The sequence below is a fragment of the Malania oleifera genome, chromosome 10, assembly GCF_029873635.1.
Source record: "Malania oleifera isolate guangnan ecotype guangnan chromosome 10, ASM2987363v1, whole genome shotgun sequence".
Taxonomy (NCBI): Eukaryota; Viridiplantae; Streptophyta; class Magnoliopsida; order Santalales; family Ximeniaceae; genus Malania; species Malania oleifera.
In genome coordinates, this window is record NC_080426.1 from 65,066,466 (window position 1) to 65,210,644 (window position 144,179).

A 144,179-nucleotide genomic window follows, 5' to 3' on the forward strand; every position below is an offset into this window, starting at 1 on the left:
CCAAAACCTTCTCTATTTCTTGCATCCAGTTCTCGGTGACTACAAAATCAACTCCCCCAGAAAAAATCGGAGGATTCATATTTATGAATTTCTCTATTGTGCACCCATGGACTGCAGACGAGCATCCCTGTTCTCTAGAGCTTCGTGCAATCTCAATCATAACCTGCTAAGCTACACTGCAAAATACAACGTCTGGATCACCTCTGTCTGCACCTGAGGGTCTAGCTCCATCACTGCCACTCACATGAGCACTACTACCTCCAGGGTTCATCATGAAAAGACAAAAACATAGCTTAGGAATCTATCCTTATAATTTACATATCTAACCCAAAACTCATATTATCCCTCTATTTTGACATCCCTATCTTAATTCAAGATTCAGCCCTACACTTTAGAGACACAACCTGACAATAGTTTATTATGGCTTTCCTGAAATCTTCACCTTAGGAAAGACACAAAAACCACAACAGAAGTCCTGCCTCCAGACTATAAAACAAAACCTCAAATCCTTTTCCTATACTCTGGTATTGTTTCCACTACACTCTAAGTCTACAAAACCTAGCAACCTAGGCTTTGATACCAAACTATAACGACTAGCCTATTTTACCACAATTTTTTTTTTCATAAATACTCATAATAACTTCGATACCTACAAAATTGATGAAATCATGATCAACCTAGACCCATGAGTACAAGGGATAAACCTGTCATATAACTCTGATACCTAAATAGAAGAAAACGTAATTTACATACATGCCATCCAACCAAACATAATACCAGAGTCCTACTAAATCTGTTATATATACAATCATCCATCAAAAGACCAAAAAGTAACCTAGGGGTCACTTTCCAAAAATAAAACTAACCCTAGCTCAACAACTCACCCTTCTGACAGGGTAGCTCAGTCAGATTCTATTGCCGCGGAGCTCTACCTGCTCCTTTACCTATATTTCTTGAAATGTTTGATATGCTGGGGTGAGACACCTCTCAGTAAGTGAAATAAACTAATATCAGTGTGTGACAACATGAGTATTTTCATGTTATACATATAAATCATACATAAACATATCTGGTAAAAACTGTCTGTATCATATCTAAAATAAAACATGATTTGTCTTATCATAATATAACATACTACATTTTTGTACATGGAAATCATCTTATATAATTGTACAATACTAAAATAACACCTAGGATGGATAGCTAGCTGATGTCATGTCTTATCCCCACATGACTAGGTTGTGTAGCTCGAAGGCGAGACCTAAAAATGACTGGCCGACCATGCTAGATCAAACATAAGTTTGTAAGTACGATGGGCCTACCCCTCCTGGTCCCGGACTACTAGGGGAACAACTCCACTCTACACTGTAGCCACATCAACTGCCATCTCCCACACTACTGGTCGTGTGTAGCACTATCATAATTTTGAACATATAGCTACAGTACCATGCTCCTAAAAACTGAACTAAAACATACCTTCCGGATTCTGATAACATATAATATGTTTCATATATTGAACATAATTGTTTCGTATTTTATAATTATATCTAACATGATAATATTTCATGAATTTTGTTTTATCATACATTATTATGGCATCTGTGCCAACATGAATCACGACATCTGTGTCGGTATAACATAGCATATAATCACGGCATCTGCGTTAGCATATCATGACATATTGAACATAATTTCCTTGCACTGTTTACATACTATTCATGAAATCATGGTTCCTATATTGTTTTTATAATTTTCTCGAAAACTGTCGTATCATGCTTAATCTAGGAAAAACATATCACTTTGATAGACATAATTACATGGGAATTTAAACTTATGCCACACAGAAATGGATAACATTCTAAATGTAAAATTTGTTCTAAAATCATAATTTCTAATAAAACACGTTCAAATCATATCCCTATTGATAGTAGTATTTCTCAAACATAATTCTATAATATATCCATTTTCCTGAAATTAAATGTTGTGGAATAACAAATAATTTCATGAAAAATTCTAACTTAATTTATCTCCTTACCTGGCTTACTAAGAAGCCCACAAAATACCCAATCCTATACCTACAGTGTTCCTAGAACAACACCTTGAAATTAACATTTCCCCCAACAAAAATTCAGTATTATCTTACCTAACATATTCTCCTCAGTCTAGAAACACCAAATACCCAATAAAATTAAAATTAACTAACTTATCCAAATTTTGGGATGATGCCCAAGTTGGCCTAACCAACGATCTACTCCTACAGATATGAAAAGAAACTTCCTAGGAGTAGCGTGGTGGCTTCGGATCGTCGAACCAGCATGAAAGGAGGCCGGATTTTCTAGAGAGAAGGTAGGGAATACAAAGTTAGAGAGAAAAGAGAGATTTGGATGACATTTTCTCGCTGAAAAACCGAGTTACAGCTATTTATACACATGCCCTCGTTGACAAGGCCAAGCAGAGAGTTCGTCAACAAACACTTATTCATCGTCAATGAATTCAGGCCCTACATATAGACCTCTCGGTAATTTCTCATCGACGAGACATGTGTCCCCATTGATGATCCCAATAAGCCGCTTTGCGTTCGTCGATGAGATCTTGCTATGACCCCTTTTAAAATTTCCTTTTTCTCTTATTTCTTTTATTATTTAATTGTTATAATTCACCGGGTCTCTACAGATTAGGAGTGACAAGGGGGGGCAATAAATGCTAGTAAAGAGGAAGACCACAAATATTCTCTCCTCCACTATAGTGAAATGGATGGGGTACGAGTTGGTAGGAAATATCTAGTTGGCATAGGCCCCAACCCATAGGAGATTAGGAGATCATCGTGGTGCTCCCCAAGACAAACCTCTGCAGCCTGCACAACCTTCAAATGCCAAGATAATGGAAGCCATTGAAAGTCTTGCCAAGTATTTCAATGAGTTTAGGGAGTCTACACACACTCGCCTTACCTCTATCTAGAAAGAATTTAGGGAACTTGTAGCTTCTACAGATTTGTCGACATTCAGTTTGACTTCATTGAACTGCAAGACATCATACAGACCAACTTCACCGTGATTAATGACCACTTCAATGACCTAGAAAGGAAGCATCTTATGGATATTGGCGGCGACTAGGAAGGGTCATCTAATGGAGGGCACGATGATGGAGAGGACTAGGCTGCACATCTGAGGGGGAGTAGCTCCTAGTGTTTATTTTCAGCTATGGAACAATTTTTAAAAAAAATTGGGTTGATAAACAATTTTATTTTGGTCTGTAATCATAAACACTAGATACTTTATCTTGTTTATGTTTTTATCCTTTTGTTTATGTTTTTTAGCACTGCACTACACATACTATCCACGTCATGCTTTATACTTAAACATATTTGATGGATGCTTTATATTTTGACATGAATTGCTATTGAGCTATACTGGATTGCATGTTTGAACTAAATTTCATCTGCATAGATGATGCAGATCTTGTGAATTGCATGCTAGTAGTTGATTTAAGTTGTTGCATGTTTGCATTGAACGTCATCTGCATAATTGATGCAGACTTGTGAATTGCACATTGTAGAAACAACCAGACTTTTCATGCATGTTTTTGTAAACTGCTAAATGGAAAAATGAACTACTTACAAACGGCATCCTGCCCAATTTTTTGTAAAAACTAAATTTTCCTAAATGCTCTAAATTATTTACACATTCTATGTTTTTAGGAAAATTGAATCCTATGGACTCACATGCATCGTATTTTCTATTGTTTTTGTTTTGAGTCCTGAGGATCTTCTGAATACCTTGAACATCATGTCCTACTTTCATGAAATCATAATTTGATATGGATTGTTCTTGGGGTATATGAACACTACATAAGACTTAATGTTAGTTATCTAATGCATATATGTTCTATAGATATATTTTTTACTATTTGGATAGAATGCCATAATCAATATCCAGTAAAAATAGTTTAAAGACTCAAACTGTAGCTTATACAGTTTAACACTCAATGAATTCTCATAATTGGTACTAGTATAGGTGATAAATTATATCTAAGCTCATATTCAAATCAAAAGGGTAGCTTTTAAACTTAAAATTCTATCTTCTTTCGCTCACCTTTTTTTTTTTTGGCTTTGATCTGTATTAAGCTTACTATGGCATACGTAAGCATAATGATTTTCTTGAAAATATTAAATGGAAATATATTGCTTAACCACAATTTTTTTTCAGGCTTAGCCATATGAGTAGGAGTAAATTTTATAATATTTTAGGATCTACATGTTCATTCAGGTTGAAGTATGAAAATTAATGTTTACATGCTTACTAGAAAAATAAAGTTTGCCTGAACCTTATGTTAAATTCACTTTGAAATTTACAGCAAGCTTAGTCCCTTGTACTTATTGATGATATTAAAGAGGGAATTTTTTTAAAAAAAATGCAATGGCAAGAAATGAACTTATAAAAGATAGATCTTTCTCTTGCTTCAAGCTTAAAGGCATTCATGACATATGCTATTTGTATTTTTCCAAATATAAATTTCTGTCATGAACTTCAAAAATATGAAGGGCTTTTTTGCTTAAATGATCTTCTTGAAAAAGAATGTTTTTTTAGCATTTTTTCTTATGACAAAAGGGGGAGAAGGTTTATGAGCAAAATGCTTAATTCTTTTCTTTTACAATTGGTATTCTCTTGCCCTTTTGTTATTCACAATTGGAAAATGATAGACATGATACTTATTGCAAAATTGAAATCATTATTGTATCATGTGACCTTGTTTTTAATTGAATATTTTTAAAGTCGGCTTCAATACAAAATGCACATTGAACCTAACTGAACTTAAATTTTCAACTTGAAAAATTCTAATGTCTTCATTTTGTATATGCTTGATTTATATTGATTATTCTTTTAAAATTATACATATTGTAGGGGGAGCCTTTTCAAGCTAACGTCATTTTTGCTCGTGTGTTTGTCATCATCAAAAAGAGGGGATTGTTAACTTTTTGAGTCCTATCCCATTTTGATTATGACAAAGTACAACATCTCATTTGTGCGCTAAGTGTGTGAACAAGTTCGTTTCTCTAAACACAAATTACCAATGCAAAATGGAAGCCTTGAAGTACTTAATAAACACATCAATCAACATATTCATTGATAATCTGAAGAGCAAAGCTTGAAGACTTATGTTTATTTTTTAGTTGTACTGTCATTAAGTTCAAATTGTGCCTGCATTCCATTTGATTTAAATTGAAGCTCAACACCGACCATAGATTGACCTTAGGATCCCAAGATTTTCATAAAAACCTTTTATTCTCAAAGTTAATCAATCACAAAAGTTTTGAAGTGTTTTGAAAACAAAACTAAGGCAAAAATCAAAATTATATAGGGGTCTGTCGATCGGATAATTCAGCCTGGTCGTCCAGATAGAAGACTTGGCCAATTATAAAGGGCCCAGTTGATTGGACTCTCAAGTCTGGTTGACCGAACTTCATACGAATGATGATCCGACAGACCAGATCATCGGACCAGTAGACCAAAGTGCGCTAAAAAGGAAATCACCCTTTTGTTGGTCAATTAGACCTTGGGTCAGTCGATCGGACCTCTCGGGTTGAAGCCATTTTGAGCTCCCAATGGTTATAAAAATTTGAAATAAATTATTATTAAAATACCCAACGGTCATATAATGACCATATTTTGAAATTGCCTATATAAACCTTGCCCAATCACTTGAAAATGTTAAAGAAACATATTGAAAATATATTTGATTATTCTTTGATTCCTACTTACAATTTTATACTCATTTTGATGATCAAATTTCTATTTCTCCTACTTTTTTTTTGAAAATTCTTTTTGGAAATTTTTTTTTAAGTTATACAAGAAAGCTTTGACCATTTATTCAACTCATATATCTTGCTTGAAAAGCTTCTTAATCTTGTATATCAAAGGTCAATTTTGAGAAAATACTTTTGAGAGCAAAACCCTAGTATTCTCCTACTCTTGTCTGAAAAAATATTTTTGGAAAAAACCTTTGGGTTATTCAAGAGAGCTTTGAGCTTATATTCATTTATATATACTTCCTTGAAAAGCCTCTCACAATTTGATATTTCAAAGGTCATTTAAGAAAAGTCATTTTCCATACTCTCATTCTTCTTGCAAAATATTTTTGAAAGGAAAACCCTTACTCTACTGAGCTTCATATTTAAAATCATTTGAGAGTGCATTTAGTTTTTCAATCGTACAAATTAGCTTTTAAAAAACATTTCATTGTACACAAAGTTATTTTTCTAAATTAGCTTTTCACGGTTCGGGTTGTAAACCATGCCAAGTGAGGGTACATCACTTGGAGAGGCTTCTCCGCCTATAATGAGGGATTATAGTGTGAACCGTACTAAGTGATGGTATATTGCTCAGAGAGGCTTCTCTGCCTGTAAGGATGGAATACGGTTCGTATTGTGAACTGTACCAAGCGTGGGGTATCGCTTGGAGAGTTTGGTCTGCTTAGAAGGACTGGTGTAACGGGTGGCTCTACTCAGTTTTGAAGGAGTGGTATAGTGGAAATCCTTGAGTGGTTGGCTCAAGGCGAGAATGTTGGCAGGGATAGCCGAACCTCATTAAAATTTTGGTGTCATTCTCTCTCTCCCTTATCTCATTTATATTTCTGCACGTGTATGATTGTATATATAAATTGCTGTGATTGTTTTACATACACGTTTTATTTTTTATTGGGATATTATTAGTGAATGGTTAAATAATTAGCAAAAGTTTTTAAAATTCCAATTCACTCCCCCCTCTTGGGATTACACCATTCCTCACAGAGGGGGTGCCTCTTTTTATTTTCCTTAAACCCCTTGCTTGTCCTTATTTTTATAAGCCCCAAAACAACCAAAAAACCCTAAATATCCCATGTGTGTGCTGCCCCTCCTCTTATGGTTTGCATCAGCCTTTAATTGCATGGGCCATGCAACTTCCCTACTTGCTCAATTTCAATCTAAAAAAAAGGGCCCGATAGAAAAACGAACTTGATTCCCGAAATAGAAGGACCCAGACTCAACTTTTAAACAAAAAGACCCAATAAAAAAAAAACAAACAAAAGGGACTTAATTTTAAAATAAAGAGGACTCAAATTTTAACAAAAAAAATAAGGGACTCAATTTTAACAAATAAAGGACTCAATTTTAGAAAATAAAGGACTCAATTTTAAAATAATAGAGACTTAATTTTAAAATAATTAGGACTCAATTTTAAAATATCAAGAACTCAATTTTGAAGTTACAGAGACACAATTTTAAGGATTTAGGAAAAATGACTTTGTTAACCGGGATTCCAATCATGTACCCGGGACTTGATAGGGACCTAAAAAGGGCTCAATTTAAATTACAATGGATTTAATAATGGGACTTGATAAAACGACTTTCAAAAGGACTCAATTGGACTTTTCAAAAAGGGTCCTCCAATTCTCGGGATACAAAGTCGACTTCTGATTACTAAGGGTCTCCTCGAAGAGAAAAAGAGAGGTCATGTTAAAATTGGGGTGTCTACAGTTGCCCCTCTTTATAGGCTTTGCTACTTCAAGGTAATAGTAGGAACTCTCCTATGTTATCTTTAGCAACAAACCTATAAAGATAAAAGACACCTATTTTAGTCAAGTCACACAACTGTCTCATGCCTCAGATCAACCAAAAACTGTTTGCTTCTGCCAATTAGGGATAATAAAGGAGTAATTAGGGAAACTTAGGAACGTTAGTACTCTTCTTAGTAAACCTTTTTTGGATGTTAATGAATTTCTTGGAAGATGACTACTCAAGAAAACTCGAGAGCCAGAACATTTTTTTAGTGAAGATGACTACTCGGATTTGGGAACAACGCCACGTGCCTCCGAGGTAGCTAAAGAATTTTTTAGTTGGAAGATGACTCCTTAGATTTGGGAACAAAGCCATGTGCCTCCAAGGCAACCAGAGCATTTCTAGTTGGAAGATGACTACTCGGATTTGGGAACAAAGCCACATGCCTCCGAGGTAGTCAGAGCATTTTCTAATTGGAAGATGGCAACTCAGATTTGGGAACAATGCCACATACCTCCGAGGTAGCCAAAGCATTTTATATTTGGAAGATGACTACTCAGATTTGGAACAAAGCTATGTGCCTTTGAGGTAACTAGAGCATTTTCTAGTTGGAAGATGACTACTCAGATTTGGGAACAAAACCACGTGCCTCCAAGATAGCCAGAGCATTTTATAGTTGGAAGATGACTACTCAAATTTGGGAACAAAGCCACGTGCCTCTGAGGTAACCAGAGCATTTTCTAATTGGAATATAACTACTCGGATATGGAACAAAGCCACGTGCCTCCAAGATGGCCAAAGCATTTTATAGTTGGAAGATGACTACTCGGATTTGAGAACAAAGCCAAGTGCCTCCCGAGGTAGCCAGAGTATTTTCTTGGTTGAATATGACTACTCGAGGATTTGACCTTGAGATAGCCAAAACATTTTCTTGGTTGAAGATGACTACTCGAGGATTTGACCCCGAGATAGCCAGAGCATTTTCTTGGTTGAAGATGGCTGCTCAGGGATTTGACCTTGAGATAGCCACAAGATTTTCTTGTTTGAAGATGACTACTCATGGATTTGACCCTGAGATAGCCAGAGCATCTTCTTGGTTGAATATGACTACTCGAGGATTTGACCTTAAGATAACTATAGCATTTTCTTGGTTAAATATGACTACTCGGGGATTTAAGCCCAAGATAGCCAAAGTATTTTCTCGGTGGAAGATGACTACTAGGATTTGGGAACAAAACCACGTGCCTTAGAGGTAGCCAGAGCGTTTTCTTGGTTGAATATGACTACTCAGAGACTTGACCCCGAGATAGCCAGAGCATTTTCTTGGTTGAAGATGACTACTCGGGTACTTAAAGCAGAGATAGTCAGAGCATTTTCTTAGTTGAAGATAACTACTCAGGTTTTTAAACCTAAGATAGTCAGAGCTTTTTCTTGGTTGAAGATGACTACTCAGGTACTTAAACTTGAGATATTCAGAGCATTTTATTGGTTGAAGATGACTACTTGGGTACTTAAACTTGAGATAGCCAGAGCATTTTTTTGGTTGAATATGACTACTTGGGGATTTGACCCCTAGATAGCCAAAACATTTTCTTGGTTGAAGATGACTTCTCAAGGATTTGACATGAGATAGCCAGAGCATTTTCTTAGTTGATGATGACTTCTTATGGATTTGACCTTGAGATAGCTAGAGCATTTTCTTGGTTGAAGATGACTTCTCAGGGATTTGATGTGAGATAGCCAAAGCATTTTTTTGGTTGAAGATGACTTCTTAGGGATTTGACCTCGAGATAGCCAGAGCATTTTCTTGATTGAAGATGACTACTCGGGTACTTGACCTGAGAGCCAAAGCATTTTCAATTTGAAGGGAGAATTCCAAAAATGGTCAACTTGGACGAGGCCTATCGAATAATCAAGATAGTCAGGAGGACTTGGAAGTGATTATTTGAATTTTGGAGGTGTGATGCCCTAGTATTCGAAAAAACATTTCTGGCAAGAAACACTTGGTCCTAAGGACCAATGCCCTAGTATATGAAAAAGTTTGCGATAAAAAATTGGACTTGAGGACCGATGCCCCAGTACTTGAAGAACATTTTTGCAATAAAAAATTAGATCTAAGGACTGATGCTCCAATACTTGAAGAACATTCTTGCAATAACAATTTGGATTTGAAGGACCGATGCCCCAGTACTTGAAGAAACATCTTTTGGGATCTAAGGACCAATGCCCTAGTTTCCAAAGTAGAACTCTCACTATTTGAATTTAGAGAACGAGGGCTTGACTAGGTAGGAATGAAAATGAATATGCAAAGCCTATGTAATAAGACAGGTATGAATGAATGAGTACATGATTCTATGATATGTATGCATATTGTTACTTATGATGCTAGAATATGGCAACATGTATGCATGTTGCAGGATATGTGTGCATGTTGCATGACATAAGGATATGTATGCATTTTTTATTTTTTATTTTTTGCAATGCATGAAATGCACGATGATGTATGAACTTTCTTTCTCCAACACATCTATAATCAACAAACCAAACTCTAATCTTGGCCATATTTTCTAATTTTAGTCTGATATGAACGCCCCCTAAATTTTGTTCCCCTGGAACTCAGCATGACATCTGCCCCAGTTAATTTATTTGTGATCGCTCATGTCCAACTTGCATGTTCTCAACAAAGCCCTTTTTGGATTACATTCTTAATGTTTTAAAATTAATTTAAAATTTAAATGAATAGATATGAAATTAGATAACACAATCTCATTGAGGGTATGAATGGAATGCTCAAACATGTTTGCTTTTACTTAATTTTTTGTGTTTGTTTAATATGAAACAACTTTACCAGTACTTTGACGCTGATGTAACTTTGCTGCTAATTTAGGGAATCACATCAATAGACAAATATCCTTTTTTTTTTCTTTTTTTCTTCTTCTGTTTTATTAGCCTCCTTTGATAATAAACATAACTCCTCCACTGCATCAGCACTCATAAATACCTTTTTGTTTTGTATTCCATGACTTATTTCGAACTTTAAATATTCCAATCTCAAAGTGGACTTTAAGACATGTGGCAAAATGTTAGCTAAGGGTTTAGGTTTCCAAAAGAAAAGGAAAACTAAGGCTCAAAAATCTCATCCCCAAATGATATTTTCTGCCCTAGTCATTACAAAGTTTTTTGCAAAATATTGACCAAACTTGTCATTTGAATAAGTTGCCTACGTACCTTTTTTAAAATCAGGTCATTACATAGTTCAAACTCAACATCAATTTTGACGTTTCAATTGAGACAATGATACGTACCAATCTAGTCAAGACTTTTATTTGAACCATAATGTAGGCTAGGGGGTATAGGTTAAAGAAGAAAAAAGTTTAATAAGGCTCAAAATTGTCAGTTTTATCAGAGGTAACATTGGTCAAAGATCACTTATGAAGTATGTCCCTTATTTTTTTTCATTCTACTTCTTTTCTTTTCTTTTTCTTATTGCATCTTTTACTTTTCCTTTTATGAAGAAATCTTAGCTTCCTTTTTTCAAGGATTTCATTTGGGACTAATCGTTCTGAAACTGCCCCAGTATGGGGCATGATCCTTTGACGGTTTATTTAAGAATTAAATTATTCAGGCTTAAAAGGGCTAGCAAGAGATTTCTTCTTTGACTTTCTTTTGGGTAGCATAAAAACGGTCTGTTATCCTTTTGGTAGTGATTATTCCCTCAAATGACTTGTCAAACACTAGGAGACACAAATCCAAGTTAAATTTTTAGTGAACTGACTTTTAAGAAAAAACTGGTTTAAAATTTAGGGTCAAATGGGTTAAGAAATGGTAAATCATTGTTTGGTTCTTTATGGGAATACTAATGGACCAAAAATGGCCACCCCTCATTTGATTAAAAAACAATCATTATATCTTTAAGACACCAATCATAATTTAGATAACAAAGACTAGAGACTTTGTTCATCGACTTCATCAAGCAAATGTATGGTAAAGTTTGATAAGTCGTTTCTATCTACTTCTCCTAAAAACTCTTCATTATTTTGAAATCAATTCCCATAAGGCTCCTTGACAACATCTTCCTTTAGAGGACACATTGTTAAAGTGGGGTCTTTACTAAGCTCCAATCTTGAGGCTTTTCCTTCATCAATTTTTTTTTTTTCGCCTCATTGAATAGATTCCCAAAACCAATCACCGGCTCCAAGTACTTTACACTGGAAAAACCATTCCCTGTACTACTTGCATGAACCAAAAAATAAAAATAGAAAAAAATTGGTAAAGAGGTGACAATTCATGAGATGAGACTGAAATGCATTTTCATTTCATTCAAATTCAAAATAACTTAAACAAAAAACACTTTATGGATATATTCCTCTTATCATTGATTCCATCACCTTTAAGTACTCAAGCACATAACCAATTTTTTCACTAACACTTCTATATCATGTTAGCTCGCTTCTGAAATTGAATACCAGTCAATCCTCCAACCCAATGACATTTACTACATTTCCATTATGATTAGGCAATGGATTACCATGTGTAGTGGTTTTTCAATTAAAAGACAACCACCTTGCATTTCTTAGAGCTTGTACCTTATACTTAAGAGGCTAACATTTTTCAATTGAGTGGCCTATTGCCCCAACATGATAGTCACGTCAAACATTTGGCTCGTACCACTTTGGCACACTAACTTTACAGACAATTGGAATGTGATTAATGACTGGGAGATGACTATGAATGCATGGCTATGCATGAAATTATGCATGAAATGTATAAATGCAATGCAACCTAAAAAACCACTTTACTAGAATTCTGAGAAAAACCTTATCAACTAATGAAAGACTTCGAAATTAAACCAACCCTTGATGGACATTTATTTTCCTCTAATGACTCTGAAAATTTGACCTTATCTGTCAAGCATTTAATTCCTTCCTCAATCATTCCTTTCCCTGTAGCCATACTTCCCCTTTTGTTTTTGTTACAGATCTATCCCTCTCCTTTTCTCAGGTGATGGTACATGTACCCCAAGATCTGCGAAGAATCAGGTTATGGTCTGGGTGATTTTTTTTTTTTCCAAAAAAGGGGTTGGGCTTTGGTTTGTTTGAAAATGGGGTCCAAGTATATTTTTTTTGAAAAAGAAAGTGGGTTTTGGGCCGCGTTTTTTTTAAAAGAGATTAAGCCAGTCCTATTTTTTAAAACAGTGGGTCGTGGTTTGTTTAAAAGGGATTGGACCAGCCTATTTTTTTTTTAAAATGATTAGGCTAAGTGCTTTATTTTTGAAAGAATGGGTCGTGGTCTCACTGTTGGGCTTGGGGGTTCATGGTTTGGGCTATTGGGCTTAGTGTGGGTTCAGGTCTTCTGGGGAAAGCCTACAAGCATACACCAAGGGAGTCTTTCTATCCTGTATCACAGATTAGGGTTAGGTCTTAGTCAATTTAGACAATGTTCAATCTTACCATTTTTCATTATTTCCTTTTAGGAAAAACTCTAATTGTACTTTCCTTCCTACAATAATCTTTCAAAATACCTCAAATAATTGAATGATTTTCTTTCAAATTTTGTTCCTTGCATAGGATTAATCTCCCTTCCCTTTTTGGGTGTGGGTATCTTTAGAGATAAAATCTAAATGTTCCATGAATAAATTAGACTTTTTCTAGAATCTTGGCAAAGTAATATGTATGCCTAATATGGATGCAACATGTGAGACACGATACCAAACATTTAAAAGATATATATACAAGATTAAATTAAATCATATGGAGAAGGATGAGGCTCCTGTCCCAACCCCATGTAGATAACTTACTTGAATTTTTTCAATTAGACTCTATCTTAAGTAAGGGAAAATTATAGACAATTAAGTGTGGTTAAGCTCTATTCCTTATTAATAACAGGCTCCTAGCATGTCCCCTATCCTCACCCAATGGGTTTGGACAAAGTTCAAATTAAGTGGAGTGGTTCACGCACCCCCAAAGACCTTGTCTCATGAGGGCTAATGGTATTACACTCCTATCTAATCTTAAAGGGTGAAGCTCGGGTATAAGGCTTGTCAAAATGTGTGTGAGTACATATACTTAGCCTAATCCCCCATCCCCACATATCATGCAATATTCAAATATTCATAATTAATCACAAACTCACAATCACATATCAAACATATATACACAATCAAATCTTTACAAAAATATTCACAAAATTGATATACAAGCAACTATTCAAACATATACCATCACATATTCTCAATCATATAAATAGAAAGAGTACAAAATCTGCCTTAATCATATTCGCAACTATTTCCATATTCACATGCTTACTCAAACAGATATAGGAACATATACCATATTCACAACATATACATACAAATAAATATTCAAACATATATACAATCAAATATTCACAATAAACAATATATTCACAAAATAAGATGGAGTAATTAAAAGACTTATTAAATTCACATTTGGGATAGTTCCTAATTAATTACTGGCTCGACTCTCTAATCTCCCCAACGGAGTCGTCAAGCTGTCGCGATGTCCCAGGAGTGAGCGTGCCCCGAGAAGCAAGGGGAATAAAAAAATGAAGTGATTATTTGGAAAAATTGGAATTTGGAGTCGTCGCTAACCTATTTTTCTCAGTGCGGTTAAAACACCTTATTACTACTCAATTAAGAATAGTATCGGTCTACATATAATAGGATCGAGATCAGAAGTTCGGTTATGCTAGGGGAAGGTATTCACACCCTCCACGCACCCGTTCTAAGAACGGTACCTAATTAACTAAGAATTATTCCTAAATTGAATTTTAATAACCTTTTAATTTACTCATTTTCAAATAAATTAACAAATATACACAATTAATAGAATATAATCAAAATAGAGTGTGATACAGGAATGTCTAATAAGACCTCCAAAAGAAAGGATCTTACTAGAAAAACTCCCCTCAGAGCTAATATAGGTGAGGTGTAAAATACCTCATTGACCTTTTTATAATCATAGGGACACACCCACACAAAAATACATAATAATATAATACAAAAAATACTTAAAAATAAATACTGCAATACTTAATACAAAATATAAACATATAGTATAAACTGAAATGCTAAAAATACGTGATAATAATAATAATACTAATATATCATAATAATAATAATATACTACCATAATAATAACACTATAATATATATATATATATATATATAAAACATATATCATAATATTAATAACATGTAAATAATAATACACTACGGTAATAATAACACTATAATAATAATATAGATATAACACATACCATAATAATAGCAACACCTTAATCAAAACCTTAACGACAATAAACAAACCCTAATAATAATACAATAATCAATACCATAACAATAATATGCAAAAACCCTAACAGGAATAAATAATCAAAACCTTAACATCACATAACAATAAAGGAAACCCTAAATATACAATAATAACATGGAAACAAATTAAATCCTATGCAATATATATAACATGTAAACAATTAAAATAATAAAATTGTGGAAACAAATCAAACCCCAAGATTAATATGCAATATAAACAATAATGATAACATGGAAATAATTAAAACAATAAAACTAAGGAAGCCAATCAAACCCTAAAATTAATATGCAATATATACAATAATGATAACATGGAAACAATTAAAACAATAAAATTATGGAAATAAATCAAACCCTAAAATTAATATGCAATATATAACAATAATGATAACATGGAAATAATTAAGTAATAAAATTATGGAAATCAATCAAACCCTAAAATTAATATGCAATATATAAAAATAATAATAAAAACCCTAATATACAATACAATAATAATATACCATACAATAACAATTAACATAATAAAAACCATAGGCAATATTATAAGAATGAAATAATCAAAAACCTTAAAACTACTTAAACAATAATAATTAAAACACTAGATAATACTACATACATATAAACATGATACACTAAAAACCCTAAAACTACATACATAATAATAATAAAAACCCTAACATGATAATATCAAAACCCTAAATAATAATAATAATAATCAAAAACCCTAGATAATATTGTAAGGATGAAATAATCAAAAACCTTAAAACTACTTCAACAATAATAATCAAAACCCTAGATAATACTAAATAAATATTAACATGATATGCTCAAAACCCTAAAACTATATACACAATAATAATCAAAACCCTAACATGATAATATCAAAACCCTAACTAATAATAATAAAAAACCCTAGATAATATTATAAGCATGAAATAATCAAAAACCTTAAAACTACTTAAACAATAATAATTAAAACCCTAAATAATACTACATAAATATAAACATGATATGCTCAAAACCCTAAAACTATATACACAATAATAATCAAAACCCTAAATAATAATAATCAAAAACCCTAGGTAATATTATAACGATGAAATAATCAAAAACCTTAAAACTACTTAAACAATAATAATCATAATACTACATAAATATAAACATGATATAATCAAAACCCTAAAACTACATACATAATAATAACCAAAACCCTAGATAAATATAAACATGATAATATCAAAACCAAAAATAATAAATAATAATAAAAAACCTTAAACATTACATAAACAATAAACATGATAATATGACAATGATTAAAATTTAAAAATACTACAACATTAATACAACAATATTTAAAACCTTAAAAATAAGAGCATGCCAATAATAGCAAAAAAAAACTTAATAAGAACATACAAGAAATACACCACAATAATGCAAACTCCAATAATAATATACATTAAAAATAAACATAATAAACCCTATACAATACTAATAACAACATCAAAATCCTAAACATGTAACGACCTGAAATTTCATACCTTTTTTTTATATATTGTAAAATAAAATACCCCGATATCCTTGATTATATTTGCTATAACATCTCAGGCCCCTGGTGGGCACTGAGAAAATTCCTGTTTACAGAGTAACATACCTATGCAGCGGAAAACATAAAGTCATACATCCATATTTACAATACCAAAATCCATAATTATCCCAAAACATACATACATAATTATACATCATCCTTGCATCTTCTACCCAAACACTCCTGAGTACTACTCAAAAATACAATTCTCTGATAACACTTACCCTACAGACAAGGTAGTATAAAGGGCCTCTCTACCAACGAGTTTGATCTGCTCTTCTAGTTTGATCTCCTGAAAAATGTTAATTTATTAGGATGAGACAACGCTCAGTAAGAAGAAATATGCTATTACAAGTGTGTGGAAACTGAGTTTACATAAATAATTTATTGATAAATAACTGAACTGAGATATCATGTAAATATTGTGTAACTTACACCTACATGGCTTAAAATACGATTGTATTATCTGAGTTTTCTATTTATTCATGCTGCTAAGAATATAATATATCTACTGTTATTCTGTAAATCTATATGTATATAAATAACTGAGTAATATCTCTGGAAATCTGAATGTCATGATTTAACCCCTCATGACAGAGTTGTGCAACCCGTAGGCTGGACTTAACTCTAGTTGGTCTAACAGGATAAGTCACCTGAATACTCTACCAATCCTCAATCCGGCCTTTACTACAATCCCTCCAAAGGCACGATACTGGTATTTACCTCGTTAAACCAGCCTCCTCAACCTAGGAATTTGGGAGACTGCAATCCCTCTATAGGCGCGGTAGACGGAATCCACACACTATCTGAGATATGTGGTTGCACTCTGATATGAAATAGCAATGGTACCGTACTCTGCTGGCTGAATCTGTCTGAAATAATTTAATCTAATTGAAATAATTCATTAGGGATCTGATACTGTATAATACTAACATATATAATTATCTTACTGTTTCATCATGATTCTAAAATAACCATAACACCATAAATCTGATCTAAAAATACTAGAATATCTTATTGAAAAAACTGAAATATTTGACTAAATAAACTAAGATATCTGTATGAATAAACTGAAATATCTAACTGAATAAACTGAAATATCTGTGTGTTATGGTTTTGAAATTCTGGAAATCATGGTAATCTACAAATACTGTAAAATATTTGTTTGTAAAATATCTGTCTGTAAAATATATTTGTCTAAATAATATCTAATAAATCATATTTCTATGCAAAAATACTATAAATCATGATATTCTGAAAACTATATAAATACTGTACTGAGCAAATACTTACTCATGCCACACAAATAATAAAACTCATATTCTGAAATCTATAAAACTGTATAGTTTATACCCTGTATCTTAATAAACAAATACTGTACTTTATTGATAAAATTTTCTGAATTTACTAGCATATCATATTTCCCTTACCTTGGCTAACTGAATTCGTCTACTAGTTCTAACTCACGCCCACGACGTTCATAATTCCATATTCCTGAAATTACACACACACACACACACACACACAGATATATATATATATATATATATATATATATTCCTATCAAATAACTGAATACCCAGAACAATTTTCATACTCATATTTCTTGAATTATAAACTATTTCTCATCTTCCCTAGGTTCCTGAGAACACCCTCTAGATTCCCCTAACTTGCCTGCAGTAAAAGTCCCAAAACCCTGAAATCATAACACCCACATAAATCATCCCAAATACCAGTATAACAACATTTACTGTTAAATCTAGGTTCAGAAAATCCTACAAACTCAATAATTCTTAAATAATCTACTTACCTTTATTTTGGGATGGTTCCCAAACTTCTCAAATTGAAATTCTGCTCTGGCTAGATTGTAGAGAATCTTCCCAAGATCGTCGTGGTAGCTTCTGATCATCGAACTGGGGAGAAATAGGGCCGAAAATCTAGAGAGAAGTGAGAAAAACTGAAACCTAGTGAGTGAGTGAGTGAGTGAGTGAGAGAGAGAGAGAGAGAGAGAGAGAGAGAGAGAGAATTGGCTAATTTTTTCGTAAAAAATTTTGCGCTAATATAGATGGCTGGCCATGTGGCCTCGTCGACGAGACATGTCGACTCGTTGATGGGGTGAAGAAGGTCGTTCGTCAACGAAAGTAAAGAACTCATCGAAAAATCAATGGGTCTAAAATACCCCCCCTCGGTATTTCTTCGTCAATGAGATACTGAAACTCGTCGATGACCCGTATAAGGGAGTTCGTTGACGAAGCTAGGGCATTCGTCAACGAGCCCTGTTTTACCTCCTCTAAATTTTCCTTTCCCTCTTCTATTTAATTACTATTATTTTATGGGTCTTTACAAAACATGTAACATAATACCATCTCATGAAAATAAGTCACAAAATATTGAACAAAGGAGTATGTAAAAAAAAGGACTTACCTTTGGAGGAGAGGAGGGGCTGTTGAGGCAATGGTGTGGTTATGCAAGGAGGAGGAAGGGCTTCCGTTGGTGGCTGGGGAGGTAGAAAATCATGAGGCTGTGGTGTTGAGGGTAGGGAGGAGGAGCATCGTGCTGCTGTTGTGGTTGTGAGGGCTGGACAGGCTGAGAGAGTTGGAGAGAGAGAGAGAGATAGGGTGTGCCTTTTTAGTTCTCCTTAAACCCCTTGCTTGTCCTTTTTTTATAAGCCCCAAAACAACCAAAAAACCCTAAATATCTCATGTGTGTGTCGTCCCTCCTCTTATGGTTTGCATGAACCTTTAATTGCATAGCCCATGCAACTCCCCTACTTGCTCAATTTCAATCTAAAAAAAAGACCCGATCAACAAAAGAACTTGATTCTAGGAATAGAAGGACTCAGACTCAACTTTTAAACAAAAAGACTAGATAAAAAAACAAAAGGGACTTTAAAAATAACAAGGACTCAATTTTTTTTTAAAAAAAATAAGGGACTCAATTCTAAGGATTTAGTAAAAAAGACTTAGTTAACCGGGATTCCAATCATGTACTTGGGACTTGACAGGGACCTAAAAGGGATTCAATTTAAATTACAATGGATTTAATAACAGGACTTGATAAAACGACTTTCAAAAGGATTCAATTGGACTTTTTAAAAAAGGATCTTCTAATTCTCGGGATACAAAGTCAACTTCTTATTACGAAGGGTCTCCTCAGAGAGAAAAAGAGTGGTCAGGTTAAAATTGGGGTGTCTACAACTAATATTCAATTGGTTTGTCCTTAATGAGCATCAAACGTTGTACTTGGGCCATTATTTGAGAGGAAAATTTCTCAAATAAAAAAAAAACTTGTAGTTATTGATTGATTGGTACGTCCTTAACAAACATTAGGCTTTTAACTAGGGTAGTATAAGAAAGAAAAAACTCCTAAAAAAACATTTAGAACTACTCTTAGATTACTTGTGAATGTTTGCTATCATACTTGTTTATTTTTGCTCCTACCAAATGAACTTAATGTTATTTTTAGGAAGGGATGGTCCACCCTCGCCCCCCCAATGTAAAAGTGGGTAATGTGTTTTGTTATTAATACAACACAACAACAATAACAACAATAATAAGCCTTAAGTCCTACTAGGTGTGGTTAGCTGTATGAATCGCTTTCCGCCAATTCACCCAATTGAGAGCATTTTACTCTATTAGATTAAGAGCTGTTAAATCCTTTCTCACTACCTCATTTCAACTTATTTTAGGCATACCCAACCCTTCTCTACAAAGATGCTTTACTAGGCATGCGTTTCAAATGCCCAAACCATCCAAGCCGCCTCTTCCTTATCTTATTTTCAATCGGTGCTATGCTTAAATTATTGCATATATGCTTGTTTCTTACTTTATCTTTTAATGTTAAACCACTTATCCACCTTAACATTCACATTTTAGTAACTTTTACTTTTTGTACATGTTGTTTCTTAATTGCCCAACATTCTGAACCATAAAACATAGCTAACCTTATAACGATCTTATAAAACTTTCCTTTTAACTTTAAGGGTATTCCATGATCAGGCAACACACCTGACACACTCCTCCATTTTACTTAACTTGTTTTAATTATGTACTATATCTTCCTTAATTTCCCCGACTAACTCTAAAAATGAGCAACGCAAAGGTTATCTTAAGTATAGGAGTTCTATCGTGTAATAATTAGTCTAAAAGGTTAGATAGTCTCCTTAGGGAATGCAGATTAATTTCAAACTCGCGTAAAACAAAAATAAGAAAATAAATTTACTGAACACAATTTATATTCAATTTCTGGAGTTTTTGAGAATTTGTGATGAAATTAAAATAAATTGAAACCTAAAACAAGAACATAACATGCATAAACAAGAAAATAACTACCATGCAATTGACCAAATAAACCAACTAAGCCAACCTAGTATAATTCATTTAATCATCCAAATAAACGATAGCAAAATTAAAAAAGCAAATTAACCAACTCTTTAAACAGTTAAATAACGAACTAAGACAGAAGACTTCATTAATCTCTTAAAGGTACTCAACAATTAAATGAACTTAAATAAGGGTATAAACAAAAAGTTCTTCAACAATAAAATAACCTTAACATACTACTTAAACAAATATTTAAACCCAGTATTAATTTTAAATAAAAGCAGCCAAGCAAACTCAACAAATAATTTAACTTAAATAAGATTTAATGACTTTAAATAAAAAAAAACAAACTGACTTTAATAATAAAAACAACCTAAATAAGATTCAATCCCAACAATGACTTTAGATAAGAAAAACAAACTGATCTTAATAATAAATATTAACTCAAAAAAATATTTAAGATTCAAAACAAAGAGAGAGAGAGAGAGAGAGAGAGAGAGAGAGAGAGAGAGAGAGAGAGAGAGAGATAAACCCAACAATAACTTTAAATTCGAATAATCAATGCAATAATCAACTCAAACTAAACGTTAAAATATCTATTGAAATGACAATGAAGTAAAATATAAGTAAACTAAACTAATTAATTAAAGAGAGAGAGGGAGAGATTACTTAAAACAAACTCTTCAACAAAGAAATAAATTAACACATTAATTAACTTAAACATATATTTAAATTCAACATTAACTTTAAAAAGTAAACTGAAAACTTGACAATAAACTACTCAAAACAAATATTAAATTAACACAAAGTAAAAAGAAGAGAGAGAGAGAGAGAGAGAGAGTAGGTTGTAAGGTGAGGAGTTTTCCCCCAGCTGCGGTGCTGGGATTTATTTTGGATATTCCTAGTAAGTTCTTCAATTACTAAAGAACAATGATAAGAATTTAAAGTAGAACCTTGATGTACACCTATTGTGATTGGAAATTCTTTAGATTCCCCTTCTATAGTCCTAACGCTAGCCACAACTCTATCCTACATATCTTAAATGACCTTAATATATTGCAAACCCCTTCCTTTCTAAGACCTACCAAAGATCTTCCCTAGGTACTCTATCATATGCTTTATCTAGGTTAATAAAAATCATATGCGAGTCTTTCTTCTTTTTCCTAAACTTTTCAATTAAACTTCTTAAAAAATAAATAGCTTTTGTTGCTGATCTTCTAAACGTAAAACCAAATTAATTTTCTAAAATCTTCGTTTTTAGTTTTATTCTATGTTCAATTACTCTTTCCCATAATTTCATCGTATGACACATAATTTTAATTCCACAATAGTTATTGCAACTTTGAATATCATATTAGTTTTTGTATGAAGGTACTAACGCACTTTTTTCTCTATTCTTCTGATATTTTCTTGGTTTTTATAATAGTGTTGAATATAATAAGTAATCAAATATTTCCTTTATCCCCTAAACATTTCCAAGCTTCAATTGGTATTTTATTTGGTTCTATAGAATTCTCACTTTTTTTTTTTTTTTTTAATGTCATCTTAACTTTAAGGATTTCTATTTTGCAAATAAATCTCCTATTTTTAGTCTTCTTCTCATTTGTTACTTCCAAGTTTAATCATTTATTTTGATATTCATTAAACAACTTACCAAAATATATTTGTCACCTTTCTTTTATGTCTTCTTCTCTAATTAAATCTTTTCATTTTCTTTCTAGTTCTAGAAAGTTTATAAATGTCTTTTTCTCATTTTTTGTATCTAGTTTAGTATATAAAGTATCATAAACTCTTTGTTTAGCTTCAGTAATAGCCCTTTTTTTTTTTTTTTTTGCATTCTTTCTCACTTTTTTATATCTTTCAAAATTTTCTATATTTGTACACTTTTGCCATATTTTATACCAATTTCTTTTGGTCTTGACAACTTTTTGGACTTCATGATCCCACGTCCAATTTTCTTTATTATTCGAGTATATTTCTTTATACCCATCTAAAACCTCTTTTGCTATCCATACAATAGAATTAGTCATTTTATTCCAAATAGTATTTATATCTATCTTATCTCTTACCGTACAATCACACTCTTTGATTTATTTTATCTTTAAATCTTACTATATTATCTCCCTTCAAGTTCCACCATCTAAGTCATCTAACGTTGATTTATATTCTTATTCTTTTCCATTTTTTAATATGTATATTTAATATTAAGACTCTATGTTATGTAGCCAAACTTTACCTGGGATAACTTTACAATCATTACAAGATAGACGATTCCTCTTCTTGTCATACCAATTCTTAAAAGTTATTAATGGTTATTCTCTTTTTATAAAACAAGTACTCAATATAATAATAAGATATGACAAAATCTAAGATTGTATCATCGGTCTTATTTTTATCTCCATATCCATAACCTCCATGTATCATCTTATATCCTATATTATCCCTTCCAGTATGGTCATTCAAATCAACTTTATAATTGTTTTTTCAGACGTAGGTATTACTTGTAAAATATTATCCATATCTTCACAAAATTGTCTTTTAAAACTTTTGCTAAGCATATTTGAGGAGCATACATACTAATAACGTTCACAATCTCTTAGCCCAAAGTTATCATAATTTTAATACTTTCATCTCCTATTCTTTTAACATTTACTACATTATCTTTTAGGTTTTTATTTACAATAATTCTCACCGTGTTTTTATATTTCTTCTTTTCAGTGTACTAAAGTTTAAATCTTAATTTTTCAATTTCTCTAACTTTCTCTCTTATCTATTTCATCTCTTGAGGGCAGATTAAGTTAATTTTCATTTTAAATATTATTTCCACTATTTCCATACTTTTACTCGTAAGATTCTCAATATTTCAAGTTGCTAATCTAATATTAGCTTCCTGTGCTAACTTATCCCTTCTATATTGATTCAATTTATTCCCTTGATCTAGGTTAATTTGATAAGAATTCATGACAATAAGATCTAACAAAGTTTTATGCTAATTGTTAGCTACCCAACACAACCCTGCTTCTTTATTTGAGCTTGGAACCAATTGTGTGTACAAGTTTGTGTTACACACGCGAAGTACATGTTTGAGAAATTTTTTTTTTTTTTGGTAAATTTACTTCACATGGACAATTTTCTAAATTACACCCTACAAGCAATAGAAACCACACACACAATACAATGCATTAAAAAAATTTAAAGTATGCAATTTTAAGTATTATAAAAAATTATTTTGTTATTAATAAATAGATTAAAATAATGATTTTTAATGGTAAAATGAGGAATTAAATTAAACATTTAAAATAAAGAATAAAAATGTTAAGTGTAAAAGACACTTACCTCTTCTGAGGTTTGACAAAGACCCTAAGATTTCAGAAATACCACAACCTCTCGTGAGATTTTAGAAATGCCACAAACCTATTGTGAGATTTCAGAAATGTCACAAACCTTCCTTGAATTTTGTCAAAAATATATAAATTTTCGAAACCAGAGGTCTTTGGGATTTGTGAAATCTCAGGAAAGATTATTGTTTTTTAACCAAATCTTAGAGGAAGGTAGTGTCTTTTGTCCAAATGTAAACTACTAAGGGCAAAAGACATTGACCTCCTAAGGTTTAACAAAAAAACAATGATCGAGATTTTAAAATTTTCAGAAAGATTTCCTGATGTTCAAAGAATTCTAAGAATCTCTAATAAGTTTGTCAAAAAGACATAAATTTGTCATTGTATTTTTTAAATTTTTTTTAAAAATTAATTTACATGTTTTTGTTAAATCTTAAAAAAGTATGTAGTATTTTTGAATCTTTAAGAGTTATGTGTTATAATTTTGAGGTCTTTGTCCTTTTCTCAAATTTACGGAAAATTAAAATTATAACAGGTCAAATCAAAATGATAAGTCCGCGGTTGAAACGTTTGCCCGAAATAAAGAAAAGGAAATCTAGCCGTGGAAGGGGATAAGGAAAACCGACTTCTCACTTTTCTCTCTCCTGCTCCGCTTAGAGATGGCGGTGGCCTCAGTGTCATCATCCATGGCCATGGGGATTCTTGGGACGAGCTCCTCAAGAAAAAACGGTCATCCTCTACCCTCACTATCACTGAAGAATTCTGTAAATTCTCGCTCCTACTATGATGGTTCTCTCCATTGCTCTTTCTTCGGCACTTCTCTCATCGTTCCCGATTCAATGCACTCTCGAAAGAAGAAGATGAACCAGAACCAGCAATCACAGCAATCGGCAGGGAAAAGAGGAGCAGGCCTGGTGGTAATTATTGGAATGAGCATGGAAGCCGGCATTGGGGTAATGGGGACGAAGCTGGGAATGATGACCTACTTCGAAGCCGATGGCAAGGTGGTTCCCGTGACGGTCGTCGGCTTCAGGGAAGGGAATATCGTGACGCAGGTGAAGACAGAGGCTACCGACGGATACGACGCTGTCCAGGTCGGTTATCGCCGCGTCAGGGACCGCAAGCTTACGAAGCCGGAGCTGGGCCACTTAAACAAAGCTGGGGCCATCCCCATGCGACACCTCCAGGAGTTCCGCCTCCCTGGCTCCGTCATCGAGGGTTTTCTGCCCAACCAGCGCCTCCTCTTCCAGGAGCTCTTCAAAGAGGGCGACCTGGTGGACGTGTCGGGCACCACCATTGGGAAGGGCTTCCAGGGAGGCATTAAAAGACATAACTTCCGGAGGGGCCCGATGAGTCATGGGTCGAAGAGTCACCGGGCTCTTGGGTCCATTGGTGCTGGAACCACTCCAGGTCGCGTTTATCCAGGCAAGAAGATGCCTGGCCGGATGGGAGGAACCAAACGCAAGATCCGGAAGCTCAAAATTGTCAAGATTGATGAAGAACTCCGCGTGCTCATGATCAAGGGTGCGCTTCCTGGTAAGCCAGGAAATCTTCTTCGGATAGCACCAGCCAAGATTGTTGGGAAGAACATCCCGAAGAACTAGTTCTGGTTTGCTTTGTTTCGCCTTGTAATTTACTATTTGCTTTTACTATTTCATTTTTCATTACTATTATTTCAATTATCATTTTTTTAAGTCTTTATGTCAACTCATTTTATTTGGCCAAATGCTCAGATCAATGTAATTGACTGCAATTTGCATTTTGTGAATCTTGGATGTTATTTGTTGTCTAGTTTTTAATGGGCATCCTTGAGTAAAAGCAGTCTGCGGGTCCTTCTGAAAGCTTTTTAGTTAGTACCTTGTTGAGCCCTTAATCATAGCTTTCTCATTATTCATGCCTGACAATGAACAATTAAGATTAATAGTTGATATGGTTGGAGAGACTAGATTCAGCCTGTAAGGGTAGCAGGTTTGCAGATTGAGATGCCTTATTTTTACTGCCAAATAATTTGTTCTCCTAAATCTTATGTTCTTTGCAACTTAATAATATTTTCTATTATGAGCATATACCCATTGTCTGATTTTTTCAGTAGAGGAAGTGCTTAGCCCTGTTCAATTGACATAGTAACAATTTAAGGCTGTTGGTTGGGATTATTTTGTCTTAGCAAAGGAACAAAGCCTCAAATTTAAGAAGCTAGTGATAATTTTTTCTTTATTTGTAACCTAGCTGCATGTTTTGAATTAAATGTGTACCAATAGATTGATGTTCACCTTATTTATTTTATGAAAACTAAGTATCCATTTGTAATAGATGAAATATGGAGAAAAAAGGAAAAAAAAATTAGAGGCTGTGTCTGTTTAGTAAACCTTTCTCAAATGTTTCCATGCGAGAAGCTCTCAAAATTGGTGCTTAACCAAAGTTTGTCTTAATTGTCAAGGGATAAGTTGAAGTTTCTCATATTAGTTAATGCAGAAAATGAATTGTTTAAGTCACCTGTGGTTTAGTAGATGACTACTTAGTTAATAAGTTTATGTCCTTGGAAGAATTGCCACTTGAAAAGGGCATAAAATGGTAATTTTGTTGGACTGTCTTTGCAATCCATGAAACACTTAAAGGATCTGATTGGGTAGTGGGAGGTGCTGAATTGGGCCTTAGTTTGACCTCTCAAACCAAATATGCTCCTAGGGTGTAGGAAAAGGCTTTAAAAATGATAATTTTTTGTATAGTATTTGCAATAGAATAAATTCTTTCGGCATCTAATTGCTTACGCAAGGTACTGAATTGGGCCTTGGTTTGACACCTCAAGTTAAACATGTTCCTATGGTGTAGGAGTGGAATTGTTGAACTATGTGGGTTACCTAGTACCTTGAAGAAAGTAACAGTGAAAATTATGAAATATGGAAATGATTAGAACAAACTCGCCCTATAGAATAGTGTGTTACAAAAACCACATTAAAACATGTAGGAGCAATAAATTTTGTGCCACCATTGATCTAGGATGGAAATAAATGGATTGTATAATTCCGGATATCATAATTCCTAATAGTTATTGATGCAATTTGAGCTTGTCTAAAGAAGGTATCTAATGATATCATAATGTGTTGAGAAATAACGCCTCTTCAAACAATGCACAGCGGAATTAACATTATAAAAGATCAAACAATGCCATATGCAACAATCTCAATGATGAAATATAGAATTATTCCACAACCATAGCAATATAAAGAGAGTAAAGATAAGAGCGACAACACCAGGAATTACGTGGTTCGGAAAAGCCTACATCCACGGGAGCAATTGGCAAGAGATTTCACTATGAAGATACAAGATTACACACTATAATGATCTTCTCTCCTTCTCTCACCCCTCTCTTACTCTCTTACATGTCAAAATATGCCTAGAAGAACATATATAACAAGCCCTCGGAGGTTTCCCTCCAATAACCCAGCCACCTCAACGTTCAAATTTAGAATTTGAATTTCTTCTCGCAACCCAGGCGCACTCGTCGACGAGAACAGAAGATTTGTCGACAAGTCCAAGAAACCCACTTGTCGACGAGTCTTCTGTTATGAGATTTTCTGACTCTCGGTATCTACTCGTCGATGAGCACAGGACACTCGTCGATGAGTCTTCTGCTACTCTGCACCAACATATGTTTTTCCTCCCTTTTGTTTATAAGCCCTCACGAAGTATAAGAGCCACACCATAAACAACAATCTCCACCTTGGCGATTATACGTCCCTTAGGAGAACCTGAAAAACATATCTGACTACTTCACCTTGAACTTAGAACGCTCGGTTGAGGTCGTCTCCCTTCTAGCACTTGGAGACATGTACCAAGTCCAAGCAACATCGCTTGAACTTGCCGATGACAGTTTCAGCTTCTACCATCAACCCGATGCAGTTGTAAATGCAATACCCAAAGGCTTCGCCCTAGGTTTCCAACAAGACTTTCCCACAACAGTAAACACAAACACTGCTGCAAGCCTTCTATCACCAAAGCCCCTTGCATAGTCTTCAACAAAATTAGCAACTGACGGTTCACTTTGTTGCTTACTGAAACACTCCATTACACAATCATGGAGGAACCTTTGTGAAATTAGAATAGTGTTCCCAAGAGGGGGTTGAATTGGGTTAATTAAAAAGATTAAGTTCTTTTTAACTTCTTACTTGTTTTAGTGCAACAACAAAAACGTAAGTAAATCAATCAATTTATAATCACAACCAAAACACACCACAAAGTATTGAAAATTAAACAATCCAATCAACCACAATATTAAAATCAATCAATCAAGACAATCAAGAACTTGATGCTTTTAGCTTTTGGTAACAGCCCTGTGTTTATATGCAAGCCCTGTTTTAATTTTGATTTGTAATGCACCCTCTTAACCAAGATTTCCACAAATTAACCAACGTACTCCCTTGTGGGTTTCCGCAAAAGGTTAATTAAAAACGTACTTTCTAAAATTAAGAGTCTTCTCTGAATTTTTTACTTAAGCCCTGTAATCAGCAATATGCATTCAACCAATAAAAATATAGTGCAGAAAGTAAAGAGTAAAGTAGAGAGAAGAACACCAAGCCTACGTTATCGCCTTTGACAACCAAAGGATTCCACTATATTAGTTCCTTTGCTGGGCGGAAGAACACCTTACAACCACTCCTTAATTAGGCTAGAGCCCGCCTCTCCAAACGATATTCCCTCGTTCGGTCCAACGATCCAAGCGCTCGAACCGTCAATGAATCTACAAGACAAGATTTGAAACAAGGTATACAAGAGATGCTCTCAAAAGAGCTGATTAGTACAAATTCAAAGCTATATACTTCTAAACAATTCAAATATGAAATTCAGATTGAAGCCACAAGAGTATATCACGGAATGATTCTTCCAATGGATGAAAAAATTTAGAATTATAGCACAATACTAGAAATTGAGAGTCAGCAAAGCTTCAGTAATTTTTGTGCAAGTTGAGAGTGAGAGAGCCTTTGAGACTTTGAGAACAATTGAGAGAGTATGAGTGCTGTAATTGATTCTTGGTTTTTTGAATTAACTGATCTTGGGTGTGTTTATAGAGTTAGAAGAGCATTTAACTTGATCCCCAAGTTTACTTGGAGTAGTGTCCAAGTTTTGAACCAATTTTGAGCCCCAAGCAATCTAATTTTTTAAGTATGTCCGTTATGAAATATAAAATCTACCGCGTGGCAGTAGCCTGGGGGGTTCTCGTCAGTCGCCTGTCAATGATTTACATAGCTAAAATACACAGGCAGTAGGGTAGCAGTCGCCTGTCACTGAATAACTCAGTTTTTAAAAAAGAGGCAGAAGGGTGACAGTAGTTTGATGAAACCTCGTTAGGTTTCTCATTTTGCACCATCAGGTGCCTGTCAAGACCCAGACAGTAGCCTGATGACCTTTTGCCTGTATATTTTAAAAGCTTTTAAAGTGGCAGCCTATTGACCATGTTCAGTTAGGCGCCTATCAGGTAAAAACTCTAGCTTTTAAAATATTGTTATTTTCTCTCTCTTTTCTTATCAATTCTTGCAATGTTAATTTGTTTTCTTTGAAAAATATGTTCCAAGATTTTAAAAATTAGAATCTCTATGTCTCTTCGTTCCTAATGAGCTTCAAAGTGAAATTTCATAATTTGAAAATACTCGAAGTACTTACAATACATCTCCTATTGACTCTCTTCATTCCTTTGAACTCTTTGAAAAACTTCATCAAGTTGTTGCTTTGAGTTCCTGAATTTTCAATATTGATCATTTGAGTTGATATGAGCTTTCAATGTTTTTGTGATCTTTGAGTCTTTCTATGTTGGTCTCTTGAGCTTTCAAAATTGATCACTTGTCCTCATGAAGTATGCTTTTGTTTCAATATCTGAAATATCACAACTTTGAAGGACATTAAATAACCTTACTTTGTTATCATCAAAATCAAGAGTTGTAAGCCTTGGTTAGGCCAACAATCTCCCCCTTTTTGATCATGACAAATAAGGAGAAAAGATAGGTGAACTTTAAAAGTCTCCCCCCATAAAATAAGTATAAATCTTCAAAGTTAATATAACATTAAAGCACAATTTCAAATACTTCACAATTATAGCATTTCAAAAAGGTCATCAAGCTTCTATATAAATTCATCATTTCATAATCATCATGCATACTCCCCTTTTTGACATAAACATAAACATATTCCAAAACATAATATATTCCAAAATATACATACCATAACCATCTTTTGCTCATACACATACTCCCCCTTTTGACATCAATCAAAAAGGAAATAATACGACCATATAAAGAGCAAGGGTACCATACATCAGCAAAATATAAACAAAAGTCAAAGTTTTTAAAAGTTACAATACATCATAGATAAACATAATCAAGCATCAGATTCTGAAGTACTATCTTCAACAACTTCTTTTCCTTTGGAGCCTTTTCCTTTAGAAGCTTCTCCTTCTTCCTTAGTTTCTTCAGTAGAGTCCTCATCAGATTTTTCTTTAGATGCTTCATCACTATTCTCTAATTCTTTATTGGATTCAGCTTCACTAGCAGGTGCTGAACTGATATCCATGGGGGCTGCACTAGTGATATGCTGTTCAATCTGTTCAAGACGCTGATCTAGTGATGAGTACTTAGTGTCCATAGTGGAGACTTTTTCTTGAAGTGAAGTGAGACCAATCCGCATGTTAGAGCTAAAGCTAGAATAATGCTGGTAGAAGGGAATGAACCATGCAGGCATATCAACTTCTTCAGGAGCTGGATTAGGATCTTTTGGCTCCGGTTGTGCAGGCCTATTTCCTTTATACAACCATCCTTGAGTGTACTTCTTGTAACCCATCAATTTTAGTGTAGTTGAGGAGAATAGATCATAATGGGTTCTTTTCACTAGTTTGGAAGATGGCGTGAGGACTTGAAAGTGAGCAAAAACCAAAGAGAGTATTCCTCCATAGGGAAGTACAATTCTACGAGCTTCCAACTTCATGACCATCCATTTAAGCATCAAACTTGCTAAATCCAATTTCTTTCCTTTGAGTAGGCACCACATTACAAAACAATCCAAGGACACATGATCATATGATTCTGTTCTAGGAAGGACATTGTAGGCAATGAGTTTGTGAAGAATTAAAGCTTGTAAATTGAGCTGCTTATAGAGTGGAGGATTGCCAAAGTAAACAGGAGGATCATTCAGCACAAGTGGCAAAAACTGTTGTGGAGTGAATCCATGCTCCATAATCCATTGTTTTTCAATGAGATTGCACTCAAATTCACCACTCTTTATGCGAAGAATTTTGCCTAATGAGTGTGGTGTAAGGGTGATGGTTTGTCCTAGGAGATCGGTAGAAATACCTACCTCCTTCTTCACCAAGTTTGAATAAAAAATTTTGGTCAAATCAGGATAATACCCTTTGGCTTGGTGTTTAATAAATTTATCCCATCCTATGTCTTTGAACAAAGCTAGGATTTCAGGAAAGTCTGATTCAAAGAAGGGAATATCCAGGACTTTACCAAATTTTGGATCAATGGTTGAGATGTGATTTCGATACAATGATTTGGCGTGAGAGGAGACCAGCCATTTCTCTACTTCATCGTTGCTTGCTGAGCAAGAGGATGCTTGCTGAGCAAGAGGAGGAAGCTTTGTCCTTGTTTGTGGTGGTTTTTATTCTTGGCATTTTGAGATGTTGATTGAAAATCGAAACCCTAGGTTGAGGAGGATTAGGGTTTGATGTGGTGAGGTGGTGATGGAGTAAGGGACGGATTTGAGAAGGAGAATGGAGAGGTAAAGAGGAAAGAAAGGATTTTTGAGAGGTATAGAAGAGTTAACAAGCGGCTAGGGTTTAAAAAGTTGTGTTTTTCACATGTTTTAGGACTGAACCGCCACTCGATAGATGCGGCGTCTTCGAAGGGCTAGGCGCTTGTTGAATTATATTTCAATAGGCAGTAGCCTATGAGGCGCTTGCCATTCAGTTGGTAGTCGCCTACCATGCAGGCTACTTGCATTTTTTTTTTGTTGTCTCTTCTAGTTGACTTCATGTATATGTAACATTCCTAATTCTCGTTTAATAAATACAAATCGATCTTCCGGAAGTGGTTTTGTAAATATATCAGCTAATTGATCATTTGTATTGACAAACTCAAGAATTATTTCCTTCTTTTGAACATTATCTCACAAGAAATGATGTCTAATGTCAATGTGTTTAGTTCTTGAGTGAGATATTGAATTCTTTGAAATATTTATAGCACTTGTATTGTCACACTTAATTGGAATTGTTTGGTATTCAAGATTGAAGTCTTTTAGTTGTTGTTTCATATATAGTGTTTGTGCACAACAACTCCCAGTTGTTATGTATTCAACTTCAGCTGTGGATAATGTTACAGAATTTTGCTTTTTCGAAAACCAAGAGACTAGTGAGTGTCCTAGAAAGTGACAAGTACCACTAGTGCTCTTTCTATCTATTTTACATCCGGCATAATTCGCATCTGAATAGCTTATCATTTCAAAATCAGTTTCCTTTGGATACCACAAGCCTAGATCAAGGGTTCCTATCAAGTATCTTAGAATTCTTTTGACTGCAACTTGATGAGATTTCTTAGGTGCTGATTGAAATCTAGCGCACATGCACACACTAAACATGATATCGAGTCTACTAGCTATTAAATATAGTAAACTGCCTATCATTCCTTGATAATGTTTTGTGTCTACTGGTTTTCCCTTTTCATCTTTATCAAGGCTTGTTGAGGTGCTCATAGGGGTTCCTATAGGTTTACTTTCTTCCATATCAAACTTTTTCAGCATATCTTTAATATATTTAGTTTGATTTATGAATGTTCCATTTTTGGCTTGTTTGATTTGTAACCCTAGGAAATAATTTAACTCTCCCATCATACTCATTTCAAACTCTTTTTGCATACATGTTGCAAAATCTTTACATAGTTCTTCATTTGTAGCACCAAATATAATATCATTAACATAGATTTGAACTACTAACATATCTTTGTTTTTCATCTTTATGAAAAGGGTGCGACGCCTTTCCTCTTGAAAAATCATTTTTAAGTAAAAATTTACTTTGTCTCTCATACCAAGCTCTAGGAGCTTGTTTTAAACCATACAAGGTTTTAGTTAATCTAAATACATGATCGGGATGCTTTAGGTCTTCAAAACCTGGTGGTTGTTTTACATAAACCTCTTCATTTATATACCCATTTAAGAAAACACTTTTTACATCCATTTGATATTAGCTTGAATTCCTTATGGGCTGCATAAGTTAGGAGCATTCTAATTGCTTCCATTCTTGCTACGGGGGCAAATGTTTTATCATAGTCAATACCTTCTTCTTGATTTTATCCTTGAGCTACTAGCCTAGCCTTGTTTCTAACAACTATCCCATTTTTATCTTTCTTATTTCTAAAGGCCCATTTAGTTCCTATGATTGAATGATCTTTAGGTTTGGGAACTAATTGCCATACTCAACTTCTTTCAAATTGATTAGGCTCTTCTTGCATAGCCATAATCCATGAATCATCATTTAATGCTTCTTCTACATTTTTAGGTTCATCTTGAGATAGGAAAGCATAATGGTTGCTTATATTCTTTAATGATGATCTAGTGGTTACACCTCTTGAAGGTTCTCCAATAATTTGATCTTGAGGATGGTTTCTTATGTATTTCCATTCTTTTGGTAATTCTTGATTTTTTGTGGGTTTTTCTTTTGAAGCTTCTTCATTGTTTTCTTCTTTTTCTTCTTTAATTTCAAGATTTTCCACCTTTTGTGAGATATCCTCGTTTTCATCATTCTTGATTTCATCTGCAAAGGGATTTGATTCATCAAAAGTTACATGCATTGATTCAACAATAGTAAGTGTTCTTTTATTATAGATCTTATAGGCTTTACTATTAATAGCATATCCTAAGAAAATACCTTCATCTGATTTGACATCAAATTTCCCTAAGTCATCTTTGTTATTTAGAACAAAACATTACACCCAAATACATGGAAGTAAGCTATGTTAGGCCTTCTCCCTTTCCATAATTCATAAGGTGTCTTGTTTAGACTTGATCTAATAGATACTCTATTTATTACATAACAAGCTGTATTTACAGCTTTAGCCCAAAAATACTTTGGTAAATTGTTTTCATTTAGCATAGTTTTAGCCATTTCTTGAAGGGTTATATTTTTCCTTTCAACAACTCCATTTTGTTGTGGAGTTCTAGGTGCTGAGAAATTATGGTTTATGTCGTGATCATTACAAAATTTTTTGACGTCTTTATTTTTGAATTCTCTACCTTGATCACTCCTACAGTTAGTGACATTATAACCTTTCTCATTTTAGAGTTTCTTGCATAGAGTTATTAACATATCACAAGCTTCTTTTTTGTTGGCTAAAAACAATATCCATGTATATTTAGAATAGTCATCAACAATCACAAAAACATATTGTTTTCAACCTACGCTTTGAGTTCTAGTATGTCCAAACAAGTCTAAGTGCATGAGTTCTAAGGGTCTACTAGTTGATATGTGTTTCTTCTTTTTAAAACTTGTCTTGACTTGTTTTCCTAGTTGGCAAGCATCACAAATTTTATCTTTGATAAACTTAGTATTTGGTAAGCCTTTCACTAAATTTTTGTTTGATAGTTTAGATAGAATGTCCATGCTAGTATGTCCTAATCTTCTATGCCAAAGCCATCTATTTTCATTTAGGGCAGCCAAGCAAGTTACATCTTGAGATATTAGATTATCAAGATTTATGCAATATACATTGTTCATTCTACGTGCTGTGAATAGAATTTCATTATTCTTAGGGTTTTGTATTATGCATTTGTCTTTCTTAAAGATAATTTTAAATCCTTTATCACTAAGTTGACTAATACTTAAGAGATTATGCTTTAGACCATCTACTAACAACACATCATCAATAGTTAGAGAGGGTTCTTTACCTATTTTACCAATTCCAACAATTTTACCTTTGGCATTGTCACCGAAGGTTACGTATCCCCCATCTTTTTGAGTTAATGTGGTGAACTTGGTTCTAGTTCCGGTCATGTGTCTTGAACACTCACTGTCCAAGTACCACTTTTCCCTTGATGGTGTTGCCCTAAAGCATACCTACAATGAAGGATTTAAGATGTTACTTTTGGAATCCAAACTTTCTTAATTTTCTTTAAATCATATCTAGTTCCATTGTTTTCTTTCCATTCATTTTTAATTTTAACATACTTCTTTTTAAGAGGGCAGTTAAACATGATATGTCCTTTGTTCTTGCACATGTAGTAAGTGGTATGTTCATGTACATTAGTTGAGGAAGTACTAGCATAGTGTTTTGCTTCTTTCACAAAGTGCCCCATGAACAACTTCTTCTTTCTTTTATTTGTTATTCCATTATAACCGATTCCTTCTTTATTTCCATGCATTCTTTGTTGTCCAACCATTTTCTCAAAGTTTTCTTTTCCTTTCGTGAAGTTGTAGATAATTTTCTCTTTATCCTTAATTGTCTTCTTAAGATCAATTATTTCTAAATCCTTCTTACTTTGATCATCTCCTTATATTTTTACTATTTCTTGTGACATATCATTTATTTTCTCTTTTAGATTTTCAATGTGGGATTCTTTCTCGTTTTCAATAGATTTAGAGGATTCAAGTTGTTTCATTAGATTTTCATTTTGTTCTTTCAAAATTATATTTCTTTTAGAAACTTTAATAAATCTTTTATGTAGAGCAAACAACTCGGCTTGAAGTTCTTTGTAGGAGGGCATGCTATCACAAGATTCATTACACGATTCACTACTAGATTCTTCCGATGAGGAGTAGTAAGAATTTACCTCTTCATCATGTGCCATAAAACGCATGTTAGCCATCTCTTGCCCGCTTGTCTCATTTTCCGTTTCTCTTGAACTTGTACTCCCATGTTGCCTTCTTGGCTGTTTTCTTCTTCTTGAGTTGAGGGCAGTCCGGACCCGACTTTTTGCAATGATAACACGTAGGTGCATCATTTTTATTTTTATTCTCTTTCCTACTTGTTTCCCCTTTTTCAGATTTTGTTCTACTAAATTTTCTAGGGAACTTTTTGTTTCTTCTATAGAACTTGCCAAGTATTTTAGTAATGAATAATAATTCATCTTAGTCTAAGTCACTTGATTCACTATCATCAATGCTTGAGCTTTCATTAACAACTTTTAAAGCAATAGATTTCTTGTGCTTAGGTTCAGGATTTCTTTCTTTCAAGGCCATTTTATAAGTAAGCAGTGAACCTATAAGTTCATCTAGTGATGTGGTTTTAAGGTTCCTACCTTCCGTTATTGCTGTGGCCTTTGGTTCCCATATGGGCGGAAGACCTCTTTGTATTTTTTTGAATCATCTCCTAAGTAGTGTAGGTTTTTCCTAAGGCATTGAGAGAATTGATTATGTGAGTGAACCTTGTATACATACTAGTAATGGATTCATCTGAGTTCATCTTGAAAGTTTCGTATTCACTAGTTAGCATATCAATCCTATTGTCTTTAACATCGATTGTTCCTTCATAGGTTATCTCTAGCTTATCCCAAATTTATTTGGCTGTTTTGCAGGCCATGACTCTATTGAATTCGTTAATATCTAGAGCACAATACAAAGCATTGATAGCACTTGAATTAACTTGCAGCATTTTGTGATCAAAGTCAGTTATGTCCTTTTTCTCCTTGGGGACTTGTTTTCCATCTGCTAGTTTGAGGGGAATTAGGTCACCTTCCGTGACTACCTTCCAAGCTTTCCAATCCGTAGTTTGAAGATAAATTCTCATACGCTGTTTCCAAAAAGTATAGTTCAGTCCACAAAAGATTGGTGGTCGGGTTGAGGATTGACCCTCTCCGAAGGGAGCTATTTCTATGTGTGCCATTTCGATCTTTATATAGCTTCTTGTTAAGATTTACTATAACTAGGCTCTGATACCAGTTGAAATTAGAATAGTGTTTCCAAGAGCGGGGTGAATTGGGTTAATTAAAAAGTTTAAGTCCTTTTTAACTTCTTACTTGTTTTAGTGTAACAACAAAAACGTAAGTAAATCAATCAATTTATATTCACAACCAAAACACACCACAAAGTACTGAAAATTAAATAATCCAATCAACCACAATATTAAAATCAATCAATCAAGATAATCAAGAACTTGATGCTTTCAGCTTTTGGTAACAGCCCTGTGTTTATATGCAAGCCCTATTTTGATTTTGATTTGTAATGCGCTCTCTTAACCAAGATTTCCGCAAATTAACCAACGTACTCCCTTGTGGGTTTCCGCAAAAGGTTAATTAAAAGCGTGCTTTCTAAAATTAAGAGTCTTCTCTGAATTTTTTACGTAAGCCCTGCAATAAATAATATGCATTCAACAAATAAAAATATAGTGTAGAAAGTTAAGAGTAAAGTAAAGAGAAGAACACCAAGCTTTTACGAGATTCGGCTTATCCCTAGCCTACATCCTCGCCTTTGCCAAACTACCAAAGGATTCCACTATATTAGTTCCTTTGCTGGGTGGAACAACACCGTTACAACCACTCCTTAATTAGGCTAGAGCCTGCCTCTCCAATCGATATTCCCTCGTTCGGTTCAACGATCCAAGCACTCGGACCGTCAATGAATCTACAAGATAAGATTTGAAACAGATGCTCTCAAAAGAGCTGATTAGTACAAATTCAAAGCTAAATACTTCAAAGCAATTCAAATATGAAATTCAGATTGAAGCCACAAGAGTATATCACGGAATGATTCTTCCAATGGATGAAAGAATTAAGAATTGTAGCGCAATACTAGAAATTGAGAGTCAGCAAAGCCTCAGTAATTTTCATGCAAGTTGAGAGTGAGAGAGCCTTTGAGAGTTTGAGAACAATTGAGAGAGTATGAGTGCTGTAATTGATTCTTGGTTTTTTGAATTTATTGATCTTGGGTGTATTTATAGAGTTAGAAGAGCATTTAACTTGATCCCCAAGTTTACTCGGAGTAGTGTCCAAGTTTTGAACCAATTTTGAGCCCCAAGCAATCTAATTTTTTAAGTATGTCCGTTATGAAATATAAAACCTGCCGCGTGGCAGTAGCCTGAAGGGTTCTCGTCAGTCGCCTGTCGATGAATTACACAGCTAAAATACATAGGTAGTAGGGTGGCAGTTGCCTGTCACCTTGGGGTCAGGCGCCTGTCACTGAATAACCCAGTTTTTAAAAAAGAGGTAAAGGGTGATAGTAGCTTGATGAAACCTCGTCAGACTTCTCATTTTGCACCGTTAGGCGCCTGTCAAGACCCAGATAGTAGCCTGATGACCTTCTGTTTGTATATTTTAAAAGCTTTTAAAGTGGTAGCCTATTGACCATGTTCAGTCAGGTGCCTGTCAAGTAAAAACTCTGGCTTTTAAAATATTGTTATTTTCTCTCTCTTTTCTTATCAATTCTTGGAATGTTAATTTGTTTTATTTGAAAAATATGTTCCAAGATTTTAAAAATTAGAATCTCTAGGTCTCTTCATTCCTAATGACCTTCAAAATGAAATTTCATAATTTGAAAATACTCGAAGTACTTACAATACATCTCCTATTGACTCTCTTCATTCCTTTGAACTCTTTGAAAAACTTCATCAAGTTGTTGCTTTGAGTTCCTGAATATATTGATCACTTGAGTTGATATGAGCTTTCAATGTTCTTGTGATCTTTGAGTCTTTCCATGTTGGTCTCTTGAGCTTTCAGAATTGATCACTTGTCCTCATGAAGTATGCTTTTGTTTTAATATCTGAAATATCACAACTTTGAAGAACATTAAATAACCTTACTTTGTTATCATCAAAATCAAGAGTCGTAAGCCTTGGTTAGGCCAACACTTTGACATATCCCGGACATCACAGCTCGTCCTTGACTACTGTGTGCTAGACATTCCATATTGATTCTCCACAGAACCCCCTTGAGATAGCAAACGAAGTCTCCTTGGGGTACCATCCATAAAGCCACCTTGAGATAACACCAATCTCCCTGTAGCCTTGTCCACAAAACCACCATGAGATAATACCAATCTCCCTGTTGTTTTGTCCATGCGAATCAGCAAACCAAGACCCATCTTGGTTGTGCCCAACACATTGATGTCAAAACCTTTCAACAGAGTATCCAACTGATTAGCCTCAGTCAAAACCTTTCCAGCCAATAACATGTTATTCACACACAACATATACATCACTTCGCGGTATCGTATCACCGTCTTCTAAACTGGAAGTCTCACCAATTTATACCTAAATGGTGGTCTGATAGTACACATGGGCCTATTGTGATCCTGCTGGTCTCCCGAGCTGAAAACTTCTTGCAATATGAATTATGTCATCTCTGCCTTGAGTTTGTTGCTCCACTTGCATCACTTGCCCATTCATATCGTGATACTGTTGACCCGAGATAGAACTCCCCGCGTTTCTGCCCTGAGTCCCTAGCTCCAGCTGAATAATATAATTGCTGCTACTGCAGTTTTCTGGCATTAGTTTTTCTTCCTTTACTTGAGTACGCTGCCCCATGACCTTAGTACCAAAAGCCATGTCCTCAATCACTCTTTTGTTTACAATAGGATCGCCTAGCTTGCACCCACCTTTCTTATAACGTAGAAAGATGTACTGTCCGGACATAACACCAAGTCTAGATCCTCCATCACTAGAATAGTGCACCAGTGGACATCCACTCACAACTGAGTAGTCTACCGCAAAACCTACCCACAATTCACTTGTAATTTTCCCATCTAGCGATAGCTTTGGCGATTGGTCACACGAGAAACGCGCCATACTCTCTGATTTCACCAAGAAGTACCCTGCAAGCCCTGCATGTAACCTGCCCTACTCACAAAACTTCTTGAACAAAACCAGCGTACTCAACCCCAATGTTTGACTTGAGAATCTCTTTCCTAGTCTGGTTCTCCACCTCAGCCACTGCATGAAGTACACCAAGACCCTTTGTGATAAACACACGAAAGACATATGTCTATCCCCTGATGCTATCATCATCAGCTCCCAAACATCTAAATACATGTAGTCACCCATATGCTCTAACTGCATATGCCACAAGAAACCCGACTTAGGCTCAACAGTTGCAACTCCACTTACAACTGTAACATCCTGTAGTGCAAAGATATTTTCCGCTACTTTATCCCCTTTCATCACTATCAAGTTACCCTCACACACTTTCATTTCTCCACATTCAGACTCGTAACAATATCGATTACAATCTAAATTTCCATACGAAAAACCATTATTCCTTAGACTCGATTCATGCTTTACATCACATATGATTCTTACAACACTATTATGCATTTTGATTTTGACATTTCCAATAACAAACATTTTGCATGAAGTATAATTTTTCCATCAAAATGCAACCAGTATAAACTGACCTGTAGATGTCAAACCATTTTAGAATAAAAGCATCCGGTATCTAAGATCCAAGAATTACCCGTGAGGCACTCCGAACCCGATGAAACATGTAGCATATCTCTATCACTACATTCTGAGTTTTCCTCCACCACACTTGCAGATTTTGTCGAACCCTTAGACATATATCGGCATTCCCGTTTTCACCAAACTAATGCCGGAGAATTCTCATCCATGATGTGATACAACACGTTCTTAGCTGAACAAAAACGAATGATTGCTCCCAATTCATTCCAAGTCGTTGCGTCCATGCTATCTGGTTGAAATCTGTATAAAACTTTCACCAAACCTTGTTACACCAAGAGATCCTTCAATTTAGATGCCATACAACACGCTCTGATACCAATTGTTGAGAAATAACGCCTCTTCAAATGATGCACAACGGAATAAACATTGTAAAAGATCAAGCAATGCCATATGCAACAATCTCAATGATGAAATAAAGAATTATTCCACAACCATAGCAATATAAAGAGAATAAAGATAAGAACAACGACACTAGGAATTACGTGGTTTGGAAAAGCCTACATCCATAGGAGCAATTGGCAAAAGATTTCACTATGAAGATCAAAGATTACACACTACAATGATCTTCTCTCCTTCTCTCACCCCTCTTTTATTCTCTTACATGTCAAAATATGCCTAGAAGAACATATATAACAAGCCCTCAGAGGTTTCCCTCCAATAACCCAACCACCCCAACGTTCAAATTCAAAATTTGAATTTCTTCTCGTAGCCTAGGTGCACTCGTCGACGAGAACAGGGAATTCGTCGACGAGTCCTAGAAGCCCCCTCGTCGACTAGTCTATCATCTCGTCGACGAGTCTTCTGCTCTGAGATTTTCTGGCTCTCGGTATCTACTCGTTGACGAGCATAGGGCACTTGTCGACGAGTCTTTTGCTACTCTGCACCAACATATGTTTTTCCTCCCTTTTGTTTATAAGCCCCCACGAAATTTAAGAGCCACACCATAAACAACATAATGTCATTGTACCTTGGTTATTCGCACAAGTGGAAGCATAAACTGAATGTGCTGTTGGTATGGTTTGCCAAGTGTTATCAACTTTCATCACTCATTATGCCATTTATAAAACAAGCCATTTTGAATGATTCACTGCTGTTATGAGTCTAAATCTTCTTTTTGATCATTGATGGTGATATAGTCTCTTGGATTTCCATTTTCATAGACATTTGAATGTTCAGGAGGTGGAGGGAATATCTTCACTGCTTCCCCTGTTGGAGGGTGGTTGTCCTTCTACAACGTGGGGATGTTTAGATGTGGGCCTTGGATTCCTTGAGTCTTTTTTCTTGTAAATATATATATATATATATATATATATATAAAATAATTTTTTTTTGGATAATTTGATTTGTTCTAATTGGGCTTTTCCTTTTTGCCATTGTATTTGGAAGGCTGCTTTTTTGATAGTGAGATTCTGGGGTTTTGGGAGGAGTAAGAAAGGAATGATGGAATTGGAAGCGTGCAGTGTAAGCTGTTTTTTGGACTTTGTGGCTCAAATCTCAAGAGGAATGCTCGTATTTTTAGTGGCAAATCAACACCTTCACAATTATTATGGGATAGAGTTGTTTTCCTTGCCTATTTTTTGGGCCTATATTTTTGGGTTTTGAAAGTGATTTTATTGATTAAAGTCCGGAGAGATTGGAGGGAAGCTGATTGTAATTGCTTGTCTGGTTGTTTTTAGGAGGATTTCTTATTCTCGGATATTTGTAATTCTATTTCTTTTTTGTTAGTAATGAGTTTTTATTTTTATTTTTATTTTTTATTTTTTCCCCTATCGTAAAAATTAATGTTTGGAAAGGTAAAGTTCCCTTTATGGTTTAGGCATTTATTTGGTTAGTCATGATTAATAGTGTTAATGCCAGTCACCAACAATGTGTTGCAGAGTAGGAGGCCTTGTAAGGCGTTATCTCCGGATATGTGTTCTTTATATCTTGATAGTTTGGAATCAAGTTCCCATCTTTTTGCTGTAGGTGTTTGGAATGGATTGTTTTTTTTTTTTTCTATTTTGGGTGAGAATTGGGCTTGTTGGAAGATTTTTTATCTATTTCTTTTAGAGCCTTCTGAAAGAATAAATATTGTGATTAGATTGGGGTGATGTTCATTTTTCCTGTGTTGTGGGGATTATGGTTCGGAAAAATGCTTGTACCTTCACGAGAAAGAAGATGCATTTGTCATTGTTTTGGGATATGATTAGATTTATGGCTTCCCTTTGGGCTTTAGGAAGCACCAATAATGACATGAGATACGGATGTGACACAATACCAACACGGTGATGTAACATTTTTGGAAAGAATCAGGACATGACACGCAGCAGGGTTATGCTAATTGATTAATATAAATATATATGTATATACAGGCATCCTCCCCCCCTCCCCCTCCCCCTCTTCAGGTACAAATAATGAGGTAATTTTAATTGAAAATGAAATATAACCATCATTCATAGAGACTGCAGTTATACAATCATCAACTTTATTCATATTATAGTATTTTGATCCAAAAAAAACAAAAAGATGAAACAATTCAAGGGCAGGGCTCATCTAGAAATTTTAATAAATAAAAAAACAGATTAGTAGAGAGTGGCGAATTGGTGGTTGCTTTAGAAAGAGAGGGAGGAATCCTGGGAGGTCTACGTGCTCTGCAAGGCTGGCGCAATGGGGCTAGGGCTCCAAGGCCCAATTACTCCAATAGCAAAGAACCTCTTGACTCTCAGTCTGTCACTCCTCAATGTTTCAGGGGGTTTTGTTAGCAGAACTAAAGGAAAATCAATTGTTGTGTTTCACTGCAAGAAGTGTCCTGAACATGCCCTCACTGTGTCAGAAAGTGTCTCAGCCATGCCCGGAATAAGAATTGTTAGAAGAGGATATGTTATTTTAGTAATTAAGTTGTGGTTATGGGGGTATTTTTGTCCTTAAGACTTTATTATTAATAATAATACATTAGAGGGCAGACCTGGAGCTGTACGTAAACTCCAGGAAAATGCTGCTCAGTTTTCTTTTTCTTTTATCTTTTCCTCCCCTTCTCTTCTTTCCTTCTTTTCTTCTCTCCTGCATCCATGGTTTTAAATAAAGGCCACGACCGTTATGTAACGGTTTTTTGGGTTACCGATACCGTTACACACCACGAAATCGGTAGGAAGGAAAATCACGGTTGTAACGGCCATTGCGGACTGCGACCGTTATGTGAAGGCCGCTATGGCCGTTACGTAACTGCTGCAGGACTGTTACACCACAAAATTTATTTTATTTTTTACTTTTTTTTCTCACTTTTTCCCTCTTTCATAAATCATTCCCGATATACCATGTGGCAAGAGGGGGAAAAGATCATAATGAGGATGACGATGATACAAAATTTACTATTTCTTTAAATACTCACAAGAGATGCATTAATTAACAATTTAAAAATATTAACTTGTTGGGAAAATATTTTTATTTTGATGATATTAGTAATGTGATATTTATGTTCTATATTTTTCAACTTCAAATATTCTTTTTTTTTTCCGGCTATTTTATATTTGTATTATTCGTATGTCTTATGTGTCTAATAGATTAATGGAACGTATACTGTATTTTGTTTTATTAATTAATTTAGCACACATAACAATTTATCACAGAAAAGAACGCACACATACGTAATTTTTCTATCAATGGTGGTTTAAAACAAATGTAAACTTGTTGCCTTTACCAAATAACTTAGTCGAACTAAAGGATCCAAAATACACTAAAACTCTTCCTAAGAAGGCCTAAAAGCTTAAAACATGTAAGTATGCTAATATGTACAAGGTTGTGCGTGCTTCAAAAAAATTCACGGCCGTTACACCCGCTTCCCATTATGTAACATCTGCTAGTCCCGCTTCCCGTTACTGTTACGTTACGCTACCCACTATCGCGATTTAAAACCATGCCTGCATCTCTAACTTCAAAAATGGTATCAGAGCATTGATCTCCTTCAAATCTGTTTATCTGAATTGGTTTTGATACTTACTTCTTTTTTTAAATATTTTATCCAGCCTAATCAGTCCTCAAATATGATTTTCTTGTTGGTTTGGGAGTCATTTAAGGACACCCTTCCTCTGGGTTAGGTTGTGCAGCATCCTTGGCAGGAAGCTGTGTTTTCATGGTGATTCACTGATGTGAATTCAGTTATACTCTCTAGTATGCTGCTTCTGCTGCTGTTCCTCTGTCACTCTGTTTGTCTTTTGCTGATGATGCTGTTTTGATGCCGTGTGCTCATGATTGATTGCTTGCAATCTTGTATGATTGTTGGATCGTTTCAGTTGGTGTTCAAATACTTAATTCCAGGTTCATTTTTTTTTTGGTGTTCATTTCAAGTTGCTGTTGTTTATTAAATGGCTGCAGTGCTTTGCTGTGGTCACCAAAATTGTTTGGTGGTTAAGTAATTCCTCCTAAGTTATAGTAAGCTCAGTTCTGTAATCCTAGCTGCCTCTTGAAGTTCTGGATTTTGGGGGTCTTAAGTGTTTTAAGTTCTGATTTTTGAAGTCCTGAAAGTGCTGTTTAGTGTGTGCTGCCTGACTTCTTCTCCAGTTCCTTCCTGCTGGATACTACCTTTAACTGTAGTAGGGGAAGTTTTGGAGGATGTGAACAAGGTTTAGATTGTGTTTGTCGTGGTGGTTGTGTTTTATGATGAGGAGCTTGTCGTGGCAATTCTCATATTTGCACACATTGTGCAAGGAAAGTCATACCATTGATTGCTGTTGGGATCTCCTTGGGAAACCAACTTGGGTCAATAAGTCTCTTGCAAAGGACGATTGTACTATGGACACTTCAAATGCACCTAGCCACTCAATTGGGGAGTTGAGTGCATCATCACCCATGTCTCTAAAAGAGTTTAACAATCTTTTTTGCATGATTCAACAACTCCAAACTCAGTCTTTTACATCAAGTGCTATTGTGGTCCATTCAGGTACAACCGGGCTTCTTACCTCTTCATCCTCCTCACCCTAGGTTAGAGATTTTGGTGCCTCCTCCCATATGATAGGTAATCCTAATTTATTGGAGTCTTTGAACCCCGTTATGTTAAACATGAACGTTACTATTGCTGATGGTTCGGTTACACTGGTTTCTAGTTTTGGAAAAATTCTCTCAATTCCTTCCATACCTCTTTCATCTGTGTTACATGTGCCTAAATTTTGCTTGAACCTGCTATCGGTTTGTTAATTAACAAAGTCTCATAACTGTTCTGTGACCTTCTTTCCTTCTCATTCGGTTATTTAGGATTTTTAGACGAAGAAGAAGATTGGTGGAGGGCTTGAGAAGGATGTCTAGTGGCGTGCTCGTTTGGGTCATCCATCCCTTCAAAAACCACAACAAATTTTTCCTATGTTTAAGTTCGTTACTCATTTTGAGTGTTCTACATGTCAATTGGGAAAGTATATTAGGACATCTTTTCCGTCTAGAGTTGACTCTTGTAGTAAATCATTGTTTTCTCTTATTCATTTAGATATTTGGGGTTTGTGTAGAGTCAAGAATTTGATTGCTCATTAATATTTAGTGTCCTTTTTGGATAATTTTTTGCGTTTGACCTGGATCTATTTGTTAAAAGATGGGTCTGAATTTTTGAATGTATTTACTCAATTCTACTAGGAAATAAAAACTCAATTTGGCATTTGTATTCAAATTTTTCGATCTGATAATGTGCTTGAATATGTTCAAAATGAACTTCAAACTTTTTGCTTGGCCAAAGGGATTATTCATCAAACATTATGCCTCTCATCGGAATGGAGTAGCATAATGAAAAAAATAGAAATTCAATTGACATAGCACGGTTTCTACTCCTTCATATGCATGTTCCTAAAACCTTTTGGACTAATGCTCATCTTATAGCTTGTTTTTCGCTCGACGGAATACCCTTAAGTGTTCTAGTGGACAAAATCCCTTCTCCGTTGTGCATCCAAAAAAATCCATGTTCTTTGTTGTGACTCGTGTTTTTAGGTCCTTATTTGCTTATCCTATTGCTTAATATGCCTCAGTTGTTCTCCTTCCTAGTCCTATGCGCTATTTTGCCTTGTCTATTTCCTTAGTTTCTAGCCTTTCCTCGCATGTTGAAGCACTCGCTAACCCTGGGTGGAAGCATGCAATGGATGTAGAAATGGATGCCTCAACCCTTGAGGGACATTGAACTTGGTGGACATGGAACTTGGTGGACCTTCTTCCTGGTAAAGCGTTGATTCGGTGTAATTGGGTCTACACCTATCTCTTTGATGGCTCTATCAAATGGCGTAAAGCTCAGTTGGTTTCCAAGGGGTACACACAAACTTATGATATTGATTATTTTGGGACCTTTCTTGTTGCTTGACTAAATTTTGTTTATGTATTGATCTCATTGGTAGTTAATTTGGCCCTTACACGAGTTGGATGTAAAGAATGCCTTCTTGTACGAGATTTGTAGGAAGAGTTATACATGGAACAACCTCTTGGGTATGTTGCTCAAGGGGAGGAAGGTAAAGTATAAAGGTTGCATAATGCCATTTATGGTCTTGAGTAGTCCCCTTGAACCTAAACAACAAGAACAACCACAACAAAACCAAGCCTTAAGTCTCACTAGGTGGGGTCGGTTAAATGAATCATTTTCTGCCAATTTATGCAATTATGGACAATTTCCTTAGACAAATTCAGGTTTATTAAATCCTTACTCATCATTTCATTTCAAGTTATTTTAAGTCTATGCTTACCCCTTCTACTGCTCCTCACAGTAACTAACTCTCTTCCTTATTAGTGCACTATGTGGCCTACGTTATAAGTGCCCAAACCATCTGAGTCGTCCCTCCCTTATCTTATCTTCTATAGGATCCATGCCTAACTTACTGCTAGAATGTTCGTTTCTTAATTTATCTTTTAACGTTGTACCACTTATCCATCTAAGCATTCTCATCTCGACGATGTTTCTTAGTTGCCCAACATTTTGATCCGTATAGTATAGCTGGTTCCTTTTAATTTTAAGGGTATTCTAGAATCACAAAGCACATTTGAAACACTTTTCCATTTTATCCAACCTGCTTTAACTCTATGTATTACATCCTCTTTAATTTCTCCTCCAATTTGCATAATAGATCCAAGGTATTGAAATCTACTAGTGTTATTGATTTATTCATCATCAAGTTTATCTTTGCTTCTAATATTCCTCCTAATATTATTGAAATTACATGTCATATATTCTGTTTTATTTCTACTTATCCTAAAGCCTCTAGATTCTAATGCTTCTCTCCATAAATCTAACTTACACTCTACTCCATCCCTAGTTTCATCAATTAAGATAATATCATTTGCAAGCAACATACACCATGGAACCTCATTTTGGATACTCCTAGCCTGTTGATCCATCACTTTGATGTATACCTATTGTGATTGGAAATTTTCTAGTCTCTCCACCTATAGTCCTAACACTAGTCATTACTCCATGGTACATATCCTTAATGACATTAGTATACCTACTACATTCATCCTTTTTTTCTAAAACCCACCATAGAACTTCCCTAGGTACTCTATCATACGCCTTCTCTTAGTTAATAAACACCATATGCAAGTCCTTCTTTTTCCTTAAATTTTCGATTAATCTTCTTAAAAGATATATAGCTTTTACAGTAGATCTCTTAGGCATAAAATCAAATTGATTTTCTTAGACCTTTGTTTCTAGCCTTAGTTTTGTTCAACTATCCTTTCCCACATTTTCTTTGTATGACTTATAAGTTTTATTCCATGATAGTTATTACAATTTATAAATATCTCCTTTATTTTTGTATATAGGTATTAAAGTGTTTTTCCTCCATTCGTCTAACATTTTCTTAATTTTTATTATTGTGTTAAATAAATTAGTTAACCATTCCATTATCACCAAAGCATTTCCAAAACTTCAATTGGGATGTTATTCGATCCTATAGCTTTTCCATTTTTCATCTTCTTTAGTGCAAACTTAACTTTGTTAACTTTAATTTGTGAATAAATCTCATATTTTAAGTCTTTTCCTCATTTGTCAATTTTAAGTTTAAACCTTCTACTTGGTTTTCATTAAATAGCTTATTAAAATAATTTCGCCATCTTTCTTTTATGTCTTCTTCCTGTAACCAAGACAATATCAACCTCACTTTTTATACATTTTACATTAGCTAAGTGATAGCTTCGCCAAGGCTTGAGTCCTTAACTACCAAAGATAAAATTTATTACCTAACTACTCCCAAGTTCAAAAGAACAGTGAGTAAGTCGGGTTTCAATCCTCAAGGACTCAATGCAGTGGTGTACCAAATTAATCTAATTTACTACGCTAGAATAATAAGAAAAGATTGAATTTGGGGTTTTCTATTTAAATTACGAAAGCAAATTAATTAAATTGAAATCCTTTTGGAAAGGTAATTCCCCAATTATGAATCCACCCTAAGCCGTTAATTCGCAATAATTAGGTTCTGTCAATTATCCGTAATGGGGTTTCAATGGTTCATCCTAATACGAACGCATTGGATGAAACCCTAAACAAAGACACGCAATACGCTCGAGTAGTATAGCGTATCTGGGTTCGCACCAATTAATCAGAGCACGATCGGGAGAACTAGGCATACCCTATCTAGCGAACATAGATTCCTTTCTAAATAGCATCGTGCAATGAAACCCTATTATGAACAACCAACTAACCCTAGCTATGCGAGAATCTAACTTAGGGTTTCATCACAATCGGAGAATCGGATAAATTAGCTACTCATCATGCACGAAATCAAGAACAAAGACAAGATGAAAAACGAAACTGTAAACATAACTTTTATTGAAATTCATAATCAAAACAAATCAAGAACGAAACTACAATTAAACTACTGCAATCCAAAATTAAACAAATCAAATACAACTTGACGGCCTAAAAACCATCCAAAAGGAACCCAAAGGAACTCCAAAGGAACCCCTAATTATCTCTTCGAAGTTTAATTTTATACTCCTTAGGGTTTACACACGCTCGAATTCAAATCAGGAAACAATTTGCTACAATCTCATGAAGCAGATTTCTGAAGTCGACCTGGTCGCATTGCCAATGTCACCTAGTCGTGCCCTGGTCAACAAATTCTAGAAAATCTTCAATTTCAGTTGGTGGCATCGTCGACCAGGTCGCACATCCAAGGTCTCTTGATTGCGCATTGGTCGAGGGTCTCTATGAAGTTGCTGTTAATTAGCACTCCAGAGTCTTCTAGCTCGACCTGGTCGCCCCTTGTGTCTTCTTAGTTGCACCCCATGGTCGATCAGGATAACTTCTGCTGCAGTTGAGTCAAGGTCATGGAGACCTAGTCAAGCACTTGGTTGAGCCTTGAGCTTCCAAATTGCTGCATTGACTCCTTGCACTGCTTAACTCTTTGATTTACGCTCCGATTTCCTAAAACATCAAATATACCACGTGTGACTCCGAACAATAATAAGAAGTGATAATTACATAGTAAATAGACACATCACATAGGTAAATGGGGGACTAAATAAGTATATTTAGGAACACATCACTAAGTTCTAGCTGTGGCAAGTTTAAATATATCTCTTTTCCCTTCTTTTGCATCTCATCTAGCATACAAATTATTAAATGATCTATATTGAGCTTCACTAACAACCTTTTTTGCATCTTTTCTCGCATCTTTATACTTTTCAAAATTATCCATGTTTCTACATTTTTGCCATGTTTTATACCAATTTATCTTTATCTTTATGGCTTTTTAGACATCTTGATCCCATCACCTACTTTATTTGCTATTTGAGAATATTCCTCTTGATTCACCTAATATCTTTTTTGCTATTTTTTTATTAATAGAGTTAGCTATCCTACTTCAAAGAGTGTTTGTGTCTACATTATCCTCTGTAATCCAATCATCATCTTTGATCATTTTATCTTTAAATTTTATTATATTTTCTCTTTTTAGGTTCCACCACCTAGTTTTCTTACACTGGTTTATTTCATCATTTCTCTTCCATTTTAATACATTTATCTAACATTAAAACTCTATGTTGTGTGGTTAAGCTTTCATCTGGGATAACTTTACAACCCTTACGTGATAAACGATTTAACCTCCTAGCTAAAAAATAAAATAAAACTATTTGACTTTTATTTTGTCCACTTTTGAAGGTTATTCTTCTCTTTTCTTAAAGCAAGTACTCATTGTAATAAAATCATATGACATAGCAAAGTCTAAAATCATCTCTCCCGGCTCATTTTTGTCTCCACATTCATAACCTCCATGTGTCCTCTTATAACTCTTATTTTCCCCTTCAATGTGTCTATTCAAAAATGCTCCTATGAATATTTTCTCAGTACTTAATATGCCTTGTATGATACTATCTATATCTTCACAAAATTGTCTCTTAAGGTTTTTTGGTAAGCCTACTTGAGGAGCATAAACACTAATGATATTTATTATCTCTTGGCCTGAGATCATCTTGATTTTTATAATTCTACCCCTACTCTTTTGACATCTATAACACTATTTTTAAAATTTTTGTCTACCATAATTCCTACCCCATTCTTATGTTTTTCTTTTCCGGTGTACTAAAGTTAAATCCTAATTTATCAATTTCTCTAGCTTTCTCCCCCACCCACTTAGTTTCATGAAGGCAAATTAGATTAATTTTTATTCTAATCATTGTGTCTACAATTTGCATGTTTTTACTCGTAAGTGTTTCTATTTTCTAAGTTGCTAATCTAATCATAATTTCCTGAACTAACTTCTTTACTTGCTCACGTCCATAATGATGCAAGAATCCTCGCATACTTGACACTGTACTTGGCCACCGACATGGAATGTTGCTTTGGGAAGACGACCTAGCCCACTTTTGCCCACTTTTCACTATACTCAGATGGTATAAGTGCAACGCGTCGCTTGTAGGGGACGCTCCAATGAATAATTAGTAAGGATTCATATCATAGTGATCTGACAAGTTTTACGCTAGTTGTTAGCTACCCAACGCGACCCTCCTCCTTTACCCAGGCTTGGGGCTGACTGTGTGTGAAAAGATTAGGACACTAAGTGTATCATAGGCGGAGTTAGTCCCCTTGGGTTTGATAAATTTAGTGTTGTTGTCTCTGCATTTGACATTTGACTTTATCCAATGCTACTCTAATCACTCAGTTTTTGTCCACAAAACAGAGATAGGTATTCTAGTAGTTTATGTTGATGATATCATCATGACTAGTAGCGACCAAAGTGGGATTGCAGATTTTAAACAGTGGTTCAAGCAAAATTTCAAATCAAGGACTCGAGTATTCTGCATTACTTTCTTGGTATTGAGATTGTACAGTGTAGGAAAAGGTTTAATCAATCTCAGTGGAAATACATGTTGGACTTGCTAAGTGACACTATAGTTGGGAGCTAAACCAATTGATACTCCTACAGATCCCAATGTGAAGTTGTCTAGGGATGTTGGACTGGACTTTGAAGACAAACTTCGATATAGGTAATTGGTTGACAAGTTGATCTACTTGATTGTCACTAGAGCTGACATATCTTTTGCAGTGTGGTTGGTGAGCCAGTTTGTGGAAAATCCCAACCACATTGGGATGTTGTACGTATGATTTTGCGGTATCTCAAAGGCTCTCCCAGCAGAGGTTTAATATATAAATGTAATAGAAATTGTGAGATTTTGGGATACTTTAATGCAGATTGGCCTGTATGTGCTGATAATTGAAGGTGTACTATTGGATATTATACATACATGGGTGGTAATCTTGTTACTTTGCATAGCAAGAAACAAACTACTATAGCAAGATCTAGTGTTGAAGTGGAATATCGAGCTTATGGCTCATATTGTGAATAAGCTTATGTGGTTTAAGTCTCTATGTCAGAGATGGGATTCTTACTAATGAAGCTAATGAATTTGTTTTATGATAATAAAGCTGCCGTTTATATTGCTAGCAATCCCGTGTTTCATGAGAGGACAAAGCACATAGAAGTTGGCTGTCATTTTGTGGGGATGCTGTGTTGAAGAAGGTTGTGAGGTCTCCCTTTGTAAAATGTGTGGATCAGTTAGGTTGTTACAAGCTGGGTTTAGGTAACATTTGTACACTTCTAGCTTAAGGGGAGTATTAGAAAGGGATATGTTATTTTAGTAATTATGTTGTGTTAATAGGGGTATTTTTGCGCTTAAGACTATTATTATTTAGCTGTATGTGGACTCCAGGAAACTGCCGCTCAGTTTTCTTTTTTTCTTTTTCTTCTTCTCCTCTTCTGTTCATTCTTTCTCTTCTCTCCTGCATCTCTAACTTCACAACATTTAGAAATTTTAAAAAATTAAAAACAGATTAATAGAGAGTGGCGAATTGGTGACGGATTTAGAGAGGGGGAGGAATTCTAAGGGGTGGGAGCTTCACGTGCTCTGCAGGGCTGGTGCAATGGGGCTAGGGCTCCAAAGCCCAATTACTCCAATGTCAAGGAACCTCTCAACTCTCAGTCTGTCACTACTCAATGTTTTGCGGGTTTTGTTTACAGAATTAAAGGGGGCAATAAAATGGTTGTTTTGCTGCAAGAAGTGTCCCAAACATGTCCCTCACTTTGTTGATAAGCATCTCAGCCATGTCCAAAAATAAGAATAAATTAATTAATTTTCAACAGATGTCAGAGTTTTGGGCCAGTGTCATGGACATGTCCTGGATACCGACAGATCCAGCTTCAAGAAGTGCTGGTGTTTCCTAGCTTTGGGCTTATGCAGGATGCAGCTGGTTGTTTAATGATGTTTCTGGACTTCCAGTGGGATTGACAGGCTTTCTCGTTGTGATTTTGTTTCTTTCCTTTTTGTTTTGTTATTCTTTTTAGGCCAATTTATTAACCTCTGATTTGTATTTCCCTTATCAAATGAGTTTTATTTTTATCAAAAAAGGAAAGGAAGCCATTTTCCAACTTCACTTTCTTTTCCTCCTCTGTTTTGGATATCCAAATCCATTTCTATAAGAAACGTAAAAACTGGGAGACTATTTTGCCTCACAAGATTTTTTCCTCTTTAATTTGTTCTCACATTCTATAACTGAATATATAAATCTGTGAGTCTATTTTTGTAGCCTAATAATTTTTTTTCCTCGCTCTTTAATTTGTTCTCCCCTCATTCATTTCATGTGCCACTTACACTCCCCGAAGCCTCTTCTTGCATTTAAGCTTCCTGTTTGTCCATTAAACTCCCAACTTTTCATAGCCATTTAGACTCAACCTCCATAGCAATTGGTAGAATGGATCAACTAGTAGGAAATCCAAGAGTTTCACAATTATGACTTAGAATTCCTGCTTCAGCTTTTGCAATTTCTTCCCTCATTTGGTCTCTATCTCCTTCTAATCTTACCCTGAGTCACTGATTTTTCTTCTTCTTCTTGTCAACACATGGCTTCTATCTTTCAGGTTTTCAGCACCTGTATTGGTTTCATCTTCATCATCTTCACTTCAATCGCATGTTCATGGTTAAGGCGCTCATTCCTAATAGCCTCTTCCTGCATTTAAGTTTTCTATATGTCCATTTAACTCCTGATTTTCATATGCATTTAGACTTCCATCTCCATATCAGTTGGTAGACTGGGTCAATTAGAAGAAAATTGAAGTGTTCCAGGAAGCATATTAATATTTCCTCCCAATCTGGAGGGTTCTGCAAAGGAAGCATATACAAGGAAAATGACATGCACACATTCATTGAATACATAGTGAAATGATATGAAGTAAAATTACATCTACCCAAGTTTGTTTTCAATCTGCCTGCCAAAAGTTTTGAGGGCAGCAATTTTCCAGCACCTTTTTACTGTTATCCTGTCAATTTGAATGTCTGTTATTTTACGAGTTAGAGCAAAAGAAAAAGAAAAACATCATTTTCTGGGATGCAGTTGTAAAACTAGCCTGGATGTGTTGGTTTTGATTTTCCCTATATTTTCTTTGAATTTCTTGGGTGCATCTCAAAGCTAACTAATGAATTATGTATTGTGTGATCTCTAGCTAGGATTACATCTGTATAATTGATTCCTCTCTTTAAATCATTGATTCTTGGATCACTTGTGCATGGTACAACATTACAACTGATATATTAATTTGGGTAGTCCTTGGAGTATTTCCTCTTGGTGGCTAAGCTGTATCTTTAAGACTCAGTAAAAGCATGTGCCCAAGGCTGTGTCTTGTGAAGCTTCTTATGTATGTGCAAAGTAGTAACCTGAGGACTGGTCAATTTGAAGTGTTAGTGAATCTATTATTTTGTTCTCAAGTTATTGTTATCCCTAAATATAATGTAACATTAGGGAAAATGTATTCAGGGTTGCTTTGAAAGCTGTAAATGGTATTTTGTTTGGATAATGGTTGATGAATTTGAACTGCTAAATTTCCATTCTTTTTTATCTTGGATAAGGTGGAATTTTTCATTTATGATATCAATTTCCTCATGCCCCACCATCTTTGCCCAACGGTACCATTCTATAATTTTCAGGCAACTCATCAGTTGCTTTGAGCTCTCCTGGGGAAAGATAGGATTATTTAGTGCCTTCCATGAATCCAAAGCCCACATCATGTTTCTATTAGCATTTGAACATAAATAGTCTTCATAAAATGGAATTGTTAAAAATTTTTACCAAGCCACCTCCACTTCATGTAGTTAACAGTGACTTATGCCTTTGATTTTATTTTGCACCCAGATACGTAAGGTAACATGCTGTAATTGTGTAGGAGTGAAATTTGTGTAAATGGGAACCTACATTATTCTTCTAAGTGAGACTTGAGCAATTACATCTTTTTAAAGAAGCTATTAGTCACATTAGCATTTTTCCACTATAGATAGCAGTTTTCATTGTTTGGCCAGATTTTACACGGGCATCGCATGTTTGCTGAATTATATCTACATGCACATATTCAACTGTTTTACTCTGTTTGCTCATCTCCTTGGTACAGATTTTGTGAATGTTATTTAACTTCATGTTTTGTCCAAACATTTGCAGCTTATAGGACTGCAAAAAGCCAAGCTGTTTGCTAGCTACTCCAGAATGTCTCATTTGAACTCATTCAATTAAGAGAACTGAGTTCAAGCAATTAAGAGAACTGAGTTCAAGTTTAGGTTTGTAGCAAGCAAACTAAATGAACCAAGATGATAGCCGAAACATAGTGGCAAAGTACTGCAGAAAAGAAGGAAAGAAGACGTAGAAGAAGAAAAGAGACCATGAAGATAGGTAAACAACATTAAAAAATCTGCGTGAAGACATGCCTTTGGTGACTGAATATCTATATTAAACACTAAAATCTTTAAAATGATGACATAATTCTAAAACCTAGGGTGATTGAATCAAGAAAACCAAAAGTGTACATACAATTAACATAAGCGAGCTAAACATGGGATATCCATCTTATAAAACATAGGGGGATCATTAGGAACAAGAACAAGAACATGCACAGGCATGCCTTGCAAAGAAGCAAAACCAAGAATTAAGAAATCCCGGAAGGTAAAACCTTCATCTCTCTTGTCTATAGTCTAGCTTCTCTCACTAGGCCAAAGTCTAAAAAATGCTCCCTCCAGCCCCTTTTCTTAGGGTTTCTTGCACGCTCTCCTCTTGTTTAAGATCAAGCCTCCAATTTTCAGACCTCTTTAGGGATTTTTGCCTTTTGAATGCATCCCTTTCTCCTGAGACCTACTTTCGATCATTTTCCTATTATGTTTGAAGCTAGTAAGGTTTCTTGGGGCAGCTTTTGGTTTATGTGGTTGGATTATGATACTTCTCAATCGTTAGCGAGGAACTCTTGGGGTGAGGAATTGGATAGGGCGTGGGTAGCGTTTAGGTTTGTGAGGAGATTGAAGAAGTTGAAAGAATGGAATTGGGAGGTGTTTGGTGATATTATGATTAGAAAATCCAGCATTTTAGGTGAGTTAGATTCATTCAATAGGAAGGAAGAGGATGCTAACCTCTTGGAGAGTGAGGAGGTGAAAAGGGTCTCTTTGAAGAATAAGTTAGAAGAGGTTATTTTTAAGGAAGTTAGAAGCAGGAGATAAATGACTAAGTTTAAATAGGTTAGATGGTGATTACAATTCTAGTTTCTTCCATAGGCTAGCAAATAGGAAAATGAAAAACAATTTGTTTAGGGAATTGATGTGGGAAGGGGAGAGATTGTTTCTGACCCTAATCGAATTGCCTTTGACATCAATGACTTATATTCTAGCCTATACTTTGAGGAGTATGTTGACTAATAGTTGAGGGGTTGGAGTGGGATCCCATTTATGGAGAGCAAATGTCTTGGTTGGAGAGACCTTTTGAGGAGGAAGTGAGGGTTGTATTTAGGATGAAGAGTGTTAAGGCTTTGAGCTCGGATGGCTTCTATATGGCTGTTTTTTCCAAGATTGTTGGGATGTGATTTAAGGGAGATTTGTTTATAGTCTTTATTAGGATTCTATGGGAATGTGATTTTGAGCTAGAGTATTTTTCTTTTTTGTTTGGATCATAAAAGAAGAATTCATTAATAGAATAAGACATCTCCTTAACAAAGTCTGGAAAATCTAGATAAAAACAAAAAGGAACAATCTACAGACTAAAGAACAAAAGAGAAAAAAACCATCATGGACTAACACTCCAGCACATAATACAAATTGCGCTAAATACGAGAAAAGTTCACCCCCTTAAAATTCCCTTATCCCACACACCAAAGAGAAACCAAACAATGTATCTTTTCCCAAACTTGTACCTGAGTCGACTGCCTTACGCTCCATCCACAACCCCCAAAAAATTGCAAAAAAACACATTTCTGAAGCGCTGCATTTTCCTTTTTCCTACCAAATCCAGCAAAAGTCACTGCTAAAAAATCTCCACTAACTCACCCAACATTTGCCTAAAATACCAAATAGCTTATTCCAAACACTCCAAGCATAGTAACAATGAATAAACAATTGCAATGATGATTATGAACAATTAAAGTAGAGAACACATATGTCTAGAGATATAGCCTTCAAAGATCTCCTAACTTGCAGTATGTTATTGGTATTAATTCTATCAAGCGCAACCAACTAGATAAAAGCCTTAATTTTAAAGGGGACTTTGGCCTTCCAAATGGAACTATATAGCAGAAAAGAAAATTTGACTTATTCAAAAAATCACAACAATATTTACATGAAGAAACCCTCGAAGGCTCAGAGACCAAGATCGCCTATCCTCCTTAAAGAAAAATGATAGTTATTCAACAAGACTAGAAAAGAGGATAGCTCTTCCATCCTCTTATCATTTAACGATCTGCAGAAGTGGAAATCCCAAGAAGGCAAAGAACGACTTGAATCAACAACAAAAGAAGAAATGGACTTATCTTGCCTTGAGCTTAGGTGAAAAGGGCGGGGAAAAGAGGTGGACAAAACTACATTACCCAACCAAGGATTTTTCCAAAATTGGATATTACTGCCTCTACCCATGAGGAACTTAATATGGGAAATGAAAGGGGAATAACTTGGAGTGTAGTAACCCGATAATATATATATAAAATAAATAAATAAATAAAGAGATATTTTGGAGGAGATATTTTGAAGGAGATATTTTGAAAGGAGATATTTTGAGATATTTATATATAAATATCTTGGAGGAGATATTTATTTTGATTATTTAAAGGCTAAGTTAGGTTTTTCTTTATAAACTCTCATTCTCTCTCTCTCTTTCTAGACACGAACTCCATTCTCTCTCTCTCTCTCTCTCTCTCTCTCTCTCTAAGATTTTTGGGTCATGTGTTGTTGGAATCGACGATCCGTCGTCATTACGTGGATTAGGGAAGGAGTCTCTACAGGTTCTATGGTTTAGAATTTCATTTCAGAGATTTCCAAGTTTTTCCCGAAAATCAAGGTAAGGGTCGATTTTTGCTTTTGGTCCGGTAGATATGTAGTATACGAGATTATATTGAAGTGTTGTTCTTTGTGTATCAGGTTTCAGGGTTTTCGTGCCGTTGTTTTGAACCGTTTAGGTTCGGGGTTCAGAATCCTAGAGCTTGAATTTCGCGTCGTTTCGGACTCCGATTCGCATGCAAGTAAGGGGGTTATGTTAATAAAGTAATTTATACAATATGAATCGACTGAAATGTTGAAATAACTTTTAGATATCAAGTTACGATGGTTTTAGGGTTTTTGGGCCTCGGTTCGGTAAATCGGCTTTACTTTCAAAACCTACCGGTCAAATTCAAATGTTATATTTTTAGAATATCGTACTTGTCATTCTGGACCTTTTCACCGGTTGGAAATGTTGTTTTCGTTGTTTAAAACCCGTACTGTGATATTGATTGTTTAGTTGTTTTCGAATGTGGAAAACTGTGTGGCAGCTGTTGATGTTGTGAAATACTAGAACTGTTGTGAAAATGTAGGAAGTTTATTTGATAGCTATGAGTCGGATTTCACGTAATGATGTGTTTTGTGAAATGATTTCAAAAAAGTGTTTAAATTGCTTAAATTGCACGATATGCTTTAGGAATCCTGGGGACTCATAGTGTAGGCACAGATACGTTGCTAGTGAGGGCACCATACTTTTGATATATATGAACTCAGGCTGTATTGAGATAGTAGGGGCGGTCTTAGCGTGAGTTTGCCTCTTGATCGTGTACCCAGGTTGTATTGAGACAGTAGGGGCGGTCAACCCCTATTGTGGGGATTTATACATGGTATAGAGTTTGAGGGCGTGTTCTATCCCACATATCTGTACATTTATGTAATTGTTGTTATATACTATGAGGCTGTTCATATGATGAAAATGGGCTACGTATTTTACAATTATGAAAATGATGATTATATATGTTTATGTTTTTGTTAAACACTTAAAGCATGTTAGCCACACACTGTTATTAGCTTAATCGTCCCTTACTAAGAGATGTCTCACCTTATCATACAAACTGTCTTTTCAGGTCCTTATCAATGTTGAGATTAGCAAGGACTGTGGCAGGGTAGCGATCTATTTTTAAGTGAGCGTCTCCACGAGCTCGATTTTGTAGGTTATGTTATATGTTTTCAGAACTTGTAAAATGTTGTAAGACTCGAGGATACATCAAGTATCATTTAGTGTTGTATATGGATATTGGAATAACTGTATGTATCTATCAGACAGTTAGAACTTTGGTAATAGTTTGATGGATGTTTATATTTTTCGTTGCGTATATATCTGTTGAGAAGTATATTAGGTATACATACGTTACTACAATAACACCCAGGCCATAAGTTGGGATCGGGGCATTACAGGTGGTATTAGAGCCTAGGTTTGCTAGGTTCTGTAGACTTTGATGGTCAGTGAGTAAATTACCAGAGTATTGGCTGTAATGAGATAGAGTTAGAGAGTTAATCAGGTTTTACTCTGGAGGCTCAGAGGCAGGATTTCCTTCGACGATCTTCTGTGCTTTTTCGGGAATGACGATTTCAAGAAAACCATGATAAATCCATCGATGATTTCATTTCTAGGTTGAGAGACTTGACTCAGATGTCGAGATGAGAGGATAGATGGTCTAGTGTGTAGGGGTTGTCGGTGTCTCGAATACGTGTTGTTTAATCTTCTTGTTCCATATTTGCATTTATTATGTTAAATGTGGAATGATTAAGTTGGCATAACCCAGAGGGAAGGGGATTATGGCAGGAGGCGATAATCACTTGGATGCCTCTAGTGAGGATGAGACCAAGGCTCTTGTGTTCCTTCGCGATATAGCGAGGCAGGCCAGGAAGGAACTCGGGAGGGGTTCTAGGGAGCAAGATCAGATGGTTGCAGATAGAGGCTGCACGTACCAGCAGTTCTCCAGAACGAATTCGTCGGCATTTTCAAGAGGGCCGAACCTGATTGTGGCGGAGGACTAGTTACAAGAGATGAAGGATCTGTTGGAGGTGTCTGAGTGCACAAAGGAACAAAAGGTTAAATACGCCGCCCTTAAGCTGGTTTGGGAGGCTAGGAGATGGTGGTGATCAACTAGGCTAGTTGAGGAGCAGCGCCCAGGGTATGTGTCAACTACTTGGAGTCGCTTCAGGGAGGTGTTATTCGCACAATATTTCCCCATTGCCACCCGTGAGGCGAAGTCTAAAGAGTTCCTCCACTTGACTCAGGGATCAATGTCGGTGCAGCAGTACGTGGTTGGGTTCGTGGAGTTATCTTGGTTTGTGCCTCACATGGTTTCAGATGAGCCGAAGAAGGCTTGTATGTTTGAGAGGGGCCTAAAGAAAGCTATATGTGCGCAGGTGGTAGCGTTGATGGTCTAAGGCTTTTATAAGCTTGTGGATAGAGCCATGGTAGCTGAAGCTAGCATCCAGTAGGGGGAGAGAAAGGCGAATCAGAAGAAGAGGCCTTTTCCCCAAAATTCGCAGTCAGACTCTAGCAAAAGTTATTGGAAGAAGTCCAGTGGTCTTTCGGGCCAATAGCAGCAGTAGTCGAGATCTCAGGCTTCCCAGGGGAGTTCAGAGAAGTCAATGTGTCCCAAGTGCCAGAAGCAGCATTGGGGCGAGTGCATCGATTCACGGGCTGTTACAGGTGCGGGGAGTCGGGGCATCTGATACGAGACTGTCGGGCGACAGCGACTCTTCTTTTAGCACAGGCTCAAAATCGGGGTGGTAACCAGACACCTTGAGGTGGTCACCAGGGAGGCACCGCTCAGTCTAGGGTGTGCTCGATGATGCCAGGTGATGCAGAGAACACCGACAATGTGGTGACAGGTACCATTTACAACTTATCATATAATGCTGTAGTTGTTTTTGATTCAGGTGCAATCCACTCCTTTATATCTCGAGAATTTGTTAAAACACTGTGGAGTGGAGGTTTAACCGTTAGAGGTCGAGTTAGGTGTGGATACACCATTAGGGTTAGTGGTGGTATGCAGTAGAGTGGTCAGGGATTACCCGATAGAGATTCAGGGGAGGAGGTTGCCTGCCAGTCTAATCGTGTTTGATATGCATGAGTGATGTAATCCAAGGGATGGATTGACTGGCATCCAGTTTTGCGAGCATTGACTGCCATAGGAAGGATGTAGTGTTCAGGCCTCTCAGAGAGTAGAAATTTCTATTTGTTGGGTCGTGTGTGCGTTCTGCACCACAGATCCTCTCAGCGATGCAGGTGAGACAGCTGCTTCCAGAGGGTTGTCAGGGATACCTAGCGAGTGTGAAAGAGTCACCTAAGGAGGGAGTGAAGTTGGAGGATATCCCGGTGATAAGGGAGCTCTCCGATGTCTTTCCTGAAGATTTGCCAGGGTTGCCTCCAGACAAGGAAGTGGAGTTTGCTATTGAGTTAGCATCGAGGACGACACCAATTTCCAAGGCGCCTTACAAGATGGCTCTAGTTGAGTTGAAAGAGCTAAAGGAGCAGTTGCATGAACTTTTGGACAAAGGGTTCATAAGGTCGAGCGTGTCACCTTAGGGTGCGCCTGTGTTGTTTGTGAAAAAGAAGGACGGGTTGATGAGGATGTGCATTGATTACTGGGAGATCAATAAGGTGATCATGAAGAACAGATATCCATTGCCTCAGATTGACGACTTGTTTGACCAGTTGCAGGGCATTCATGTCTTTTCAAAGATCGATCTGCGGTCTGGGTATCATCAGTTGAAGGTGAAAGTAGAGGATGTATCGAAGATTGCTTTTCGAACCCGGTATGACCATCACGAGTTTTTGGTTATACTGTTTGGTTTGACGAATGCACCTGCAACATTCATGAACTTGATGAACAAGGTGTTTCACGAGTACCTGGATAAATTCGTGGTGGTGCTCATCGACGACATCTTGGTCTATTCGAAGAGTCTAGTAGAGCATGATGCTCATCTTAGAGTAGTCCTTCAGGTACTTAGAGAGAAGGAACTATTCGCTAAATTCAAGAAATGCGAATTCTGGCTTGAGCAGGTTGCATTTCTAGGGCACGTGGTGTTCAAAGAGGGGATTTCAGTTGACCCAAGTAAAGTTGAGGCGGTAGTTGATTGTGTGAGACGAAGGAACGTGCATGAGGTTCGTAGTTTCTTGGGTCTGGTCGAGTATTATTGCTAGTTCGTTGAGGGCTTTTCTAAGTTGTCGGGCCCTTTGACACAGCTTACCAGGAAGGGTAGCAGGTTTGCATGGATAGGAGACTACAAGCAGAGTTTCCAAGAGTTGAAGCGATGCTTGGTCATGGCTCCAGTGTTGACCATTCCATTAGGGGATGGTGGCTTCGTGATCTACAATGACGCGTCCTTGAAGGGATTAGGTTGTGTTTTGATGCAACAGGGTAGAGTAGTTGCCTACACTTCTCGTCAGTTCAAGGAGTACGAGAAGAATTACCCTACGCATGATTTGGAGTTGGCAGCAGTTGTGTTTGCTCTAAAGATCTGACGGCACTATCTGTATGGTGAGAAGTGCGAGATCTTTACCGATTATAAGAGTCTCAAATACTTCTTCACCTAGAAAGAGTTGAATATGAGACAGCTATCACTTCGGAAAAGCTAATGTGGTAGCTGATGCATTGAGTTGGAAGTCAGTAGAGGCGTAGGTTTCAGCAGTCGTGGGCAGCATCAGATCAGGATGGATCTGGAGAGATTGAGGGTAGAGCTGGTGGACGGGGATCCCCAAGCCTTCGTTGCCAGGTTGGTGGTTCAGCCGACCTTACGAGAACAAATCAAAACTGTTCAGTTGAACGACGTGGAGTTGGTAAAGATTGTGGAGAAACTGCAGAGCGAACCACATTCAGACTTTAATGTCTCTGAGGATGGAGTTCTCAGATTCCACACCAGGCTGTGTGTACCAGACAATGCAGAGATAAAAAGGATGATTCTGGAGGAGGCTCATTGCTCTCTTTAAGCACGAAAATGTATAGAGATCTGCGAGAATCGTTCTGGTGGAGTACTATGAAAAGGGAAGTGGTTGGGTTTGTTGGGCAATACTTGACATGTCAGCAAGTGAAGGCTAAGCATCAGAGACCAGCAATACCACTACAGCCGCTTGACATTCCAAAGTGGAAGTGAGAACACATCTCGATGGATTTTGTTTCGGGGTTGCCTTTAGCGGTGCACGGACAGAATGCTATTTGGGTGGTGGTGGATTGGCTGACGAAGACGACACACTTTATTCCAATCAGAGTAAGCTATTCTATGAATAGGATGGCAAAGTTGTACGTACGGGAGGTAGTACGACTCCATGGCGTCCCTGTGTCTATTGTTTTAGATCGAGACCCATGTTTCACGTCTCGGTTCTGGAAGGGGTTGCAGAATGCCTTGGGGTCACAGCTCATGTTCAGCATGGCGTTTCACCCACAAACAGATTGGCAGTCTGAAAGGACGAGTCAGATTTTGGAGGATATGCTGTGGGCATGCGTGTTGGATTTCTGTAACAGTTGGATCCGGTATCTACGGCTCATAGAATTTGCTTGTAACAATAGCTTCCAGGTCAATATTGAGATGACACCATATGAGGCCTTGTATGGTCGTTGGTGCTGAACTCCGTTGTACTAGGATGAGGTAGGTGAGTGGCAGATTTTGGGACCGGAGGCTCCTGTACCCCCCACTCCCACTCTCAAGAACCTCGACTCATTTAATAGGCGGAGATTCCTCTCTCCTTCAATAAGCGAAGATGTCTCTCTCCTTCAATAGGCGGAGATGTCTTTACAAATTCCCAAGCGAAAATCCTTTTTTTTTTTGCAATGATTCACCCCAGAATTGTTGAGATACAATGAAATAAACAAAGTAGAGTTGTAGAAAGAAAACTCTTTGAATAGAGCAGACGAGTACACAATAAATCAATCACTAATACACTTTTAATCGAAAAATGAAACGAAGCTCAAGGAGTAACTAGTGTTTTCTAATTTTTGAAAGAAGTATGCTTTGAATAATAAACTCAAAAATGCTCTCAGTAATAATATGTGTTAATCCTAATTAATCTCTTACTAAACACGTTTAGAGGCTAGGTATTTATATGAAAATTTAAATTCTAGCCGTTGGGCATGTTTAATGGCTTAATAAATGAGAATCTTAGCTATTTTATGGTCGTTGCGATAATTATCGGGCAGGCTTCGGTCGCTCGAACCAGCTGGAACTGGAATTCCCAAAAAATCATTACCCACTCGATCGATTGAACTCTAAGGTTCGGTTGGCCGAACCAACTGGGTCTAGAAATCCAAAAAGTCAGTAGCCACTCGGTTGATGAAACCCTGATGTTCGGTCACCCGAACTACCTTGAGTTGGAATTTCCAAAAGTCAGTAGCTACTTGGTCGACTGAACGCTGAGGTTCGGTCGCCCAAACTACCTAGAGCCAGACTAGTGTTCGAACAACATCAATTCGGTCGATTGAGCTCTTTGTCCCAGGCGCCGAACATCCTGTAGTTACAAAATCATTTGTTTTTCATTCCAAAAATGATTTTAGCATTTTTAAAATAACTTTTGTACTTGTATAAAAGATTTTCCATGAATTTTAAAATACCTAGAGTCCAACTAAGTCACCTTTGAGTTTCGTCACAATGTTCAAATGAAGTGTACTTGAATCCTATTTTGCAATATATATAACAAAATTTTCAAGTCTTCACGATTGATCTTTGTACTCTTTTTGATCATCACCTGATAAATTTAGCTTGTATGGTTCATAGCCTCCAATTTGCATCTCTTTATAAACATACTTAATAGCACAATTAGATGCCTTGATTTATCATTATTAAAACGGGATTAAACCTTGTTAGGTCAACAATCTTCCACTTTTTGATAATGACAAACAAAGAGCAAAATAAGGTTGCCTTTACAAGGCTCCCCCTCACAATATGCATAGAATCAAAGTAAGCAATGTGAAATAATTTAGCATATTAGGATCAAGACTTAGACTTTTTCAAGTTATTGTCATTTAAGCTTAAAACACAATTTATACATGCATTTTGCCGAAATTCTCCATTTAGTGCTAATTTTTCCATGCATTTTCATAAAATTTCCATTTTGCTCTTTATTTCTCCCCCTTTTGAAATAATCAAAAGGCTACATAGAAATATGCACAAAATTTCAATTGTTCATTTTGCTCTACTTTCTCCCATTTAAAAATCTTATGTGATCATTCATGCAGTGATCATCAAACATGGATGGCATATTGCCAACCAGCATAAAACGTCAATATAGAAATTTCAAAATCATATATCAACCAGCATAACATTGCCAACATAGAAACATAACTCGATGAGCATAAGTTCACCAATATAGAGACATCAACTAGCATGATTTTGCTAATATAGAAACATGCATCAACCAACATGATTTCACTAATAAAAACATACATCAACCAATGTAATAATGATTATAATATTATAGAAACCTGAAGTCATACATGATTAATTAGAATGTTTTCAAAACAAGTCATATACACAAGTTAGTGTAGATTCGGTCTACTGAACCTAGTCATTCAGTTGACCGAGTTACCTGGAACTCGAAGGCACCTAAGATAGTATGTATTCGGTCGACCGGTCAAGAGCATTCAGTTGCCTAAGTTTCCTAAAGTTGCCAGTATCTTAAATTTAGTCTGGAATACTTATGTTAAAGCCTAAATTCGCTTCAAACAACTTCCCTAACATGTAATAAGCCTAATTCACGCCTTCTCAAAATGAATCGATCTTCTTGAAGTGGTTTCATGAATATATCGGCCCATTGTTCATTTGTACTCGCAAATTCAAGGCTTGTATCCTCATTTTGCACATGATCACGAAGAAAATGGTGTCTTATTTCTATGTGCTTTGTTCGTGAATGTGATATAAGATTCTTGGAAATGTTTATAGCACTAGTGTTATCACATTTGATTGGTACACAATCATAAGTCAATTTGAAATCCTTGAGTTGTTTCATATACAAGACTTGGGCACAACAACTGCTCGCGGCAACATATTCGGCATCAATGGTACATAAGGCTATGAAATTCTGTTTCTTGGAAAACTAAGATACAAGAGATTGTCCTAAGAAATGACTAGTTTCGCGTGTACTCTTGTGATCAATTTTGCACTCGACAAAATCCGCATCGGACTAACTAACTATTTCAAAGGATGTATACTTTGGATACCATAAGCCTTAATCTACAGTGCCAATTAGATATCGTATGATTCTTTTAACGACTATTAGGTGTGATTCCTTGGGTGAAGCTTGAACTTGAGCACACATATAGACGCTAAATATAATATCTGGTCTACTAGCAGTTAAGTAGAGTAGACTTCCAATCATACCTCGGTAGAACTTAATATCTACCAGTTTCCATTGCTCAGCCTTGTCAAGCTTTGTAGAAGGGCTCATTGGTGTTCCCAACGACTTGCCATTTTCCATGTTAAATCTTTTGAGCAAGTCATTTACATACTTTGATTGGTTTACAAACGTCCCATTCTAGGCTTACTTGATTTGAAGTCCAAGAAAGTACGTGAGTTCGCCCATCATGCTCATTTCAAACTCATCTTGCATACTTTTGGCAAACTCCTTGCACAAATCCTCATTCGTAGCATCGAATATGATATCAACATATATTTGAATTATAAGCATATCATCTAACTTGGTTTTGATAAAGTGTGTGTTATCAATTTTTCCTTTTGAAAATCAATTTTCTAATAGAAATCCACTTAGTCTTTTAGACCTAACTCTAGGAGCTTGTTTTAAACCATATAAAGCCTTAGACAATTTGAGCACTTGGTTGGGAAAATGGTAACTTTCAAATCTTGGGGGTTATTATACATAAACTTCCTTATTTATGAAGTCGTTTAGAAATGCACTATTCACATCCATTTGATAAAGTTTGAAATTCTTATGGGATGTATAGGCAAGTGGCATGCGAGTGACTTCCATCTTAGCTACTGGTGTATAGGTTTCCTTGAAATTGATGCCTTCTTCTTGATTGAAACCTTGTGCAACTAACCTAGCTTTGTTGCGGACAACAATGTCGTTCTTGTCCATTTTATTCCTGTATACCCATGTAGTTCCTATAACAGTGTGATCATTTATACTAAGAACTAAGGTCCAAACTTTGTTTCTTTCAAATTGATTCAACTCTTCTTGCATAGCTAAAACCCATGATTGATCATTAATTGTATCACTAATATTTTTAGGTTCCTTTTGTGATAGGAATGCGAAATGATTATACAAGTTTTTAAACAAAGATCGAGTTGATACCCCACGTGAAGGTTCACCGATTATTTGCCCCTTAGGGTGGTTTTTCACAAATTTTCATTCCTTTGGCAAGTTCATTGACTTCAACTTGATTTTGAGCACCATCATTAGATGGTTCCTTGATTTCACTACTCTCCTCTTTGTTATCATGGATTGACAAGTCTTCTAAACCTTTTCTTATTTCTGAATCATCATTGACAATATTCTTAGAAGAAAAGGGGTTTGGTTCATCAAAGACTACGTGGATTGATTCAATAACCGACATTGTTCTTTTATTGTGTACTTTGAACGCTTTACTATTTAGAGCACATCCTAGAAAAATTTCCTAATATGATTTAGCATCCAATTTATCTTTCTCATTTAAAACAAAACATTTGCATTCAAAGACATGGAGAGAGAGAGAGAGAGAGAGAGAGAGAGAGAGAGATCTCTCTCTCTCTCTCTCTTTCATCCATTCTTCCGCCTCGCGTTCGCCCTTTAGCTCGCTCTCTCTCTTTTCTCTCTCGCCCTTTTTTTTTTTTTTTGCTCCATCTCCGCCCTCGTTCGACCGCGCGTGCGCTCTCGCTCTCTCTTGCTCTCGCGCGAAGAGGTCCCTGAAGCACTTGTGGCAACTTCATATGAGAGCTAGAAATCAGATATAGAATCGCCTGAGCTGGAGATAGAGCGGGGGGGAGAGTGAGCGAGGAGCTAGCAGTGAACGAAAATAGGCGCTGTGCGAGAGAGATCTATCACCCGTGATAGCAGATCGCCCTTCTAGCTCCCCGATCGACGCCCCATAAAGAAGATAATGGAGGTAATAGATACATATAGATATCAACAGAGAATAGGTCTACGCGCGATCTATACTCTGAGTGTACCGCTAGCCCTAGCCGCATCTTTTGACGGCATGTCCGATTTCGATTCAGCTCTCAGAGAGCTAGGCGTAATCTTTTGAGTGAGGGAGTTATATATATATACTAGAGATTTATGGGTAGAAAAATATAGGTTTTTTTTACGAAAGAGATAGATGTAAGGATTTAGAGTTTGTGTTGAATGATATTATATAGGGTAAGAGAGACAGTTAGAGGTACAGAGAGGGAGAGAGAGAGGGTATGCGAAATAGCATAGAGAAACATTTATAGATATTTCTTTCTCTCTTTTCTCTTTTATTGTTCTCTCACTCTCTCTGTCTCTTTCTCTCTCTTCATCTCTTTTTCTCTATCTTTCTTTCCCTCTCTCTCCCTCTCCCTTTCTCTATCTCTCCCGCTTTCTCTCTCTCTCTCTCTCTCTCTCTCTCTCTCTCTCTCTTCCGTCTCTCCAACCAAAGAGCGGGAAATAGACAGCTGAATGAGGTAGGGCGAGAGATTATCATGGGTTCGAGATAGATGATCGCAGCATCACGTGGGAATCGCTCTATCACTTTCTCTATCGGGGAAGATCAGATAGATCGCTCAGTCAGCCGAGAGAGTGCCACGTATGTGTGGGGCATGGAGGGAGAGAGAGAGCGAGAGAGGGGGAGGCATGGGGAGAGAGAGAGATTAGCTAGAGATGGCGCGTGGGAGCTAGGGAGGTATCGTATCTAGACTGAGCGTTGTGGTATAAAAAAGAGGTTGTGGAGCGAATAGAGAATGACTAGAGGTCGAGGGTGGGGGGAGGAAATATAAGGTTAATAGAGACTTTAATGTTACAGAGATGTAGATTAAGAAGGGTTATCGAAAGAGAGAGAGACATTAGATATATATTTATTTAGAGATTGAGATTTTTTGTCATGAGAGAGAGAGAGTTTGAGATGTATGTGATGTCTATTATTTAGATTTAGATATAGTATATAATATAGATATATAAAGTAATGGTGGGAGAGCTAGAGAGATAGATATAGAGAGAGAGAGGAAGAGAGATACAACAATCAGATGGAAAATAGATATAGAAATTGATGTTCTTTAGATATATTATTTGGGCGATAAGATATATATATATAACGTTTTATAGATATATGAGAAAAGTGATATGAGTGAAATAGAATAGAGAGAGATATGAATATATAATATCTTGCAATATAGTTGATTCATGTTATGGACTATATATATTTATTATATATTTCAATATATTTTTATTCATGTAATCCATTGTAAGTTAGATATAGAGGTATATAGAGAGTAGAGATATAATTAATTTATTTATACCTTAGATATATATGTTATCGTTATTTATATATATATATATATATATATATAGAGATTAACAACAGCAATGTATATAAGGAATAGTTAGATATATATGTGTTATATAGATATATAAAAATAATATATTTTGGATTACTTTATATAATCTAATTAAATTATATATCTATAATTTTAGATATATCAATATATATATTATTACTATTTCATAGAATTATAATTTATATAGAAGACAGTAGATATTTAATAAATATAAATTATATATATATTATATTTTTTTTATCATTAAATATTATAATTATATATATTTATTATATTAGAAATTAGTTAAATTTGTTAAGATAATTAATATTTAAATTTTTATATATAAGATCTCAGTAATAACTATTTATCTATATATATATATATATTTTCTATTGCATAACTATAATTAATTATATATAGAATAACAAAAATTAATAAAGATTTGATAGATATATCCTATATATTTATATTATTTTCACACTTACTTAAATATTAATATATATTGAGATATATATTCTATATATTTATAGATTGATTTATATATAGATATAATATAGATTTCTATAATTCTATAAATCTTTATATAATTAATTCTTTATTTTTATTATATAATATATTTATATCTATACATATATCTATATTTATATTTTTATACTTCTATATAATCTATATTTATAATTATATCACTATTTATACAACTTAATCATTTTATTTATATATCTTCTAGGCCTATCTTTATTTCTTTATTTATCTTTTCTAATATATGACATATTTTTATCCTTTATATATATATATCTATCGACAATCTCTTATTTTTTTTTGTATGAATGGGATTGGGGGAGCGCGTGAGAGATTGACTTGATATGATTTAATTGTGTCCCTGTTGTGGTGGGTCATCTTCTCGCGCTCGCTCTTCGCTCCTTCCGTGATGTAGAGGCTATTGGTTGCCCTATCCTCACGCTAGACTCTCTACGCTCGAGGGTAGATGGAGTGGAAATCGCGACCTCGCTGTAATCTAATATCAGATTTTATATTATTATTTAGTAGATATATATAGAGATAAATTTATTTGACCTATATTAGTTTACAGAATTATTTTATATTATATTAGTGATCTATATTGGCTAAAGATTGGATAATAGGGATTGATAGAGAGAGATAGAGATTAACATCTATTTATATAATTCCTTATGTTATACATATATTTTTTGATAATAGATAGATATATCATTATATAAAAACTTATATATAATTATTTATTATATATATATACATACTATGTAATACTGATTAGTTTTAGATAATAATGAATAGAGTTATTATTATTTAATATATATATAGGATATATATAATTGATAAAAGATTTATACATTAATGATGTTAGTTAGATAGTTATACATCTATATAATAATATTATTTAGTATCTATTTGTCTAAATATATAGATAGATGTATAATATAGTGTTTTTAGTGGTAATTTATATAGGATGTATTTTTTTTGTATTATATATATATATATCTATTATATTATCTATTTATATAGTTAATTATTTATATGCTATTATTTTAAATAATTAGATATATCTATATATATATATAGATATATATAGGTTTTTTTGTTCGTAAATAAGTTAGGGGGTTAAGATTTCAAATTTAAATATTAATATATATATTTATATAAAAACATATATATATTGTATTTATAGAGATACATTTATCTATATAATTAATTATTATTTATCTAATAAAGAATTTATATATATTAAAATTTATTTATATATCTGATTTATATTATTATTTTAATATATATTATATATTCTTATTATATTTATTTATTATATATATTATATTTTATGATATATATAATATTTCATATGATATATATTTAGATCAATCTATAAAAATTTATATATAGATATCTCTAATTTTAATTAAATTATCTTCAAAGATATTTTATACTTATTCCCTACCACCCTTCTAGGATATCCTGAAACCTACCTACCCTCTGCATTGCTTGTCACATCAATTTTTTTTTCCTTTTTTATTATTATTTTTGTTCTCCTTGTTCACAGCCATGTTTGACCTTCTTAGGGCCCGTTTCGCTCAAAACTCAAAACATGAAAGTTGTAGATAATCATTTTCTCTTTCTTTAGAAATTTGAATCGTCTTGATTGAAATTCGAACGGAAAAGTTATACGTGAATTACGAACAAGTGTCTGTTTCGACTCCCGGCAATTTTCCTGAGATAAAAAATTACCATAAATTCATAAATTGTTCAATAAAACTAAAAAATGATAAATAGGGCACTTTGTTAATATATTGGACATAATTAGACATTTAATTAATATTAAGTCATAATGCCCGGATTGAGATGCTTAATTACACAATTTTGGCGCGTAATCACATATATACGTATATCATGAAAATCATCAACTCGTACACCGGTATTTCATATTTTACCATAGCTTGACATGTACGTCAGCAAATCATATCCATAGCATGACCTATACGCTAGCAAATCACATATGTAGCATGACCCGTACGCTGGCAAATCATATCTATATCTTTACCATGTTCCCAGAAAATAGTATTTCATAAATTTCACTCATGCCACACGAAATAGGTTTTATACATATTTAAACATATCATCTTTTATAGCAGTATTTCCCAAACATAAAGTATATCTATATATATATATCCCTGAAATCAGATGCTGTAATAACATATATATATTTTCATAAAAAAATTAGCTCAGTTTATTCCTTTACCTGAATCTTGAAAAGTCCTTAAGAGAAATATTCCTGCACCCGCAGGGTTCCCCGCTCAACACCATGAAAACGACATTCCTCAGATCTGAACTTTAGTATTTCTATGCGTATTATGCTTTCTACAGCTGACAAGAAGTCAAATAATGAGTAGAAAACCTTATCCTAGATCTGGGATGAGCTACAAACTCGACCCACCAACGATCCACTCTAGCAGATAAGCAGAGAACTTCCCTAGGAGTGTTGTGGTGGCTTTGGATCGTCGATTTGGCGAAGAATGGACCCAGAAAACTAGAGATAAGGTTGGGGTACCAAAGGGAGAAAGAAGAGAGGATTCTGCGCTGAAATTCTATCAAAAAATCGCATTTAGAGCTATTTATACTACGACCTTCGTTGATGAGCCACGTCACCTCGTCGACGAGGTCATGAAGGAAGTTTGTCAATGAACTTTGTTTCTCGTCAACGAAATTTAGGAATGAGAGATTTGCTCTTCAGTATTTTTTCGTCTACGAAATGTACACTCGTCAACGAGCCCAATTGTAACTTCGTTGATGAGGCCTGATGCCTATTTCTTTATCCCTTCCAATTTCTATTTCCTTCCTCTCTAATATTATTTAAATATTATAATTATTCGGGTCACTACATTCTCCCCTCATAAAATTTTGTCCTCGAAATTTAATGTTCATGTAACTTATCATCCCTTAAAAGAAAAAGGGTCTACTTATTTTATTACTTACCTTCACTTATGGTGGAGGAATACCATGGTTACATTCCAAGTTCTAGGAGATTACATATATAAAAGAAAATTCTCCCAAAACTAAAATACTACTTACTAATTAAATTATTACATATACCTACAAAAAAAACATTACCTAACTACTTACATTTTACCCAATTAAACTTCTTGGAATAAATGCGATTACTTCTGCTTTATTTGCTCATTGAATTCCCAAGAAGCTTCTTCAACTGTATAATTCCTCCAAAAAACTTTTCCCTAAGGAATCTCCTTGTCACGTAACTCTTGTATGAAACTATCCAAAATCTGTACTGGTACCTCCTCATATACTAGTGAATCACTGAACTCTAATTCACCATAACTAATAATATGAGAAGGGTCTGGAACGTATTTCCTCAACATAGATACGTGGAATACGTCGTGAATTTTGAATAACACAGGTGGCAAAACTAGCCTGTAGGCCACCGACCCCATTTTCTCTAGGATTTCAAATGGACCGATAAACCTAGGACTAAGTTTACATTTCTTTCCAAAACGCATAATCCCTTTCAACAGAACTATTTTCAAGAATACATGATCACCAACTTCAAATTCTAAATTCTTGTGGTGATTATCAGCATAACTCTTCTATTGGCTCTGAACTGCACTGATTCTCTCTATGATGAGTCGAACTTTATCACACGCTTTATGTACTAGTTCTGGCCCCACAACTCGTTGCTCACCCATCTCATCCAAAAATAAAGGAGAGCGACATCTCCTACCATATAATGCTTCAAATGGTGTCGTGTCAATACTAGTTTGATGACTGTTATTATACGCAAATTCTACCATCGGCATGAATTGAGTCCAATTACCCCCAAAATTCAATATGCGCGCTCAGAGCATATCCTTTAATGTCTGTATTGTCCTCTTAGTCTGCCCATCTGACTGAGGATGAAATGTCGTGTTAAACGATAACTGAGACCCTAGTGCTTCTTGCAAACTCTTCCAAAAACGTGACGTAAAACGCAGGTCTCGATCTGACACAATCGATACTTGCACTCCATGAGAATGAACTATCTCTTGAATGTAAATTTCTGTCAAATGGTTGAGGTAGTAACTGATCTTCATAAGTTGGGCAGTCTTGGTCAAATGGTCAACAATCACTCAGATGACATTCTGGCCGTGCAACGCTGTCGGCAGTCCTGACACAAAGTCCATAGATATATGATCCCACTTTTACTCTGGGATAAATAGCAGTTGTAACTACCTTATCGGCCTCTGGTGCTCAACTTTTACCTGCTGGCACATCAGACACTGGTCTATAAACTCGGTTATCTTTCTCTTCATACCACTCTACCAGTATGACTCTCCCAGATCATTGTACATCTTCGTACTACCGGGATGAACTATATACAAAGATCTATGAGCCTCCTCTAGAATGGTCCTCCTAATATCCACATCGGCAGGAACACATAATCTGGAATGGAACCGTAAAGTTTCGTCATCTACAATACTGAATTCCTCCCCCTAACCACTCTGCACTTTGTCCATCATCTCTGCTAATTCTGGGTCTTCTTTATGAGCAGCTTTAATTCTTTCCTGCAGGATAGGTGTAATAGCCCGGAAAATTTTTCACAGGGTCTCGTCGACGAACACAGGGAGTTCGTCTATGAGGGCATAAGGAGGCCTCGTCGACAAAGCCATATCTCGTTGATGAGAAGATACAGAGAGAGGGTTTAAGGCTAATTGAAACTCGTCGACGAGTGTGCAGGTTCGTCGATGAATTTTCTACAGGACTCGTTGACGAGATGAGGTGATGTGTCTCGTCAACGAATTCGGCCTTATAAATAGTGAAAACTCGGATTTTCAGCATTATTTGGCACAAAACACTTCCTTTTTCTCTATCTACACCCCTCTTCCTTTCTCTCTTCGATTTCGACCCTATTTTTTGTCGGATTGAAGATCTGAGACCACCACGACGCCTCTAGCGAAGTTATTTGCAAGTCTGCCGGAGCTGATCATGGGAGAAGTTGGTTTGAAATTCATCTCAAATCTAGGGTAAGGTATTTTATTCAGATTATGCATTCCTTGTAGTTATAAGAAATGTTGTAGGTAAGAAAATACTAATGTTTTGTTCCAGGGGATATTGTTTTAAGGATGTTAAGTTAGAAATCCTACGGGTATAGGGTCAGAATTTAGTAAAGACTTTTCATATTTAAGATAAGGAAAATATGCTATGCTAAGAGATTCATTTATGTTATCAGAAATTTTATATATTTATATATATATATATATATATATATGCATGTATACTAGTTATATTATAGAATATGAATTTTTAAAGTGTGTGTGGCTGGAGTAAATATTACCTGATATGAAGTTTTGTATAGTATTCAGTATAGCAAGCTATACAGATATAGTTAGATATTTTACAGATTTTTATATACACAAAATAAGTATACATATACAGTTTTACTTAGATGATTACACATATAGATATTAAACAGTATAGAAATAGAACAGTATATATACGGTTTATATACAAAGCTATGTTTTCCTAAATGCCAGAACACTCAGAGAGTATAGACAGATTATACAAATAGAAAGTACAGGCAGATTATATTGATAGAAAGTATAGACAGAGTATACAGTTATAACATCAATATGTTACATATATTATAGAATTTACAGTACAGAGTTATGGTGTTATGGTTATTTTGGAAACATAATGAAAACAGTATAAAGATTATAATATATATAAATGTATGATATCAGATCGCTGTGAAAAGATTATAGATAAATACAATACAGATACAGAATACATAGCACAGTATTGTTGCTGATACAGATAGAGTGCAGCCACATATCTCAAATAGTATGTGGGTACCATCAACCGTGCTCAGAGAGTATGTAGCTCCCCAGTTTGCTGGGTTGAGGGGGCCGATTTGACGACGTAACAGCTAGTCCCGCGCCAAGGAGAGTATGTAGTTTGGCCAGGTTGAGGTAGTGTAGAGTATAGTGACTTACCTATAGGGCCGACTAGGTTAAGTCGAGCCTACAGGATGCACAACCCTATAATGAGGGGTCAAATCATGACATATAGAGTTTTAGGGAAAAAATACAGTTATGTATATGTATACAGTTTTACCACTTTTTTTGTATATAGTAAGATATTAGCAGTATGAATGATAGAAAGTTCGGATGATACATATATTTTAAGCTCATATACATGTGATATTTGTGTTTTACAAATTTATCAGATCATGCAGTTTTACATACTATTATTGTAGTTTTACGATTCGATCGCCACACACTAGTAATAGCATATTTCCACTTACTGAGCGTTGTCTCACCCTATTATTTTACCATTTTTCAGGTGAGCCAATTAGGCGAGCAGATCAGGCTCGCAAATAGAGTGATTTCTTGATAGCCATAGTTTTAGGGTGAGTTTATGTCTGAGTTTTGTATTTTTGGGATGAGTGACACTGGAGGGAGTTGTTTTATATGACTATAGTTTGAATATATTGAACTCTGGTATTGTATAGTATGTATGGATGTATGGTTTATGTTTCCGCTGTGTAGGTATGAATATTGTATACAAGATTACCCCGGTACCTGCTAAGGCCCGAGTTTCATAGCAGAGGGTATCAGCACAGTTAATATATATATATATATATATATTATGAAGAAAGGAAAAAAAAAATGATATAAATTTTGAGGTCATTACAATTTGGTATCAGAACCTAGGTTGCTAGGTTCTGTAAACTTTAGAGTGCAACGGGAAATAATACCAGAATATAGGAAAAGAATTTGAGGTTTTATTCTATGATATGGATACAAGATTTTCGTGGTGGTTTCTGTGTTTTTCTTGGGGTGACGACTTTAGGAAAGTCATAATAAACTATCGACGAGTTATGTATTTAGGTTATGGGATGTGATTTGGGGTTAGGATTAGAAGAGATGGTTAATAGAGAATTTGGAATTTTAGTTGAATAAGTTGAGTCTGTAGGGAAATAGGATTCTGAAATGGTATTTTATATGTTTTCAGGATGGACCTAGGAGGCAGTAGCGCTTATGCCAGTGGTGATGATGGAGTGGGTTCTTCTGGCGCAGGAGGTGGAGATTCGGATGCTGTGCTACGTAGTGTGGCTCAATAAGTTATGGCTCAGATTGCTCGGAGCTCTAGGGAATAGGGAGGTCCACCTCCAGCTTAGGGATGTACCATAGGGAAATTCATGAAGATGTATCCGCTAACTTTTTCTCGAGCGACTGACCTTGCAATTGCTGAGAACTGGGTGCAGGAGGTAGAGAAGATTCTGTCAATACTTCACTGCATCGATGAGTAGAGAGTCTTATATGCTACGTATAAACTAGCAGGGGAGGCCGAGAGATGGTGGGCAGCCACCAGATTATTGGAGGAGCAGAGGACAATTCCAGTACCGATGACCTGGGCTCGATTCAGGAACGTGTTCTTTGATAAATATTATCCTACCTCAGTCAGAGAGACTTGAGTACAAGAGTTTCTGAGTTTGTCCCAGGGGTTATCGACCATCCAGTAGTACGTAGTGAGATTTATTGAGCTTTCGCGTTTCTTCCCATATATCATTCCCGATGAAGTAAAGAAGGCAAGAATGTTCGAGAGGAACATGAGGCGTGATATTTATAGGAAGGTGGCAGTACTGAGGATTTAGGATTTCTTAGAGTTGGTTGACAGGGCTAGTATAGCATAGGAGAGTCTATTTAGAGAGACGGAGACAAAGAGTTAAAGGAAGAGAACTGCGCCCTCGAGTTTTCAGGAAGGTCCCAGTTGAGACCCTTGGAGAGGAGATAGATCTGGCAGAGGCCAGAAACAGATGGTAGAGCATGGTGGATTTCAGGGTGGACAGCTTCCTGCCATTTGTCTTAGATGCGGACGGAGACATTCCGGTGAGTGCTGATTGAGGGAAAACGTTTGTTATCGTTGCAAAAGGCTCGATCATATGGCTCGATCGTGTCAAATGCTGTCGAATTATACACCAGCTCCCAGACTGTTTCGGGGTGGATACCAGGCACCTTGCGGAGGTCAACAAAGAAATAGTGCGTCGGCGAGGGTCTATGCATTGACATCGAGAGACGCTGAGACGGCTGGAGATGTGGTCACAGGTACCCTTACTACTTTACCATATAAAATTGTTGTTTTGTTTGATACAGGTGCCACCCACTCTTTCATATTGGTGGGGTATGTCAGAATGACTGGGATAGAGACACAACTATTAGATGTAGAATTATCTGTGGGTACGCCGATTAGATCCGTGGTAAAATGCAGGAAGGTGCTTCGAAATTTTTTAGTAAGTATTCAGGAGAGAGTGTTGTTAGCCGATCTTGTGGTCCTAGACATGCAGGGATTTGATGCAATACTGGGCATGGACTGACTAGCTATTCATTATGCTAGCATAGATTACCACCAGAAAGAAGTAATTTTTAAACCCCTGAATGAGTAAGAATGTAGATTCGTGGGTTCACGTGTACATGCGTCACCACAGCTGGTGTCAGCTATTCAGGTGAGGAGGTTGCTATAGGGTTGTTGCCAGGGGTATATCGCATAAATAAAAGATTTGCCAAAAGAATTGAGACAAGCCGATACACTAGTAGTGTGGGAATTCTCAGATGTCTTTCCAGAAGAATTGTCTAGTTTGCCGCCTGACCGTGAGATTAAATTTACCGTAGATCTGTTGCCGAAATTTGCACTAGTATCTAAAGCACCATATCGGATGCCTCCAGTAGAGTTGAAAGAATTGAAAGATCAACTACAGGAATTGTTGAATAAGGGATTTATTAGACCCAGTGTGTCGCCTTGGGGAGTTCCAGTTCTGTTCGTGAAAAAGAAGGATGAGACCATTAGACTGTGTATCGATTATAAAGAGATAAATAAACTGACGATCAAGAATAAATATCCTCTCCCTAGGATCGATAACTTGTTTGATCAGCTTCAGGGGACTCAGGTTTACTCTAAAATTGAATTGCGGTCGGGTTACAATCAGGTGAAAGTTAGAGTAGAGGATATTTCGAAGACCGCATTTCGTACCAAGTATGAGCATTACGAATTCTTAGTGATGCCGTTTGGGTTGACTAATGCACTAGTAATATTTATAGATTTGATAAATCGGGCGTTCCATTAGTATTTGGACCAGTTTGTCGTTGTATTTATTGATGATATACTGGTCTATTCGAGAAATTTTGAGGAGCACGAGCATCATTTGAGGTTGGTATTGCAGATATTGAGAGAAATGAAATTTTATGCAAAATTAAAGAAATGTGAGTTCTAGTTAAGACAGGTTACTTTTCTCGGCCATGTGATCTCTGAAGCAGGTGTATCAGTTGATCCAAGTAAAATAGAGGTTGTGGTGAATTGGGAAAGGCCAAGCAGTGTTTAGGAGGTCAGGAGTTTTCTGGGATTAGCAGGCTATTATCGGCGCTTCGTAAATGGCTTCTTCAGACTATCCGGTCCATTAACATGACTTACAAGGAAAAATGTGAAGTTTGATTGGACCAATGACTGTGAGTAGAGTTTTCAAGAATTAAAATAGCAGTTGGTCTTGGTGCCAGTTCTAGCTATTCCATCAAGGGAGGACGATTTCGTGATATACAGTGATGCCTCTTTGAAAGGTCTTGGATGCGTGTTGATGCAGTACAACAGGGTCATTGCTTATGCGTCTAGACAACTTAAAGAATATGAGAAGAATTATCTTATGCATGATTTGGAGTTAGCTGCAGTGGTGTATGCTCTCAAGATCTTGATGCATTATTTATATGGTGGGAAGTGCAAGGTTTTCACGGATCACAAGAGTCTGAAATATTTCTTCACCCAGAAATAGCTAAATATGAGACAAAAAAGGTGGCTAGAACTCATTAAAGATTATGACTGCACCATTAGTTACTAGTCGGGGAAAGCGAATGTGGTAGCTGATGCTCTGAGTAGGAAATTAGTGGGTCCATTGTTAGCAGCCATGGAGATTCAAAACTCGATTCTAATGGATTTAAAGAGACTTAGTATAGAATTGGTAGAAGATAGTCCTCAGGTGTTTGTTGCCAACCTAGTGGTTTAGCCTACGCTGTATGAGAAGATTAAAGCAGCTCAGGCTGATGATGTAGAGTTGGTAGAGGTAATGGCTAGGGTGCGAGATGGTTAGGGTGAGGAATTCAACATATCAGATGACGGAGCCCTACAGTTCTACACTAGGCTTTGTGTTCCTGTAGATATCGAGATAAGAAGAACTATACTAGAAGAGGCTCACAGATTTCTATACACTATACATCCAAGTAGCACTAAAATGTATAGGGATCTGCGAGAGTACTTTTAGTGTAGTGGAATGAAAAGGGAGATAGCCGAGTTTATACAATAGTGCTTGATGTTCCAGTAGGTTAAAGCTGAGCACCAGAGATTAGCGGGGCAATTGCAGCCGCTGTTCATTCCAGAATGGAAATGGGATCACGTTTCGGTGGATTTCATTACAGGATTACTGGCAGTGTGTCAGGGGTTAAATATAATTTGGGTAGTTGTGGATTGTTTGATGAAGACCACTCATTTTATCCCTATTAAAGTCGGCTACTCCATGGATAGACTGACATAGATATATGTTCAGAAGATAGTTCGTGTTCATGTCCAGTATCCATAGTCTCGGACTGAGATCCTCGGTTTATTTCACGATTCTAGAAAAGTTTTTGGGAGGCTATGGGTACACAGTTAGCTTTTAGCACTGCTTTCCATCCTCAGATAGATGGTCAGACTGAGAGGATGATTCAGACAGTAGAAGATATGCTTCGTGCATGCGTGCTAGATTTAATGGGTAGCTGGACTCAATTTCTACCACTAGTTGAATTTGCTTATAATAACAGTTACCAGTCTAGTATCAACATGACTCCGTACGAGGCATTGTATGGTAGGAGATGTCATTCTCCTTTTTCTGGGATGAAGTAGGTGAAATGTGAGTTTTGGATCCAGAGATAATACAACAGGCGTCCGATAAGGTCCGATTAATTAGAGAAAGAATCGGTACAGCACATAGTCGGCAGAAAAGCTACGCAGACACTCGCCGCCGAGAATTAGAGTTTGATGTGGGAAATCGAGTATTTTTTAAGATAGCTCATCTAAAAGGAGTTATGGGATTTGGAAATAAGGGCAAGTTGAGCCCTAGGTATATTGGTCCTTTTGAGATACTAGAGAGAATAGGGTCAGTTGCCTATAGGCTAGCTTTGCCGCCAGTTTTATCCAGAATACACTGCGTGTTTCATGTTACTATGTTAAGGAAATACATCCCAAACTTGAACCATATAATCAGCTATGCAGAAATCAAGCTTAAAAATTTATTAGCTTATGAAGATGTACTAATTCAAATTCTAGACAGAAAGACATAGACACTGTGCACTAAAGAAATACAATTAGTTAAAGTTTTTTGGAAAAATCACACTATAGAGTAAGTTTCTTGGGAGTTTGAAGAGCAGATCAGATAGAGATACCTGCAGTTGTTTCAAGAGGTTTAGTGATAAACAAGTAAAGTATAAATAGATAGATTATATTGTCTTTTGCAAGTGCATGTATTGATGTAGTTAGTGAGTAGTTTTTAGCTTCATATGTAATCTCCCAAAACATATTTTGTAACCACGGTATTCCTCTGCCATAAGTGAGGGTAAATAATAAAATAAGTAGACCATTTGCTTTTGTGAGATGATAGATAAACATACAGATAGTAAATTTTGAGGACGAAATTTTATAAGGAGGGGAGAATGTAATAGCTCAGAAAATTTTTCACAAGGCCTTGTCGACGAAGCCACGTCTCGTCAACGAGAAGATACCAAGAGAAGGTTTAAGGCTAACTGAAACTTGTCGACGAGGGTGCAGGTTCGTCGACGAATTTTCTATGGGACTCGTCGACGAGGTGACGTGTCTCGTTAACGAATCCGGCCTTATAAATAGTGAAAACTCTAATTTTTCAGCATTATTTGGTGCATAACACTTCCTTTTTTCTCTCTCTACGCCCCTCTCCCCTTCTCTCTTTGATTTCGGCCCTATTTTTTACCGGATTGAAGATATGAGGCCACCACAACGCTCCTGGAAAAGTTCTCTACAAGTCTGCCGGAACTGATCATGGGAGAAGTTAGTTTGGAATTCATCCCAAATTCAGGGTAAGGTATTTTATTCAGATTATGCTTTCCTTGTAGTTGTAAGAAATGTTGTAGGTAATAAAATACTGATGTTTTGTACTAAGGGATATTATTTTTAGGATGTTGAGTTAGGAACCCTGCGGGTATAGGGACAAAATTTAATAGGGGCTTTTCAAATTTAAGGTAAGGAAAATATGCTATGCTAGGAAATTCATATATGTTATCAGAAATTTTATACATTTATATATTAATATATATATATATATATATATATATATATGCATGTATACCAGTTATATTACAGAATATGAATTTTTAAAGTATGTGTGGTCAGAGTAGATATTACCTGATATGAAGTTTTGTACAGTATTCAGTATAACAAGCTATACATATATAGCTAGATATTTTACAGATTTTTATATAGACAGAATATGTATACATATATAGTTTTACTTAGATGATTACACAGACAGATGTTAAACAGTATACAGATAGAACAGTATATAAATGGTGTATATAGAAAGTTATGTTTTCCTAAATGCCATAACACTCAGAGAGTACAGACAGATTATACAAATAGAAAGTACAGACAGATCATATAGATAGAAAGTACAGACAGAGTATACATTTATAGCATCAAGATGCTACAGATATTATAGAATTTATAGTACAGAGTTATGGTGTTATGGTTATTTTGGAAACATAATGAAAGCAGTATAAAGAGTATAGTATAGTATAGTATATATATATGTATGTATGATATCAGATCCCTGTGAAAAGATTACATATAAATACAATACAGATACAGAATATAGAGTACAGTACCGTTACTGATGCAAATAGAGTGCAACCACATATCTCAAATAGTGTGTGGGTACCGTCAATCATGCTCGGAGAGTATGCAACTCCCCAGTTCGCTGGGTTGAGGGGGTCGGTTTGGCGAGGTAGCAGCCAGTCTCGCACCTAGGAGAGTATGTAGTTTGGCCAGACTGAGGTAGTGTAGAGTATAATGACTTACCTAGAGGGCCGACCAGGTTAAGTATCGCCTACGGGCCGCACAACCCTGTCATAAGGGGTCAAATCTTGACATATAGAGTTCCAGGGAAAAAGCACAGTTATGTATATGTATATAGTTTTACAATTTTTGTTGTATATAGTATGATATTAGCAGTATAAATGATAGAAAGTTCAGATGATACAAATATTTTAAGCTCCTATGCATGTGATATACGTGTTTTATAGATTTACTAGATCATGTAGTTTTACATACTATTATTATAGTTTTACAACTTGGTTGTCACACACTAGTAATAACGTATTTCCACTTACTGAACGTCATCTCACCCTATTATTTTACCATTTTTTAGGTAAGCTAGTTAGGCGAGCAGATCAGGCTCGCAGATAGAGTGATTTCTTGATAGCCCTGGTTTTAGGGTAAGTTTATGACTGAATTTTGTATTTTTGGGATAGGTGATACTAGAGGGAGTTGTTTTATATGACTATGGTCTGAATATATTGAACTCTGGTATTGTATAGTATGTATGGATGTATGTTCTATGTGTTCGCTGCGTAGGTATGAATATTGTATACAAGATTACCCCGGTGCCTGCTAAGGCCCGAGTTTCATAGTAGAGGGTATCAGAATAATTAATATACATATTATGAAGAAAGAAAAAAAATGATATAAATTTTGAGGTCGTTACAATAGGTTGCACTACTAAACTAGCATTGTGAGTCTGAGAACCACTCTTAACTAATTCGATGTTGAATCTCTCCAGATCTATCATGATCGGATAGTAGATCTCCATAGTTGCCAACGCTGATTTTCACGATTTCCTGCTCAACGCATCAGCTACCACGTTTTCTTTTTCTAGGTGATAACTGATGGTACAATCGAAGTCCTTAATTAACTTCAACCACCTTCTTTGTCTCATATTCAATTCCTTATACGTGAAAAACTTATGGTCGGAAAAGATCTCACATCGCTCGCCGTACAAGTAATGCCTCCAAATCTTCAATGTGTGTACAACTACAGCCAACTCAAGATCATGGGTCGGTTAATTTTTTTCATATTCTTTTAACTACCTGGATGCATACGCCATCACCCTGTCATGCTGCATCAATACACAATCAAGTCCCTTCAAGGACGCATTACTATAAATAACATAACCCCCACCCCCTGATGGGATGACCAATACTGGTGTTGTGATTAATCTTTGCTTCAATTCCTCGAAACTCTACTTACAGCTGGCGTCTCACTCGAATATGACATTCTTCTTAGTCGGTCGTGTTAAAGGCCCCGATTATGCCAAGAATTCCTTTACAAAATGACAGTAATACCCAGTTAGCCCCAAGAAACTCCTGATCTCCTGGACATTCCTCGGTCTAGCCCAATTCACTACCGCTTCAACCTTACTGCGATCCATAGAAATACCATCTCCTGAGATGACATGCCCCAAAAACACGATTTTCTCAAGTCAGAATTCACATGTATTGAACTTAGCATACAACCCATTTTCTCGAAGCGTCTACAGAACCTGCCTCAAGTGTTCCTCATAGCTCCTTGAATAAACCAGTACATCATTAATAAAAGCAACAATGAACTGGTCTAGGTATTGGTGGAAGACTCTGTTCATCAAGTCCATAAATACCGTAAGAGCATTCGTTAAACCAAATAGCATAACAAGAAATTCATAATGCCCATACCTAGTCCTGAAGGCCGTCTTTGAGACGTCTTCTACTCTCACTTTCACTTGATGATAGTCGGATCTAAGATCAATCTTCGAATACACTTGTGTACTCTGGAGCTGGTTAAACAAATCATCTATATGGGGTGGAGGATATTTGTTCTTGATTGTCACTTTATTAATCTCCTTGTAATCTATGCACATCCTCAAAAACCCATATTTCTTCTTTACAAGTAGAACTAGAGCTCCCCATAGAGATACACTAAGTCGTATGAAGCCCTTATCAAGCAAATCTTGCAACTGATCTTTCAATTCTGCCAATTCTGCTGGCGCCATTCGGTAAGGTACTTTGGAAATAGGCGTTGTACCTGGAAGTAGATCAATAGGGAAATCTACTTCACGATCGAGTGGCAAGCCTGGTAACTCATTTGGGAAAACATCTAAAAATTCTTTTACTATAAGCGTTCTAGTAAGTTTTAATTCATTCTCTGACATTTCCTTTACAACAGCCACAAACCCCTGACAACTACTCAACAGTAGTCTCTTAACTTGAATAACTGTAACTAGCTAAGGCGGGGATTGCACTTGCGACCCTACAAATCTAAATTCCGCTCTTCCTGGAGGTCTGAATATCACTTCTCATGAATGGCAATCTATGTTGGAAAAATTAGCTACTAGCCAATCCATACCGAAGATTATATCGAATCCATGCATATCTAACACTATTAGATCAGTAGACAAAATTTTCCCTTGAATATCAACTGAACAATCCCAGAGTATCTTACTACATCTCACTACAGATCCAGTCGGTGTAGACACTAACAATTCAGTATTCAACAACTGTGCTTCTATCCCACATAATACCTCAAAGACACGAACGAGTGTGTGACACCTGAATCAAATAATGCAATAACTTTAAAAGAAAACATATTAACCATACCTGTCACCATGTTGCCTGTCGTCATAGCATCATCTGGCTTCAGCACAAACACTATGGCTAGAGCAGTATTCCTCTATTGGCCCCATGTGGCGCCTGATAACCTTCCCAATATGGTTTGGGAGCTGGAGCTACATCTGGTGGTGTAGGGTAGTCTCGCACCATATGCCCTGGTCTACCGCAGCGATAGAAAACCACCCCACCTGCTCGACACTCTCCTTAGTGTCTCCTACCACACATCTGACAGATTGGAGGACCCTGCCTTGCCTGCACCTCACGTCCTCCCGTCTCCTGTCTCAGCCCTCTGCCATGGTTTCCTCTCCTCCATTGACCATGTCTAGGACCCTGCTGATAGCCTGAAGATACAGATCTCTTCCTTTGTCTTTGCTCCTCTATATCTAAACGCTTACCAACCTCTACTAAAGCTGCTCTGCCGACTAACTCAGCAAAATCCTGGATCCATAGTACTACCACTTGCTTGAATATACTCCGCCTCAAGCCTTTTTCAAACTACCTCGCCTTTTTCGCCTCATCAGGAACAAAGTATGAGCAAAATGAGAAAGCTCAATAAAACGCGCCGCATACTGCTGGACTGATAACCATCCCTACTTCAGACTCAGGAACTCTTCTACTTTAGTATTCCTGACAGTAGCTGGAAAAAATCTATCAAAGAACAATTCTCTAAATCGTTCCCAAGTCATGGCTATCAGCGTAGTCCTCTGCTGCTCCAAAAGCCTCATGGCAGTCCACCACCTCTCAGCCTTCCCTTTTAGTCTATAGGTGGCAAAGAGGACCCTCTGTTCCTTAGTACACTGCGACACAGCCAAGACTTTCTCGGTCTCTTGCATCTAGTTCTTAGCGGCTGCAAGATCGACTCCTCCTGAAAAGGTCAGAGGATTCATATTCATAAACTTCTCAATAGTGCATCCATGGCCTGCCGACGGACAACCCTGCTCCCTCGAGCTTTTAGAGACCTCAGCCATAACCTGCTGAGCCACGCTACGTAATATCGCGTCAGAGTTAGTCCCTCTTGCACCTGATGGCCCGCTCCATCACTGCCACTCGCATGGGCACTACCTCCTCCTAGATCCATCTTAAAGAATAAAAAATGCAACTTAAAAATATTATCCTTATAATTTACCCACCTAATCTCACCACTTATCTTAACATTCCCAACTTATTCCTAACCTCAGTCCTACATTCTAGGAACATGACCCGACAATAGTTTACTATGGTTTTCTTGAAATCGTCACCCCAGGAAAAACACAGAAACTATCACAGAAGTCCTGCCTTTAGACTGTAGAACAACACCTAGAATCATTTTCCTATGCTTTGGTATCATTTCCGTTGCATTCTAAAGTCTACAGAACTTAGAAACCTAAGATTTGATACCAAACTGTAACGACCTGCTTAATTTCCATAGGTTTTTTTTTAATATAATAAAAATATAATGCACTTGAACCCATGGGTACCAGAGATATAACATAAATATAAAATGAAAGCCTACGCAGTAGGAAACATAAAATCACAATATCATAAACACAAAACCATTCATCTCAATACTAGAGTTACTACAAAAGGAGACCTAGGGTCATTCCCACAAAAATCATTTGAACCTATAACAAAATGCATACCCTTCAAAAAGGGCAAGTCAACCGTATCTACCTCAATAGAGCTTTATCCGCTCTCCTATTAGGGGCTCCTGAAAAGTTCATAAAATTTCGGGGTGAGACACCTTTCAGTAATTGAAATAAACTAACACTAGTGTGTGGCAACACGAACATTTATGTGATATATATACATATATATATATATATAATCATGAACATAACTAGTAAAACTGTATATATCATATCTGGGAAAACATATATACTCATTCAAAAGCAGAACATAAAGGATTTCTAATGGCATAGAGTATCTCATATAATAATAATACAAAAGCATCCTGGTAGGTTAGCTGGCCGTTGTCATGTATTACCCCCACATGACTGGGTTGTGTGGCTCGAAGGCGGGACTTGATAAGGGTTGGCTGACCACTGTCAAGTCAAAAGTACAATCTGTAAGTCCGATTGGTCTGCCAGACCTGGTCCGTACACTAGGGGCGCTTACACTTCTTAAAACCACATCAACCATCCAACCTCGCACCACTTCGTACAACAGAATTAACACAAATATCATGATAAATCATGAACACATAGCATCGGTACCGTGCAAGTGTTAGACTAGACCAAGCCAACCAAGTTCTGATAACATATAACATATACTGAAACTGTGATACATAGATATTTCATACCATTAATTATCAAATCAATCATATCATTTTGCATATATACGTATATCATGAAAATCATCGGCCCGTATGCTGGTATTTCATATTTTACCATCCCGTACGCTAGCAAATTATATCCATAACATGGCCCGTACGCCGGCAAATCATATACATAACACGACCCGTATGCCAGCAAATCATATCCATATCTTTACCATGTTCCCAGAAAATAGTATTTCATAAATTCCACTCATGCCACACAAAATAGGTTTTATACATATTGAAACATATCATCTTTTACAGCAGTATTTCCCAAACATAAAGAATATACATATATATATATATATATATATATCCCTAAAATCAAATGTTGTAATAACATACATACATTTTCATAAAATAACTAGCTTAGTTTATCCCCTTACCTAAATCCTAAAAAGTCTCTGAGAGAAATACTCTTGTACTCGCAGGGTTCCCCGCTCAACACCCTAAAAACAACATTCCTCGGAACTAAACTTTAGTATTTTTACGCGTACTACGCTTTCTACAACTGACAAGAAGTCAAATAATAAGTAAAAAGTCTTACCTTGGATCTGGGATGAGCTCTGAACTCGACCCACTGACGATCCACTCCAGCAGATAAGTAGAAAACTTCCCTAAGAGTGTCGTGGTGGCTTCGAATCATCGATCCGGCGAAGAATGGACCCATAAAACTAGAGAGAAGGTTGGGGAACCGAAGGGAGAGAGAAGGGGGGATTCTACGACGAAATTCTATCAAAAAATCACATTTAGAACTATTTATACTACGACCTTCGTCGACGAGCCACGTCACCTCATTGACGAGGTCATGAAGGAAGTTCGTCGACTAACTCTATTTTTCATTGATGAAATTCAGGAATAAGAGATTTGCTCTTCGGTATTTTTTCGTCAAAGAAATGTACACTCGTCGACGAGTCCAATTGTAACTTCGCATTCGTCGACGAGGTCTGTTGCGTCTTTCTTTATCCTTTCCAATTTCTATTTCCTCTCTCTCTAATATTATTTAAATATTATAATTATTCGGGTCACTACAGTGATCCTCATGTATGTATCACCAGTTTAGCAGTACAACCTACTCTGCAGGAAATAATTAAAGCCGCTCAGAAGAAAGATCCAAAATTAGTAGAGGTGATAGATAGAGGCAGCATCGTCAGGGAGAGAAATTCTACATTTCAGATGATGGAACTTTGCGATTCCGTACCAAATTATGTGTTCCTGCTGATATTGACCTCAGCAAGACTATTTTGGAGAAGGCTCACAGATTTTTGTATACGGTTCATCCCGGCAGTATGAAAATGTACAGAGATCTGCGAGAGTTTTATTGGTGGAGTTGTATGAAGAAGGAAATTATCGAGTATGTAGGGCAGTGTCTGACGTGCCAGCAGGTAAAAGCTGAGCACTAGAGGCTGGTGGGTCAGTTGCAGTCGTTATTTATCCCAGAGTGGAAGTGAGATCATATATCCATGAATTTTTTCTTAGGGTTGCCGTCGACATCGCATGGCCAGAATGCAATTTGGGTGATAGTAGACCGGTTAACTAAGATCGCCAATTTCCTCCTTATCAAGATCAGCTATTCCCTCAGCCATTTGGCAGAGATTTATATTCAGGAGATAGTTCGTTCTCATGGAGTGCCTGTATCCATAGTGTCAGATCGAGACCCGCGTTTCACGTCATGATTCTAGAAAAGCTTGTATGAAACTTTAGGGTCTCAGCTATCGTTTAGCACGACATTCCATCCTCAGTCAGATGGGCAAACTAAAAGGACAATACAAATACTAAAAGATATGCTCCGAGCATGCGTATTAGACTTTGAGGGTAGTTAGACTCAGTTCATGCCACTGGTGGAGTTCGTGTATAATAACAGTTATCGGGATAGCATTTGCATGACAATGTTTGAGGCTTTATACGGTAGGAGATGCCGATCTCCTTTGTATTGGGACGAGATGGGTGAGCGGCAAGTTGTGGGACCAGAGCTTGTGCAGCAGACATATGATAAGGTTCGGCTCATCAGAGATAGAATTAGTGTAACTTAGAGCCAACAGAAGAGTTATGCCGGTAATCCTCACAGGAAGTTAAAATTTGACATTGGGGATCATGTATTTCTGAAGATAGCTCAATTAAAAGGGTTTATGAGGTTTGGAAGGAAGGGTAAACTTAGCCCTAGGTTTATCGGTTCGTTTGAGATTCTAGAGAAAGTGGGACTGGTTGCCTATAAGTTAGCTTTACCACCTGCGTTATCCAGGATATATAACGTATTCCATGTTTTCATGCTAAGGAAAATACGTCCCAGACCCTTCTCATATAATCAATTTTGGTAAATTAGAGCTTAGTGATTCACTAGTTTATGAGGAGGTACTCGTGCAAATTCTAGATAGAAGAGGACAAGAAATACGTAATAAGAAGATTCATTTGGTAAAGGTTCTATGGAGGAATCATACAGTAGAAGAGGTTTCTTGGAAAATCGAGGAACAGATCAGATAGAAGTACTCGCAATTGTTCCAAGAAGAACAGATGTAACTAGAAATGTAAGTGATTGTGTAGTATTTCTTATGCAGGTACATGTAATACTTTAGTTAGTAAGTGATATCTTAATTTTGGGGGAATTTTCTTTTGTATATGTAATCTCCCATGACTCAAAATGTAACCACGGTATTCCTCTGTCATAAGTGAGGGTAAGTAATAAAATAAGTAGACCATTTTGCCTTAAGGGATGATGAATTATCTGAATAGTAAATTTCGAGAACAAAATTTTATAAAAAGGGGAGAATGTAATGACCCGAAAAATAATGATATTTAAATATTAAAGAGAGAGAAAAATGGAAATAGAATAGAAGGAGGTAGCAGCCTTCGTCGATGAATGCATTATAAGCTTATCGACGAAGGTCAATTTCGTTGACAAGAAAATACTAAGAGATGTTTTGGGTGATTCTGAATTTTGTCAACGAATGTGAGAGTTTATCGACGTGCCTTCTTGACTTCGTCGACAAAGCTCCTTGTATAAATAGCCTAAAACTCATATTTAAATGTGGAAAAATCAGAAAATCACTCCCTCTCTCTCTCCCTACAGTTTCTCTATCCTCTCTCTTCTATTTTGGCTTCTTTGTTTGCCGGATCAACAATCTGAGGCCACCACGACGCTCCCGGAGAAGTTATCTCCAAATCTACTGGAGCGAATCGTTGGTGGAGCAGAGTTGGAATTCATCCCTAGTTTGAGTTAAGGCTTTTTATGCCAAATTTGATCTTCCCGTAGTTATAAGAAATGCTATTCACGGAGAAATACTGAATTTTAGTTTTGAGAGTTGTCGTTTTCAGGGTGTTGAACGGGGAACCCTGCGGGTGCAAAACGAGCGCGTTTTAGGGGGTTTCTTTTCAGTGTCAGGTAAGGAAATAAAGTAAAGCAGTTATTTTTCATGCAATTTATTATTATTTATCAGTAAATTAATTTTCAGAAAAACATATCTTATATTTGTATATTATGATAAAAATGCATATTTGGGAAAATATTATTGTTATATAAGAAATATGATTTTAGGATGAAATGTATAATTTTACTCAGCATTGTGTGGTATGAATATTATTTTACACAATAAATATTATATTATAGAAATTTTATGAATAAAGTATGATTTTCAGAAGTTATGAAATATTCGACACAAGGCCATGATTGATAGTTGGCGCGAGGCCGTGTACATGTATGATTTTGGCGCAAGGCCACAGATATGAAAGTAAACGGCCCATGGCCGTATGTATTTACGTTATTATAGAAAATGCTATCAATCTATTTATGCTAAATTATATATTATCATGTATTATGTATTATCAGAGCCCAGATGATAGTTTAGTTCGGTTACAGGAGCACGATACCGTAACTATACAGATCAGATTATTATGTTCAGATTTGTGCTAACTGCTCCACAAGGGGGTGGGAGATGGATAGTCGATGTGACTTTCGGTGTAGAGTTGTAGACGTCCACCTGGTAGTCTAGACTAGTGTGTGGTGGGACCATTGTATTTACAGACATTTTTGACTCGGTAGTGGTTGGCCAGTCATTGTCAGGTCCTGCCTTCAGGCTGCACAACCCGTCATGGGGGGTAATACATGACATCCGCTATCTATACGTCCTGAGTATGTTTTTAGTACTATCAGCTATACCAGACATTTTATGAATCATATGATTTATTAGAAAATACAAAAGTATTTGATTATTCAGTATGTTATGATAAATGTTCCAAATATATAAAATGTACTGCATATGTATAATTGCATTAAATATTCATGTTGTCACACGGTTGTATTTAGTTTATTTTTCCTTACTGAGAAGTGTCTCACCCCCAAACATTAAATGATTTTCAGGAAACCCAGAAAGACTGGCGGAGCATGACCGCCATTGAGTTGATTGTACTACCCTACTAGGAGGGTAAGTTTGGACTAGAATCAGAGGATTTTGATGTGAGGTCCTAGGGATGTTTTGTAATTTTGGGAGATTACATATAAACACAATATTTTGAGATATACTTGACTCTGGTATTATGTATTTTGTGGTTATGAGTGTGTGATTTACATTTACTGCTGCTTAGGTTTCGTTGTATATGACAGGTGTCTCCACTACCCACGGGTTCGGGTTGACTATTTTATTTATTTTTCTTTTCTTGTATGAATATATAAGCAGGTTGTTACACTACACATTGCAAATTTGAGCATAAAATTATTGAGCATGATTATGAAGCATAAATCGTGGTATGATATGATATTAGTATTGGTATCTATGAAATATATTGGTATCCATGAGTATGTTAATTGATACATGAGTATGACAATATATTTGTAACCATAAGCAATGATATAATATTGGTATAGGTATCCATGATAAATGCAAAGCTTCTATTTTCAGCCTTCACTAGATCTATACTTTTGCTTATGGTTGCTCAATGCTTTAATATTTATATGTTTTTCTTGATATCTTACTTTCTTTATTGATGTCAAAAGGGTGAGAAATTTTGGGTAAAAATTGAACATGATACTACATACTTAAGTTGATATATTGGCTCAACTATGAAAGTATTTGATCTTGAATGATATGATATTGATCTTGAATGATGTGATCTTGATTTTGAATGATGTGATTTTGATATGAGCATGATATTGAAATTAATATTGAACTTGATCTTGATATTGCAAATATTGTTAAGTTAATGCTTATTGTAAGGGGGAATTTTTTTAAGACTTACTCAATTTTTTAATTCTTGTTTGTCATCATCAAAAAAGGAGAGATTGTTGGTCTTACAAGGCTTGAAATTTTGTTTTGATGATAACAAATCAAAGGAACTTAACACAATTAGTTAAGTGATGATGTGACACGACTCAAGAAAGAGAATACAAGGTCAAGTGCTCACAAAGATCAATAAAAGCTTATACTCCAAAGAAAGATGATCAAATGAAGTTTAAAAGGCATGTATTCAAATATGATCTAATAAAACTTGAAGATCATAAGAGCATGAGTGAGAACTTGCTAAAGCATACTGAAACTTGAAGACAAGATGGAGATAAAGCAAAAATATCATGGAAGACTTCAAAACTTAGAGTTGTAGGCTTTAAGAAGTATGATGTAAGTACTTTATGTTTTAAATATCTCATGAAATATATTGAAAGCTCTTCTAGGGTTATGCATTGACTTAGAGACCTCATTTAAAATCTCAAAAAATGTTTTATGAGAAATCAAAGTAAGAGAGCATAAAGGATTTTTGAAAACTAAAATAAAAAGTCTGAATTTGGTCTGTCCAGACAACTGAGGTGCACCCTCAGAAGACTGAAGATGTACCTCAGAATACTGAAGTTTTACTTTAGTCTACTGAAGAATTTCTTCAAAAGACTGAAGAATTAGTTCAGAGTATAGAAGATTTTTCTGAAGGAATACAGAAGAGGCAGTACACCTTCAGGAGATTGAACGCTTAGTTTAGTCATCTGATTTGGGACTTTAGAAGACTGAACCCTCAATTCAGACGTCTGACCCTATGTCCAGTTCAAATTTTTTAGTGTGTTAAGGAACATCAGAAGACTGAACCCGATACTTCAGTCATCTAAACACTATTTGTAATGACTCGAGGAATAATAGTATTTAAATAATTAAGAAAAAGAAAAAATAGAATTTGAACAGAAGGAGGCAGCAGCCTTTGTCGACGAACGCTTCACGTTCATTGACGACGTGGCAGTATAGGCTCATCGATGAAGGTGTGCCTCGTTGATGAGAAGATACCTAGAAATTATTTTGGGCAACTTTGAATTTCGTCGACAAAGGGGAGAGTTCGTCGACGAATTTCCTTTTGATCTCGTCGACCAGGTGACGTGGCTTGTCGACGAAGTCTCTAGTATAAATAACTTAAAACTTAGTTTTTACACAGAAAAATCGGCAAAAATCTCTCTCTCTCCTCCCTGCAATTTCTATCTCCTCTCTCTTTGATTTCGGCTCCATTGTTCACTAGGTTGACGATCTGAGGCCACCACGACTCTCCTAGGGAAGTTCTCTCCAAATCTGTAAGAGCGGATCGTTGGTGGAAACGAATTGAAATTCATCCCTGAGTTGAGGTAAGGCATTATATGCCAAATTTGACCTTTTCATAGTTATAAGAAATGATATTTACGTGAAAATACTGAAATTTAGTTCTGAGAATTGTTGAATTCATGGTATTGAACGGGGAACCCCGCGGGTGCAGGATGAGTGGAATTTTTGGGGGGTTTCTTTCTAGTGTCAAGTAAGAGAATAAATTAAAGCAGTTATTTTCCATACAAACTATTATTATTTATCAGCAATTAATTTTTAGGAAAGCATGTATTACATTTGAATATTATTGAGAAAAATGCATATTCGGGAAAATACTGATGTTATACAGAAAATGTGATTTTAGAATGAAATGTACAAATTTACTCAGTTTTGTGTGATATAAATATTATTTTTCATGAAAGGTATTATGATATGACAATTTTATGAGTAAAGTAGGTTTTCAGGGATTATGAAATAATACAGTACATTATGATTTTGAAAAATACATGATAATTGATTTATTTATTCAGAATGATATGTATGAGATATTCGAAGCAAGGCCGTGATTGATAGCCGGCGCAAAGCCGTGTATGATATATGACTTCGACACAAAGCCGTATTTATGAAATGTTCGGCGCAAGGCCGTATTTATGAAATTATAAAAAATGCTATCAATCCATTTATGTTAAACACTGTATTATCATGTATTATATGTTATCAGAAGCCGAATGTTAGTTTAGTTCAATTTCAGGAGCATGGTATCATAACTATATAGATCAAATATCTATGTTTAGATTAATGCTAACCACCTCACGAGGGGGTGGGAGATGGATAGTTGATGTGACTTTCAGTGTAGAGCTGTAGACGTCCACCTGGAAGTCTAGACTAGGGTATGGCAGGCTCATTGTACTTATAGACATTTTTTACTCTGCAGTGGTTGGCCAGTCATTGTCGGGTCCCGCCTTCAGGCTGTACAACCCGTCATGGGGGATAATACATGACATCAGCTAGCTATTCATCCTAAGTATGTTTTCAGTATTATTAGCTATACTAGACAGTTATGATTAGTATGATTTATTAAAATATGAAGGTATACGTTTATGCAGTTATTAGATAATTAATGTTTTTGGTATGGAAAATGTACTTTATATCTATATTATCATTAAATATTTATGTTGTTATATAGTTGTATTTAGTTTATTTTTCTTTACTGAGAAGTTTCTCACCCTTGAACATTAAATGATTTTTAGGAAACCCAGAAAGACCGGTGGAGCGTGACCGCCGTTAAGTCGATTGTACTACCCTACTAGGAGGGTAAGTTTGGTTTAGGGTCAGGAGATTTTTGTTGTGAGATCCTAGTTGTATTTTTGATATTTTGAGGTTGTATATGAATAAAGTATTACTTCGGATTGTAGTTAGCTCTGGTATTTTATATTTTATGGTTATGAGAATATGATTTACATTTACTACTACTTAGGTTTCCGCTGTACATGACAGGTGTCCCTGCTATCGTCGGGTTCGGGTTGACTATTTTATTTATCATGTTTTATTATATAATAATATAAGCAGGTTGTTACACTATTAACGACTAGAAATTTTAAATGTTTTAAATTTCAAATAGAGGTTTCTTGTCCCCTAAAATTTATGAAAACTTAAGAGATACTCCAAGTAATCTTGAGTAACATGAAATTACTTTTAGAAGCATATAAATACATGGTTTTGCAAATCAAATTATACCAAGAATTGAAAATTTTGTTTCAAAACTGAAAGCACACTTGCTCTTTCAAAGCTCTCTCTTGCTTACTCATTGCAAAATATGATTTGCTCAGAATACTGAAGTGCTAATCCATCCTACTCTGATTTCTACTACTGGTCCTCATCTGGAGAAGGATATTGGTGAAATCTTACTTGAGCTTCAATCTTATTTCAATTTGATATTTAAATATTGAAGTATCTAGTGTTTGAATTGTACTAATTAGCTCTATGTGAAAGTGTCTTTGTACACCATCTTGTTTCTTGTCTATTGTAGTTCTTTGACAATTCCAGGTTGTTGGATCGTTGTACCAAGTAAGGGGTATTGCTTAGAGAGGAATTTCTCTAACCTATTGAAGGAGTTATCGAGCATTGGGTATCACTTAGAGAGGTGTTGCTCTAGCCTATTGAATGAGTGATCAAGTGTGGGGTATCACTTGGAGAGGCGTTGCTTTAGCCTATTGAAGGAGAGTCTGAGTGTGGGGTATCGCTTGTAAAGATTTGTTCAGCCTGGAAAGGAACGGTATAGTGGAATCCTTAGGAGGTATTGGCCTAAGGTGAGGACGTAGGCTGGGGATAAGCCGAACCTCGTAAAAAACATGGTATCACTCTCTTTTGTTATTCTCTTTACTTTCAGCATATAGTAGCGACTTGCCTAATTTTTCATTTTATTTTTTTTCCATAATAACATTCAATATTATAATCATATACAACTGAACAACATAATCAACCTGGACCCATGGGTACCAGGGATATACCAAAATACAACCTTGATACCTAAGTAGTAGGAAACATAATTTACAGCATACTATACAACCAACCACAATTTCAGAGTCCTACTAAAACTGTTATATGTATATACAATCATCCACAAAAGAAACCAAAAGTAACCTAGGGTCACCTCCCAAAAATAACTCCAACCTTGACTTTACAACTCACCCTTCTGACAGGGTAACTCAGTCGGACTCTACTGTCGCGGAGTTCTATCCGCTCCTCTACCCAAATTTCTTGAAATGTATATATAGTTGGGGTGAGACACCTCTTAGAAAGGAAAATAAACTAATATCATTGTGTGGCAACAAGAGTATTTTCGTGTTACACATATAACAATACGTAAATCATATATGGTAAAACTATCTATATCATATCTGGGAAAAACTTAAATTTCATAACATGGTATAACATATTGAATTTCTACACATAAAAATCATCTCATATATATGTAAAAGAAATAACATCCTGGATGGATAGCTGGCTGGTGTCATGTATTACCCTTACATGACTAGGTTGTGCGGCCCGAAGGCGGGATCTAGCAATGACTGCCCGACCACGCTAAATCAAAATAAGTCTGTAAGTATGATGAGTCTACCCTTCCTAGTCCGCATACCAGAGGGACGCCTGCACTACCATAAAACCACATCGACTGCCGATCTCCCATTGCCCCTTACGACAAGTGGTAGCACTAACATATACATGATCGTGATCATATAGTTACGGTACCGTACTTCGTGAAAGCTTAAACCAAACCATTCGGGTTCTGATAACATATAGTAAATTTCAAATAATGATACATAGTTGTTTCATAATAATATCAGTCAGGATAATATTTTCATAAATTTTTGCATATCATAACTTATAAACCACGACCCTTATGCCGGATAGCATGTCATATAAAAACACGGCCCTTACGTCGACATATCATGTAAAATCACGGCCCTTACACCGACATATATTTAACATACATAGTTTGAAATATCTATATTGTTTCATTACCATATTTTAAACATAGTTCCCGTATCATTTTAATAACTTCCTAAAAACAGTAATAATATGCTGATTTTGAAAACATATTATTTTGATATTACATTAAATCATATAATTTTATACTCATGCCACACAAAATGAATATTATTCTATTCGTAAAAATCCACACGAAATCATACTCCCTGTTGAACTGTATTAAAAACATTTTTCTGTTAACATCAGTATTTAAAAACTCATTTCCATAACATACATAATTTCCTTGAAAATAACAACTGAATATTAATAAATAATTTCATGGAAATATTGACTTAATTTAGCCCCTTACCTAACTTTCTAGGAAGCCCACCAAAACACCCAAAATCACACTCGTGTGTTCCCCAACCCAACACCCTGAAATTGATATTTTCCCAACAAAACTTCAATATAAATCCATCTAATACCTTCCTTAATCCAGAAATACCAAATACCTTAATAAATATTAAAATAATCAACTTACCTAAATTTTTGAATGATTCCCAAGTTAGCCTAACCAACGATCCACTCCCGCAGAAATGAAGAGAAACTTCCTAAGAGTAGCGTGGCGGCTCCGGATCATCGATCCAACGGAGATTTGAGCCAGAAAGTTAGAGAGAAGGTGAGGAGGGCGAAAATTTAGGGAGAGAAACTCCACATGCAAAATTTTCTTGCCACAAATTCGGGTTCAACATATTTATAAAATGTAGACTCGTAGACGAGCACTTACTCCTCATTGATGAATTTCAGGCCCTGAAACATCCCTCTCAGTAATACCCCGTTGAGGAGACACGTGTCCCCATCAACGATCCCAATAAGCCACTTTGTCTATGAACGTGAAGCGTTTGTCGGTAAGATCGTACTGTGAACCCTTCTAAAATTTCTTTTTTCTTCCTCTTTTATTATTTAATTTCTATAATTCTTCGAGTCTCTACACATTAACTGCGTGGTTGAATTTAATTTTTGATCATATACACTCCGTGGATTGGATATTAAATAAACTAAAAGATTAATTTGATTTTGGAATTTGCGGAAATCAAAAGGAAGTACGTTGGTTGATCAATACAAATTATGGAAATCGTAAGGGAGTATGTTGATTGGTTAACACTCAAGAATAATTAACTGAAAGTTTATTTAAAAGTCCAAGGTCTTGGAAGGAGTGTTGGATTTCATATTGTGCATCATATTTAGAAATCAAATCCATCAATAAAGGCCTTACATATATTCACAAGGTTATAAACAAGCAAATATCTTGAATTCTTGCAAAAGTTGAAATTGCCAAAGAATAACATACTATATCCTGGTTTGGTATCTTTGGTTGTTGTTGATTGGTTTTTGGTTGATTGAGTTTTGATTACTTGTGTTGTGTTTTGGTTTGTGGATTGAATAAGTTAATAAGCCTATGCTGTGTGATTGTTAAATTAACAAGTGGTTTAAGAATTTATAAAAGGTATTAAAAAAAAATTTTAATAACCCAATTCACCCCCCTCTTGAGACTACACCTCAACTTTCACACCCCATCAAAAGACAAATGGTACTTGGATAGCGGGTGCTCAAGGCATATGACCAGAGATAAGCCCAAGTTCACGTCGTTGACACTAAAGGATGGTGGATATGTCACTTTAGGAGATAATGCTATAGGTACAAATATCAGCATCAGCAAAGTCAGTAAGGACCCCTCCTTGATAATTGATAATGTTTTATTGGTTGAAGGGTTAAAGTATAATCTACTTAGCATTAGTCAACTAAGTGATAAGGGTTTTGACATAACATTTAAAAATGACAAATGCATAGTTAATGTCACGCCCCGATCCCCAAAATAGGACCCAAGGGTGAAAATGCAAACTAACCTGTCCCTGTATCCGATAAAACATCCAAAGATACAGTACAAAGGATGAGGGTCCGACCCCGTGGGGTTCCCAAGCACCCTAAACACATCCAAATACAATCATATAATATGCATCGAAAAAAAGGTCATTCTATATATACATATGCAGTACCTACCAAAGTCTATACAAGAGTAGAACATGGCTCTATCAAAACGTACAAACGGGTGCCCAAGTACATCTCAAAGTGGCAACCCACTAAAAATACAGTCTTAGCATTTACCCAAGCGCTAACCACAGTACACCGGCCACTACGCTACCTACACAAGGATGCTAATTTTGGTTACTCGAAGGACCTATAAAAATGTACGTACAGCAGGAGTGAGACACCTCTCAGTAAGGAAGAACATAGGTTATATCGGTGTGTGACATTTGAGTGTTATCATGATACAACATACACGCAGTTAAATGCAATCCAGTACTAGTTTCACACAGTGCATACACGCACACATACTCATACACATGATCAGCAATCGTGGTGTCGTCACACCCTTTAGCCCGAAGCCGGCCCACGACATACGGTGTTGGCCCGTAGCCAACCCGTGAACATGGCGCCACTGTGACATGGCTAATCCTCGACTCCCATGGCATCGTATCAGCGCTAACTAGTGGTTCCACACCCTTCGGCCTAATCTGCCGGAATAGGCTCACACCTTCGGATATAGAGCCAGACACTCTTGCCTACGTGGCAAGTGATAAATACACGCCCTCGGATATAGAGCCGGACACTTTTAGTACCTAGAACAATTTCGGAACCGCGTTCCTACTAGCATTTCAACATATCACAAACATATGCATGCTCATATAACCAAACAAACCACACCCATTTGGTAATCTAAATCATGGTTTTCCAAAAAAAATACAGTTTAAACAAGCCAAGGCATAGCCATCCCAATAACACAATATAAATCACCATATACGCTCGATTTTCAACAAAACCAGGGATGCAGCCCGTCGCCCCCCTTTTTCCCAAAATTGTAATAATGAAAAACTCATAATTTTCCCCGTTAGATCCTCCCAAATGAGTAACCAAAACATACAAAGGACCATGAACCACAGTTTCACCGAGTTCGATTTCAAACATAACCAATATAAACATAGTTCCCTTTACCTTTTCCTCAAATAGCAAATCCCGAACTCCAAGGCTCCTAAACAGCGAACCGAGTTCCAAAACCTACAAATCACAATACAGAATATACTCACAAGACTGTTACTTACAAAACTATCGGATCAAAATTGAAAATCGAACCTTATCTCGATTTTACGCCGAAACCTAAAAATCTCCGAAACGAGATTTCGATCTGTAGAAATTGTAGAGAATCCTTGTGGTAGCTTCAGATTCCCGATTCCATCAACGATCGGCGAAGAAATCTAGAGAGAAGAAGTGTAGAGAGAGTTCTAGAGAGAGAGAGAGAGATATATTTGAAGTTTCTTAGTGAGGAAGTAATGAAATTTGATATTTATAACCCTTTGACCCGGGCGCATTCATCGACGAAATGGCGCACTCGTAGATGAATCTGCCATTACCTTCGTCAACGAGTCGATGGCTTCGTCAACGAGTCTAGGATCTTTGGTTTTTTCGAGACTCCTCGATTTCTCCTCGTCGACGAGTCTTTGAATTTTATCGACGAAAAGAACAAAGACTTCATCGACGAAATCTGGCTTCATTGACGAGGCCTGCTCTTTTACCAAACTGCCCCTCTCTTTAAATATTTAAACCCACTTATCACGGTTCGAGTTCTTACAATCTCCCCTCCTTACAAAAATTTCGTCCTCGAAATTTACCATCTCTCATTCGCAAACTCATTCATACAATCGAATACACATACACACAACTTTAGAGAAAACTGGCGACTACTACAGTGTAGCCCCATCATACACATACACATACATACCCTCACTTATGGCGAAGGAATACCGTGGTTACATATATAACTGTCTCAAGAGTTCATAATACACACACTCTTGACGACTAACCACCTATCCCAACCCATAGTAGGATCATGTACAAGTGCTCAAAACAACTGTGGATACTTCCGGCGTATTTCCTTTTTTAGTTCCCAAGAAGCTTCCTCAACCTTGTGGTTTCGCCACAATACCTGCACTAATAGTATCTCTTTAGTACGAAGCTTCTGAACTTTACGGTTCAAAACCTGAATAGGTATCTCCTCATACACAAAAGTATCCCCAATTTCCAACTCATCATAACTAATAACACGTGAAAGATCCAACACGTATCTCCTCAACATGGATATGTGAAACACATCATGGACCCTCGAAAGTGCTGGAGGTAATGCAATCCTGTAGGCTACCGGACCCACTCTCTCAAGTACCTCGAATGGTCCAATATACCTCGGGCTCAACTTGCCCTTCCTCCAAAATCTTATCACCCCTTTCATCGGAGCAATACGCAGAAATACCTTACCTCCCACTTCAAACTCTAACTCACGGCGGCGAACATCTCCTTCTGTCGAATTTGAGCTGATCTAATCCTCTCCCGGATCAAACCCACCTTCTCAGACGCCTGCTGCACGAGTTCAGGTCCTAACACCTGACGTTTACCAACCTCATCCCAACACAAAGGAGATCGAAACCTCCGACCATTCAAAGCCTCGAATGGTGCCATCTCGATACTAGACTGGAAGCTGTTATTATAAGCGAACTATACAAGTGGCATATACTGTATCCAGCTACCACCGAAGTTTAACACAGACACTCGCAACATATCTTCCAAATCTATATCGTCCTCTCCGATTGTCCATCAATCTGGTGGTGGAACGCTGTACTGAAAGTAAGCTTCATCCCCAATGCCTCCTTCAAGCTTATCCAGAATCGAGAAGTAAACCTCGGATCTCGATCCGATACTATGGACACCCGTACTCTGTGCATTATCACAATCTCATGCATATACAAATCTGCTAGCCTACTCAAAGGATAGCCAACTTTCATCGGTATGAAATGAGCATATTTCGTCAATCTATCCATGATCACCCAAATAGTGATAATCTAGTCACAAAATTCATGGAAATATGCTCTCATTTCCACACCGAAATAGGCAAAGGATGCAACAGCCCTACCAGCCTCTGATGTTCAGTTTTCACCTATTGACACGTCAAACACTGCTCCACGAATTGAGCAATCTGCCTCTTCATACCAGACCACCAGAAGGTCTCACGCAAGTCCCAATACATCTTTGTACTACCAGAATGTACCGTCTACATAGAACAATGCGCCTCCTTTAGAATCGTCCTTCTGATCTCATCATCATTCGGAACACATAGTCTAGTCCCAAAACTCAACACACCTCCCTCAGAGATATTAAACTCTGTAGTCAGTCCTTGCTGTACCTTTTCCATAACCTCTGCCAACTCTACATCACTAGCTTGCGCAGTTTTTATACGCTCAAATAAGGTCGGTTGGATCACCAAGCTAGCAATGAAAGCCTGATGATCACTAGAAATCAACTCTATACCCGAGCTCTCTAAATTTCTGATGTGATACTGAGTTACAATCGCAAATATAGCCGTAGGTCCCGACTTCCGACTCAACGCATCAGCTACCACATTAGCCTTCCCTTGGTGATAACTGATCATGCAATCGTAGTCCTTAATCAACTCTAGCCACCGCCTCTGTTTCATGTTCAACTCCTTCTACGTGAAGAAATACCTGAGGCTCTTATGGTTTGTGAAGATCTCACACTGCACACCATACAAATAGTGTCGCCAGATCTTTAGTGCATACACAACAGCAACCAACTCCAAATCGTGCGTAGGTTAGTTCTTCTCATATTCCTTCAATTGCCAAGAAGCATGAGCAACTACCTTACCCTACTGCATTAGCACACATCCCAGGCCTTTTAAGGACGTGTCACTATAAATCACAAACCCACCATCCCCCAAAGGAATGGTCAACACTGGAGCAATAACCAGCCGGTGCTTCAACTCTTGAAAGCACTGCTCGCAATCACCGGTCCACTAAAACTGGACTTCCTTCCTGGTCAATCGTGTCAGAGGCCCAGATAGTTTAGAGAAACCCTTTACGAACCGACAATAGTAACCCGCCAGTCCTAGAAAACTTTGAACCTCTTGCACATTCTTCGACTTTACCTAGTCGACCACAACTTCAATCTTGCTAGGATCAACTGATATACCATTCCCAGTAACCACATGGCCTAAGAACGCAATATGACTCAACCAGAATTCACACTTCTTCAGTTTAGCATACAACTTCTTCTCCCGCAGAATCTGTGACACTAACCTCAAATGTTTCACGTGCTCTTCCGTACTCCTCGAGTATACCAGAATGTCATCAATGAATACCACTACGAATCGGTCCAAGTACTCATGGAAAACCCTGTTCATAAGATCCATAAACACCGCCGGAGCATTCGTTAACCCAAAAGGCATGACTAAGAACTCGTAATGGTCATATCTAGTTCGGAAAGCAATCTTTGCTACATCCTCCGCTCTAACTCTCACCTGATGATATCCTGACCGCAAATCGATCTTCGAAAAGACCTGCGTTCCCTGCAACTGGTAAAAAAGATCATCTATACGAGGTAAAAGATAACGATTTTTCACAGTTACCTTGTTAAACTCACGGTAATCAATGCACATCCGCATCGACCCATCCTTTTTCCTCACAAATAAGACTGGAGCTCCCTAAGGCGAAACACTAGGTCGAATGAATCCCCTGTCTAGTAATTCCTACAGTTACTCCTTCAACTCCTAAAATTCTACTGGAGCCATCCGATACGGAGCTTTAGAGATCGGTGCCTTACCAGGCAGCAACTATTTCGCAAACTCCACCTCACGATCTGGAGGTAAACCGAGTAAATCATTTGGAAACACATCTGAGAACTCGTTGACCACCCGAATTTCCTCAAGTCTCAACTCATCCTGCTGCAGTTCCTTTATACAAGCTAGGTACCCCTTACATCCGTCCAAGAGTAGCCTCCTCGCCTGCAGTGCCGACAGAATCTGTGGCACTGGACGCACACACGATCCCATGAATTCGTACTCCTGTTCCTCAGGAGGTCTGAAAACTACCATCTTCCTACGCTAGTCGATCATTGTATAACTGGAGAACAACCAATCCATCCCCAGAATGACATTGAACCCCGACATGTCATATACAACAAGATTTACCAGTAGCAGCTTTCCATGAATTTCCACTGGACACTCTACCAACATCTTCCTATAGAAAGATACACTCCTAGATAGCGTAGTAACAGATAACACTTCATTCATGTCTCGGTTCTCAACCCCACACTGTCCCACAAAACTCACAAACACAAAGGAATGGGTTGCACTCAAATAAAACAAAATAGAAGCCTTATTTGAAAGCAATAATAAGGTACCTATCACCACGTTACTTGAATGCTCAACGTCCGCTGGAGTAAGAGAGTATACTCTGGCCAGAGCTGTGTTCGCCTGAATGGTTCCCCAAGGTATCTGATTGCTCCCTTGGTTCCCACTTAATGCAGGTACATCTCGCTTCGATGCTCGACAATCACGAGACATGTGGTCTGGCTCGCCATAGTTGTAGCAGTTACCCCCAAATGACCGGCACTTACCCTCCTGCCATCGGAGGCACCTGGGACAACGACCACTAGTCTGGATCCCTTAAGAATCCTGGCGCTCGGTATTTTGGCGGTAACCCGAGCGCTTGCTCCTCTTCTTCAACGATCCCTGACAAGATCCTATTGGAGAACCAGAAGGTACTGTCCTCTTCCTCGATTCCTGATCCACCTCGTCCTCTCGGATACCAGTCTCAATCACGGTGGCCTTATCCACCAACACTGAGAACTCACGGATCTGAAGCATACCCACCAATATGCAGATATCCTTCTTCAAACCCTTATTGAACCTCCGAGTCTTCTCATACTCGCTCGAAATCAAACATGGTGCAAAACGGGACAGCTCTATATATCGAGCCGCATACCCCTGCACCGTCAAACTCCCCTGAGTCAGTGCAAAAAACTCGCTTGCCTTTGTATCACGTACGGAAGCCGGGAAGTATCTGTTGAAGAACACCTCCGTAAAATGGCTCCAGGTCATTTCCTCTGAACCGACTCTTTGCTTCTCTAGCAGACTCATTGCAGTCCACCATCTACCCGCCTCCCCAGACAGCTAGAAAGTAGCATAGAGGACTCACTGCCTATCCGTGCAGTGCAGGACTTCCAAAATCCTCTCAGTCTTTTCCACCCAATCCTCTGCTATTGTTAGGTTAGGTCTTCCAGAGAACGTCGGAGGATGCATGCATGTGAACCTCTCAATGGTGCACCCTGCAGTAGTAGGAGAGCGCTCGTATCTCCTCACACTCCGCCCGATCTCCCGTAACACCTGCCTCATCAAACCTCAAGGCACAGAAGGAGACTTATCATTCACAATCTCCTTGGAGCCACTTCCCAGGCCATTATCCTTGGGCTTCATTCTGTAACACAATAGGAATCTATCAGTGTCCCTACAACACATACAATTAACACAATGATCTACACTAATCGTGTTAACTACTCCCCTCCAAGTCTAGGTTTGTCCTATCACACCGACACGAAAGTCATCAATGATCTGCCCTGCTTTTACTGGAATCTTTATCCCAGGAAAAACACGGAATATCGTCGACAAATCCTAGTCTAGCAACCAAACAACCCTCAACCAACTCTACCCATATCCACATCCTATACTTTGGTATGTACTCATAACTAAGCCTAACCAAGTCTACAAGATCTAGTAACCTGGTTAGCTATGATACCAAGCTGCCACGCCCCGAACCTCGAAATAGGACCCAAGGGTGAAAATGTAAACTAACATGTCCCTGTATCCGATAAAACATCCAAAGATACAGTACAAAGAATAAGGGTCCGAGCCCGTGGGGTTCCTAGGCACCCTAAACACATCCAAACACAATCATATAATACGCAACGGAAAAAAGGTCATTCTATATATACATATGCAGTACCATACCAGAGTCTATACAAGAGCAGAACATGGCTCTATCAAAACATATAAACGGGTGCCCAAATATATCTCAAAATGGCAACCCTCCAAAAATATAGTCCTAGCACTTAGCCAAGCACTAACCGCAATACACCGGCCACTATGCTCCCTGCACCAGGACGCTAGTTCCGGTTACTTGAAGGACTTCTAAAAATGTACGTACAGTAGGGGTGAGACACCTCTCAGTAAGGAAGAACACAGGTTATATCGGTGTGTGGCATTTGAGTATTATCATGATACAACATACATGCAATTAAATGCAATCTAGTACTAGTTTCACATAGTGCATACATGCACACATACACATACACATGATCAGCAATCCTAGTGTTGTCACACCTTTCAGCCCGAAGCCAACCCGCGACATACGGTGTTGGCACGTAGCCAACCCGCAAACACGGCGCCACCGACACATGGCTAGTCCCCGACTCCTATGGCATCGTACCGACACTAACTGGTGGATCCACACCCTTCGGCCTGATCTACAGGAATAGGCTCACACCCTCGGATATAGAGTTGTACACTCTTGCCTATGTGGCAGCGATAAACAAATGCCCTCGGATATAGAGCCGGACACTCTCAGTTCTGGAACAATTTCGGAACCGCGTTCCTACTAGCATTTCAACATATCACACACACATGCATGCTCATATAACCAAACAAACCACACCCATTTGGTAATCGAAATCATGGTTTTCCAAACAAATACAATTTAAACAAGTCAAGGCACGACCATCCCAATAACATGGTATAAATCACCATATACGCTCGATTTCAACAAAACCAGGGATGCAGCCCGACGCCCCCCTTTTTCTTAAAATTGTAATAATGAAAAATCCATAGTTTTTCCCGTTAGATCCCCCCAAATGAGTAACCAAAATACACATAGGACCGTGAACCACAGTTTCACCGAGTCCGATTTCAAAAATAACCAATATAAACACAGTTCCTCTTACCTTTTCCCCGAATAGCAAATCCAGAACTCCAAGGCCCCTAACAGCGAACCGAGTTCCAAAACCTACAAATCACAGTATAGAATATACTCACAAGACTGTTACCTACAAAACTACCGGATCAGAATTGAAAATCGAGTCTTACCTTGATTTTACGCTGAAACCCAAAAATCTATGAAATGAGATTCCGATCCATAGAAATTGTAGAGAATCCTTCCACGATCCTCGTGGTAACTTCAGATTCCCGATTCCATCAACGATCGGTGTAGAGAGAGTTCCAAAGAGAGAGATATTTTAAGTTTCTTAGTGAGGAAGTAATGAAATTTGATATTTATAGCCCTTTGATTTGGGCGCATTCGTCGACGAAATGGCACACTCGTCGACGAATCTGCCATTACCTTCGTCGACGATACGGTGGCTTTGTCGACGAGTCTGGGATCTCTGGTTTTTCCGAGACTCCTTGGCTTCTCCTTGTCAACGAGTCTCTGAATTTCATCAATGAGAAGAACAAAGACTTCGTCGAAAAAATATGGCTTCGTCGATGAGGCCTGCTCTTTTACCAAACTGCCCCTCTCTTTAAATATTTAAACTCACTTATCACGGTTCGGGTTTTTACAGTTAAACATACTGAAAAGCATGAAATCTTGTTTATTGCAAACCGGGTTGAAAATGTATATTGTATAAACTTTGAAAACTTGTTATCTCAAGAAGTTAAATGCTTCACGGCCTTAAATGAAGCTAGTTGACTATGGCATAGGAAACTAGGTTATGCTAGCATGGACTTGTTGTCCAAATTAGCTAAAAAGAATTTAGTCAAGGGTTTACTCAGCACAAAGTTCATAAAAGACAAGGTTTGTGATGCTTGCCAACTTGGAAAGAAAACCAAGACTAGCTTTAAGAAGAAGCAACACATCTCCACTGGTAGGCCTCTATAACTAATTCACCTGGACCTGTTCGATCCTACCATAACACAAAGCCTATGAGGAAAGCAATACGCTTTTGTCATTGTTGAAATTACTCACAGTTTACCTGGGTATTATTCTTATCCTGCAAGGATGAAGTGTGTAAAATGCTAACCAACTTATGTAAGAAGCTTCAAAATGAAACAAGGGTATGGTGTTTTACACATTAGGAGTGATAGAGGTGGAGAATTAAAAAATAGAGATGTTGAAAACTTTTGTGATGAAAATAAATTTCTCACAACTTTTTAGCACCACATACACCTCAACAAAATGGAGTTATTGAAAGGAAGAATAGATCACTTCAGGAAATGGCTAGGACAATGCTAAATGAGCATAACCTACCTAAATACTTTTGGGTTGAAGTGGTGAACACCACTTGTTATGTGATGAACAGAGTAACCACTAGGACTAGCTTAGATAAAACCCCATATGAACTTTGGAAGGGTAAAAGACCAAATATCTCTTACTTCCATGTATTTAAATGTAAGTGCTTTGCCTTAAATGATAAAGGGGATTTAGGAAAATATGATGCTAAATCAGATGAAGGAATCTTCCTAGTATATGTAGTAAACAAAAAAACTTAGAGTCTATAATAAAAGAACTCCCTCTGTCATAGAATCCTTCATGTAGCTTTTGATGAAGCAAATCCTTTTTTTTTTTTTTTTTTCTAAACTGACTAATGTTGATGATCTAGACATAAGAAAGAGTTTAGAAGACTTAACAATTCATGAAATCAAGGATGAGAACAACGAAACTAATGTACCATCTAATGATGACTCTCTAGAACAATCTAAATTGCCTAAGGAATGGAAATTCGTAAAGAATCACCTAAGGACCAAATCATAGGTGAACTGTCACGAGGGGTGTCCACTGGATCCTCATTAAAGAATCTTTGTAATCATTGTGCATTCCTATCTCAAGAAGAACCGAAGAATATAAATAAAGCAATCAATGATGATTCATGGACATAGCTATACAAGAGGAATTGAATCAATTTGAAAGAAATAAAGTTTGAAAGTTAGTTCCTAGACCCGCTGATTATTTAGTAATTGGCACTAAATGGATCTATAGGAATAAAAAGGATGAGAACAACATTGTAGTCCGTAACAAGGCTAGATTAGTAAATAAATGTTACAATCAAGAAGAAGGTATCGATTATAATGAGACCTTGCTCCCGTAGCAAGAATGGAAGCAATTCAAATACTACTAGCCTATGCATCCCACAAGAACTTCAAACTCTACCAAATGAAAGTAAAAAAGTGCATTTTTGAATGAATATATCGATGAAGAAGTATATGTAGCACAACCACCTAGTTTTGAAGACTTTCATTTTCCGAATCATGTGTTTAGACTAACAAAAGCCTTCAATGGATTAAAACAAACTCCTAGAGTTTGGTATGAAAGATTGAGTGGCTTCTTGTTATAAAATGGATTCACTAGAGGAAAAATGGATAGTACCCTATTTATAAAGTCTAAGATCAATGATATGCTCATCATACAAATCTATGTTGATGATATTTTTTTTGATGCTATGAAGGAGGAATTATGCAAAGAATTTGCTACATGCATGCAAGATGAGTTTGAAATTAGCATGATGGGCGAGTTGACGTATTTCCTTGGTCTTCAAATTAAACAAGCCAAAAATGGAATGTTTATAAATCAAAGTACTTAAAAGATTTGCTTAAGAAATTTGATATAGAATGTGGCAAGCCATTGTTACTATAAGGAGTCTTGAGGACGGGTCTCTTATATTTCTGTTACTGTATGTTGGCGATATGTTGATTGCTACTAAAGACATAACCAAGGTGAATCGGTTGAAGACTCTATTGGGAAAAGAGTTCGACGTGAAAGGCTTGGGGGCAACCAAGAGGAAACATGGCATGGAGATTTGCAGGGATAGAGCTGCAAGGAGACTATGATTATCTCAAGGCGGCTATATGAAGAAGGTGATTGAGAGGTTTAGCATGGCTAATGCTAAGCTAGTGAGCACACCTTTGGTGAGTCATTTCAGGTTGTCTACCGTCCAATGCCTAAAGATAGACGATGAGGTTTATGATATGTTGAAAGTAACCTATGGCAGTGCAATGGGGTGTCTGATGTACGCCATAGTGTGTACAATTCCAGATCTGGCACATGTTGTTAGTGTGGTGAGCAAGTTTTTTTATCAAATCGAGGCTAACAGAATTGGGATGTGGTCAAGTGGATTCTAAGGTACTTGAGGGGTACAACCGGATACGACATCATATTCAGTGGACAACAGAGTGATCCGTCAGTGGTAGAGTATGTGGATGTTGATTACATAGGAGACGTGGATGACAGAAGATCTACCACAGGGTACGATATTCACCTTTGTGGGAGGACCCATTTGTCGGAGGTCTATGGTGCAGTCGCTCATAGCTTTATCTACTATTGAGTCGGAGTACATGGTTGTGGCTGAGGATGCCAAGGTAGCGTTTTGGCTTATAGGATTGGTCAGGGAGCTAGATATCCAAGAAGGTGGGGTTTTGCTACAGTGTGATAGTCAGAGTGTCATATACTTGGCGAAGAATCAGGTGTACCATGTGAAGACAAAGCACATTAATGTGCGGTATCATAAGGTCAGGAAATAGATTGATTTAGAAAAACTTCTACTTAAGAAGGTTCATATGTCTAAAAATGCGGCTAATATGGTGACAAAGCTGGTCACAATGGACAAGTTCAAGCAATGCTTGAACTTAATCAACATCTCTAACTGCTAGACAAGAGGCGGTCTCAATCTATTGTACCGGGTGGAGTAGTGGTTATGCTTTTAGATTTCCTAAGTGGTGAATATGTGTCAAGGTGGAGATTGTTGGGGGTGTGGCTTATATTTTGAGTGGAACGCATGCACCAGAAAAACATTGTGAAGAGGAACAAGATAAAAGGCTACAAGAAGAGAGATAACATTCGATGGTTTGGGGATAACCATCGACGATTTTGGTGTAATCGTCAATGGTTTCAAGCAAAGTGCAGAAGGATTCTCTCAGGTTTAAACTGTCGACGGTTTGGCCTAAATCGTCGATGGTTTCTTTTGGCGCAGGTTATGGGATTTGAATAGAGTGATGAGTAAATTGGGTGATTCGAAGATTTTCTTGCAGGGATTGCTATAGGGACGATTTAGATAGGATTTAAGGTCCCTGTACACTTAGGGTTCGTACCTAATTAATATTTGTAACCCTAATTGTAAGCTTGATATTGTTCACAGTGAGAATAAGAGTTTCTGTTCTCGTGGACGTAGGCAAATTGCAGAACCACGTAAATTTGTGTCTTTTGATTGTTGCTTTCGTTTTCTCATTACTGAGTGATTGCTTTTTTCTTATTGTTCATCATTGAGTGATTGCACTGCTTGTTTGTCGATTGATTCGAGTTTGTGTGAGACTTTTGCTGCACATTCAACATTAACAAAACTTAACCCAAACCAAACCTAACATAGCCCATCTAGCCCAAATCACAAGACCCAGGTGACAAAAGCCCAAAGCCTTGTTTATTAACTCAACCTACCCAAAATCTAACCGTAGTTAGATCTAACCTGAACCTCTAAATGGTGTTAGGATCCTAAGAAAATGAAAGAAAACTAAAAAAAAATCATGCAGTAAAAGGAAAACTTATCTTAGGAGTTTGGGGTTGATAAGATAGTTTGTGGTTTTCTTCGACGAATTAAACCTGCAAAAAAAAATATAAAAAAATAAAAAAGACTAAATTCTTCAGAAAGAAATAAGGAAAAAGCAGAGAATGATCCATGTGAGAAACAGAAAAGAAGAAAGAAATAGAAATAAAATATAGAAGAGAATGATAGAGATAGGAAAGAAAGAAATAAAAAATGAAGAAAAGAAGAAAGAAGGGAAAAACTAGGGATCACAGAGAGAGAGATTTGCGAGCATAGAGTGAGAGAAATGCCAGATAGGAGAGAAAGAGGGAGGAATAAAGAAAGAAGAAGAAGAAGTAAAAAATAGCAAAGAGAGATTTACGAATACAGAAGAAGAGAGACAAAGAGGGAAGGAGAGAGAGAGAGAGAGAGAGAGAGAGAGAGAGAAAAAAAGAGTTTTTATATGGGTCTTAGTGGGACACGTGCCACTGTCCGTACAGTGATACGTGACACAACCAGAACCATTTGTTTTGAAGGCGACGTGGAACAATCCTTACCATTCGATCTGTGTTTTCTATGGATGGCTAGATTCCTAGCACGTCAGCAATCCGTGTCAAATGTTGGGAACCACCCAAGATTCGCGATGGGGCAGGTGGCGTCATGCGGACGTCACCCTACTGTAGAAATTTTTATTTTTATTTTTTAAAAAAAGTCATCATGCTAACATCACCCTACTACAGTGAATTTGAAAAAAAAAATAAAAAAAAAATAAATATATCAAGTGATCCATATGTCACCATTGTGGGTGGACATGTGGACCCACTAAGCCCATTGGTTAGGCATGTCTTAGATCGATTCAACAGGTCTGATTTTTGAACGCTGGTTTTATTTATTTTATTTTTATTTTAATATTTAATTATTTTTTTATTTTTGAAAATTGGAAAAAATAACAAACAGTAAGAAAAAAAATCAAGAAAAATAAATGAAAAAAATATTTGAGTTATTTTGACTCAAATAATACAAAAATTAAATATAAAAATACTAAAAAAAATGAAAATATCTTTAATAATTCTAGAAAGTTTTAGAAAAAAATGTTGGAAATTTTCAAAAAATTTCTATAAAATTTTGTAGAAAATTGGAAAGGTTTTAAAGACTTTTTTGCTTGAAATTAGATGATTTTAATCGATTTTTGTGTGTGTGCGTCACAATGATTTAACAAAAGGTAAAAAGATATTTCATGACTCACCTATATTAGTTCAAAGAGTAATTTATGTAATAAGATCCCTTCCTTTGTAAGTCTTATTAAATATTCCTAAATTGTACTTTAGTTTTCATTTTCCTTTCAAATTTTTATTTATTTATTTATTTTTATTTTAAAGGAGTTAATTAAAGATCATTACGTTTAATTTAGAGATAATTCATTATTAAGAGGGGAGTCATATATTGGCTGGACACTAAAAATGATATTTGAACTGCTCCCATGAACTTGGTGTGGATTATACAACTCTTCCAAGCTTGATGTGCACTAGGAAGTATTTACATGGTCCAAAATATCATTCCCCTATGCCCTTATATATATATTTGGAAGAATTAATATCCTTTTATTAACAAATCATGCAAGGAAGTGGCCAATCAGCCTCCAGTGTTAAACGACATAGAGGATAGAATTGAAAAAAAAAAAATGTTTAGTTGTGAAAAATCAATTTTATATATTTAATTTTAATAAAAATTATAAAAATATTTTTTAAAATTTTAAATTTCATATTATTTATATGAAATGAATAATAATAAATAGTTGTAGCATTATTTTCTTGTGGAAATAGTATTATTTTTTTATTTATAAATAATTACAAAAATATCACCTCATCTATTATTTTTTTAAAATATATTTTAAAAAGTAAAAAATAATTTTTACTATTTTTCTAGATTTCTAATTCTTTACATATAACCTTTAATTTAGTTGATTATGCATATAGTTTTTTCAGGTTCAAATTCAAGGATCAAAATTTATAATTTCAAATATAAATATAATTTTTGAAAAGTAAAAAAATAACTTTTTTTTTAGTCATTATTTTGAAATTTGAAACAATAAATAAAAAAATTGTTTTGGAGATTCAATAAAATTGGTATTCTATGTTTTTTTAAAATATATATATCTTCAAAAATTTAAAATAAGTTAAAATTTTTATAATTGTTTGAAAAATTTTAATTTATAATTTCAAATGTAAATATAATTTTTGAAAAGTCAAAAAATATATTACTTTTTTTGTAGTCATTATTTTGAAATTTGAAACAATAAATAAATAAAAAATTGTTTTGGAGATTCAATAAAATTGGTCTTCTATGTTTTTTAAAATATATATCTTCAAAAATTTAAAATAAATTAAATTTTTATAATTGTTTGAAAAATTTTAAAAATATAAAATGAATGATATTTTATGCAACACGGCGGTGCAAGAGTAAGATTTACTTGCTGTACCCTACAACGATCATGGGCCTCATGTGCAATTACTTGGATAGAATTTTATCCGGGACCTTTCTGTGGTTTCTTTTAAAAAATCATTTGCCCTGTTGTCTTTCTTTTCCCTCAGCTATACAGAAAACCTTCTACAGCACGATGACCATTGTCATGATCTTAAACGCAAATACTACTAAAGGGCATGCTGATGCATTGTGCCAATTGGCATGCATGTACACATCAATTTTAATTTAAACATTATCCATGGTTTGCGTTCATCCGGCAGTTTGTGTCCAACTAAAAAATACACTCATTAATGTCATGCCCGGTTTGCAAAATGGAATGCCACAGAGAAGATTAAATGAAAATTTAAACGAAGCGTATAATGAAATCAAATGATGAAGTCGATTTTGTTCCCTCCAATTCCACTCCACTCCTAAAAACCAATTGTGCAATACATACTTTCAAAGGTGCCAGAAAAAGTTTTGACAAAGGGAAGTGCAGACAAGAAGGAGCCTTCTATAGCAAACTCTGTCGAATCAAAGACGAGGAAAGACTGGAGAGATTTTCCACAATGCAACAGAACGAGGAACCGTTAAACTATCAAAGCCAGTTGTTTAAAAATGTATCTAAGGCCATTTGTACCATGATTATGCCAAATTGCAACTAATCAGCTCTTCTTTTTCTGCCTCGACCAATGTATTTTTCGGTCTTCTTGATGTCCTTTGTTGGGTTTCAAATCACCATGCTGCTCTAAGTGTTTGGGTAATGTCCTGACACAAATGGTGAAACAAAATATTCTTGGACATGACAATGCTTCAACAACATTTAGAAAAACAAAGGGCTAAAAATTTGCAGGGAATATATTTATCTAAAAAGTGAATGGATTCATATACTCCATAATGTTATTCAATTTAGTACTTGAAAGAATCCAAGAAAAGACCCAGGGAAAGCCCAGTCTTCCAATAATTAAATAAGGTGATCAGGCTCCTAATATTTTCAAACATAGGAAAATAATCTTTATACATGAGGGCTCCAATTCCCTCAACCACTACCACAGCCAAGGCAGCAGATAGAATGTCCCAGTCACCTGTTTGCCCAATAACAGTAGCAAAGGCAGTTGCACAGTAAAAGCCCATCAAGAAAAAGAGTAATTTCATTGGAAGATCTTTCCTTATCTCCTCAATTCTTTCACTCAATTTGATTTGAATAGCCTGGATGGCTGTAATTAGTCGGGTTCTGCCATTGGAGCTATTTGTCGGAGGATCTGATCTTCCATCCAGAGTGCTCTGAATAGACCATGCCATTCTCCTACACAGTTCAGACCAATTTTCAGATAATATGCATGGCCAAATTTCAAGATTAAGAAGATATCATTCATGTCATTCTTTTCTTCAGCCAAAAATTTTAAGCTGCTTTCAGTGCCAGAGAATTAAATCTGAAAAACCACTAACAAATAACTCATACTATTGTTGAGATGATTTTCAAGAAGTGAATCAGCTATACACGTCTTTTTCAATTACCATCATGCAAAAACAATGATACAAAGCAGAACAACATTATGGTCATTATAACCCACTAGATTGATGACATAGCTTTCGGCCATCAGGCCATGCGAGCATTTGTAATGGTATTGTATTCTTAACCAATCGAAATTTAATAACTTGAGAAACTGCCATCATATGGAAATACAAATTCAAACTCTGAGAATGTTCAAGATATTGCCAACTATAATTATCTCACAATATTTCTTGGAGAATCATTGAAATAATAATCCAATTTCATAACAAAAGTATAATATGACAGAACAAAAAGTATGATTGTCCATGTGAAAACTAAACAGGCATGACTAGCATGAAGTTGCTATAGAAAAGAAATCAATTTGAACGAGCTTTGCATGAGAATTAAATAAACTTGCATGTCCCTACATAAATGAGGAAGCTTCGCAATAAACTACATAAATAATATGGTGGAGCCTACTAAATAACATCTTTTTCAGGTGTTACAATAAAGATAACCAATATCTTATAAAATTTATGCACATTTTTTTCCTTTTTCATCAATTCTATTTTAGAAAAAAAAAAAATTCTACCTCGTTCTTTTTGGAAGACAAATTTATGGAGCCCAGCATGAACCAATTACTCCCCAAACAAACAAAGGAGACCACAATAGAATATACATAATGTTTATACTTTGCATCAAACTAGGATTTTGACATGGATGATACAGGATATCCTGCTGTCAGCCTGTCCACCTCTTGAGTGTGAATGCCTAGGAGCCATGGGTGTGGGAAATTTTACTAAAGGAAATAGCAATCAGGAAGCCTATCTTGAGCATATAATCAACTGGTTGCCAACGGGAAAAGGAAAAAGAAAAGAAAAGAATCCAATATGCATATTAATAGATACTTGCAAATGAAAACAACATGAACAATTTCAAACTACATAGAGGTATGAGCACACCTTTCAGTAGCCAAGTAAACAGGTCAAAAACTACTACTTTTTCTGTGTTCATGTAAAGCCATGCGTACAAATCTGGTAACATATCCTGTCAGATTATATGAGGAACAAGATACCATAGATGATAACATCTGATCAATGCGACTTACTTGGACATGCTAGCCACAAGAGGCTGGGCTACATGGAAGAAACAAAGTTGTGAATACAGCCTCCAGCTGAAAGCAAAAGTTGTTCTTTGGCCCACGGCTGGAAATCTTGATCTGGTGCACTCACATGACGGAAATCTAACATTGGTAGGATAATTAAGTAATGCCATTGTAGTTACCACTACCATGTGACAAACCTGTGAAAGTGCCAATAAAGATTCACATTAATAAACTAAACCATCAAGATATACTAATATATGGGTCACACAATCACTGTCCAAAAATTGATGGAAAGCATAATACCCTCCCCAAGCATGATCAGATACTTTAGTCCAATAAATGACCAAAATATTCCCCATCATCAGGTCAAACATAAGCATGAACAGTCCACAGCATTACAAAGGTTTTCGGATGATCACATATCAAAATGAATTATCAAAAGAGAAACAGGATGAAAATTAAATAAATAAAAAAAAAACATAAAATAATTAAATAAAATAAAAGGAAGAACCGCACAAGAGGAGCTGTGGATATCTTTACAAGATAAGAGATCAGAAAAAATAACAAGGAAATAGAATACGGAACCGGTGTAGCAATGCTTCAAATAGCACTTCGGTGATGGTGCCTCTTTAAGCAGGGCGGACCATAGGTAATGCAAAGCATAAAAAACAAAACATCATAAATAATGGCCACATCCCCACACTCAGCTTAGGGTTTTGATCTATGAGGGCAACAAGCATGTTAGAATTTTTTATTTTTTTATTTTTTTTGAGTGTGTAAATCAAATATGTAAAAGCATAATGCACTAACTTAACATCAATTTATTCATAAGATATGAGTAATTAAAACAAATAAAAAAAAAATGGATATGTTCATTGCAAGCATATTAAAATGGATAAATATTACCCTTATTCTATTTGATTGTCATGTTTTTAAAGTAATTATTGCACAATCAATCCACAATTATACAAGCACTCTCTCTCTCTCTCTCTCTCTCTCACACACACACACACACACACACCCACGCACACAGTACTTTCTACCCATGTAAATTTCTTACTCTGAGCTTTACTCTTTAACTTACTAGGGAGTATCCAAAATGCATTGTGTATGTGGTTTGTAGGATGATATTGTCTTGATTGATGAAAGTAGAGATGGGGTAGAATCTAAGCTACAATTATGGAGAAAAGCTTTAGAATCTAGAGGTTTTATGATGAAATAAAACAGAAAATATGAAATGTAATTTTAGTCATGTCAGGGCTCAAGAGGAATATTAGAGAAAAGATTAAACTTGATGGTTACAAAATTTCAATAACTTGGATATCTTATGCAAGTTGAAGAAGAAATAGAAGACATAATAAATATAGTTAAAGGACGTTGGGTAAAGTGGAGAAGTGGTTTGGGCATAATGTGTATTCTACCGTAGAATACCCTTAAAATTAGAAAGGAAATTTGTATAGAATAGCTACAAGACCTGCCATGCTATATGGATTAGAATGTTAGGCAAGTAAGATACAACATTTCCAAAAAGTAAAAGTTACTGAAATGAGAATACTTCAAGTAGTATGACTGTAAAAGATAAATTATGGAATGCACACATTTGTGGTAAGTTACGCATGGCACCTCTAACTAAGATAAGGGAAGGCAATCAAAATGGCTAGGGCACATGCAATGTACGCTAGTTAATATTAGTGACAATAGGAGGGGGAGGGTAGACTTTGAATAACATGGACTAAGGGGGCGTTTGTTTGTACTTAATAGCCTCTATTTAGAGGCCAATGCTTAATTGGTTCACTAATAAGTAAACCAGTGGTGTTTGGTTGGACTCTAACTGAGTGCTGGACATACTCTGACCAAACCAGCTTCTGTACCCTTGCTCATTCGGTCAGCAGCATGCATTTAAATTTACACATATGTCCATTCTTTCCTTTCTCGTGTTTTCCACTCTGTCCCATAAGGTTTTCTTCATTCTGTGGTGCAAGTAGACTACACACAACAATTCACTGTTGACACGCCAATGTTGCAGAGAGAAATGCATGGGATTAATTTTGAAGGAAGTGGTGATTCTATTGTTGATATACCCAAAGATCGGAGTTGCAGAGAGAAATACACGAGATTAATTTTGAAGGGGCAGTGCAAACTTCAGGTGAGCCATTTCCTTCAGTTGGGTGGCGATATCGAGGCTTGCTTCATCTACCAACAGCACGTTGACAGCGAAGGAGATGGTGTAAGAGATGCTATGACCTCTAAGAAATTTTTCAAAAAATGGGGATGACGGCATTTGAGGGGGATGTGGAATTGTTGAGGCAGGTTTGCAAGAAAATGACTGCAAAGACTTGGTGCTGATTGTCTTGGGGAAATTGGTCGTGTGGATCCAGCTAATAATGCAGGAAGAAGGGAATGGGGTTTATAGGCAAAGGAAGAAATATATATATTTTTAATAATAATTAGTGGCTGAAATTACAAAAAAAAAGAAAAAGAAAAAAAGAGGTTAATGGAGAAATAGAAATATGTATATATATATGTATATATATATATTTGTATGACATTAATTAGTGGTTCTTGTTATTTTATATTTATTTACTATTAAATAATATTTGTATTAAAAATTTTCAATTTTAACAATCTTTGTATTAAAAAATATTTTAACTAATATCTGTATGTCTTAAATTTGAGACTTTATTTTTTTATAATAAAAAAATTATTTTCATTTTTAAAACTGCTTATTCTTTTGGACAAATAATTTTACCCTTGACGCTGTAAAGGGTTAAAATAGGAAAATGCATATACTCGGAAGTTAGTTACTAAACTAAATAATTCAGCATACAAATTCAAATACAAGTTCTAGTTATATTCAGGACCTAGTTCACAGATTCCGAATTGTACTTGGTGGGTAAGGATTTAAGAGCCTTCCATTTGTAAGAGGATATTGCCTTAGATTGTCCAGAATGGCAAAAAAGGATTCAAGTAGCCAACCCACCTAGTGGGACTAAAGGCTTGGTTGTTGTTGTTGTTGTAGGGAGGCCTATCAAGTTGCATTGCACACAAAGGATAGCCCATCACCAACTTCAAACCCCTGTCCACCAACCACAGGTTTGAGCTTGGACCACCAACATGGATCTCTCATGCTCAAACCACTGATATGTCTATAAATTTGATATATTTTAGTTGAAAGCTCTAAAAGGCCTATCACCTTTTAAAATTAACGAAAAAAAAATTAGCAAGAAGATTTTATTATATATTTGACTTGACTCCAATACTAATGTTTTAGTGGGACTATTATGTAAAATGTTTAAAACTAGGTCAAATAAATAAATAAATTACAAGTTTGTGTGAGAAAAAATTTACTATTTCTTTAAATACTCACAAGAGATGCATTAATTAACAATCTGATAATACTAACTTGTTAGGAAAATATTTTATTTTGATGATATTAGTAATTTGATATTTATGTTCTATATTTTTCAACTTCAACCTTCTTCTTTCTAGTTATTTTATATTTGTATTATTTGTATGTCTTAAGTGTCTAATAGATTAATGCATTGTATAATGTATTTTGTTTTATTAATTAATTTAGCACACATAAGAATTTATCATAGATAGGAACAAAGAGAAGTTTAAATACGCACACACGTAATTTTTCTATCAATGGTGGTTTAAAACAAATGTAAACTTGTTGCTCTTACCAAATAACTTAGTCGAACTGAAGGATCCCAAATATACTAAAACTCTTTCTAAGAAGGGTTAAAAGCTTAAAACATGCAAGTATGTTAATATGCACAAGTTTGTGTGTGTTTGAAAAAAATTCACAGCTATTACACCCGCTTCCCGTTATGTAACATCCGCTACTCCCGCTTCCCGTTACACCCGTTACCATTAAGCTACCTGCTACCGCAATTTAAAACCATGCTTTTGAGCTTCACAAAACAAAGAAAAATCACCAAGAGACCACAACAATTCTAGCCCGTTGGAAATCCCCCCCAAACAACAACTTAGAAAAGAGCTCATGGAAGATGAAGACCACAGAAAGTAGTTAAAGGAACAGGCCGGAACAAGCACCCAACCATCAATAAGTGGAAGTGTCATTCACCCACAAAATCATCGAAGAACCACTACCCCAGTTTTTAATGTCTGCAATGGAGTCTTACAATGGCAGCACAGACTCAGTAGATCACATGGAGACATTTGAGGCCTCAATCCCTAATAGTCCTTTGGAGGAACAAAAGCTATAATGTTCTACTCTTTAGCAATTACCCTAAAGAAATCAACACGGACTTGGTAATTTGGTCTTGGAATGTTCATTCCATCAATTTAGTGTTCAATTCATATCATTTAATCAGTGGCAGGAGGATGAGGAAAACTACTGCAAGTTTGCGAAGGTTCTGCACAAACAAGGTAGTCCTGGTCCTACATGAGTACATCCAACGCTTCAACATTGAGGCATTGGAGTTGTTGAACTTACATCAAGGGGTAGTCATGCGGCATTAATTTATGATCTCCGCCCCTCCAACTTTATCTTCTCCTTCCCTAAGAGGTACATGAGAGCATTGCTCGAGCTCTATCAAAAGGCAAAGATGCAATGCAATACAAAGGAGACCTTAAAGGCCATTATTGAGACTGAGTGGTGAAAAGATGAGAAATGGAAGGAGACAACTTGGGAGAACACTTGACATTAGTGGAAAGAAAAGCAGAAAGAAGGGAAAGGTGTAGGGGAAATGAGAAAGCAACCAAATGAGGCAACTTGAGCATTTCACCACACTAAACACCTGTAGGGGTCAAAGAGATAATATTGACTCAAGGAAGAAACATGACTCTAATGGAAAGTGCAAATCGGCTCACGTATAGATAGGTACTGATGATTGTTCAATTAAGATAACAGGCATGACACTAAGAATTGCCAACATCTAAAGAATGTGATAGGGGCCTTTCACTGGCAAGGCTCATGGCAAGATTTGTAGGACGGACCAAACAATGACCAAATGAAAAGAAGCCTAATTGCCATGGAGAAACGCTTCCATTCAAAGGGAGGCAAGCCCAAGAAAAAAAAAGGCAAGTTACTCTCAAACATAGTTGTCAAATCAAGATTCAAATCGTGAATCAAAATTCTAATTTTGGGAATCGAATCAAATTGTAAGATTCGGTATGACTTTCCAAAATTAATTCCAAATGGCATGCATATATTGATATAAGAACAACAAACAAAATAGTAAAATACATTTAAATTTTGGTAGTAAGAAACCATATTTCATGTGTATGCTTTCCCTGAACAAATGAAAAGAGAAAGATTCTAGAAATAGTAATTAAAAAAATGAACTTTATGTTGTTAAGAGAAGGATTAGAAATCAAGAAAAAATAATAAAAACCTATTTTTGGAGTTTATCAACAATATTAAAAATATATATATTTCATGCATATTCTTTTTCAGATTAAAAAGGAAAAAAATAATTAACCTAATAATATGATAATAATTGAACAAACTACTAAAACATCAACATTTGAATCTTCACAACACAACAGAAGATGAGTACCTCCTTAGCTGATGAGTGTAACCCCCCTTATTCTCAATGGCAGAACACTATACTCCTAGAGTGACGAATGGTTTTGTTAAGGCAACATAAGATGTAAAATTCTATTTCCTCCTCTTTTTTAGCAGAAAACCGACGTAGACAAGGAATGAAAGGTGATGTAAAAATAAAAGCAGTAAAAAAATGTTTTGGGGTGTTTTAAACTAGTCAGGTTTATCAAGTTATGATAGGTTGGGAATCACAAGAATCCATAATTTAGATCAATCTGTTAGATTCAAGAGGTCAATCAATAGATTCAGCAACGATTCAGTTGTTTTTAGATTCTCTAGTAAGATTTGAATTGATTTGGTGTGGAATTGATACAAATTGTACGAATCAAATGCATGTTAAATGCATGTTCACCCTTATCGGATAATTTCAATAGGCTGTTCTACCAGATGATGAACAACCTATGTTCCCTTCCTAAACAAGTGGGATAGGATATTCACAAGTAAAAATATGTTCCGGTATGCAAAATAAAATTACAATGAAGTACAGCTTTTGTGCTTCCTCAACAGAACCGAAAAAGAGTTGGACAGTTGCTATAAAGGAAGCTGTAACTGAAACTCTAAAATTTGTTTACTACCAATAAGGCACTTTTTTGTGGCTATTTTTACAACCTATAGCCTTAAAGTCATCAACATGACACTATATAGCTTTTGTATTCATTAATGGCCTTGTTGTCCAATGCTATCATTAGAAAGCCCTTCAATCAATCAATGGTAGCAAGATCAGGGCAACCAAGGTTCTTTCACCTCAGTTTGTTGGTAAAATTAATAGGGCTATTGCAAGAGACTAGGATTAAATTAGAAACTTAAAATATAGGGACACTTACAGGTAAAAGCATGAAAATTGTAGAAAAAATAATTAGAAGAAAAACTAATATAATATGCCTTTAAGAAAATAAGTGGGAGGGGGAGAAAGCTAAAGAAATTCATAAATCAGGATTTTAAACTTTGTGCACTAGAAAAGAAAAACATGAGAATAGGGTAGGAATTATTGTAGACGAAAACTTAAAAAATAGCATTGTAGATGTAAATAAAGTAGGTGATAGAATTAAACAAATCAAGATGATCTTAGGCCAAGAGATAATAAATATCATTAGTGTTTATGCTCCTCAAGTAGGCTTAGCAGAAAATCTTAAGAGACAATTTTAGGAAGATATGGATTGTATTATACAAGACATATCAAGGACTGCGAAAATATTCATAGGCGCAAATCTGAATGGACGCGTTGGAAGGGATAATAAAGGTTACGAGAGGATACGTAGAGAATATGGATATGGAGACAAAAATGAGCCTAGGGAGATGATCTTAGACTTCCCTATGTCATATGATTTTATTACAATGAACACTTGCTTTAAGAAGAGAGAAAAACACTTAATAACCTTCAAAAGTAAACAAAATAAAAGTCAAATAGATTTTTTCTTAACTAGAAGGGTAGATCATTTATCATGTAAGGATTGTAAAGTTATCCTAGGTAAAAGCTTAACTACACAACATTGAGTTTTAGTGTTAGATATATGTATTAAAAAATGGAAGAGAAAGTATAAAATAAACCAGTATAAGAGAACTAGGCGGTGGAACCTAAAGGGAGAAAATATAATAAAATTTAAAGATAAAATGATCAAAGATGGTAAGTGGACTACAGAGGATGGTATAGATACTAATATTCTTTGGGATAGGATAGTTAACTCCATTAAAAAGATAGCAAAAGAGATTTCAGGTGAATCAAGAGGAAGATTCTCAAATAGCAAAGAAAGTTGGTGGTGTGATCAAGATGTCCAAAAAGCGGTAAAGACAAATTGGTATAAAACATGGAAAAAATGTATAAATATGGATAACTTTGAAAAGTACAAAGACGCTAAAAAAGATACAAAAAATGCCATTAGTGAAGCTAAACATAGATCATTTAATAATTTGTATGGTCGATTTGATACAAAAGATGGGAAAAGAGATATATTTAAACTTATTAGAGCTAGATAAAGAAAGGGTTAGGACCTAGGTAATGTAAAATGCATAAAAAGCGAGGATGATATTGTCTTGGTTAAGGAAGAAGACATAAAAGAAAGATGGTGAAGTTACTTTATACTATTTAATAAAAACCAAATTGAAAGGCATGAACTTAGAATTGAAAAATGAGGAAAAGACTAAAAATATGATATTTATTAACTAAATTAGAATTAATGAAGTTAAGTTTACACTAGAAAAGATAAAAAAATGGAAAAACTATAAGACTAGATAACATCCCAATTGAAGTTTGGAAATGCTTAGGTGATTATAGAATTATATGATTAACTTATTGATTTAACACAATTATAAAAACAAAGAAAATTCCAGATGGAGGAAAAGCACTTTAATTCCTATATACAAAAATAAATGGGATATTTAAAATTGTAATAAATATTGTGGAATCAAACTTATGAGTCATACAATGAAACTATAGGAAAGAGTAGTTGAACAGAAGGCTAGAAACGAAGGTTTCATAAAATCAATTTGGTTTTATGCTTGGAAGAGCTACTATAGAAGCAATATATATTTTTAAGAAGATTAATAGAATAGTTTTAGGGAAAAGAATATGGTATTTATTAACTTAGAGAAAGCGTATGATAGGGTACTTAAGGAAGTTCTATGATGGGTTTTAGGAAAAAAGGTTGTACGTAGTAGGTATACTGATGTCATCAAGATGTACAATGGAGTAATGACTAGTGTAAGGACCATAAGTGAAGAGACTAGAGAATTTTCAATCACAATAAGTGTACATCAAGGATTTGTTTTGAGCCCTTATCGTTTTACTTTAGTGATGAATCAACTGACTAGGAGTATCGAAAATGAGGTTCCATGGTGTATGTTGTTTGCAAATGATATTGTATTGATAGATGAGGCTAGGGATGTAGTAGAGGCTAAGTTAGAATTATGGAGAAAAGCTTTAGGATCTAGAGGCTTTAGGATAAGTAGAAATAAGACAAAATATATGAGATGTAATTTCAGTAATAATAGGAGAAATATTAGAGATAAAATTAAACTTGATGATGAAGAAATAAATCAAACTTGTAGATTTCGATACCTTGGATATATTATGTAAGTTGAAGGAGAAATTGAAGAGGATATAATACATAGAGTTAAAGCAAGTTGGGTAAAATGGAGAAGTGCTTCAAGTGTGTTTTGTGATCGTAGAATACCCTTAAAATTAAAAGGTAAGTATTATAGGACGGCTATATGACCAGCTATGCTATATGGATTAGAATGTTGGGTGACTACTAAACAGAATATCCAAAAAGTAAAAGTTGCCGAGATGAGAATACTTAGATGGATGAGTTGTACAACATTGAAAGATAAATTAAGAAATAAATATATTCATAGTAAGCTAGATAAGATAAGAAAGAGATGACTCAAATGGTTTGGGCACTTACAACTTAGGCCACATAGTGCACCAGTGAGGAAGAGTGAGTTAGTTACTATGAGGGGCAATAGAAAGGGTATGGGTAGACCTAAAATAACTAGAAATTAGATAGTAAGGATTTAATAGCCCTGAATTTGTCGAAAGAAATTATCCATGATAGCGTAAAATTGATGGAAAATAATTCATGTAGCCAACCCCACTTAGTGGGACTTAAAACTTAGTTTTGTTGTTGTTGTTGTTATTTGATTACGCATGAAAACTGCGTAATTTGTCATTTTAATCCGGTCTTTACGGCTTATATTTTTAATTAAATGTCCAAATTTGTCCAATATTTTAATAAAGTGTCAAAATCATCATTCTTGAACTTTATTGCACTATTTACGAAGTTTTGGTAATTTTTTGTCGCAGAAAAATTCCTGGGAACCAAAACCGATACCTGTTCGTATTTTGTGCATAACTTTTCCATTCGAACTCCGATCGAGACAATTCAAATTTCTGGAGAAAGAGGAAAGGATTATCTACAACTTTCGTGTTTTGCATTTTGTGAGAAATCAGTTCCAGAAGAGTCAGATTTGCGATGAACAGAGAACAAAAAAAATGAAAAAAATATAATAATTCAAGTCCTCTAAATGGGTCAAATCTCTCAGCCAGGTCGGGTTGGCTAATTTGGGTAGGGCAATTTTTCTCTCTTCTTTATAACTAGCCCGCGCAGCTGCTCCTCTTCTCCTCCTCTTCTTCTTCTTCTTTAATTTTTTTTCTTTCTTTCGATCTTGTCTCTCTTCTCGGCTCTCTCTCTATCTTTCTCCTTCTCGTTCTCTCTTCTCCTCTCTCCTTCTTCCTCTTCTACTTTGTTCTCTCTTCCCTTAGCTCTGTCTCACCCTCTGTTTCCCCTCTGTTCTCTGAGTTCTCCTCCGCTACACCAACTCCGACAGCATCTTCAGTCCTGCAACTCAGCCACTGCACGAGCCTCCCATGCCCGTCACAGCCCAGCTTGCTGCAACTGCCTGCTGCCAGCAACCACACACAGCAGCAACCTCTCTCTCCATAGCAGAGCACCACACACAGCAGCAACCCGAGCCTCCACAGCAACACCATCCTCTCCAGCAGCAGCTTCAGCAAGCATCTTCCCATGGATCTCTCTCTCTCTCTTTTATCTTTTCTCTTTTAATATTGATATAGGATGGTATTGTTTTTTTTTTTTTTTTTACTGAAGGTATTTAAAAAGTTTGGGTTTTGAATATTTTATTATCTTTGCAATAGTTGATTGTTTAATTATTTGTTTTTTGTATTTTATTTTATTAGTAGATTTAGTTGGAAGTTCATATTTAATTACGCTTGGTTTCATATTTAAATTAGTTATTTTTTTCTTTCCAAGATTTAATTTTTTTTTCGATGTTCGGTTTAGTTAGGACCAGTTTTATCAAAGTTCGTATTTTTATTTTCTGTCATCGTTCTTTTTTTTTTTTTATGTGTTGCATTTTGATTTGAGTTCTTGGTTTGTGTGCGTGTGTGTGTGTTTGATTGAGTTTCCATTGCATGTTTTAATTGCTTATTCGTAGTTGCCATCTTTAATAATGTGTGTTTAGGTATTTCCTTAAGTAGATTAGGATTTTCATACTTTTTTTTTATTTAGTGAATGTTAGTTTTAGGGTTTTTAAATTACGTGTTATTTAATTCATCAGAAGTAAAATTGAACAACCTTGAAAACTCTGGATCTGAACTGAGTTCAGTAACCTTTTTTTTTGCGATTGGAGAAACGTAAATTTTGAGATTAAAACCCATTCCCTGAGGAGACGATCTAACCCTTGGGCTTAATATTACACGACAAAACTCTTATACTTGGGATAACTTCCGAACCACTCATTTTTCGAGTGAGTCAAGTTTTTGGCACCGTTGCCGAGGATTGCCAGTTTTAATTTCAAATTTTGCGTTTTCCCAATTATTTTTTTGATTTTTTTTTCAAATAAATTAAAAAAAAAAAAAAAATTTCTGTTGCCGTGTTAGTGGATTTCTGCTGGCCATTGTGATGTTTGATACCCTGAGTTCGTGATAATTCGAATCGATTGTGTAGACTTTCACCTAGCACCAGTAGGGATACACATAGCACCGAGTCTAACTGCTCACCTGTTAGTCCTGCGAGTGATTCTGAATTTGAGCTGAATAATCTGTTTGGCCATTATTTTGAAGAAGTTATGGCTGCACATGCACCATGTACACTTGAAGATTTTCTACAGCCTGCACACACATCTACACCTTCATGCATTGTGTTCCCACAAGATGCACCGAATTTCTCTCTTAAGCATGGCATGTTATCTGTGATTCCCCAATTTCACGGGATGGACTCTGAAAGTCCATACCAACACTTGACCGACTTTGAGATGGTTTGCACCACTTTCATTAATAGGGCTGGGACTGATGAATACATTAAACTGCGTTTGTTTCCCTTTTCTCTGAAAGACAGGGCAAAAATCTGGTTTAACTATTTGCGCCCTAACTCTATTACTAGCTGGGCTGAAATGCAGTGTGAGTTCTTACATAAGTTCTTTCCTCTTCAGAGAACTCAGTACCTATAGGAGCAGATCAGTCAGTTCATGCAAAAAGATGGCGAGACATTCCAGGCATGTTGGGAGAGATTCAAGGACCTGATGAACATATGCCCGCACCATGGTTTCGAATGGTGGAGGTTAGTAAACTATTTTTTTACTGCTTTAACCCCTGTGTGCAAACAATTTGTCCAGTCTATGTGCAATGGGATGTTCTTCCGTAAGGAACCAGACGAGGGCTTATCATTTTTAGACTATCTCGCTGAGAGTGCCCAACAGTGGAACGCACGACCTGAACGGGTGTCAATAGCTGCCCAACCTATCCGAGCAATTAGTGGTGGGGGCAGATATGAGGTCAAAGAGGACACTAGCTTACAGGCTCTTGTAGCTGCGTTATCTAAGAAATTGGAAGTCGTGCAATCCGAAAAGTCGAAAGCTGAGATTTGCACAATTTGTGAGACTTTAGACCACAGACCTCAGGATTGTCAATTCTTACCTGTGTTGCAAGAGAGCAGATCAGATCAGGTGTCATCGGCAAATTGGGTCAACAAGACGCAGAATCAGCCGCTCTCAAACACTTACAACCCGGGGTGGCGGAATCATCCAAACCTTCAATGGAGAAATGATCAGCCTAGTCCATCATCTTCACGGTATCAGCAGGCACCTCAATCATATGCACCGCCTCCACAACCGACATACAATCCAGTCGTAGCTCCTCAACCACAGTATCAACCGCAACAGTTTTCCCAGAGCTACGCACCCCCAGGATTCCAACCAGCGTTAGTCCACATTCCAATAAAGAAAGCTTCTAATGATAGTATAGCGCAGGTGGCAACCATGCTCCAGCAATTCATGCAAATGCAAGTTACGACCAATGGAGAATTGAAAGATGCCATAAGCAAGATGAGTACACTGCTTAATACCCTAGAAAAAGGAAAATTCCCTGCACAGCCTCAGCCTAATCCCCAGGTATACAGACAGCAACAACAGTCAGTGCACAATGTTTCAGGGGATGCGTATGAGTCAGCAAAAGCAGTTATTACTTTGCGAAGTGGAAAAGAAGTTTCCCGTCCTGAATTACCAACTGATCAACAGCCAGCCGCGCCGACACTTGAGGTAGTAGATGAGACAGATAAAGGAAAGAAAAAATCAGATGAGGCTAGCTCAAGTTCTACAACGCCCGATAATAAGAAAGATGAGCCAATTAAGGAATACCAGCCGGTGGTCCCATACCCTCAGCGTTTGACGTCTGGACAAAAGAACAAGTATCATACGGAGATTCAAGAGATATTCAAGCTGGTAAAAATCAACATCCCACTCTTGGATGCCATACAGCAAATCCCTGCATATGCAAAATTCCTGAAAGACTTCTGCACCATAAAAAGGAAACTGAACGTGAAGAAAAAGGCTTTCTTAACTGAGCAAGTCAGTGCATTGATTCTTAGTCAGACTCCACAGAAACTTAGAGACCCTATGTCTCCCACGATTTCGATCTTGATTGGTGAATCTCGCATCGGGAGAGCTTTACTTGACTTGGGGAGTAGTGTGAATCTACTCCCATTCTCGATATATAAACAGCTGGGTTTAGGTGAATTGAAGAAGACCAATATGATGCTACAGTTAGCAGACAGATCCGTAAAAGCTCCACAAGGCATCATTGAGGATGTATTGATTCAGGTCGACAAATTCTACTACCCAGTGGATTTTGTTGTTCTAGAAATGCAGCAGCCTGTGTCCACCATCTATCAGACTCCTGTTATCCTTGGCCGACCATTCCTTGCAACTTCTAACGCTTTAATCAACTGTCGAAGTGGAGTACTCAAGCTTACGTTCGGGAACATGACACAGGAAATGAACTTATTTAATAAAATGCCGACTGGGCGTGAGGAATCAGAGGTACACGCAGTAGACATGGTGGATGACTTGGATGCATTGGAGTTGTTTTCAGCAGTTGGTCTGGATGGTATATGTGAAAGTGAAGCTCCTGGACAACTTGAGGTAATTGATGAGCTGTCCACAGGGATAGATGAAATACCGATCCATGATGAGCAATGGAGACCGCTGGAATTGACTATGTTAAACATCACCTATCCACTCACCGACATGTCATACGACCCTCAAGTTGATGATATTGTGAACTACTTTGCTACCAATCGAACATTACTACAAGACAAGCGACAGTTCTTTTCAGAAGTCAAGATTATATTTGAGAAGATGGGTTCTCCTAACCACAAAGCATGGCTCGAGGAATTGGATGATGCACGCTGGGCTTACCAAGCTGCAATCAAGAGAATTTCAAGAATGACTCCATACAGGTTGATTTACGGTAAGTCATGTGATGTACCTGTCAAAATTCAACATTATATATTTTGGATCATAAAATAGATTAACTTTTTACTTGATAATGCCATAGGGTTGAGAAAATTGCAGGTGCATGCGCCCACAAAATCTAAAAGGAAAGCCAATGACAAGGACTACTTAGAGAAGAGGCAGATGAAGGTGCTGCATAAATTCAAGGAAAAACAACCCTTCCTAAGTCAGCAAGAATCTCTCTGCAACTCTAAATACTGTCTGATTCCGTGGAAGCTGAGACCCCGCTGTGGCTCGTATATCGTTGAACATGCTTGTTCCCATAGCATAGTAGAACTAGTGGATCCAATGAATGATAATAATGTCAAAGTCAAGGAGCAGCAGCTCAAGCCTCCCATGATTCCATTCGATCCTAATAAGGCGGTCTTGTTTTTGCAAGACCCTAGGAGAGTTTACCTTTCTATGTTACTGCTTTCTTTATCATTTTTTTTTTCCTTTCTCTTGTTGTTTTATTTATTTTATTTGTGTCTTTCCTTTTTCCTTCCTGTTGCATTAGTCGGTAGTAATTTCCCATTAGTTGTTCACCGTGCACAATTTTATTTCCCCTACGCTTTTACATTGAGGACAATGTTCCATTTTAGTTGGGGGGGGGTGAGCATTCGCATGTGACACTGTGCACGTACACGTATCGGATTTCATATTTCAAAAAAATAAAAAATAAATAAAATAAAGCAAAATAACAAAAATTAAAATTAAAATTAAAAAAATAAAAATAAAAAAGAACGAGAGAAAGAAGGAGAAGCATTGAGGAATTACATTGCACTATGCTATGCTTAACATTGCGTATACCTTTCACATACTCGCGTATAACTTAAGAATAACACACTTGAGTCAATCATGCGTAGTTTCTCTTTATATGATTTTATGACTCCATGAAGAATCGATTGGTAGTACATTCATGTTAATTTGGTTATATAATTTCTTGTATTTACACCACATCTCACGAGGCTGAATAAACACATTCACGTGATTCATTACACTGAGGGTTTCCTGTGAGCACTGAGAAAGCACCCGTGGCAACTATGACACCTTGTGAGATATCCTTGAGCTATTTATCGTCCTTTTGAGCATTAATATCAAATCAGAGTTCATGGAACTCAATTCTCTTTTTCTGGATGATTCCTTGTACACTAGTCTTTGTTTTTGATTTGCTAGCCTAGAGGTGACACCTAGTGGGGAGATAGAAACCTAAGTCTTGTAGCCTACTCAAAATGTGAAGGTTGAGCCACCCCTAGAGATAGACTTAATTCATGGACCCTTATTCGAGCTCAATTCCCATTGATGGTATGAAGATTACAAAAGAAGTGTTATGATTGTCCTAATTGCTCAAGAAAATACAGAAAATAAAGAATGAGCAGAAAAAAAGAATAAGCAATACACATGCGCATGAAATGAAATGTCAATGTCGGTCCAAATACATATCACAAGGACACGACACATATTTTCCACGTATGAAGATTCTTCAACCGATTAATGCCTCAGATGTATTCATGACAAGTTTATGAGTAAGTTGATCTAGGGTGGTCTTGGTTGGATGTGGCGAGTAGGTGAGAAGATGCTAGGGTAAAGGACCCGACACCTCATAGATAGGTTAGATCCTTTCCAGACTAGTCCACTCCATATACTTAGCGTTGTTCCTTTTAATATGTGGGATGTTTGATCGCGACACTCCTCACATATGATGAGTGAACCTATTTTCTTTGAGTGTTCTTGAGGGTATACCAGTTAGGCCGAGTCTAAGCAACCGTTCTGTAGTTGTCCACTGGTATCCCAGGTGTACTGAGTCACACACACACACCTCGAGAGTCTACCTGTTTATACTCGAACTTATATGACTGCATTAACTCTAAATGTGCCACTGATTAACTTCATGTGAGTATACTATTCTTAAATGACATATAAATGATGAAACTTGCATGAGTGACATGCTTCGAAGTTGTGTGTACTAAATATGAACGAGCCAGTGTGAAATTCAGTTATGTTCTTGTATGTAAAACGGTATACTTGTCTCGCATGTGCATTGATTTCATGATCACTGGAGTTTGTAGTTGTAGGCACTACCCTGAAATTCATTTACGTCATTTGCTAGAAACTAACAAAACGTTAGTTAGGGGGTGTGATTACTCGTGAAAACTGCGTAATTGGGCATTTTAATCCAGTCTTTACGGCTTATATTTTTAATTAAATGTCCAAATTTGTCCAATATTTTAATAAAGTACCAAAATCATCATTCTTGAACTTTATTGCACTATTTACGAAGTTTTGGTAATTTTTTGTCGCAGGAAAATTCCCGAGAACCAAAACCGATACCTATTCGTATTTTGTGCATAACTTTTCCATCCGAACTCCGATCGAGACAATTCAAATTTCTGGAGAAAGAGGAAAGGATTATCTACAACTTTCGTGTTTTGCGTTTTGCGAGAAACCAGCTCCAGAAGAGTCAGATTTGTGATTAACAGAGAACGAAAAAAATGAAAAAAATATAATAATTCAAGTCCTCTAAATGGGTCAAATCTCTCAGCCGGGTCGGGTTGGGTAATCTGGGTAGGACAATTTTTCTCTCTTCTTTATAACTGGCCCGCGCAGCTGCTCCTCTTCTCCTCTTCTTCTTCTTCTTTAATTTTTTTCTTTCTTTCGATATTGTCTCTCTTCTGAGCTCTCTCTCTATCTTTCTCCTTCTCGTTCTCTCTTCTCCTCTCTCCTTCTTCCTCTTCTACTTTGTTCTCTCTTCCTTAGCTCTGTCTCACCTTCTGTTTCCCCTCTGTTCTCTAAGTTCTCCTCTGCTACACCAACTCCGGCAGCATCTTCAGTCCTGTAACTCAGCCACTGCACGAGCCTCCCATGCCCGTCACAGCCCAGCTTGCTGCAACTGCCTGCTGCCAGCAACCATACACAGCAGCAGCCTCTCTCTCCACAGCAGAGCACCACACACAGCAGCAACCCGAGCCTCCACAGCAACACCATCCTCTCCAGCAGCAGCTTCAGCAAGCATCTTCCCATGGATCTCTCTCTCTCTCTTTTATCTTTTCTCTTTTAATATTGATATAGGATGGTATTGTTTTTTTTTTTTTTTTTTTACTGAAGGTATTTAAAAAGTTTGGGTTTTGAATATTTTATTATCTTTGCAATAGTTGATTGTTTAATTATTTGTTTTTTGTATTTTATTTTATTGGTAGATTTAGTTGGAAGTTCATATTTAATTACGCTTGGTTTCATATTTAAATTAGTTATTTTTTTCTTTCCAAGATTTAATTTTTTTTTCGATGTTCGGTTTAGTTAGGACCGGTTTTATCAAAGTTCGTATTTTTATTTTCTGTCATCGTTCTTTTTTTTTTTATGTGTTGCATTTTGATTTGAGTTCTTGGTTTGTGTGCGTGTGTGTGTGTTTGATTGAGTTTCCATTGCATGTTTTAATTGCTTATTCGTAGTTGCCATCTTTAATAATGTGTGTTTAGGTATTTCCTTAAGTAGATTAGGATTTTCATACTTTTTTTTTATTTAGTGAATGTTAGTTTTAGGGTTTTTAAATTACGCGTCATTTAATTCATCAGAAGTAAAATTGAACAACCTTGAAAACTCTGAATCTGAATTGAGTTCAGTAACCTTTTTGTTTTCGATTGGAGAAACATAAATTTTGAGATTAAAACGCATTCTTTGAGAAGACGATCTAGCCCTTGGGCTTAATATTACACGACAGAACTCCTATACTTGGGATAGCTTCCAAGCCGCTCATTTCTTGAGTGAGTCATTATTGCAGGAGTATTGACCATCTTCTCATCAGAAAGAATTGCCATCAACTGTAAAATAGCACTATAACATAACACCTATAACCAATCCCCACCCCCAAAAAAAAAATCAATTTTATTTTCTTTGAAGACATTTGCTAGGCACAAGGAAGAAAAATAAAACCAATTTTTTGGACAAAAAAATTCAACCCTTAATGTTTATGTAAAGCCACTATAAATGTGCCACATTTGATTATAGTTGATACATGTAAGCAACATATCTCGGTGATTGTCCAGGCACATTCTATTTAGTTGTTCAGGTAGCTAGGCACCTTTCTATAAAGCAATCAATGTTACCCAAAACATTGTATGGCTAGTGAAATGCAAAGTCAACAAGGCAGAAAGAGACCTCTTCCTAAATTTTTATGCCAGGATAATACTTACATATCATGCTGCCAATCTATGCAGGAAGCAACAGCTTTGAGTAATTCCAATGACCACAAGTCATATAGCATTTATCATGCCATTTCAATAAGCTATTCTCCTAGATGAGAAACAGCCCATGTTCCTTTCATCATATAACTTAAAATTAAAATAAAATATAGCTTCAAAGCCTTCTTCAAGAGGACCACATAAGAGCTGTGCAGATGCTATAAAAGGAGCTCTGACAGAGAATCCGAGTTTGTTTACTACATGTAGACCTTTCTCTTTAGATACTTTACAGCCTATAGACTTAAGTCACCACTCACCAAAATGACATCATATATAATATCCTTTGCATTCATCAGCACCCTTGTTGCCCAATGCTATCATTACTAACACTTCCATCAATGGTTAAAAGATTAGAGCGACCAAGGTTCTTGCACCAAAGTGGGTGGGTGACATTAATTGGGTATTCTATTGCAGGAACATTGACCATATTCTCATTCTTTCCAAATTGCCATTCAAAGCAGCACTGCAATGTAACACCTCTAACTCTAACCATCCCACCTCCGTTCCACAAAAAAAAAAAAAAAAAAAGGTAAGACAGAAAAGAAATAAACCTTAATTCTTGCAAGACCCAAAGAAAGAAATGAAGCTGTTTTAAATTCATCATTTAAAGCATATTAGAAACCTGGAGATACTGCAATATATATATATATTAATCATGATTCTCAAACCTATCTATCATTTCTTAAACCATTAAAAAACACTGTTTTACAGAAGCACGTGAGAAGGGTGAAAAACCATTCCCTTTCAACGCTGCCAAATAGCTCTAGGAAACTCAAAGCATGAGCATTTGGAGCATAAGAAGTATCAACATTTAATCAAGACCAAAAGTTACAGCAAAGGCTGTACCACTGCAGGCAACCAACAGAAAACAAGACAAGATTTAGAAGTAAGAATACTAATAGAAATACCCCAACCATTACAGTTAACAATACCTGCAATCTACAATTGTAATTATGAAATCAAACAAAACTTCCTCGGAATTATAGGAAATTCTTCTATTCATCTCCAGCAAAAGACTACACATAGAAGAATTCCAAGAAGAACATGAGAAGATCAATATTTTGTTAGTGTGATTCACTGTATTCCTCCAAATTGAAGAAATTCAGTTTTTTAAGGCTCTCAATAATTTGGTTGTTCATATCTCATCCAATGCACATTATGCGGAAACTCCAATAACAGAGCACACAATATAAATTATCATAATGAACCATTGCTACAACTAGACTGGGCAGCATCAAGTTTGAAACAACTCGAGCCAATCATCCTAAGTGGGCAACTGTCCTTACCCTCTGCCACCCATGTCTAAGTCATTAACATGACAACCAACTAATTCTTCCATCCCAAATGGCTCTTTCTTCAATTATTCTAAACCCACTCGTCATTTCTGAACGGAAATATTATTCACATAATATTTTCTTATCGCATTATAGTGAATTATTACACAATATTCGGCAGCTTAAACCAAAAAAGGCGGGGGGGGGAAGAGAACGAAAGAACTTACAATGCAATGGTCGCATGTATGGTGAGCTCTCACAGCAAAATCGAAATATAAGATTTCAACTTCGGCTCACAACAATTTGGGGATTCTGCTTTGCTTCTTCTCTTCGGTCATGGGCGTTTGCATCGGATTCACCCTTACTCCTTTGTTCTAATTCTGTTGATTCGGCTTCGCGTTCGCGGGGTGTTTCTCAGAGTTGGACATAGTTGTGAAGCCAATCCGTCCTGTTTCTTCCACCTTCCACCAATGGTTATCCCGCCCCCAACTTCCCAGCGTTTTGAGTAGAATTCCTGAATAAAAACCTAGTTTAAATTTATTTTGAAGCTTTATTAAACTTTTATAATTTTAATTTAAGTTCTAAAATGTATATTCCAAAATAAGATGACGATTTGGTAGTTTTTAAATAAAATGCAACCATACATATGAGTAAATTTTATTTTAATTCTTGTATTTTAAATAGTATAATTAAAGACTTATACCTACTAATTTCCTGTAATTTTTTTTCAATCTAATTAAACTTATAAATAATAGTAATTAGTCCTTGCATATATAAATTGTTAAATTGTCATTACATTGTATCACTATTATTTGTTATAAGCCTAATATTAAAAAGAGTCTCTTGAAATTTTATTCGTGAAATAATTATGACTTCCAAGTACATAATCAACATAAGATAAATTTAAAAAATATGTACCTTTTTTTGTTCATAAGCATTAATATCTAGCCCTAAAACAAGGATCGATTCTTGAAATGCCTTTCTGGGTATTTTGAAACCAAAATCGATTTTCCTTGATATCTAATATATTGCATGAAAGGATCTATGAACAACTATGAAATGATCCAAAAATCCTTAATAAAGACTTTGAAGAGATGTTTTAGTTTTCCTTAGAAATATATTCGTTAAAGAAGGGTTTCAGAAGATGTTGATCGTAAATGAGAAAATTGGTTACGAAGAAAAACGAGGATGGATTCATAATCATATACATGAAAATTATATAGGAATAAAAACAATCTTTGATTCCTAATCTAAAGGTGGAGGAGGCTTTGATTAATTTCTATTTTTCAATTTATAACCGTTAAATTAGTTAGATGATAATTTTAACTAAATAAAATCAACAAGTTCCAAGTCCTTAATTATACAAATTAAAATTGTAGAGATTAAAATAGACTTCAACAAATAGTAAAAGGACTAACTTATCATTTCATTCTTATTAAATACATTACACAATAGTTGGGATAAATTTTGTTATTTGAAAATGGATTAAGAGCAATAAGTATATATATATATATATATATATATAAATTAAAACTGTAGAGATTAAAATAGACTTCAACAAATAGTAAAAGGACTAACTTATCGTTTCATTCTTATTAAATACATTACACAATAGTTGGGAAAAATTTTGTTATTTGAAAATGGATTAAGAGCAATAAGTAAATATATATATATATATATATATATATATATATATATATATTCTTACTATGAATTTGCCCTAACTGAATATTACTATGCTTAACTGGAATTCACTCATGAATTCACTTGGATATGGTCTACTCTCATTACTGGATTCATCAGATGAATCGTCACAAGAATCATTAAATGATTTGAATGATGAGTTTTGTACTTCATCATCGTCTCATGCCATAAGACAACCATTTGCAATCTCTTGGTCACTTGATTAACATTCTAAACTACTAGAACTGATATTGTCCCATGTAGTTGCCTTCATTGCCTTTTTTCCTTCTTTTTAGAATCCTTCTCGAGCTATGGACAAGCTGGTTTTATGTGTCCAACTTTCTTACAATTATAGCATGTAAGAGGTTCTTTCTTTGTTTTCTTTTTATTAGTTTCTTCTTCATCTGATTTTGAGTCCTGAAATTTTCTTGTAAATTTATTCTTCTTTCTAAGGACTTTTTCAAGTCTCTTGGTTATGAGGGCTACATCATTTATATCCATTGTCTCTTCATCTTCATCGTTAGAACTTTCATTTAAGGCTTTAAATACAACGGATTCCTTAGCTTTAGGTTTTCCACTTCTTTCGTTTATTGTCATCTCATATGTGAGAGAGCCTATTAATTCATCTAGGGAGGTGTTTTTCAAATTTTTTCCTTCAATTATTGCAGTGGCTTTAGGTTCCCAAATTAGTGGGAAGTCCTCTAAGGATTTTTCGGATCATCTCATAGGTTGAGTAGTTTTTCCATAAAGCATTGAGAGAGTTTATTATATAGGTGAACCTAGTGTACATACTAGTAATAGTTTCATCTGGGTTCATCCTAAAAGCTCCACACTCTCTTGTGAGCATGTCAATTCTACTATCTCTAACATCAATTATTCCTTGCAATGGCCTTAGGTTCTCAAATTGGTGGAAGTCCTCTAAGCATGTCAATTCTGATTTAAACGTTCTTGGTATCAATAGAAAGTTAAGAAAAAATCTCACAACTTTCATATTGGATACTTTTTAAGATAAGAAGTTTTTGATAGAGAAAATTGTCCATCAATGCAGATGTAAAAAAAATAACAGAATTTGGAAAAACCTGTTTTGGTGCTTTACATTTCAAAAATAATTTTAACATTTTTTAAATAACTGTTGACCTTATAAAAATATTTTTCAAGTATTTTAAAAAATATTTAGGTCCAAGTAATTAACCTAGGAGTTTCATGTATTTATATTGAAATCGTTTGAAGTACTTACATGGGACTCTTTAAAATTTATAAACTTCTAAGCACTAAGTTTTCATGTATTTCTTTTACTTCTCAATATTTTCATGCATTTGCTTTGCCTTCCTTCATGATTTGTCTTTTTCTTGAGTCTTTCTTAACTTCAAGATTTAATATACATTAAGCTTTCATTTTATTATCTTTGAAGTATAAGTTTTCACTTGAGTCACTTGACCTTAATACTTGACTCCTGAAACTTCACTTAATCAAATATATTAAGTCTCTTTGATTTGTTACCTTCAAAATAATATTCTAAGTCTTGTGCGAACAACAATATATATACATATACAAAAGGGAGAAAATAAAAAATGAATGACATCTAAAAAGGCGGGAATGCCGCACCTGCATGTAGAACCTCAAACAGCCTCACCCACAAAGTGCCAAATCAGGCAAGAATGCCGGCACTCGCACACCTCAAGCCTCCTACAAATGGAGGCTTTCTAAGAGAAAAAAGGGCAGGGCACAAACAGCCGCTGGGGGGGCTCACACGCACAATTAGTTCTCTCCTCTCGCCACAGATCCATCGATCCCACTCACTCTCTTCCCTCTCTATCCGCTCTCTCACTCTCGAACGCAATAGAAACTGCTCCCCACTCTTTCAACCTCTCTTTGCCATACCAGCCCTCACGGGCAGCCACACACAGCTCTCTCACCCTCTTCATTCTCTCATTCTCTCCATTCTCTCACTTTCTCCATTTTATCACTCTCTCCATTCACTCACCCGTAGCATCATGACCCTTATGGTGCAACTCAACACCGGCCATAACACCATTCAGTTTGCTCAGGCACGCCAGAGATGGCCACCATGTAGCATCATGACCCTTACGGTGCAACTCAACACCGGCCATAACACCATTTCAGGTTGCTCAGGCATGCCAGAGATGGCCACCATCACCATAATTTCCAGCAACCTCATCATTGCAAGTAGTCATGACCTATTTCCTACACACACGGATAGGCAACTCCGGTGCATGCACCATCTTCGGTGGCCATCCTCAGCGCTCACAACTCCCATATCTGGCCACTTCATGGCCACTTGATCCAGACTCCAACCCATAGCCAGCTCCGACAAGCAACACCCAGCACCTACACTGTCTCCGACATCCCCACCTCCATTCACCTACACCCCCAGCCACCAGCCTCTCTTTCTGGTGAACAACCTTCAGAACCAAAGACCAAATCAACTCCAACTTCGTCCCTATCAACTGCTGCCCCTCTTCGCCTAACATCTCAGGCTTCATCAGAGCCCTGGTGAACTCGCCTAACGTCCCTCCTCAACTCCCATTACACTGAGCACTCCGAGCTTGTCGAAATGACCGTAGGGCACCATTAACACACAAAAGGACGGCCGTAGGAACTCTCTTTGAGATCCTGCCATCTCTCTTTCTCTCTCTAGATTTCCCTCTCTCTAGAAGTTCTAGTACATAAATATCCATTTGCATTGACATTATTATTTATTGCATCATAAAGGTTTGAGAATTGAGGATGTGTGTAGTGGCCAGATATTGTGCGTTGTGTCATTAGCTTACTCGCTGCTCTCCATTTTTTTATGGTTTGGTTTGGTTTTAGAGAGAGAAAGTGAGGTCGGTGGTTTTGTCCTCTATGTGTATTGGGCGAATTGAATAGAGGGAGGGAGAGGATCCCGAGTAACACCATTAGTGGTTTTGTTTTGCGTTTTGGTGTATTGTTTCTCATTCTCTGCCTCTGAAACACTATTTTCTCTCTCTGGTCGGTGAGTAGCAGAGAGAAAGAGGGAGTCTCATTAACTGCCATTTTGGTTTGTTTCTTTTTGCTTTTCTTGTTGGGTCTCCCCCTCACCTTTTGAAATCAGAGTCAAAAAATGAGTGTGGTTCTTTGGAAATATTTGGTGGCTTGGAAGTGTTTTTGAACCCCTCTCACGACACCTGCACACACGCTTTTACGCACACCAAAACACACACAAATTTACGCACCTTATACACACACACCACACTATTCATACACACAAAAAACACCGCCGCGGAATTTCTCTCTCTTGCTCTCCTCGGCGTTCTCTCGTCACTCCGCCGTCAGAGTTTCACCTCCTCCGTTCCTCAATCTTAACTTTCCTCTTCACCAGTTCTTCATGCTTATCCTTCAATGGAACTACTAATGAACTAATAATTTCGGAGTTCTCGTCTGTAGCAGAAGAATTCTGAGTTACAATAGCTAATTGGCTATCTTCTTGCTTCTTGGATACCAGCCCCTGCATATCTCTCTTCGTCTGAACAATCTCTTCCTTGAGCAGTTTGAGGATCTTCTCACACTCACCTAAATTAATTATTTTCTTATTATTTTATATGTGTCCCCATTTAATTTAAATTTATCCCATTATTTTTGCCTCATTTTCTTAAACCAATTAAAAAGATTGTCACTCTTTGAAATCTTAAATTCATTGGATGCTTGAGTCATGGGCTGTAAGTATATCTTCCATTTCTTTTTTGCTCGAACAAAATCTACATTTACTTCCGTGACATTTTCATGACAACCAGGAATTGGATTTGACCCTCTGCTCTCCTTAGAAAGTGATCTAAGGACTCATGGCTGACTTATGGAAAGATTAAATATTTTCTTTAAGCACAATAAATACAAAAGAGAATAACATACATCAAAGAATTATAACTTTTCATAAAACCTTAGAATAATCAGTATCCATAAGGACTTCACCATTAAATAACCCTTGGGATTTCTAAGCATCTAAATCTGAGGATAACCACTAACATTTTTTCAGTTGCTCTCACATCCATGCACACAAAGTCATAAGGAAACCACATAGAACTAGGAGTATACTCTAATGTGCAAAGGTGCACACATTCCAAAAAAAATGCACAAAATTCAATTTTAAATATTTCAGTATTGCAAATGGTAGCTTATTCCTTGCAGTGACTATTTACACAAGAAAAAGATCATAGTGCAACATTCCAGAAGAAAAACGTCAATGGTTTGCCGTGACTTTTTTGAAACTGCTAGTTGTTTAAAAAAAAATCAGAGAAAACCCTCGATGAATTTTTGCTTTTGGCTATGAGGCAAAACTCCAAAATTTCAATTTGCTTGTTGTATTTTACTCCGCTATGCATCCTATATCCGATCACTCTTACCACACCTAGCCTACCCATTCATATCCTTATCCTACTTCATACCTATACTCTAGTAATAATCATCCCTAGAGTCTACAAAACCTATTCCCTAAGCTCTGATACCAACTATGATGACCTAGAAAATTTCGTTCAATTTCTATGATACCACCGGTAATAACTTGAATATTTCATATTATAATCATCACCGATACAAACAACGGAATACCTTAAATGCAAATTACTAGAATACTAAACTATCTTAATATAACAATATCAATCTCATTATCGCAACAAAGATCTGAACTCATTAAAAACATAAATAAAATAATACAATTCTAAACACGACCTTATATACCACCCACACTTCACTGAGCTACTCTGATCACTGTTATACTCCACATGGCATCTGAAAAATATTGGATAATCATGGGGTGAGACACCTCTCAGTAAGAAGGAATGGATTATCATCAATGTGTGGCAACATGAGTTTTAGTGCATCATAAACATATCATGTAAATAATTAACTTTAACTGGTAAATCATGTAAATATGTAGTTATATATATAAATATATATATTGGAAAATGCATACATTTCAACATAAGCATACTTTATCATAATAAGTTTCTTTGTGTATGCAAATCATCTTTTACATCTATATATAAAAGAATTTTTCTCTGAATGGACAATCATATAATATCATGTAATAACCCCACATGATCGGGTTGTGTGACCCGTAGGCGGGACTTAGCAATGGCTGGCCTACCATGCCAAGCCAAACATAACACGTCTGTAAGTACGATTGGCTACCCAGCCTTGTCTGGACTGCCAGGGGGTGTTTACTCTTCACTGGCTTAATTGACTATTCGTTCACCAACACTCTATCTAAGTAGTGTGGTGGCACTGTGTAGTGATCCGAATAATTATAATAATTAAATGATAATAGAGAG

General features: G+C 36.2%; 3 protein-coding genes across 6 annotated transcripts; 2 read left to right on the forward strand and 1 right to left on the reverse strand.

The window, feature by feature from the left end:
- Nucleotides 1-24,666: 24,666 nt before the first annotated feature.
- LOC131166976 (large ribosomal subunit protein uL3c) lies at nt 24,667-92,998 on the forward strand. Of its 4 annotated transcripts, none has more exons than XM_058125680.1 (2): nt 24,667-25,743; nt 59,361-59,597. In XM_058125680.1, exon 1 carries the CDS (start codon nt 24,775-24,777, stop codon nt 25,717-25,719), a length of 945 nt encoding a protein of 314 aa, XP_057981663.1. In that variant the 5' UTR covers nt 24,667-24,774; the 3' UTR covers nt 25,720-25,743; nt 59,361-59,597. The 4 variants fall into 4 exon arrangements, with proteins under 4 accessions (XP_057981663.1, XP_057981665.1, XP_057981661.1 ...); XM_058125682.1 differs by lacking the exon at nt 59,361-59,597 and adding an exon at nt 92,642-92,998 and having other exon boundaries at nt 24,673-25,724; XM_058125678.1 differs by having other exon boundaries at nt 24,673-25,724.
- Nucleotides 92,999-116,056: 23,058 nt separating this feature from the next.
- LOC131166452 (uncharacterized protein ycf20) lies at nt 116,057-137,720 on the reverse strand. Its single transcript, XM_058125039.1, has 3 exons — nt 137,418-137,720; nt 117,824-118,017; nt 116,057-116,526 (listed from the first exon to the last, which is right to left on the reverse strand). The coding sequence occupies exons 2-3, from the start codon at nt 118,006-118,008 to the stop codon at nt 116,130-116,132; spliced, it is 582 nt and encodes a 193-aa protein (XP_057981022.1). The 5' UTR covers nt 118,009-118,017; nt 137,418-137,720; the 3' UTR covers nt 116,057-116,129.
- LOC131166719 (uncharacterized) lies at nt 130,938-134,517 on the forward strand. Its single transcript, XM_058125293.1, has 3 exons — nt 130,938-131,655; nt 131,743-131,828; nt 134,473-134,517. The coding sequence occupies exons 1-3, from the start codon at nt 130,938-130,940 to the stop codon at nt 134,515-134,517; spliced, it is 849 nt and encodes a 282-aa protein (XP_057981276.1).
- Nucleotides 137,721-144,179: the final 6,459 nt, after the last annotated feature.

What these genes read in the sequence shown, in the direction of transcription:
- LOC131166976 (XM_058125680.1), top strand. Translation starts at nt 24,775, where the DNA reads ATGGCGGTGGCCTCAGTGTCATCATCCATGGCCATGGGGATTCTTGGG.
- LOC131166452 (XM_058125039.1), bottom strand. Translation starts at nt 118,008, where the DNA reads ATGGTAGTGGTAACTACAATGGCATTACTTAATTATCCTACCAATGTT. An exon ending in CTTGTGGCTAGCATGTCCAA is followed by an intron (nt 116,527 to 117,823) that starts GTAAGTCGCATT and finishes TGAACTGTGTAG; the next exon opens with GAGAATGGCATGGTCTATTC.
- LOC131166719 (XM_058125293.1), top strand. Translation starts at nt 130,938, where the DNA reads ATGATGCTACAGTTAGCAGACAGATCCGTAAAAGCTCCACAAGGCATC. An exon ending in TCCATACAGGTTGATTTACG is followed by an intron (nt 131,656 to 131,742) that starts GTAAGTCATGTG and finishes ATAATGCCATAG; the next exon opens with GGTTGAGAAAATTGCAGGTG. An exon ending in TAGAGAAGAGGCAGATGAAG is followed by an intron (nt 131,829 to 134,472) that starts GTGCTGCATAAA and finishes CTGTTCTCTAAG; the next exon opens with TTCTCCTCTGCTACACCAAC.